The 144179-nt window shown below is 43.4% G+C and overlaps 1 protein-coding gene across 2 annotated transcripts; it reads left to right on the top strand.

Annotated features, from left to right (window-relative positions):
- Nucleotides 1-38961: 38961 nt before the first annotated feature.
- Nucleotides 38962-140962, top strand: TRPC5 (transient receptor potential cation channel subfamily C member 5). 2 transcript variants are annotated; one of them, XR_010072519.1, is made up of 12 exons: nucleotides 38962-39509; nucleotides 69456-69854; nucleotides 86302-86823; nucleotides 102562-102898; nucleotides 106080-106219; nucleotides 110245-110567; nucleotides 114938-115133; nucleotides 131022-131228; nucleotides 131406-131447; nucleotides 133145-133234; nucleotides 133969-135117; nucleotides 136520-140962. XR_010072519.1 is itself a non-coding variant. In XM_063346416.1 (11 exons), the coding sequence occupies exons 2-11, from the start codon at nucleotides 69477-69479 to the stop codon at nucleotides 134701-134703; spliced, it is 2970 nt and encodes a 989-aa protein (XP_063202486.1). In that variant the 5' UTR covers nucleotides 38962-39509; nucleotides 69456-69476; the 3' UTR covers nucleotides 134704-140962. The 2 variants fall into 2 exon arrangements, 1 of the variants encoding a protein (XP_063202486.1); XM_063346416.1 differs by having other exon boundaries at nucleotides 133969-140962.
- The last annotated feature ends 3217 nt before the right edge of the window (nucleotides 140963-144179 follow it).

The raw sequence follows: 144179 nt of genomic DNA, 5'->3' as shown, positions 1-144179 counted from the left end.
CCTTCGACTCCTATTTCTCCCTTTGATTTTCCCAGAATGAATTTTAAATGGCCTCCTCCGTGTCTTCTTGGTCTTGGTCTGGAAGGCAGTTGCCATGTGATACTTCAACTGATTACATTTCTTTTGTTCATTTCAGCTTTTTTTTTCTTACATACTGGTTTGCTTTCCCCCTGTTGGCATCTGGTTTCTGATGGCCATGATACCCATTGCGGATAACACCCTCGGGGCTGAGCCTGCCTGACTCTGTCAAGCTGGGGACACTCGGCGGGGGCACAGCCCCATCCATCGGGTCTGTTCCGCTAAAATCAGAGGCAACTCCCAATACAAAAGCACTGGCAAAGTGAGCACCCAGCCTCCCCCAGCACCATCACAGTCACAAACTGCCCTTCACATAAATACTCAACGGCTCCAGGCTATAAATCCCACCATCGCCCTCCCCTCTGCGTACAGGGCTGGAAAGTACAGGTGTTGTCCCCAGGGGCAGCTGTGCCTGTACGAGCAGAAGCTGTAAGTACCATCCCAGAGATGTGTCACAGGCTCAGGAGACCCGACTGAAAAACGGAAACAAATTAGGAAAATACTGATAACTATAAATAATGTTTTTTTCCTGAACCAAGTTGTATTGCTGTCAACGTGACTCGGAGGTTTTTCATTTATTGTCTCTGATTTTCCCGTTTCTTAAAAAGCAGAAAGGTCAGCGAAGTGATTTCTGTCACAGCAATTCAGAGGAGGAAATTTGTCAAAGGAATTTTCCAAAGAGGGAAATACAAATGGATTGCTTTTCTCAAAAAAAAAAGATACCCGGCAATAAAAAATCACCGGAAAGTAGGCAACTTTCTAAAAGGATTATTTCAACATTTGACAACAGTAATGGTGAGTTATTCTGAAAAAGCATGTCTGTGTTTTTGCGGTGGCATGAGGAGGGGAGGATGGGGCGGAGGAAGGCCTCTTGTTTGGCAGGGTATTTTGGGAAATAGGGAAAATTTGTGTAACTTGGACAGCATGGATAAAAGACAATGTATTTCTGGGTACAACTGCTAATAAGAACAAAGAGGTTTATCGACGTTATGTTCTCTGTGTCCTGAGGACCTTCCCGTATTTCAGCCAAATTTCTGACCCTATGCAAAACCCAGCTGAGGGAAGAAAAGCCCCTGTGGATTTCTGTTGTTAGTCTGGAAAGACAACGGGAATGGGCTCCGGGCAGAACAGGCTGGAGGAAGCTTTGCCGGCTTTTGTGCCAGGTAATTCCTGACCTGAGAAATGTGAGCCACGGCCATCTTAAAAGCAAATTTCCGACTTGTCTAATTGCTTAGCGATGTTAAAAGTCAGTAAAAACAGTCAATGGGGAAAGGTGAGGCTTTGCCCTGTTGCTGGGAATAAGGGAATAAGGGCTAGCCAGGGTCGTATGGGGCTCTCCTGACCAGGAGCTTCCCCATCCAGGCAAGACGCCCATGCCACGACCAAGCTGGTGGTCTCTCCCTGCAGACACCTCGTCTTTGGGAGCTGGCTGGCTTCAGGGCATTTTTAAAGTGCCATTTGTTTAAATTTTGCTCTTTAATCTAACGTCCCTGCTGCAGGGCTGACAGGACCATAGCGGTGAAAACGCAATTCTGGCTTGAAAATAACATCCCCGTGGACACCTTCATTTTAGGTCCATTTTTCACACAAACTTATGGAAGGGGTCTCGTTTAGTCCATTTCTGGATGGGGGTGGGGTTGGATCTCTGTAAACAGTGATGTGGTACAATTAATAATACCTTGTAACTTGCTGTGTCTGCATGCATAGGCTTCTCGGCAGAGTAAAGATCTGCTTGTAGATATGATGGAGAGTTTATAAAGCAGCATAATTAATAACCTGCTCCATTATTGCCTACCCATTCTTCCTGCCAACCTGCAACAGGCCCAAATAAATGACAATTACTAGAGAAAATGACACAGAAATATGGCTCCAGCGTTGCCCTAGAAAGCACTGACATCTTTTTAGAAGTTGTTTGGCCATTAGGAATTATTGGGAAGGGTACGGCTCCCGGCGGAACCGCGCCACTTGTCCTGCAAGCCTGCCTTCCTGCGAAGGGCGGCTGCCCGCTTGATCCCGATGCTAAAGCAGGACCAGGGCTGATGGATGTCTGCTGTGCTTTCCTGTGTCGGGAAGTGACAATATGGATGGATTATCCCTGATTTTGCGTCCGGTTTAGCAGATTATTTCAGTCAATTCCCCTCCAGTTTCTAGCAGGCAACGAAAATATTTTTGCCTTGGGTTTTCCTTAAGTACTGCCTTAATTTTGGGCCACTGTTAATCAATAGAAATAAGATCAGATTTTGAGGTAATTAAGCACCTGAGCACGCCTGCAGCCTGTCCCAGGATGTGCAGAGGGGCCGGTTACCAAGCCCACATGGGCAGCGGGCAGAGCTTGGGGGGACAAACCACAACACCAAACAACAGCAGTCTCCAGGGGAGGAAAGCAAGCACCTACAACTTTTATTTTCCATCAGTATTAATTACTTAAGAACCGAGAGAGAAGCTGGGAAATATTAACCTGGTTTGGTGAAAGGAAGGATTGCTGGTTTAAGAGGAAGGCGGATAAGGGGCTGCATCACACCCTGAGCTGCATCCCCCATCTCTTAGGGGAGATGAAACTGATCTTTAAAATACATGATGGGGGATGGATTTTGTTTTGCCACCTCTCCCTCTGTGGGGTCACCAGCCCCCGTAGGGTGGATTCCCCGCATCGTACTCGGTGCCTTACCTGGGCTGGATCCTTCCCAACAGCCGATGCTTGGGGCTGTCATTGGCTTTTCTTTTAGAGAGGGCTGCAAAGAGCCATTCACCTAAATCAACCCAAGTGACACGGGGCTGCTGGTGTGGCAGTGAGGTTTGCACTGGGGGGGGATTGCTTTCTCCTAAGGGATCACCGATTCCACTGCTCAATAAACAGACATGGTCGTTTCATACATCTGTTGAGAATAGTTAGGCTTTTAGACACTATAAAACTTGTTTGCAGAGAAGAGAGTCCATGAAGCCTCCAAACATGCTCCCTCCCCGAGAGCTTTCCTAATCCCCCAGATCCAACGCACACAATAACTCGCCCAACGCGAGTGTCAGGTTTAACCGCAGTGTTAGCATGTTCCCCATCGCATATTTACTGTTGCGTGGGGCTGGAACTCACAATCTCCTCCTCATTTCCCCCGCTGCTCCTGCTGGGGCTGCTGAAACCTTTTTCAGGGCTGTAATTTGGAAATAATGTTCGTCAAGAGACTAAAGAACAGCAGGATGAAATTGGTGCTGTTCTCCCGGCAGGCTGTGAGGGAGCAGAGAGCGGCGGCCGGCGGGGGCCACTTGAAAGGATGGATGAGGGGCGAGGTGTGCCAGCCGCTCCCGCGACAGCTGAAACTAAAATATTGCAAATTACAATTGGTTTTTTTATGGGGTGGTTTGTAATATCTCCATCACAGAGCACCCGGCAGCTCACCAAGCGGGAGGGAGAGGCTGGGGGCTCTGGGTGCTCCATCACACCTTTTCCTGACCCAAAATTGTGCCTGGGAGTATTTTCACAACCCGAAGGAGAGCTGAGCCTCCTCTGTCATGTTGATTTCCAGGCGGCTTAGCCCCAGCTCATCTTAAACAGCTTGATAACTCAACTAGAAAATTCCCGCAGGAATAGGTGTTTGTGCTGCATTTCTGTTACAAATGCAAGAACAACAAATCAAAGAGCTTTTCTCACCAACAGATCGAGCCCTGACACCAAGGAAGGTGTTTTCCAGCAGCGCTAGCAGAGGGCACGGTCCCCAGCCTTTTGGCCCCAGCGAGGGCCGAGAGCATCATGAGAGCTGCCGCCGCCTGTAGGTGCTATCGGGGAATATATCCCTATCGACAGTTTCTATCGTAGGTGCAACTGCCAGCTCTACACAGAGCATTTTCTTTACAAAGAAGCCTTTTATTTTAGCTGCAGGTATGAGTAAGAGCATCGATGTGATTGCCTGCAACGCAGGACATCAAACAAGGAAGAGGCAGCGAGTGTAATGAGACCTCGGGCGAGGAACAAAATTGATTTTGAAGGCTGAGGCTCCGGGGGATGCTGGGTTTTCTGATACAAAACACTTGTCTAGGCCTGGAAGTAAAGCCCGAATCTATGCAGCCCTGCCTGCTGGGGAAGAGAGGAGGAAATGAAAGTAAAAGCTTGCTCTGATTTCACTGGGGAGGAAAAAAGGAGAGGGGGCTAAGGCTCCGCACCCCGACCCAGCCGCCCTGGCGGAAATGGGCGGAGGCGCTGGGGGCTCATCGCAAGGAGCAGAAAACAAACATTTTGCTGATATCCACAGATATCAAACACACAACCAGGGTGCAGGTTAGACTGTTGGCAGGCCAAAGGTTTTTTTTCCCTCAACACCCCATTTTCATGATGCGAATTTTGGTAGAAGTGCTGAACTTGGTGCATGTCTCACCCCTGGCACTGCAAAAGCCCCGGTCCCATCGCATCGCCCCACCCCCAGCATCTCCAAGGCACCAGAGGATGCAAACTCCTCAGTCCAACACTGATTTCGGCGCGGCGTGGGAGGAGCGGAGTGCCCGGGAATGAGGGCACTGGGGATGACTGGGGACCAGCCTGCCACCGCAGGGCCAGGGCTACGGCATTTCATGGGGGATCAACTGCCTCGAGGGGAAAAAAGGCTCCTGGGTTGGCAAATCACACGAGTGTGCAAAGCAAAAGGCTATGCTGGCTGCCACAATGATAGCAGATTTGTGTTAATAAATTCTGCCTGAGCTGGGGTGATTTTCTGCCATTCTCATAAGCAGAAACAAGTTGGATCCCAGGTACTAAATGGCATTTTGGCACTTAGCAGCGAATGATGGATTTCTCTCAGCCACCTCCCCCCTCTCCTCCCTAATGAGCGCGAAGCAGTCAGTGAACAATACTGGATCTTTAATTTGATAAGAAGTGTGCAAGAAGAACAGATATTTGTTCTTGGCAGGCTGCTTCAATCAGTTCAGCATTTAAAGTGGTCAGCTTCAGCGCAGTTATCAGGTCACCAGAGCGCTCTTTGCAGCCCCTGTGATGTTGCACCAAGCCCATCCAAATCGTAGAATCATAGGATGGTTTGGGTTGGAAGGGACCTTAAAGATCACCCAGTTCCAGCCCCCCTGCCCTGGGCAGGGAAACCTCCCACTAGACCAGGTCTCTCAAAGCCCCATCCAGCCTGGCCTTGAACACCTCCAGGGATGGGGCAGCCACAGCTTCTCCGGGCAACCTGGGCCAAGGGCTCACCACCCTCACAATAAAGAATTTCTTCCTAACATCTAATCGAATTCTCCCCTCTTTCAGTTTAAATGCCTTGCTTGGGTTTCTGGAGTCTCCTCCTGGCATACCGCAGAGCAACTCTCTCCCTTTGGTCAGATTTTTGCCAGCCCTGTGTTTGCATCTCTTGGCTTCATCTGGGACCCGAGCCCATGCTCAGATCTTCTTACAGACACCATGTATCATCATGGTTTAGCCCCAGTCAGCAACTGGGACCATGCAGCCGCTCGGTCACTCCCCACCTGCCCCCCTGCAGTAGGGTAGGGAGGAGAGGGAGAAAAGAAGGGTGAAAAAACAAAACAAAACAAAACAAAAACTCATGGGTTGTGTTTAAGAACAGTAATGGAAGAGGAAATAATAATAATAATAATAATAATAATAATAATAATAATAATAATAATAATAATAATAATAATAATAATAATGGTAAAAGAATATATATATTTATATGGTCGGGTGTCCGTCCCCTCTGACAGGGCTAGATAAGAGTCACGGCTCTGCTCCTGAATGCAGAGAAACAGCAAGTGAAAAATGCTAGTCTGTACTTAAATGCAGGAGAGGGGGAGAAGGAAACATCCAGGAAGAGATGACACTTAACACACTTGTCACTCAGCAGTTATTGACTAGACTAATTTGTTCCTAAATGCTGCAATAAAATGATTCCCAGAATAGTGCAGCTGTATGATTACAGAGAAAGTAATAATTAAATCTTATTTATTGTTTTTCATATATATATGCGCATGTGGATATGTGTGTAATGTTAAATATTGTTGAATTAGGAAGGTGAAGCACCTAGAAATCTTAAAAACCATCTTCAGGCCCCAGCTTTGCTGCTGTCATCATCGGGAACAGGATCCGGCTCGAAATAATCCATCCTGCAAAGCTGCTCCTTGCCAGATCTCCAAGTGCTAACACATCTGTCCTTAGAAATTGTCTCACAAAGCAAGGTGGGTGTTTTCTATTACCATAGCATGGCATGGTTGATATTACCTGTTACAAGCCCCTGGTCTAATTGTCTACGACTTGTCAAGTAACCGTGGGATCCAAGTCTCCATAGAAACATCTGTCATTTTATAAATGTTTACCCGTAAAAAAATAAATTGGTGATAGATGCCTTGTGGACCTCATTTCTCCTGCCAAACTGATTAAAATAGTACTGGGGGGAGAAAAAAAGACAAGAAAAAGCTTTTGCTCTTCTTCTCCGAACAATTTAATCTTACAAGCTGTCATATAATGCAAACCATGCCCCAGGCTGCTTTTGGATACCTGAGCTCTTCTGCTTCCCTTCTGACCTCTCATTTTTGATAGCGTCTCCTTAGAGATCCCTCTTGTTTGTGTAGCGCTGCTTTAGAGGGAAATGATGTGCCAGGTATCAATACCAAATTGCTGTTCAGCCAAGAAAAAATACATCTCCTCCACCATGATGACAGATCCACGGGCTATTGTGGAATTGGATGGCTGGGACGCCGGGCAGGTGGGAAACCTGAATTAAGCTTGATCTGGTTTAACAATTCGACAGTTTAGCTTCAGCTTTGGCCCCTTCAAAGCAGAGGGCAGGCTGGGCTGCTGTCAGGGTTTCAGCTGGGATGGAGTTAACGTTCTTGCCAGCAGCAGGTGTGGGGCTGTGTTTTGGATTGGGGAGGAGAGCGGAGTTAATTGATAGTGCGATGATGGATTTGGTTGTTGCTGAGCAGTCAAGGCCTTTTCTTCTCCTTGCACTGCCCCACCAGCGAGTGGGCTGGGGGGGCACAAGGAGTTGGGAGGGGACACAGCCGGGACAGCCGATCCCAACTGACCAAAGGGATATTCCATCCCATCTGACATCATGCTCAGCAATAAAAATGGGGGAAGAAGAAGGAAGTGGGGAATGTTCGGAGTGATGGCATTTGTCTTCCCAAATAACCATTACACCTGACGGAGCCCTGCTTTCCTGGGGATGGCTGAACTCCTTATTTTGCTTTCTTGTGTGTGCGGCTTTTGCTTTACCTATTCAACTGTCTCTATCTCAACCCATGAGGTTTTTTTCTCACTTTTATTCTTCCTATTCTCGCCCCCATCCCAGCTGGGGGGAGTGAGCGTTGCTGGCTGCGGTTAAACCATGACAGCTGCCAAACACCAAAGCCAGACAAGCAACTTTGCAGTGCCAGGGGTCTTTACTGTGTCCCACTTGCGCACCCACATGGAGAGGAGGATCCTGAAGTTATTTGCAAGGAATGAACCTACGGAGACTCCCAGTGACTCTCCAGAGACCCCAGACCCCAATTTAGAAGTTTAAAATTAGAGAGTACAAAACCCCCAAGCCAGGTAATGCCTAAACAATATATAAGAAAACAAATATTTCACTAAAACCCTCTTAATTTCAAAAGTCTCATAGTGAAAGAATAAGATTTTCGACCAACATTTTCAGACTCACTGCAGGACTAAACTATTAAGACAAAAGAAAAAACATAAATGAACTATGAGTCTTGAGCAGGTTTTTTTCCCCTGACCCGGAATAAATGGTACCTCAAAATAAATGACATAACACTTCATGATTTACTGTTCTTTAAAAAATCATTAAGTCAACAACTGTTAGTGCTGCCTCCTGGGAGCAAACTTGGGAGTGTCATTAATATTAAAGTCCAGGACATCTGTCAGTGTAAATGCCGTCTCTTTCCAACTCTTTATTTGCGGGTTGAAAATCATTTCTGCAGTCAATACATATTTGAGTCACACTTGTAAAAGAGTGAAAAATATCTCCTGGTTTATGGGTGTCAGATTCTCCGCTGGAGATCTGTGCTGAAATAAAGAATATTTAACTTTGAAGAAAAATAATTTCTATTCACCTTGCCCCACAGGCAGTTACTTTTAAAGAAATTAGGGTACCAATAGTTGTAATTTAGAGTCTCTTACATGCATAATACAAAGCAGTGAAAAATAAGACGTGCTCAAGTCTGCTCAATGCCTTGAGAAAATGTTCTGTAAATTATTCAGAGGCAGTTTGTCTCACACCTGGTGTGCACGGAGCCCCCACGTGAGTCCCCGCTCTCAGGAGCGGTAGGCAGGGGAAGGCAGCTGTAGGAGGGGAGCTGTGAGCACCCCTTGGCCGCTGCCGCGAGAGGTTTTGCCTCTGCCCTCCGAGGATGCTGTGCTGGGATTCCCCATCTCCCACAGCCTGTTTTTGGAAGAGTGGCTCCTTCGGTAGCAGCCGGGCGTGAGTGACATAGAGCTTAGAGCATGCACAGGGGTAAAAATCCTTCTCTTTTTCCCTTTTTTCCCTGGAAAATCACAGACTGTAGTCTGGAGGGCAGTACTGCATGCCAGCCTGGGGAGCTCCGACATGAGACCATGGTCCTCCCCACCAGCACCTCCCAGCTCTCAGCTGGAGCTGTGCTTACTTTCCTCTTCCAACAGGGAAACGTTCCCCTTGCAGATACACCAGTCATGGACAAAGCTCTGGAAGTGTTGGCAAAGAGCCGTGGTGTGTGAAGCCTGGGTGTTTCAATGGAGGAGTACAAGCAAAGGAGAGAAAAAAAAACATTAAAAGAGCAACTTGTGGGCCCAGTATGGCTCAGGGCTCCACTCAGCACCTGTGAACGCCAAGAATTTTACCTTTATTTTTAATATGTACAAACCCGAGGCCATTACGACGCCTTCTCTTTGCAAGATTTGGTTCTAAATTCACCCTGGCAGACCTTTAAATGGATGCTTTCAGCACAAGAGGTCTCACAATGATTGATGAAAATATAGAAATATTTGGAAACATTAACTGCAGGGTCAGACTGGAACGGAAACTCGTTGAAGCAGAGGTCCAGCTCAGTAATTTAAGTGAAATCGGTTTATCAGGAGGTTCTAAAATAGAGCCGGGTTGCGTAACACTGCCCCAAGACTCTACTTCTTAACCTTATCGTAGGGTTTTTCACTAGGATTTCTGGCAGAGTTTCTGTTTGTGAGTCAAGCAAACCCTTATAGAAATCTCTCTGGGACTGGCAGCGCCGGGGCTCCTTCTGCAGCATGAGACCAGGAGCAGGGCTTCGCTTGGAGCCAAAGGACTCGAGTGTGGTCCTGTCCCCCTCCTCAGTGTGACCCTGGAGAGGTCCTTGAGGAATGAAAGCAATCTGGTGGCCTTTCTTCTTCTCTCCCCCTGCCACTTCAGCAAGGAAACTATTCCTTCAATTCAGCAATAGGAGTTTGTTATATGGCATAGCACGTATAGGCAGGTGATGGAGCAGAGGATAGCATCCTTCTCCATGGAGCAGAGGATAACGTTGAAGCACTGTAGTCTGTGACAGATGACAGACAGGGCAAAATCTCTCATGCGGCTGAGGAAGATAGTCCCTCACTAACTGCCTCCAGGAGCCAGTTTATCATACACCAATTGGCATGAAATAAAATCCAACCTAGAAAAATGGAGAGGTTATGAAGACTGAATGAAGGACGAGAGCTGAGCTCTGCCCTGCTGCTGCGCTCCAGCCCTGTTTGCATCTGGGAAGCAGGGAACAAGAAGTCTAAAAATTAGACCTAGTATTAATATTAGGCTTAATATTTTCAAAGGTGGAGGGAAAAAATTTTCAGCTTAAACCTGGGGCTATGGGTAGGGTCCGTTCTAGTTTAGTGTATTTTCTCCCCCAGGCAGAGCTGCCCTTCACAGAGGAGACAGATTATCCATCACCTCTCGGATCGTAGCTGGACGTGTGGAGGAAGGCGCAAGTGATGGCCGTGAGCAGCATCCCGTCACTGCTTTCCAAGGACACGGCCTCCAGCAGTCCCTGAGGCTGTCCCCGTGCAGGGACACGGTCCGCGCTGTCCTGGAAGGAGGGCACATGCCTGGCATCCCAAGCAAAGGGATTGTCTGGAGAATGCAGTACCCCAACACGGACAATTAGCAAGTGTCTTTTAGTTGCAGAAATGACCAAAACATTCAGAACAATTTATTTAAATAAAATAGAAAACTAGATGTCTGGTTTTATTTTTAAAATGCTGAGGTTCCTCCCAATATTTGCCAAGTAATTCAATAGCAGCTGGATTTGGAGCTGGTTTGGGCTGGCTTTCAACTTTTATTTTTCCCATTTCTCCTTGATAAAGATGCTTTTGAAATGAGAGCTGGGGCCATCTGGGTTACTCAGCCAGACTTTTCCAGTGAGTTTGAAAATGCAGATGGGGCAAAAGTTCATTTTATAAACAAAGTGGCCTCTAAAAGAGGCTGAATGTAAAGATGAGGCAGGGAATATTTTGAGATTTTATCCAAAATGTGCTACAACTGAAAATTTCACCCTTGCAGAGGAATGCAGAGACTCCTCGGCATCACCAAGTCTTTCCCGGGGCGGGCAGGTGCTTGTGAGGACGTGTGTCCTCTGCTGCTGCGCCCCCCTGTATCGCAGGCACGGACCCTAAATAACTCCAGTTCTAGAGAGGCTGAGAAGAGGTTAATAAATAGTCTCCTCCTGATGAAATCAATTTAATTGGCTTGACTTGAGTAGGGATAACGGTATGCTCCATCTCCTCTCCGGGCATTTTTTCAGACTATGTACAGCAGCTGTAAAACCGGGTTTTATGATCTTCCTTCGATGAAATAATGAAATGAAATCCCTGACGTCCGATGTACCAGGCACTATAATTCATGGGTGAAACAAGAACGTGTGTTTGGGGGACAGTATAGGACAGAAGGCAGATTTTATTTATTGGGTTTGGGTGTTTTTTTACTACTGCGCTTTATTTCATGATGTAACCTCTCATACTATATTCAGCATTAATTCATGGGGCATTATTTGAAGCTTATAATGTAAAACCAGTGAAGTGTTTACTGGATGAGTGTTTTATATGTGTGCACAATTACTTTGCTGAATCTGTTTTATCCGCTTTCAAGGGCCTCTTTTTCATATATCCCAGTGGTTTAAATAGCATTTTTATTAGAGTGTTTAGGATTTAAGTAGGTAAACTCTTCTGAGTGATGCTTTTTGGGGATCTCTGGCATTTAAAAAATTAAAGCGATATAGCTGAGGCTGGCTTAACTCTCTCAGCTCTTTAGCGTGTGTTACGTGACTCGGATGCAAAATTTGAGGCTCTTTATGTCCTGTTTGGTCCCACAAACAAAGTAGCTGGATGAATTTGGATGAATTGCAGGAGCAAGAGACGTTGAGATCTCTCAAACTGGCCAAGGTCAGCATCGCTCCATGTGTGGCCAGAAGGACAGCAGCACATATAGATGGCTACTTTTTCTTCCCAGGGCGCAATGGAGGTGGTACGAAAGCAATCGACACCAAGCTAACATTTCAAGCAATAAAAATGAAGTTGTTTGAGTTCTAAAGGCAGCAAATTACTGGGCTGGGTCACTGCGTGTGACAGCCAGCATCCGTAACACCATCACACAGTGGGATTTTTGGCTACTGCTTCTACTTTTCCAAACCGATTGTTATTTGTTCAATCATTTGTACATACTTCTCCTGATTAGATATCAGGAAGAAATTTTTCACTCTGAAGGTGGTGAGCCCCTGGCCCAGGCTGCCCAGAGAAGCCGTGGCTGCCCCATCCCTGGAGGTGTTCAAGGCCAGGCTGGATGGGGCTTGGAGCAGCCTGGTCTGGTGGGAGGTGTCCCTGCCCATGGCAGGGGGTTGGAACTGGATGATCTTTAAGGTCCCTTCCAACCCAAACCAGTCTATGATTCTACGGAGACCTGCAGCACACGAGCTCTGCACTTGTTAGTGTCTTCAGGGTAGCAAAGTGGGCCGAAGATGAGCGAGACAGAGCAGTGAGGGTGGAAGGCTGGTTTTGGGAGCCTGGTTTGGGCAGTGACCCGCCAGCCTCACCCTCAGCACTGTTTAGACCCCTTTCCTACCTGGCGCTGTTTCCATTGCCTCCCTGGGGAACCAGGCACATCCCCAAATCTCCGGGATGCACGGAGCACAAAGACTGACTCCAGCACACACGTGCACACACACTCGCACACACACATCGGCTTTCTCCGCTGGACCCGCCTGGCCCACGACAGCAGGCGCAGAGCCTCGCTGCACACTTACGTTCGTTTTTGCACGCCCAAAGTGAGCAGTTTCTCTGCAGAGCGCACACTGCAGCAAAGCCATCAGCAGTGCCATTCATGGCAGCGCTGTGGGAGAGAGGTTTGCTCCTGTTGGCCGTGGATGTGATTCCCTTTTTTTGACATATTTTGCCTTCTCTGTGCCACAAGGTCTGTTGTCACTCCCAGGCTCTGCACATCCCACCCGGGGGACAAACTAAAATGGCCTCATATGATGAATGAAGAGAAATGGTGCTCTCGCGCTGATGGGCTCATTAAATTAACCCTTAAAAACACTTCAACCCGTATTGATCAGCGGGGCATGGGCAGCTTCTCCCCACTCCCGCCCGGCCGGCCGCAGCCGGGGGACAAGTGCAACGGAGGAGCCCTGCTCGCTCCATTAAACACTAAACGGCTGTAATGAAGTGTGATGGCAGTGATAAATCCTGCCATCAGCTCCTGCCTCTGGGCCCTGAGCGTTGTCTGTGCCCCAGAGAAGGGCTGGGACCCCCTGGCAGCCCCGCTGCTAGAGAGGGACGGGCAGAGCAAAGCTCCCCGCCGTCCCCGTCCCTGGCAATTAATTTGCAATCAAGCTGTGCGAGGGATGCGCTCAGCATTTCTGTACGGCATTTCAACGCGCCTGCTTACTTGTGCTCCCCTCACCTCCAGATGCTTCTGCCCGTTGTGTTTTTCATCATCCTTCAGCTTTTAAAAGCTTTCCAGAATACAGTTTGCTCTCGTTTTACATGTTGTTAGGTATTTCTGTTGTTTTACAGCATCTGCCGTAATATGTGTCTGCTCTTAATGCTGTGGAAATTACTGTATATTAATAACGTGTTCTGGATTTCCTGCATCTTCATCTGTACAGATTAGAGATGCTGCAGTTTAGTGGTGATAGAGTAATTTTAAAGACAAAAAAATATATATACATGGGAAATATTATGAATGCAGGAGCTTAAAACAGAAACTATTTTTATGGTTTATATTCTTTTACCTGCATGAAATAGATAAACACGGAAAACCACAGCTTTCTAACCACAGCTTTGGGGGTAGCCAAACAAATCGTGTACTTGGACAGAGACACAACTGAATCCTGTGAAAGATGGCTGTGTTTTAGGCGTCTGCCTAATGATCACAGCGGTGGGATTCGAGTGGCCATTGTGGTACAAGGCAGGTATCGGGGAGTTCGGTCAGATGGGGACAAATGTGACTATTGGAGACAGTGAGATGAGGGTGGGGTCGGTTGTTCAGCATCCCCTTCACCTCGCAGGGCTTTGTCTGTGTTGGGGGAAAACACAAACGTCTTAAAAGCCATCAAATCTGTGTAAAGCCCCAGTTTGGCAAAGACTGTAAGCTTATGAGGTGCTTCATCCCTGTTCATTGAGTACTTAAGCCACTTTGGAGATGTATTTATCTATAAGCACAGCCGCAAATCCCACAGAGTGCAGGCAATAGGATTCATGTTCATTCAGCTAAGCATGTGCTTAAGTGCTTTGCTGAACAAGATACTCAGAGCTTGAATAGATGGTGCATCTCTGATGCTAAGAGCAGGATCAGGCTCTCTGTTTGCATTGACTAATCTGACTTGAAATTGTGGCAAAACCACCATGTGTGTTATACCTAAAAGCCCTCCTATTGCCATCAGATTTTTTCAGCTGTGACAACAAATCCAAAAGGATGCCTGGAGTTTGTAGGCTGAATGTTTGCCTATAAAAAATACATGTCTACAAGAAAAGCACATTTGTAGGTTGTGTGGCCCAGGACAGAAGGACCAAGGACACGTTCCCAGGATTTTGAGTGATGGAGCCTGGCACTGTGCCCCGGGCACAACCAGGAGCCCCTGCCTTGGGGACATGGGTTGTGGCATGACCCCACCTGCAGGGACTCAAGCTCAGACCCCACCAGAGATGTACCCCAAGGCGTGCTACACTGGGTGTGTGAAAATGCAAGGCAGAATCTGGTCTGCTATGTAAACAGGGGATTTTCTTTCTTTCCATATAAATAACCTGAATTTCCGTGCTTCCCGCCCATTCATGATACGATGCTTTGAAGACAGGAGAAGAAACAGTGATGGATGCTTGTGGTTGCAGAGGACAAATGTCAGGCTGGGAAGTTTTGATAGATACTGAAAGCACATCTAGGTTTTCAGCCAACTGAAAATTCATTTTGCAGCAGACAGATCATTAGAGGATGAAAAAGGAACAAAAAACCCCCAAACCCCTTATCTGGTGCAGATGGGTGAGTTTTTCACATCACTTGGAAAGTCATGGGTACTGTATGGGATGTGTCACATGGTCACTGAGATTTCCAATGTATGCAACGTGGGGAAAATGTGTTTCCCATAGCAAACACATACACCATGGCAGCTAAGCCCCATTAATCCTTATTTAACTTGCTAACCATATTGCCAAATCTTATTCAAATACTAATAACTGTTAATGTTTTACTTTATGTTGGGCCCTTCCTACACCTTGGGGTTGGTGGAGTCAATTTATCACTGTGCCAGCTGAGCTAAAGGGAAAGCTGTGTTCTGGCAGTGACGAGGAACCGCTGAAGGGTGCTCCTTGTTTGGGGGCTCACCACTTCGCACGCCCTGAACACCGGCAGGATCAGCTGGATGCCAGAGAATGGCAGAGGCGATAGTCAAGGCCATGAACATTGTTTCAGCTCCTTATTTTCTCACAGACTTTGTGGCCACCAACAGGTTGCAGACATCTCTGAAGCAGGAATAACCCTTCACACCTCCCACCCCTTGCCGTAGATCTAGGCAATGGGGCTGGAGTCACGTATGGCACCCCACACTGCACAGCTCTCAGCAAACCTGACGCTAAGGAGCAGAAGAAAGCAGTTAAGGAACAAAGTTTGTTAATTTTGGTAGTCCTCAGACCCTATGTTTTTATTTATGTAGTCCTATGGAGAAGGAGATTCACAGATCCCATTGCCCTCTTCCCCAGGCCGTGAGCTGCTGCTACCCCCAGTGCACTGAGCAAAGAGCTCAGCTGTGTTCTCCCAGCAGCACACCTCAGTCGGCCTGATTTGGAGACCAGCGATGCCTTTAAACAATGCACTGTCAGTTGATTAACAAATATACTACTCCAAGCCAGACATAGTGCTAAGCCTACTCCTCCGAATTCATAGCGCCTCAATCGAAACGCAATGATACAGCATTTATCCTCCCCTTGTTTATTATTTCTGAGTTGTCTTTAACCATATATCTCATTTAGGGCAAACCAAGTCACAGCTAGATTAGATTACAGCAAGGAAATAGGATTATTTTAAATAGATAATATAAAACATGTCTATGGAAACTCCATGTTAATTGCATTATCTTTGGTACATTGTGAGAGAATTATCTGTATTGTATTAGGTGGTGGAAACATGCCAAAATGCTATTTAAAATGTGAGTGGGTTATAACGCCAATTCAGCCATTGGTTGCAAATAAATTAAAAGGCAGGAGACATTTGTGTGCATAATTTCTGACTTTCATTTTGTCCCCCCCACTCCCAAGGCGGTGGCTGTGGAGAGCAACCGCACGCTGATGGCTTAGACACAGAGGTGAAGCTCTTGTGATTATCCCTGCCATCAGAACAGCCCTTTCAACTCCAAGCCTTGCTGCTCGGAAAATATCAGAGACGGTTCTAACGAGCACAGAGAGCAAGCGCCAGCAAACGCCACTTGTAGTCAATGGTTCTGCTTTCACAAAACATTAAAGTTTCCATCATAATTTGCCCAATCTGGACCAAATGACAGTGACAAAATTTGTAATGATTTTTTTTCTCCTGCTGACAACTGGCTGGGAAAAACACAGGCGGCTGTCAGCAGCGTCGTGGTGTGCTTGGAGCTGGAGCCCAACCAAGTGTCATCAGTGGCATTGGAGATAATTTATTTGACAGGCTACTAATGAACCTAAATATGACAACAAAAATGACTTTTTAGTCTACCCGAGAATTTAGAAACTGAAAAACCCAATTAAACTCTTAAGTCCAGGGGTCACAGTGCCCTTAGCCCGACAGTTCACAATCACTGAGGATTCAGGAGGAAATTGAAAAAATTACTGAATCGCCGACAATTTGGCTGAGACAGCCGGGAGTCAGGCTGCGGACCTGGCAGCCCAGGTCCCTCATCTGTTGCTGTGTCTGCCAAGTCTCACCATGCAATCCTGGACAACTGACCTCCAGTTTCTCCTGAAGGTGGATAGCAGCTATTTCCTCCTCTAAAAAACTCCATTTGAACACAAAATCATATTATCGTTACAGCAGGAGACTGTACATTGCAGTAGTGGCGGGGGAGTTAATGTCCTACCTAGGTCTTGCAGGTAACGACATCTTGCTGAAAAAGTGCATTTTTTTCTCTCCCCTGTCATTTCCTTCGCTATCATAATTCTTCAGAAAAGGATCCTCAAATAGTCAGCCTTGCTCTAAGTTTTGATGATCATCTGAAGAAGGAGATGTACAGAATGGCAAGAGGGAGTTGGGAAAAGTATCTAGGAATATTTATAACAGTCATTTATTGAGTTCAGGCACCACAGAGGCTCCCCCAGACAAACCACTTCACTGCTGAATATTATTTCCTCTCTGCAAGCATCTGCCTTCAGGTTTCGCCCACACCTGGTGCCCCCATGTCCTGATCTTTTCCACCCAAGGCTGAGTTTTTCTCCAGCCCTGCTCAGCTTCGAGCCCACAGCCAAGCATCAGAGCGATGCCAACATGGCCGATGGGAATGCCTTGCCTAGAAAGTCCACCGTGCCAATTCTTCTAACGTTTCAGAAATAGGCAGCAAACGGCGGTGGGACTCGTGCAGCTGGGAGGACCCAGCACTGGGAGACGAACGTTAACTCGTCAGATTATGTGCTACTGGAGGGTTTCCACAATGAAACTTCTCATTACCCAGGCATTAATTAAAGGCTTGGGGGGAGCTCCACGCTGATGCCAGCCCTGGCGTGATGCTATGGCATTGCACCAACCAAGGAGCCCATGGGAGCAGAGGAAAACACTACTCCCTCTGTGCCTCATGCCAGCAGCTCCCACAGCCGTGGGGTGCCCCTGCCGGACTGCTCATGCTCCACTCGCACCCAGCCCCTGCTTCAGCCCCGAGTGAAAGCTAAAACACTGCAGACATAAGAGCTATTCTGTTATTGGTAAACTCTGCTGCCTGCCAGGAATGTATCTGGGACTATTTACTCTTAAAATGTCTTTCGGGAGCTGGTTCCTGTTGCAGCGTGGCTGCAGAGAGTTTATGCGACGCAAGGACTGAAGGCTGAGCAAAGAGCCTTCCCCTGAATCCGAAAAAACACATGCGAAGAAACACAATATTCTCTGTAGAGCACAGCACACTCCCAGCCTCCTTCTTCCCTTTCATGATTTAAATGCCCCAGAGACTTCCAGCACTCACAGGGCAAACACAGCACAGACAGGGCAACTGGAGATCCCTTCCCAATAGCTCCAACAGCGTGGCCCGTCAGGTGAAGGGCAATCTTTAGTTTTCACAAGTAGCTATTTTAATATAATATCCTGTCAATGATGGTGTAACTATCAGAAGGCATTTATTTCTGCTCATTTTATTTCTTCCTGTGGTTTCACCTAGAGTAAGGAGAGTTTTGGAGGTTAATTTATTCGTCATAAAACACAGATCAGAGGGGCTGGGAATCTCATTTGTTGGTGAATCTCATTTGAGGGCATCTAACAACTTTGGCTTGGAGGAAAGGCGATGGGGAATTTTATTTTTTTAAGGAGTTCAAAACCTTCAAGATGTTCCTTAACAAAATCATATTGTTCTACAGAAAACCTACCCTGTTTAGTTTTCAAGAAGACTGAAGAAAGCAACATCAGCTGTTTTTTTAAGCCTGTGGAAATACCTTGTGTCGTTATTTCCTTCATTCTTTAAAGTTTTGTGCCGTTCTGGGTTCATGCCATGTAGATGCATCTCCCCCCAGTTTTCAGTTTAGCTGCTGGAGCCCTCTGGGGCTCCCTGGCGGGGAGGCTCACCAAAAGCTCTCCAGGGCAGCCTGAAAAAGCCCAGAACATCAAAGTGGTTCAGCAAACCATCCCCCTTTTCCTCCAAAGCACTCGGTGTGGCGGTGATTTCCTGGAAGACAGCTAGCAGGCACAATTAAACCTGGCTTTCAATGAAATTTTTGCAATTGCTACCCATGCTGCTCTCAGGCCTCATGTATTAATTATTGCTCTGTCCAGGCTCTTCAGCGGGTCTGTTACAAAAAGAAAAAAGGCAAAATTAAAAGCACATTCCCCTGATTAAATCATCGCTCCGGTCCTTCTGGCTGCAACCACTTCCCTGTGGCTGAAAACCATCATTTTACTGAATTCTGCTGCCGAGCCGCTAACGCCTGCCTCAGGCAGGGAAGGAAAAATCGGTATTTGGTACTTGGGCTCACATTGGACCCCCATCAGCCCTGCGGAGAAGCTGCTCAAGCAGCAGCACCAGCACCCAGCAAGCCAGGGTGGTCCAGCAAGAGAAAATCTGAGAGACACACTTTAGCCAACCAGTATTGCCTGGTGGGGTTTAGCCTGGGGATGTATTTTAAGCAAGGAAATAGGATTTCTTTGCAATTTTCTACTACTTTCCCGTTTCACTCACATGGCAGCTTCACCTGTCCCTGCTTAGCCAAGCCGAACACAAACTGTTGTGGCTTGATTGAGAGCTTATACAGTTTTTCTTGCCTTGGTTCCCGGGTGCGTTTCTCCGGGGCACAGAAGCCAGCGGGGACGTGCAGGAGTGGCATGCAGGTTGCTCCAGCGCGTGCCAATAAAACATTCACAGCACATGAAGCGCTTGCTGGGGGGATACGGGAGATCTGTTGCGGGAAAAGGATTTGAGAAGTGTTTGTGCGAGCTTACCAACTTTTTTGGCCAGTGAGGGTTTTGTTCTCTGCCGCCTATGAAACAGGCGTTCTGAGGAACGGTGAATTAATGTTTGTGGGTTCTGTGGGAGATATAAATCACAGCGAAGCTGCTTTTATTCTCAGATCTTATATTGTTATTTATGTAGTCAATTATAGAGCCATGTGCTGAATTCTACATCTGATGCCCCTCTGACAACCAGACCGGCACGTAGCTCACTAGCCCAGTGCTCCCAGCTCCCTCACCTCTGTTGAGTTTGAAAGACACTTTTCACAGAAATGTGCCCTTTTTCCCAACTAAAAGTAAAATTTTCTATCAAAATTGAGTGTTGTTGGAATCCAGCTAGGGCAATATTCTGCCCGTAGACATTGGCAGCTTTCTGGTCTCATTTGTAGCTCATTAGAACTGGGAGTAGGAGCCTCCACCATTTGATACAGAGCTGTTGTCATTGAAGTCCATAAAGATTTCATCCAGCTTTGGATGGCATTGAGATATGAGATTTTATAATAATGACGTTCCATGACAGCTGCTTGTAGAAGTTTTCTGGTCTTTAATGTCAATCTGCATCTCTTGGCAGTGCTTTATTCAGCAGAATCTGCTGCGATGCCCTTGCCTTCTAGGAGAAACGATGAAGGAAATAGCCCTTAACTTAGCAAAACATTTCTGAATAAGAGATTTTTGGTAAGATAACTGGCTGCAAATTAACTTTTCTTTCTTTTTGTCTGAAAAGCTTGTTGTTTTGAAGATAAGCTTTCAAAGAAAATTTTCCATTAGAAAACCTGCATGAAAGAATGTCTCCATTTTCTATGTCATTATTAATAACAGTGCTCTATGAGCAGTGGAATTAAGATATTAATCAAATACCTTAATATCTATACATCAAAGATCCATTTTTAAATCTGATGTAGAAATTACTCATTTAAAACTTTGGTTTTCAATAAGAAGATGTCATTCTTGGTAAATGAGGATAAAGTCCATTATTTTCCTTTAGCTGTACATGTGGCTTAAAACATTAAAAGCATTTTCAAAATGTTATTGATTTTCCCATAAATGTGACAATTCCAACAAATGGTACCTTCAGAATGTACGATATATCATTACGGGCGTTACGGGTAGTGACCCTATTAAAAATATCCGTTGCCAGCATGCATGGAAAGCATTACCAAGACCGTATTCCACCTCCCCCCCCCAAATATTTTATGGGCCAGAGATACACATTGGCTGAGCCAGAAAGCCTCTGGCCTCCTTCCACTGGGTTCGGTGGAGTTGGATGCTGAAGATTTTGGCTTGACAAGCTGCAGTATCAGCCACCTGGATAAATGGCATGTTTTGCAGGCGGGCAAGCAGTGGCCTGGGCTCTGCCCACAGCTCCATCCCCGCCAAGACATCCACCCCCTGACCTTGCCAGGCTTTCCCTGTCCCTCCTCCAGCTCCCAAATCATTTCCCTGTGTTTCCAGTCCCCCGTCCCTGGCTGTCGTATCATCGCAGGGGAATTGTGCCCATGCACTGGGAGCCGTCCCCATGTCCCTGGCTGCTCTACATGCAGAGCCTGTTTCTTTCCCCCTAGGCTTATCCTCAGGGCCTGCAAGGGCTCACAGGGTGTTCTGCAAATTTCCAAAAATATCAGGATTGAGGGCAAAGAGGAGGCAAGTTTGACTATAGTGTGTTAGAGAATGAAATCTCTCTATTTAGCAAGATCTCTCAGCTTTTTAGTGAGGAGGTGTGCTCCTGACCTGCAGTATCCCAGTCCCTTCTGGTGCCCATCATCTGCTCCTCCAAAAATGGGCTCTGAAATACAAAGTTGTGGATGAAGTGGCTGTACCAGATGAAAGGAGGAGGGCAGGGATGGAAGGACAGGCAGGCCTGGGGGAGATGTGTCCCGTGGGGAGGTCCCTCCCCATCACCCCTGCTTCAGCCAGACACCAGCTCATGGCACTCACCAGCACCTTGGCAGGGATGGACAAACCAACAGAGACCATTACCAGAACATCACACACTTTTGGTGCAGATGCCCTCAAAGTAAATCCTTCCCGTGATGCCAGGCATGATGTTTAGATGAGACCTTCCCTCTTTAACACATGGCCTGTGTGCAAAGTTGTAGAAATACCCAAGACGTTATCTGCTGCTTCAAATGCTGGTCTCCAGCACCCAGAAGCATTGGGCACCTACTAACTCCCTCATCCCGGGGCCACTCACTGCTCCCTGAGACAAACTGGTGCATCTTACGCTACAAGCAAATTAAAAATTGCAGCAGGACTGCAGCAAGCAGTGTTGCAGAAATCTTCCAGTTGTCCGCACCAGCTCTTTGCCTTTGCCTGCCTCAAAAGCAGACAGACAGCTTTTCCAGTCATCCTCAGGATTTCTGTTGATGATCAATGCACAGCAGGAGCATCTGGAAAGCCTCAGATGAGATGAAACAGGCTGCGATAAATGGATGGCTTTTGTAAGTGATAGTGAAAATGTCATTTTGTCCATCGCAAACATCCCAGCTGGCTCTGCACCCACCCCGGCATGGGCAAAAGTGGGGCCACTTTTATTTGAGGGTCACTTTTGCCAAAGATATTCCGGGCTTTCAGAGGACAGAGCTGCACCCAACACCCAGGGTATCCCAGGATTGACTCCTTACATTGTTCTGGGAGATCCTTGGACACAGGGCAGTGGAGTCATCCTCTTTTCCCTGCCTTATTCCACTTGCAGTGGTTTATTGCAATTCCTTCAACTGCAGCTGGACTCACCTGCAGAGAGCAGGTGGGCTGGGAGAGTAAAGATAAAGAATGTGCTTTATACTCAGCTTTTACGCAAGAGTGACAACTCTGTGCATTTCAAAGGGTGTCTACCACGAAGTTGGGCTGTTATATGTGTTTAATTAATTTGAAAAATGGGCTTTTGCTTTTCTGTGCTATTATTCTCTTAATATCATTCTGCCTTTTCCCAGTTAAATATATGTCAAGAGCTACAGCTATTTTGCTTGGAGCAAAAACCCGTTTCTTTCCCTGTTTCTGTTGTTGTTCTGTATATAATATTGAGAATATAAGACACCACAAAGATACAGTTTTGTGACAGCGTTTACTCTCTGCATGCTAACAGGCGCAACTATAGATAAATGTGCATATACACATACTAGTGTTTGTGTGTGTGTGTATATATATAGACACATACACACAGATATACTGCTGTGACATCGGAGTTGGGTGGGGTTTGCCACAAATACCCCAGAGATCCTCTGGGGTCCCAAGCTCTTTAGAGGGATGCTTCCCAATTCCTGTACATGGAAAATAGTAGTCTCCAGGCAGAGGCAAGCAATAAGTAGAAACAACTAATAATATAATTTATCTCCTCCAGAGCCTACTTTTTTATTACTTCAAACTGTGCACAGGAGATAGGATTCACACTAGGCAGAAAAGGGTACAACTACCAGTCCTGAGCCAGGCTTCTAGCCATTATAAGCCTCACCCCCCTTCTTCTGACAACCTTTTAGCTCAAGAACGCACATCCTCTCCTGATCTCTCGAAATACCCCATGCCTCAGTTACACTGACATCCCTTGCTATCATTTGCACTTTCGTGTTCTTATTTCTGGCTGCAGTCAGGGAGCTGCTCTCACCTGAAAGGGCGAGAAACCCTCATTTAGGCGAAATTTCTTGTCTTCCTGGTGCCATTTCCATTTTGCCTTCATCAACATTATCCATAATTTAATATGAATGAAATAGAAAATAAATCCTCCTTTCTTTTTACCAGTAAACCAACTTTTTCCTTCCTTCACTTTACACCTCCACAGCCTTGCTGGTTTTGAATTCAGAGAGTATTCTCAGTTGTAGCTTGCATTCCATGTGCCGTACAAAGGAGGGCCTAGCTGTAGCAGAAGATTTCTAAAGGCACAACCGCTGCTTCGGTGGATATGCCAGGGACGACAAAGACTGCCAGGCTGCAAACCTGGGTGTTTTGCTCTTTATCTGAATTTAGGCTAGAGGCACATTGTGCTCTAGTATCATAGTAGGGGTGAGCAACAATTACAGGATGAATGAATATACTTACATATACATACATATACACGTATACAGAACCAGAGAGAATTTTTTTGTCGTGCAGTATGTCTGAAACGCAACTGCAGGTAAAAGACCCTACGCTTAGGAAATGCATGTAACATCAGCACCCTCTGCTCTGCCAAGCCCAAAGCCTTGGGGATATATCAGATCCAGTGAAATTCAGAGCGCGCCTTTCAGAGATGGGATCTAAATTTGGCGTTTCTCCTGCTTCCTTCTGTTACAAGTTTACTACACTGGAAATAGTTTTCCAGATCGCAGCTAAAATCACTGGTCTGACTTTGTCAAAATGCCTATCACCATCTTACCGCTGGAGCCTAGGAACGGCACTAATATGATAATGATTCCTTTACATCCCCAGCTGATTAGGTGTGAACAATGACGGATGACTCCTGTATCATTAGGGATTTCCTATCCCTCCTCTCTCCTCTCCCCAGCTGTGAACATCAGAAGAAATATTTGCTAAACAAGAAGTACCGCCCTGCCTTTTCCTTGATAAAAAGTTGTCCATCCCCACCCCCGCCCCCAACCTCAAAGAAAAAAAGGAGGATCTAAATTTGGAATTTATATATAAAGAGCTGGTGCCACATGAGTCGTACCGTAAGTCTCCACCCCACAAGGCAAGGAGCCTGCCAGCGGGGAACGTGCCAGCGCCGAACACCCACCACTTGTCACTCTCACGCTGCGCACAAAGCTCGCAACCAAGACGTTTCTCTCCGTTACCTCCGGGGGTTACGTTGGCATATTTTATGTCCTTTAATAGCACCTGCTGTTAAATACAAAATGACAGCGATATATTGTAGAGTTTATAAAAAATCATTGAGGGCTTCCATATCAGGAGGCAGCTCTAAAGCTGGCTATGGGTTTTACACACACATGGGAAATGCATATGAAGGCAAACTTATTTTTTTTTTTAACTGAACTGTGTAATTAAGAGACACTGAAAAAAGAGAAACAGGCAATGTCTTACATTCCGACAGCTAATGAAGAATCAAAGACGTGATGAGCAATCACATCATTGTATGTCAAAAGTTAAGTCAATTTCAAAGGGGTGAAACTTCTCATTAAAAGCTAAAAAATATACAGATGGCACTCACTTAAAGCACGCTCTTAGGAAAAAAATGAACTCTTAAGTATCTGCTTGTCTTCTGACTTGATACTGCCACATCCAGAGCTGAAATGTTTCCTCAGGCTGATCTCTGAGACTTTTTTTAATAATGTATGTTCATTATGGATGATCTTCCAATGTCTTGTAAAGTCAATGGGCATAATACTCTCTTAAGGGCTCGGGGACTTTCATGTGCCACTTTGAAAGAAGAGGTGCACCTTGGAAATTCAAAGAGAACTTGATTTGTGGGTAAGAGACAACACTTGGTTGCAGGGAGCGTTCCAGTCACAGATGTCTTTTCTCCTTCTCCCCCACCGTACCACCTGAGCAGCGCAGAAACCTCCGGACTGATCCAAGATGTCCGATGCTGAAAGGAGTTGGGAAGCTGAGAGCACGCACATCAGAAATGCTTCCAAAACTAAGAGCAGACAGGTTTAGCGAGGAATAATACCAATAGACATGTTTTGGGACTATTCTTAATTTCATATTCGATTTTACAAAGTGCTGCCCAGCACGCGTGATGACAAGGGACGCTGCAGGCTCACCCTGCACCAGAGACTTTCCCTCTGGCTTCTCAGCTACAAACTAGCTCCAGAGAATAGTGCGTGTGAAGCCAAATGGTAGTCCAAGAGCAGAAGCAGGGCAAATGTCTGCCACAGCTGCCCAGTGCATCAGCTCGATACTTCAAATTGAAGTGTCTAACAAGGACTTTTGACCAGTGAGGGGCTGACAAGGCAAATAAATTAATCATTTGCATAGCTCAGAAGCAAGGAGGTGACTGAGCAGCACAGCCATTTGTTATTTGGAGTAATTTCCCCAGTCAGGTGGCAAACGACTTGCACTTGTGAAGGATGATATTTACTGGGGGAATGGAGCTGTCACAGCACTATTTGGGTCTTAAATTAAGGCCAACAACTTTTACTGTTGTGGTACACTGGGGAGGGAGGAGGGCACACCAAAGCTCCTGTGCCTCCCCAGCATTCTACAAGGGTTACCTCCAGCCTGGAAAGGGACTTGGAGAGCTGCTGGATCAGTATCACTTACACAACTGAAAGCAGACATAGAGATGTTGAAAAACTAGGTTTTATGTGGTGCTTGTTCACCAGCGTGTTCCTGGCTAAATTGGAAGTGGCTCTACAGCAGGGAGACATTGGGAGAGCAAATGCTCCTGGCAAAACTCGGTGAGACTCTACAGTTTGCCCAGGCTTATCCTAGGGCAGGGACCGCTTTGGCATCAGCAAAAGTTTCATGCGTTTACTGAGACTCCAGGGACTGAAAGAAGCATTAAAATCAAACATTCAGCTCTTCCCTGGCTGCAGGGAGCAGAACCTCACCACGGCAGAGCAGCAGCTGCTCTTCACACTGCTCCCAAGGACCAGGTAACATGAGCATTACAATTAGTGAACAGAATTAATTAATTCTTGATTCAGTCTTTAATTTCAATGTTCTCCAAGGGGAATCTTTCTGAGACTTGAAAAGCAGAGCACAATGCAAGAAAACATGAACATGTTCAATATAACTAACGATGCAGACAACTTCCTCCCACAGAAATTATATTATATATGGGAGCTTATTTCATCTTTTGCTCTGGGGGAACATATTATAAATTCTGTTTACTAGAGCAGCCTGAGACAAAGCGCTTGCATTTCCTAACATGGAGGAGCCTGGTAGATTCCCTCGCGTTGTTCACAGCTCTTGGTCATACCAGCTCGCTTTTCTGCTTTACTGTGTGTTTCTAGTAGTACCACAGTGATGGCAGAGCCTTTTAAAGAGTCAGAAGTGCTGGACTCTAAGAAGTCCCAATATAAACTTGCCTCAGTGGGAAGAAAATGGTCATCTTCCTTCATTTTGTTTCATGTACAGAACTAAATGAATCAGATAATAGAAATCACAGGCCGAAAGAAGGCAGCAATTTGCAGGAAGATTTGTTTCCACTGCTTTAGAGCAGCATAGGCATGGAAAAAACGGATCAGACCAGAGACACTAGCTCAGAAAGGATCAAGATGCGTTTGACTTCTTGGGATTAATTTTCTTTTGAGCTGCCTATTGTAAGAAATGTGGTTGTGTAAAGGATAACAGAGTTACATATGAGGAGCGATGGGCTGAAGAAAAAGCAAAGCTGATAGCTCAAATGCATCAGTTAATTATCTTTAAAAAAGAATTTTTTGGAGGAAATTATGTCTTTCCAAAATGATGCTAACCTTTGGTCACAGCTCCCTGGTTGTACTGGGAAGTATCACCTAATGCATGGTAAGGAAATTAGACTGAGCAGAAGTGGCCAAAAAAAAGGGATAGTGCAGTCCCCCTCCCCAATTTCTGCTCCCATCGGTGCACCAGCTTAGCTGCTTTTGTGTAGAGAGGACGAGTGAGAAAAATTGTCCCTGTGTGTTAACCTTGATTTGGGCTGGGGAAAATCTTGAAAAGATTGAAGGTTTTTGCTTTCACTTGCTGTTCAGGTGGATTGACAGCTCTGGAGCAATTTTTGTGTTAAAAGTCTGAACTACAAATTCAGAGGATTAAGGCGAGAGCACCTCCCTTGAAGCTCTTCCCTACAACTCTCACCGCTACTGAAAATGCTTCTCATGCAGCAGTTATGGTCCTGGTTAGCTGCGGGAGGTCTAGAGGCCATCAAGCCCTTTTGGTATTCTGGAAGAAAGGAGGTTTGATCTGCCCAAGATACAGATGGTTAAAAACTGTCTTTTCCTTCTTCACCAATAATTGGCTCCAGAAAACAACAAAACCAGCAAAAAAGTCCCAAACAGACTAATTATTTTGTTTGCTGCAGGAAAACTGGCTGAAGCTGCAGGTGTCTGGAATGTGGTGGGAACCCTGTGCAAGTTCCCCGCCTTGGGCAGGAAAAACTACCCAGAATTTGCCAAAGGGGGTCCTGTAGGGCCTATTCCCACACACCGTTTGGGGACCATTCTCTTGGATGCCACATTTGAGCATCTCCCTGAGTATGGAGGTGTCTGTCTGGAAGGTATTTAAAGTGCATTACACACTGCTTCTAATTGTATTTTCAACTTAAATTGGTTTTATACCATATGAGGTATGAGAGTCTGTGCAGGTAGCAAAAGCTCGTGCTAATCTGCAGGAAGAGTCTCATCTCTCTCTCTTCCTCATGCTCATCTTTCAGTCAAGTGACTACAGAGTAAGACCCCACAGAGAAAACATCTGCAGAAAATATGCTTACAGCAACATCTTTATGAAAGCTCTCTGCATGGATTGAGGCAAAGGGAGGGAAATAAGTCAGGAGGAGAAGGGAAATAGGGAGGTGTGCTCTTCCCAAGGCTCACGAGCAGTGGGATTTCAGCCACTCCCTGTGCAACTTGTTTTTATAGCATTATTTTCACTTGGGTTGACAGAACTGGCTGTACACATGAGATGTGTTCGCTGTGGCGAGAATCGCTGCTGGTCCTACAGCAGAGCGTGTATTGTGTTTACCAGTGGGACACTCACCGTCCTGAGCCCAGGGCCACAGCCCACCTCGGGATGCAGGAAACAGACCTTAGCTACTATGTGCATATAAACATAATGTAATTTCTAAATACACACCACTGGAGCAACACACATCTGATCCCTTAGAAAGGCTGGGACAGGCAAAACATGGTACCTTCACTCTGCAAGGTCTGGCTTGCTCAGGTCTCATCCTGTCTCTGCCTTCCCAGAGTCCTTTAGATATGGGAAGGTACTGTGAGAATAAGAAAAAGTTGATAATGTCTGTTAGCCCCAATACATATATATTTTAGAGGCTTTAAGGATTTGGGTTTCACAACACAGGTACCCAAAGCTTTTGAAAGAAGCGCTGTGGTGTTTGTTTTTGACAACTTCACCGCCACGTGGTCCGCTCAGCCGGGTTTGCTCCTTGGGGAGCTCTCCTGCAGAGACGCGGGGTCGCACCATCTCCTGGGTTATTAGAACGCCTGTGTCAATACTGGCCAAACTATACTAAACTGTCTCCTTGTTTCCATAGTGACATTTCTGCCTATATGAGTAATTTTGGGCTCTTCCTTGTCACACTTAAAAACACAAAGCAAAAAGGAGACATAACAGGCAATGTAACTACTGTGCATCAAGCGGATGGCCCAGCTGGGACCAATGGAGCTGCATCCACAGGGGACGGGATGTGCAGACATGCCTTCCCGGGGCAGTGCAACCACACAGATTTCTGTCCCCCCATTTTCTGGTGTACAAATACCCCAATGAGCAAATTGCTTTCAGCTTTGTTTCCCAGCTTGCTAACAGTACCTGCCCAAAGGACAGGCAGTGTCCTATTTTGAGAGCATCAAGTATCCAAAATAACCTCAGAGTACAGTACCCGGTAGCTTGGATGTGGACCAGCGTGAGCGCAGTGGTGGTGCTCTGGAGTCCATCCAGATGTGACTCTGAACCCTGGTGATTCCCAGTCCTTCAAATGGGAAAAATCTTCTTCTCAGAGAAAACCACTGTGACTCTTCTGACCTCTGCTCTTAGGGTTAAGTCCTTGCTACTAAGCTTAAGCTTGGTTTTATGAGTAGAGGTGGTTCAGTCTCCAGCACTGGTCTGTGTGGTGTCTTGTATCTACAGTGTGGTCAATGCTGTGCTCCTCTGCTCTTCCCAGTTCAACAAGACCTGTAGCTACATCATTGCTCTAACCTCGTGCAAGTTAGTGAAAAAACAGCAACTTGTGGTTACATGTGTTTTAGCAAATCCACATTCTCTAACTGCAAAAGACACTCCACAGTCTGAAGAACAAAAGACCAGGGTCTGGCGATCAACGTGATAAATTTGGCCGTGTGTGCTCTGTTTGTTCAGTGGAGTACAGTTGTCAAATAATATGCTTCCAGGCTCTGTGAAGCAGATTAATTTCATATCCTTTAATCAAAAAACCCTTATATTTTTCAAAACAATACCCTCTTTTCCTTCCCTGAGGGCCCTGCAGAGCATAAAGCAATGCACAGAAAGGAGAGAAATAGATGGAGAAAATAAACATAGTGACAACATGACAAATCTTTATAATCTGGTAGAAATTTCTTTCTTTTTTTATTGCTGCGTGAATCTGAGCCTGGAGTTCTGTTATCTGCTGTGGTAAATAAGGATGAATTAATGTGAAAAAAAGTGTATTTATAGCATGAATATACTGCTGAGTAATATAGTGGGTTTTGCTGCTTGGGAACGCAGAGACCAAGTCTTATCCCAATGAAACACTTTTGTAACCCTGCCAAGTGCATCCTGCTGACACATCCTAAATCCGTGAACAACCAGGGACATAGGATTGTCTATGCTGAAGTCAACCAAGAGGCCATGAATAGAAGATAGCAAGTAGCTAATCAGTTAAAAAAAAGTAATGTTTTTTTAGAGAACATGAGAATTAGCAGTGGAACTCCTTGCCACAGGATGCTGTGGCTGATAGAAGACTACCAAGTTTGAAAGAAAGCATGAAAAATTAAAGAAAGAAAACATCATCGAGGTATCTCAAATCCAAAGACAGCATCTCTGGACTAGGAAGCCCCAGGGTTGCAAGCTGTGGGAGTTTGGGAGCATTTCCTAGGAAAGTGTTGTTATCTGCATGTCCCTTTCATAATCTCTCCTGTCTGCTAGACAGATCTTCAGCGTGATCCAGCATGGTCATTGCTGTCTTCTGACTGAAGGGTTTATCAACAGGCTCTGTCACTTGTGCTGCACATAACTGATATGGACTTAAAATTGCAAGAAATCGTGGGATTTCCGGACCCTAAGTATTTAGGCCTTTTGATTCTGGGACAAAGAGAACAAGAAGGAGTTTGGGTTAAATTGATAAGGGCCCTAATGTAGATAAGGCCCTAATATTTTTGGCATCACACCGTGGACATCGGATATGGGTGGGATTAGACTACATGGTGCTTAAAGCACTGATGTCTTGGAGGTGCCCTCCCTTGAGTAGTGACTTAAGAATGATCTTAGAGAAAGCATGGACCTAGCATTTCAGTGCTTCTTAACACAGGATCAACCCAGTTTTTAACAAGCTCCTCTTCCCTCAGAGCAGTTTTTCATACAAGCTGTACGGTGTTTTTACATTTATTCTCTGTGATGAAACTTTCCTAGGGCTCAGTCAGGTACAGTTTTGTTTTTTAATAGCCTTGCTGTCGCAGCAATATCATCTGTATGAATGAGAAAACTGAACACATCACTCCTTTTCTCTTATTCTGTAATGTTAGAAGAGAATAAAAATTAGTTGATCGGCCTCCCTACCTATTCCAAACAAATTTCTGTTTTCTCATGTGAATGGTTGAAAGGAGCTCTTGTTCAGGTTAGTGTCTACCCTGAAGAACTAGCTAACAGGTAGCGCAAGAGGGGGAAAAATGGTTAGAAGCTATCATTTTCAAATCACTGGTTTTGTGTACTGCAAATTCGTAAATAAGGCTGGGAAATCTCCCTCTTACCCCAGTGGGAGCAGACTCATCACTGGGTCGCATTGCTTTCTGTGTCATCAGTCTTCCCAACCACTCTTATCTCATGGCTAAATAAATGGAGTTCACGTCTTCGAGGGGGAATCACAGCGACATTTTGACTCCCCTGTTCCCTCAGGCCTTAATTCTGATCCAGATTAGGGGATGCACTTCAGCAAATACCTGATTTTCAGCAAGTGCAATAACTACAGCAGGACTTTTCATGTACTGAGAATCAGGCACGCACCTAAGTATCTCAGTGAATCAAGATCTGCAATTTTCTCTTTCTGAAGTGAACATGTGCACAGAGATGGAACACGTGCAGTTAACAATGGTACGGCTTTTCACATATACTTGAATGGCCGATCAGCATTTTATGAGGAATGACGGCTATCTCTGTGTACTACCTGAAAGGAATATATTTAGCAGCAGAATTTGTAAGCCTAGATTTCAAGCACTGTGTGAATACTCAAGGTACTCCAAGGCTGTTGAACACCTCATCTGTTGCCACCAAGGAACATTTAATGACAAGCAGCTATAACAATCCTTGCAGAAACACCAGTGTTGATTGTGAATGTTTGAAGATGCATCTTTGGACCTTTGCCAAGAGCCTCTCAACCAACCACCTGCAAGGTCAGATGGCTGCTGGCTGAGATCCCTCTGCCCCTGTAGGCATCGGATCAGGTCTGCCATCAACAAATGGTGTGGGGAGAAGGACTGGGAGTGCCAGCTGGTGCCAGCCCCTTTCCTCCTGGCAAAATCACCATAGGGTAGAGAGAGCTGCGTTTTGAGAGCAGTGAGGAAGGCCTCGCTACTAGGGAGCAAGGAAGATGTCAGAGCACCAAGTTATTACTCGTTGCAAATACATTTATGCTTAAAATTATGGATTAAAACTTATCCACGAGGTCTACAAAGAATAACAGATAAATTCAGCTATGCTCTGCATTAATTTTTTCGGATGAATGTTTCTTTTTATACCAAGCATATGGTGCACTAGATTGCAAGTCTCATTGATAAAGACTCTAATCTCTGTCGTCTCTTTATTATATTTTTCCATTTTCTGCTGAGTTGGAAAAAGGCATTGCGTACCATCTGTCAGCATGATCATAGTGCAATTTGCAGAAGTTTCAGACCGGTACAGCGTTAGTAGCAGCTCGCTCTTCTCCTCCAGACTGGGGTTCTTATGGAAGTGATATAGCCCCATTAAACAGTTACTTCACAAACAAAAACTCATTTGTGCAGCATGCTAATGACAATAATGCAAATTAATCTGTCATGTTTGCAGCTACTATCCCTAACCACCCTATTCATGAATATATGGTAATTAAGCTATTACTGCAAATGTAACTCTGTCAGCACTACTAAATTAAGGGCTATACTGTAAATAAAAATGGGGTCATAAAAAGGAAAGAAGGCAGTAAAAGATAATGGATAGAAATACTAAGGGCAAGGTCACAGAGGCTTTGCACAAACAAAGGAATTTATTTTAAAGGCTCCTACTAAAGGATCTATTTTGATGACATGGCTTGAAAATGCAGATAGATGCTGGTACATAAAAAATAGTTCTTTTTTTCCTCAAATGCAATACTAAATCCCATGAGACTGGCATGTTTGCAATAAAACCAATAAGTGATCAACATAATGGTGGCAAGCCTCCACCATGGCTCCATCTCTGAGCTCACTAATAACTATGTAAGGTACAGAAAGATGACTTAACAGACCCCTTTTGTAAAAGTTTGCAACTGGAAAGTGAGAGGTTCCTATTCCCAAAGAGTAATTTGTAGTCTGAACTATGCAAAGTCAGGGCTTTTCTTATTTGGTAAACTCAATCCCACTGTATACTTTCTGCTCTCATGTTTTGTCCTCAGTGCAGCCAGTTTTAAAAGCCAAACGAAACTACTTGCACATGAAGAACCTTATTTCCATTCAACAGAAGAGAAATAGGTTATTTGTAGCAGGAACAGTTGTGTTACACAAATGTAAATAATGAGAAACATCAAGATTTTGCTTAGGCTCAATCTGCACATAAATGAAATCAGAGTCTGGCTGTAGGTGACCTGCTCCAGGGGTACAGCATCAGTCTTGCTGGAGGGACCTGGACAACCACTATCCTGCTTCAGTTCGAAAGACTTGAGGTTTGAAGAGATGAAAAAGTCCTGAATTTAAATACGTGTCCTTACTGAAGAGGAGAGAGAAAAGATGGGAATGATTCAGTTTGGGGAGGTGCTACACAGATGCACAGAAAGGATAGACAGTCATGAGCCATACATTGCATATTCTGCATTTGCAGATTTTCCAGAGTCCATGATTTTCACAGAATGTAAAACCAAAGAGTGCAATGACAAAAACTGCAAAACACTGCATGCAAAGAAAACCACTGTCTGTAATTAGTCTGAGAGATGCATAGCAGATAAATAGCACTGAAGATGGCACATAGTGAGATTTATCTGTAAAGTGAGTGTTTTCTCCGCCATATCAGATAGAGGAAGTTTATATTTTTGTAAGGGATATAATCCCTCCTGCTTCAGCACAGAAGCCGATTGCCGGCAGAAATCGGAGGATACCTCTTCTCCAGGCTGTTTATTCCACCTGCATCCACAATGTGGTTTCCTGCCTTTTTTCTCTAACTCAGCTAGAACGGAGCCCTGTCAAGGATAGGGCACTGGATTTGACGTCCCCAATATGCAAATCCTAATTAAACACAAACAAGGATATGCTGCATCAGTTTGCTGGTAAGCTCCCTAGAGATTGATTTATGTAGGGACAGGCACAGTATATAGTGAAGTGGTTCAACAGCATTTTGAGATGTTGTCTGGGAAGAAGAGAGCTGGCTGACCTCTCAGATCCGTATCAGCTGGCAGCCACCACCCGTAGCCGGTCCCCTTCAAAACATCTTTGCTTTGACAGTGCTGCGGCTCTGACCTGGAGCCAACTTCGGATTTTGCAAATGGCCCCTCTATTTCTGAAGCACTGGGCACAAACCATCCGGTACAGAAGCCATCACCTTCCAACTTGGCATCTCAAGCAGTTTGCACCCCAAATCCTCACTCCTTTCTCACCTCTGGGTCCCTCCTGGGGCTCACCCCAAGGCAGTGGATGGGGAATACAATGAAGGGGGAAACAGGCTACAGGTACAGCTGACAGCAAACCCTTCCCACTGCCCTCTCAAGCAAGAATTTGACAGTGCTTGTTTTTTCCCAGCTGGCAGGGGATGAAAGAAATGACTTTGCCAATGATTTTCCAGTTCTATCTAGAGATTCAGCGGTTTCCTTGAAACGCAGGGTGGCTCAGGGTCGCTGGGGAAAGGAAGCTTGTGAACCAAGGACAAAATGTAACAACAACAATGCAAGGCAGCGATGGAATGCAAAATCGTTTCAGTCACTTAATATTAAGTAAACCATGACTAGCTCAGGAGCAATTACTTATTTTTAAACTCTCTTTTTTAAAGACTTAAGAATTACATACTAAGGAAAAGACCATGTTTGAAGATAGATATCCAAACCAGAGCAAGAGAGCATAAAGCTTCAAAGTTATTCAACCTAAAGGCTAAAATTAGAGGTGATTTGTGGGAAGATGGCAATTAAACTCCTTTGGTCTCATACAAGTGCCTGCAAATCGCAGCACATGCTTGAGTGCCCCTGGCTGTCAGGCCCTCTGCAGTTCCCCAGGGCTGCGTGCGGTTACACCACACTCGTCCCGTGATGTTTATTGCCAGGTCAAGGCCTTTGCTTCCTTTCTGACAATTCAAGTCTGTGCTAAACCCCACATCTGTGTCTGAGAGGGAAAATTGCCAGGGCATTTCTGAGAGGGGACTCTCAGGTGCATGAGCAGGAGCTGTGCCAGCGGGTGCAGAGAAGCCGTGCCCTGCAGAACAGCACGCACGGGCCACACGCCTGGGGAGGGCTCAGCAAATACATCACCACCTGTGTCTGCAGGGAGCAAGAGGCACATGCACAGAAGGAGCAAATGGCATTAAGTTAATGAACAGCGATCTATTAAACAGCGGTGTGACCACTCCATGCAGCTATCTATCTCCTCCTGGCTCCTGCAGGCAGCAGCACTTGTGAAACGATGCACTCAACGTAACAGAGTCAAAGATGACTTGCCTCATGCTGAAGGACTGGAGTAAAGTTGAAGAAGGGAATAACTTGCTTTAAGGCTGTCTTTCTAAGGGATAATTTTGGTCATTTTGCCTGCCATACAGCTCAGTGTCAGCCTTGCCAGAAAATAACCGTCCTCATGTGAGCAGCCAAAGAGACCGGTGGTCTGTCTGTCTGCAAGCGGGAAACAAAAATATAAATTCTGCATTAGCAAAAGGGCAAAAAGGACCGTGAGCTTAACAAGTAAATTAAGACAAACTGCCCTTGGGCTAACACATCCATTGCAGGATGGAAGGGATATGGTGACAATAGGAGTTGAACTCGTTCTTCCGTACATTTCAGTGGGAGCAGCAGGTGTAAGTTCTGGGGCCTGATCTTCCCCTGCCGCGAATCAGTGCTCTGTCACTACCATGCACCAACCTGTCCCAACCATGCACCAGTGAAGCAGCTGGCCTGGAGTGTGTGCTCAGTATCCGTCCACTGGAGCAAAAAAGGTGGAGTACAAAATAATGATAATAAAGGTAATCCAGGGAAAAAATTGAAACTATTGAAGAGGAGACATAGAAATCTCCTGCTCATGCCTGCATCGCCAGCTGTAGCCCCGAACATCTTGTCAAGCTATATTTCATCAGGCTGCACCACTTCTTGCAAACAGAAGTAAAATGGCAGCCCCGCAGGGATTACCCGCCGCCCGGTTAGCAGCAAAAAGATTTTGAAGTGCGGGAAGTTAAAAAGAAAAAGATTTCCAGTTTCCTAGTTTAATATCCATGTTCTGATGACCTGAAGTCATCTAAGGCAGCGATAAAAAAGAAGAAAAAAAATCTATGGCATTTTCTTAAGGGAGGAATTATTTTTAGCCGTGGAGATTTAAAGCTCTCTCCAAGTTCCTGAACTTTCAGAACTTTTCTTCACTAAGGAGCTTGATAGCAAAGCAGGTTCTCTTTTTCCCAACTTTTCAACTGATCTAATTAAAATATGCAAAATCTCCCTTTTTGCATGATGTAGGAATATCCATTTTTTCCAGCAAGATAAAAGGCATTTTCCAGAGGCTTTATTTCTAAGAATAGTTGCTCCCATCTCTGTTTTTAGGGCTCAGCTACTGTCCTGCTTCACTTCATAGTAGAAAAATGGGAAATAAACAATCTTGGCCATTTTACTTGTTTTTCTTCTCAAGATTACTGGTACCAGGCAGCTTTTGTGAGACAAAATTTGTTGTCAATCCACTAGTGGGCCTGATTCTGATTGACACTGGTACCACCACACACTGCCAGAGCTTGATGTAAATGGAAATCTGGTCCTTTACGCTCTAATTTAGTTCAGGTGGCTCCAGAGGAATGACTTCCCAAATGGAATGTGCTTTTTTAATGGAGTTTGGGTTAGTATTGTTTTTCAAAAATAACACTGCTTTTTAATCACCCGCATTTATGGGATTTTGGGGGGCGTTGCTTTTTGAGTGAAGCTCCCCTCTGCCCAGCACCCCAGCTTCAACAGCTTTTCCTGTTGTCCCCTGGGGTGGCTTTGCACTCTTTTTATATGTGCAAAAAATCAACCCTTTGCTCTTCCAGACTGTGGTCACCTTGTAAGAGGCCCTGGCTGGGCAGAAACCAGGGCCAGGATTTGCAGGAGAATAAAAATCCTACAGAGAATATACCAAAGGAAAGTAATTAAACCAATCAGAAGGGGTTGCTGAAGAAGCCCTGACCTATGGTGTCACTATACAATGACTTGCTTCATGGTGTTTTTTTTTCTTTCTCGCTAAAACTATTTTCTGTCCATAATCTGAACCTAATCTTGGCTGCAAAAGGCACTGTCTCCTTGGGCTCAAGGCCATTCTCTGGCAGTAAATTCAGTTCATCCCACTGGAACGGGGACAAATGGGTGTTGTTTACAAAGCCAACTGCACCCACTCAGCACGTACACGTATATATGGTACAGCGAAACCCCTGCAGCAACGCGTCGCGTGTCCCAGTCCTTGAAAACCCAGACAAACTCATAAGCATGGGTTGACTGAATCTGAGCAGGAAGAAAATCATTTTGTGTTCTTGGACTGACACAAGATGCGGGCAGAAGTTTTGAATAAATGATTTGCTCTGAATCATTTACTCGGCACTACTCGAGTACCTTTGAGGACGAGGAGGGCTTCTAAACATTTGCAGTGATAAAATATTGAGTCGACTCAAGAACTGTTTTGCAGGGGGAGAAGCGTTCGTCCCGATGCTCTGACCGATTTAGCTTGTGCGGTCCTAGTGTAGCTGCCGGCGTGCTTTAACGTGCCCCGTTAAAGCCTCTGCTGCATTTCACCTTATAGGTGGGTGTGCCTCTGTGACAGATAAAGTGGTCCCCGTGCACAGACTGTAGCTGGCAAAGTGCTTTCTTAGAAAAAGTGCTAGCGAAGTGCAGTGAGTTCAGAGCGTTAGTATGTATTATTCATCTTTTAATAATATCGCAGCAAAATTCAGGGGAGTATGGCAACAATTTTGATCATTAAAGAGGGCAGGACATGGGTTTGACGTCTCTGTAAGGCCAATTACAAACTCCTCTTGAGCGTCAAGTCTTGGTTTCAAGCGCAAAGTGGTAAGAAAGGCTCATTGTAGCAATTATGGTGCTTACAAAGGAAAAACAATTTAATGCCAGGATTTTGTGCCCGTGGCAGAACTGCGGGGTGTGAGTGTGGGGGAGCAGAGTAAGAAACTCAAGGTGCTGCCAGGATGGTGGGATACTCCCCGTAGCCGGTCTGGCCGTGGGCAGCGTCGCAGCGTGCCGGTGAAGGCAGGATCGGTGTGAACGCCTCCACTGGAGCTCCTCTCTTCTGGTGTAAATAAAACGGAGAGGCGGGAAGTGAACCCCAGCATGGCCAGTGAAGCCTGGGGGAGTCAGTGGGAAAGGGAAGGAGGGGAAGACAGAAAAAGGCCGTCCTGATGACCAGAGGGAAGCTTTCCTGGCCAGGGGAAAGGTAAAAACTGGATTTCACTGGATTCAGTCTGTCATTTAACAAGTTATGAGTTTTTCTCAGTTATTCAATAGATTTAGACACCCACGTGTCGAAGTGTCTGGGAAACGAAGAGGAGAGATGAACTCAGAGCCCTGAGATGGACGGAAAGTTCAAACAGAGAGCTGGTCACTGAGCCGGGTGTCACTCCATGGGGTCCCGGCAGGGAATTGGGCTGGATGCGGCCCAGGCAGGTTTGTCCTGTGCCAGCAGGGCTCAGGCCGGGGCACCCGAGGCGCCAGGCCATGGTCCTTGTCCCCCCAACGCCTCTCACCACCCCAGGAGCGGCCGGGACGGAGGGAGGGAGGGACGGCCCAGGCCGGGCCTGGAGTGGTGTGAGGGAGCGGGGTGTGTGTGGGGGTGTATGGGTTTGGTTGGGGGGCAAGTGTGCATTGGGGTATGGGGGTGTATGGGGGGGTGGGTATGTGGGGGTGTGGGAGCGTGAGTACATGTGAGTAGATGTGTGTGTGTGTGGTGCTGTGGGGAGGTGGGGGTGTATGTGTGGGTGGGTGTGAGGGGGTGTGTGTGGATATGTGGGTGTGAGGGGGTGTGGGGGTGGATGCGTGTGTGTGAGGGGATGTGGGGGTGGATGTGCAGAGGTTGTGGGTCTGTGGAGGGTGTGTGTGTGTGGGTGTGGGTGTGTCGGGGGGTCATGTGTAGGTGTGTGGGGTTGTGGGTGTGTGGGAGTGTATGTGGGTGGATGGATGGGGGGGCTGTGTGTGTGTGTATGAGTGTGTGTGTGGAGTCTGTATCCATGTCTGTTTGTGAGTGTGTGGAAGGGGTTGCGTATGTGTGTGTGGTGTGAGGATGTGTGTGTGCCTCTTTGTGAGGGTGTGTGTGTTTGTGTGTGTGTGTGTGAGGGGAGTCTGTGTATTTGTGTGTGAGGGAAAGGTGGATGTGTGTGCGTGAGACACAGGAGGCAATATGTGTACGTGTGTGTGAGTGTGTGAGGGGAGGACGTGTGTGTGTGTGTGTGTGTGTGTGTGAGGAGGGCTGTATCCCCCTGAGTGTGTGAGGGGAGGATGGATGTGTGTGTGTGAGGAGGGCTGTGTCCCCATCAGCGTGTGAGGGAAGGACGGGTGGTGTGTGTGTGTGTGTGTGTGTGTGAGTGTGTGAGGGGAGGATGGGTGCGTGTGAGTGTGTGAGGGGGGCCATATCCCCGTGAGGGCGAGGGGAGGATGGATGTGCGTGCGTGAGGAGGGCTGTGTCCCTGTCAGTGTGTGCGGGGCGGGTGGATGTGTGTGTGTGTGTGTGCGGGGAGGTTGTACCCGCCCGTGCGAGGGGCGGCGTGTGCCTGTGAGGGAGTGCGAGGGGCGCTGCCTGCGCCCGCCCGCCACGCTCCGCTTCGCCTGGGGCCCGGCTGCCGCCGAGGGGCGGCGGGAGGCGGCGGGGGCGGCCAGCAGCACCGCGGCGGGGACACCCGCCTTTTTGGGACGCGGCTGGCAGCCCTGCCCGCCGCCCGCCCGCCCGCCGCCGGGGCCAGGACCGCCATGCCGCGCCCGCCGAGCCCTGCCCGCCGCCGGCCCCGCGGCTCGGCGCCGCCGGCAGCGGCGTAGCGCGCCCGCCTGGGGCGCTCGGGCCGGGCAACGCGGGCGGGGCGGCATGGGGGCTCCCCCCCCCGCGGCGCTGGGCGCGGAGGGGATTACAAATGAGCGGAGCGGCCCGGCGCCCCGGGACCGCGGGCACCCCGGCATGTAGAGCCTGACGGAGCGGCGCGGAGGTGAGCGGACCCCGGCGCGGCAGTGGGGCGGTGGGGGCGCGAACCTTGCGCGGGGAGCGGACCCTCGGCGGCGGGTGGATGCTGAGAGCCCTCTCGGTCCCCTCTTGGCGCCGGCCGAACTTGGAGCCGCGGCTGTTAAATGCTCCCCTCGCCCCGGGTCCTCGGGCGCCGCGTGTGACATCCTTCACATGGTGTGTGTCCCCGCGGCAGGCACAAGCCTCCACCTGCCCCGGCTCGGAGGGGTTTCTCCCGCTGAAGTTGACAGCGGCGGAGCAGGGCCGGGCCCCCCCATCCCCGGGGCCGCGCTCCCGCGGCACCGCCGGGACCCCCAGCCCAAGGAACGGTGCTGCATTTTAGCTGCCCTTGCGCTAAATGGCAGCGCGAACGGCGCGTAGCGGACGAGACACCTGCATCCCTCACATGTGCCGGTTAAATACGAATGTAAATTGTTATTAATTAGGGTAGCCTTTGACCCGGTTGTGAGTCGTCTCCCCGACCCGTGAGCCCTCAAAATGGGAAAGGTGACAGGGATGTCGGAGGGGGTGTTCTCTGCTGTTGATGCTCACAGAAGAACTGCCTCATTTACCGTCCCCTCGGTCCACAGACTATCGAGCATCTTGCAGTTTATAGTTTATCAAATTCCGCAGCCTAAAAAAAAAGTCAGGGCTGATTTTCAAGACTCTTCATAAGTTCATTTGTTTACTACTGAGCCGTGACTTCAGTGGTCTCTTTGGTATAAAAACATTCTGCTTGTGTGATATTTTTGGTGGCATTGACAACAGATTTGTTAGTCATGGTTATGAATATGGTAATGTGCAAATCTTCCATTAAATTCTACATGCCCTAGGTAACATGGTTGAACAGTCATGTATGAAGTCTTGCGTTCTCACTGCTGCTGCAAGGGAGTAACGTCGCTTTGAACTTCCAGTCCGTTTGATCACTTCCTCTTAACTTTTCCACTGTATTATAAAAGATATTTAATCTTCCTGCTGGTCAAATGCAAACCCTAAGTTTTGTGTCAGGTGCACCTCCTTGCAAGCAAGCTTATGTAATGCGGCGCCCTGTGCAGAATGCAAGAGGAGATGGAAGGAAAGGTTTTGGGAAAGAGGATGGACATGTCGTTACAGTGCCTCTGTGTGTGCCTGCATGTCCCCATAGGAGAAGAACTGAGGAGGGTTATTTACTTCTGTTCTGTGGACATCCTGCCTGATCCTGGGCAAGTCTCTCTGTCGTCTTCGGTGTTGCTTGCCTTCTCCGTAAAATATGGCTTATCTTGTGTTACTGCTTCTCAGGGCTGTGTGAAGCTACTCAGAAGCCCTTGAAAACACTTTTCAGCCAGGGAGGTACTGTGTAAATGCAAATTACTGTATTGCTGTTTTAAAAATGCTTTTCAGAAGTTAAAGCAGTATCTTTAGGCAGTTTATTGAAACTGTACCCAAATGTATTTTCAGACAGCTCTAAAGCAGACTAAAGGAACTATTTTCTTGAGTAATACTCCCCTATAAAGAAATCTAGTGTAATTTCTCAAGAAAAGAAAAAAATTCACATTTGGGTGTTACCAGGCATGTCAGTCTTTGTTCTGTCTGTGAATATTTACCCCCAGTTTCTCAGCATGTAACTTGCCAATAATTATCAGCTCATGAAACACTTCAGTCCTAGACCATTAAAGCTCTAGGTGGTGGATGAAGACATGAAAGAACTTATCCTGACCATGACATCAAACTGGCCCACTGCGAGCCTGCTGGTCTCTGTGGTGTGGCTTTGCTGTTCCATTTGATTGTACTTTTATTCTCAGATATAGCACTGATCAATACGCTATCAGCTAGGAGCAGGTCTTTCTAGGCAAGAACTATGTCTCAGATACTGCTACAGGGCACATTCCTAGCATTAAAAGTAAAGGAAAAGGTCCAGGTGCTGGCTTGCTTTTTTTTTTTTTTTTTTTAACAACGTGAGAAGAAACTAGGTGGACTAAGAATTGAGTTTGAGCCTAACCTCTGATCAGCTTTGATTTATCTTGCAAGTACATAGAACATTAACAGAATTCCTTATTTTTATTACTGGGATTTTGAGAGACTTCTTTATATTTTGATGTGCATTGCTTGCATTCTGTCATATTGAAAGCTCATTGGTTTTGTCATACATTTTTTAAAAGGCATTGTTATTTTTCTTAACCATCTTCTGCTTTGGTAGAATCTCTGAATAGCTTCTACTCAGAATTACATTTGAGGTAATGCTACACACAAAATTATTTGATTAGCTTGCTTTTTGAAAAGATTTATTTTCAGACAACCTTAAAAAAATTCTTAGAATGTTAATTCTGAGGTCTTTTCATGTTGTGGATTTTATAGACAAGGTACTGTCAGCTGAGTTATAAGTCTTGCTAATAATATGATTATGTTGTTTTTTGAGAGATATAGTTCTTGAAAACATACCTCAGAGGAGAAAATTCACAAAAGCTATGTGCAAATATTCTTTTTTTTCTACAACAGATGGAAGAGCTCGATAATCACCACTCAAGGGGGGCTAAAATTAGTTTGAAACAGAAAAGATTATTCCTACAAGTACAGTAGTATAATTTGTACGAAATGAGCCAAATCCTACTAATTGTTACACTGGTGTAAATATAGAGTAATTCCTTTGCCTGGAGTTTCTCCTTCTTCATGAAGTAATGTAGAACACAGGGGATTATGATGCTGTTGAATTTTGACATGTTTGTAAGACCAGAGTCAGTTCTTCTTGAAACACAGAATTTAGCCGCCTGTTCTCATGTTCACAACAGCGTAATATTCACTCACCGAGACTCCAATTCAAAATTTGCTGTAATATGATTGTGGGTAGAGGGTTGCTGAATGACTCAGATGAATGTAGCTCAGAGTAAACAAACATGTAAATCATTTCTGGCTAGAACGAAAGAAAAGAAAACATGAGAGAGCAGAGAAAAGCCAGCCTCAAGGACGAGACATTTATAATGATATGATCAGCAAGTATCACCAAGTTCAGCAGGATTCAACCATCAAAAACTCAGGAATGGATTTGCCGCAGTCTTTTACCTTTGGTAATGAGAGGAACCTGTATGGACTGCCTAAATGCAAGTATTACAAGGAAGCAGAGTTTTCCAGTTGCTTGGGCTGATGGTCTGGTACAAAGGTGAGCAGGCTCGTGTCAAAAGCTGCATTTGGGCACATTTAAATGGCCCACTATGAGATCTGGAAACCAGGCATACTGCCTGTCTCGGAGAGGCAGGATGCTGCCAGTGACTGATTGGTAGTCTCTACAATGCCCAATTCGGGAAAAATACAAGCTAGCAAGTGATTCCTGGAAGTTTGTGAACCCAAAATCCTGGATAGCAATGAGGAGTTAGTATGAGTAACTGCAGCAGGATCCAGACCCAACTCGTGGTTCAGATTAACGACGACTAGAGCAAGTCACTGGCTTTGAAACAACTGTAGGTTTCTTGTTAGCTAGGTGAGTCTCTATCACAAAATCAGAGCAAGGCAAAAGCTATTCTCATCTGTTTTTCCTGCCAAGGGAGACAACCAGTAAGCACAAAGCACTGCATCAGAGCATCTTGACAGTCCGGTCCTCTTTTGACTGCCGAGGCCCAGTGCAGTTAAAAGGCGAAGGAAGATGGAGCTGTCTTTGGGTGGGGGAGACTGCAGTCACTGGACAGCTGGGGCAGGCTTTTTATCCCTTTCAGCTGTCTGAGCTATTACGCTTCAGTGTGTTTTCAGGGTAAGTTAGGTTAAGTTCCCTCTTGGGGAAGCAAGAAATGTGCTGGCATCCAGGGTTGAAATGAGGAGAGCTGGGGCTGGTCCCCTTCTGCTGCACAAGGATCAGTTCCCCAGAGCTCTGCCTGCCTGCTGGCTAACCTGCCTCCTGTTTTGGCCACTTTTACCATCATGGTAAAGAGAGGATGCTGTGTTGTTGTGTGGCGTTGTTCAGTGTATAACCTATCCTCTTCCTGAGATTCCCTGTCTTGGAAAGGAATGAGGAGTCCTTAGAGAAGTGTGGCTGTAGGTATGGCATCCTTGCGGTGTTTTCAGTGAGATGATGGCTGTGAACTAGAGAGACAAGGTATATTTCTCTATGCGTATGAGTAGCAGGTAGACCTCAGTCCTCACTTCTCCATTTTTTATTTTCTTTAGGGTATATCAGGTTTTATATAGTGTTGGTCACTGTGGCCATGATAGGAGACTTGACTTAGGCAGCAGGATATTTTTTGCTAATAGGAATTATGGGTGTTTCTGTTAGGTCGTTAGACATGTATTATTATTTATTCTCAGCTCAATCTCTGGATTCAAGCCAGGAAGCTACTTTGTCCTTATTCCCTTTTCCCTTCTCTGTCTCTCTCCCTCTTCATGTGCAGTGGACATATTCCAGTAAGCACTGAAGCAATTTCCTAGCCCCTCTCTTGTGTCCTGCATCCCATTTGCATCCTTAGAGAGGAATCTGATTCACTATTTGGGAAAGATTGACTTAAGCACCTGAATAGAGCCAGATATGTTTCCTATCATGTCTGCTAATTAAATTGTAATCATTATTACCACAGGATGCTGTTGAGAGCAAAAGCATAAGCAGTTTGAAAAAGATGAGACGAGTTCACAATGAACAGAGCGTGGATAGGAAACACGATGGTCTGGATGTAACCTCTGGCTCTACACTATGAATTGTCAGATGCAGGGAAGGTGCAGAGGGAACAGTCACTGTAAATGCAGTGGGCACAGACTGCTGCCCATCACCAGAGATAACATCCTAGGATAGAAGGACCATGGGTCTAATCTATTCCTGTGTTCTTCCAGCACCGACACACATAGCTTGCTAAAACAGCAATTCGCTTTCTTCTCAGTAAAATAAAAAGGGAAGAAAAGAGCTTATGGAATACTGTTTATTGGGCATTTTGGTTCCAGAATGATAACCAGAGTAGAGATTTCAGCCTGCTCTCACAGGTATTAATGGATTAACATAGGAAGCTGCAAGAATTTCATTGTGTGAAGCCTTACTGGCAAAGCAGAGTGAGAGGATGAAGCCATTTGGGGCTCAGGGCTCTGGCTGGGACAAGAAGATGAAATAATTCCACTCTCTCATTCGGTCTTTGTGTCTGGTTTGTTCTTGTTTGTGCTGCATTATGAAATGGAGGTGCTGATCTCTTACTTAGCCCGGAGCTGCAGTTAATGGAAATACCTGTATTATGTGTATCGGGGTATTTGAAGATTTCCAGGTGGAAAGACCCTGAGGTTTCTAAAATTGCCCTAGTACACTAAAATTGTTCCTAATGGGGACAAGAGGAATAAAGATTCCTAAGATGTCAGTGCCTTGTCACTGACTCTTCACCCTGTTTTCTTGGGAGGTTGAGTTAGATGCAGGGACATGGTCACTGAATAAACGGACAAGGAGCTGTGAGATGGGTCCCCAAGGTACAACTAGGAAGGCTATTTCAAAGAGGAGCATCTGCTTCAAAAGAGGGGTTTTTTAACACTAGAGGAGAGGTTACATTGGCAAAGGAAGTAAAGCCTGATCTAGGGAAGGGGAAGAGGGCAGGGGATGACAGAGGATGTTCAAACATAAGATGTGAAATCTCTGCAGCATATTTAAGGCTATAGTGAAAATCCTTTACCCAGATCCTTCTTTCCTCTGTAACGCCATCAGGGGATCCTCATTTGGGAAGAGCAGACTGTGTCTCTGAAGAGTCCTAAAAGTCTTACAAAGTTTGCTTCTCCTGCAATACCCTATTTCTTCAGCAAGAACACAAGGACTAACCTCCCTCTTGGGAAAGACCATGAGGGCTATATCTGAAGGTGACTGTGCCCAGTGGCTCCATAGGGGTTGCTGGGGAGAACAGGGCTGCCCAGCCAGAAGTCCTGTTTTCCACCAGCCTGCTGGCTCCTTGGCAGGGACAGCAACTCCCATGAGGTCCTGGCTGACACCCCGTTGCCAGCTCCCACTGTCAGGGGGATGCACAACAGGAGATAGATACAACATGTCCACGTCACTGTTCCTGACAGACACTGAGTCCTCCTTCTGTGCCATAGATATAAGGGGCACAAGCTGAACCCAGATCAAGGGAGTGCTCTATAGCTGGGAAGAGGGTTTCAGGCTTCTCAGATTCAAGGTCTAAAAAAAAGTGTATGTCTTAAAATGCACATCTTTGTTTAAGCCTGGAGCTCTGTGTTTATGCAGTGTTAGGGCAAATGTTCTGACATTTGTCTGTGGGTTTCTATTGATCTTGAAATCATGCCAAGTTTGAAATGATATCTTTCCAGCTGCCCTTACTTCTTCACCATATACAGGGATTGATGCTGGTGTGCACACATGCACACTACTAAGATTACATGAAGAGTTGGTGATGGGGAGCGATATGCTGTGGTCCTGCAAGCACACGCGCCTGCGCACACACACAAAATGGCTTCACTTCCACATTATCTCCTGCAGTTTTCCCTGCACCCTGTCTGTAACCTAATCAAACAGGCTGAGCAGCTGGTGAGTGGGCGCCTTGCCTGTCAAAGACATGGGTATGAATATCAGCAGTCAACAAGCCATCACATTAGCTATTGGCACAAAATATAATCAGTGAGGGTAGACACCCCTCCCAAAAATAAACCCATTGCTGTCCACAGAAGCCACATGGACCCCTGGTTGACTGAAATAGTTTGGGAAAAGAAAGAATTTGGAGAATGGCTTTGCTGAAAGTAATACGTGCAGGATGCTGCAATGGATGAAAGGAAGAGGTATTTTAGAAGTCTTCTAGCTCTTCGTGCAAGGGTTTACATCCAATCTCCTGTCAAAAATATTCATCTGCACTGGCCATACATCTATGGAGGGTGTCAGGTACCACAAATTCTAGCAGATCTTTCTGGGTTGTCTTCTGATTTTGCCAAACATTTGAATGTACTCATGAATGGAACAAGACAGAAAATGGCGGGGGGGTGTTCTCCTACAAACATAACAGACACCAAGCCCTGACAGTTTGTGATTATTTATGCAAAATGGAGCATCTAGAGAAGTCAAGAGCCTGGTACTTAAATCACTCAGCAGAAGGATGGGGAAAGAAAAGGAAAGGCTGGGATTCAGGTGACCAACGCAAGGGTGACCCTGGCCAAAGTCTGTTTGGTCTTTCTTGTATGGAAGAAAGATCAGACTTGTCAGAGTTATTATCTTTGTTTGGTCCCTGCTCAGGGACATTTTCAGTCCAAGGCTAAGCTCAGTTCTCAGAATTCCCAATTCTTGCCTGGCTGAAGGGAAATGTGGCTCTAATTGGCCCATACTCTTTCACCAGTCCTGGGACTGGCCACGGGTTGAATTGCTGGTGAAATCTGAAGGGACCCTCTGGACCTACGAGGTGACCAGGGAAACAACAATGGGAAACGGAAAAATTCCCACTGACTTTAGTGAGCTTTGGATCTGGGCTTGAAGAGCAATGTTCTTTTTTCAGACATTCTCACTGTCCTCTGAATGGCTTAATTTCATGCTTTCTTAAAGCCCAATAGCTGATGGCACCAAAATTCAGGGTGAAGTATTTGGGGTGTAATGAAGGAGCAGGGTTGCTGCCATGATCTTGCCATGCATGTTTGGATTAATCTTTCTCGCTTATGAAAATCAACTGGAAACAAAGCTCCCTCCCCAGTGTCACTGACCTGTTCAGAGCAGGCCAGTTCAGGGCTGCTTTGTGTGTTCGCTTTTTTTGGCATCAGAGCCTTTCTTTTTTTCCTGCTTCTGCATTCAGAGCTTCCCCTCAGTGGCCAAAGGTGCAGGGACACCTGCCTTCACTGGCGTGGCAGGCGACTTGTGAAGGTGACCTCTTCAGGAGCATCTTTCTGTCCCTCCCAGAATGAGGGCTGACTCAGCCCAGGAGTTTGGGCTTGTGTTCAGACTCAGCCCTCGGTAAGCATGGAGTTACACATGGCTGGATGAAAGCCAAGTGCGTTGTGTTGCACTGTGACAGGCTGAAGGGAAGGGAACTAAGGAGTTGCTCCAGATAGTGTCACAGAGATGTGATTCCTGCAGTCCTGCTACACAGCCCCTTTCATGGCAGTGCTCGTTTAGAATCCTTTAATCTGGTTATTCTGCTTGGCTGAAGTCCTTTAGCCGCCAAACTTGCAGCGCAGAGGCTGTGGTGTCGTCAGAGGGTCCTGTGCCTGATTGTTCCTACATTTGAACCAGAATAAGACCACAAACACCTGTCAAACCTCCACTGCTGTCAGATTATGCATAGCCCCTACATTGTTAGATGGATTTTGTTGTTGTTTATGGATACTTCAGAACCTGATCTAGGTTCTACAAATGGCTCTGGTATTCCTGGACGTTTGGCCAAACATGTTTTTGCCAGTAATGGCTTGTAAACTGGTCTCTCACTTTCCGTGGTGCCTGTAGGAAAATTTGGGCAGCCACAGGATGCGGCTTGTCTTGATCCAGATACTGATGCTTGAGCCTGACAGCCTGCTCTGTTCAAATGCCCTCCAGTGGTACTGGCAAGCTGAGTGCTGTTGTACACATTGAGGCATGGGGTTTCCTCCCTTTTCAAGTGATAACCATGCATGAGTGAGTACACGCTGGGGCATACAGCAGTGTGCCGTCACAGAGCAGTGAGGCCTGGTCCGTAGCATGTTCCCATGCTTAAATGTTGAAGCGTTATGAAGAGAATGCAGAGTTCAAAGTAAATCGAATTAGGCCTTTAGTTCTTGTTCATTTCTGGAAAATCTGAAATGGTGTTAATGTTGTGTCTATATTGCAGTTGCGGTTTAAATTGTCTTTATGGATTGAGCCTCCTAACATGGAGTTAGGATAGATTAGCAGCATCGTCACCCATTTTACAGACAAGGAAAGATAAACACAGCAGCATACCCGTGATGATGCAAGATCAAGAAGTCAAAGCCAGGTCTTCTGCTTCCTTGATGCCATGCCATGCAAAGCTGTCACTGAGTTCACTTTATTAATTCAGAAGCAAAATAACAATGTGCTACTAATAATGTGGTTACACGGGGGATACTAACATGCTATGTAGATTTTGTGATGGATGGATTCTAGTTTTAATCATCTTTTATAGCCCCAACATATATAATATGCCTTTATGAATACTAATTGGGGAATGAAATCATAAAAAATGGAGACTTCAGATGAGGAGACACAAAACCCATCCCACTTCCCACAAAGAGACCATTAGCGGTGGTGCAGTTGCACATGCACACACATCGTGTTGCTATGACCAGCTTAAACTCAATATTGAACATGTCCAGTGCTAAAATGGGACTAGCAGTTGGGAAGAAAGGAACATAAAGTAGGTTATTTATGAAATAATTATGAAGCACTCTTAGATCGAGGATCCAAGCAAAAGAGTTTGTAGAAGAAACTCCTGTAGAAGTTTGTAGATTCTTTACCTCTGTCTTGCTGGATGATAGAGGATGGAGCAAGCTGGGGGGCAGTCTTTTTTCTCCATTGCATAGGTGACAATTTTATTGCTGCTAAGGTCAGCCCAAAGCAGAGGTAAATGACTGAATTAAAATCTTCAAATATGAAAAGTGAAGAATATGGGCAGGTCTTCTCTTCAGTGGAACTAAAGCCTTCTACAGAAAAGATCGTTTATAAATATAATGGATAACTGATGCTGTTCAAAAGTACTGGTTTGTTTCCAAATTAACCAGCATGTAAGTAGACTTACTCTTTACTCATTTAAATTCATTCTTTTTTAATCTTGGTTTCGATCCAGAGGCCTGATCTACTGTTTTTTATCCAACACTCCTGTTGAATCCATATGGATCAATTATCGTTATCCAGAGCATCAGGTTGGTCCTAAAGAGAGCCTCTCACATCTGAAAAATGAACCATGGAAACAGCCTCCTTGGATTGCAGAATTTTTCTAGCCTAGATGGACCACCTTTGTGCAGTGGGGATGCTGGAGACACAGAGGGGTGTTTGAGTAACGAAAGGTTTTTTAGTCTGACCATCTCCATTTTCATAGGTGTTTGGAGATTGACTGCATTTTGCACGAGTGCCCAAGTCCATGGGAACTGATGAATACTGATGGACTATTTCTGGTGGAAACCAAGTCATCTGTTCGCATTAGACCAGCCTATCGTGTGTTTGTAGTACTGCTGACAGTGCCTTTCATATCTAGGCAGCTGGGGAGACCTTGCGGGGGGAAACCATAGATTTAGCCTGTAGGACATACTAGAACCCAACTGCATGTGATCGTTTCAATAAAGGATCCTATTTGTATTTGTTACTGCCCAGGAACATACCATGACCTGAACATCTTCTTTACCCTCCTGGGTAATGTCAATACAGTCTTTGCACTCTCCAATGTTTCCTGTTACCAAGATACCTTATTTCTGCATATAGATATAGAAGGCATCACGAGATGGTCCTGTATATTCGTGCTTTGTTTGGTCCTAAAGCTCCCCAGCTGCACATATCCAAGCCCAGCAAAGCACTGGTGACATATGGCTAGAGACATACTCCTAAACTGGGACTTGTTCTCTTCTCTTGCCTCTTTTGGGGGTGCTGAGTAGGGAAGATAGAGCCCAAAAGTGAGAGTGACAATAGACTAACTCAAAACATAGCAGGCTTTGGAGCTGAGAAGTGAAGAAGTTCAATAACAGCATGTGATAGACTACATCGGTGGTACATGAAACGAGAAGCAAAGCATGGAGAGACTTTGATGTGCTACCAAAGCTTTGCAATACCTTTCCTGCTGAGTTAGAGGAGAGTTTTAATTCGGTGAGTCTAGTCAATGGCATCCGCCCAGTGTAACAAAGCAGGAAGGAGTCCAGAACAGTGGCTTCTCTTCTCAGTTTTACCCGTGCAATTAGGAATTATGTCACTGAAGTCATCAAGACAAGTGAATCTGCATAAACAGAATGAAATTCAGAGTGAGTAAGATGCATTTGAAACAATTTGGCTCTGGTTTTGGCTGAAGTGATGTGAAGGAAGAAAGTAGTAAATTAATAACTAACACCAGAGAGGAAAATAGAAAAGGAAGTTAAGAGAAGGGAGAGCTCTAAGTATTTTCTTGCACTAAGATGACATATAAATATATACAGACTTAATTAGGAGAAGGTTACTTGAAATCTCAAAGCCAGCTATCAGCTTCTCACTTTCTAACAATATTTTGTTACAGCCTACTATAAAAAAGGCATTTAATTAAAACAGATTTATTCATCCAATCATATAGGCGTTACAATGAGACACTGTTTCCAGAACTTGGGTCCTTTTATTCAATTTAATGGAAAGTAATAATATAATGGAAAAGATTTCTCCTATGTTAATAGGCAATATTCATCCCTTGTACCTGAGCATTGGTTTGTTCTGTTGTCTTTGCCCTGAGCCTAGCAGACTGCAAACACTCTGAGATTTTGTCCTGCATTTTATGTGTGTAAAGGGAGGATTTTCCCAGAAATGTTTTCAGTTGCAATGCTGTAGTTGCTTATATTGCTTACTTAGACTTCTCTGTGTGCCCTAAGGATTTGCAGTCCTATGCTAATGTAATACATAAAGTAGAGTCACCTTGACTTCACATTTATCAGCTTATGCAAGTGCTAACCTTTTACTGCACTGCAACAGAAATGTCATTCCTGTTCAGCCTCGAGATGACAAACAAACAGCTTCATTGTCAATAACAGATTTAGGAGGCTGGCTGGCTCAGTGGCTGATGCGGTGGCTTTGGGATCGTAGTTCTTGTCAAACACTACACAAACAGAGTGGGCAATCATAATTTTTTTCCCCAGGGAGGGATGGTGTTTGTGTGTTTCTTTGTTTGTTTGTTTGAGTGGTTTCACCTTTTTCAGTCTTAAGGAGGGCATACTTGAGGTATCCTGAATATTTCATGCCAGCTTTCCGCTCACTGTCTGTGGCGTTATCTGGTACAGTGTTTGCACTCATTTGGGGCAGCTCGAACTGTAGGATCCTTGGCAGGAATGCAGTATCCCTAGAGCTATCACTGCCCCTCATTTTCTTTTATGGAAGTTGAAGTCCAGAATGAAATTTGGGAAACATATGGATAGCATTTGACTTTTTCAACCGGAAATGTCAGCCAAGTAACATTTGTGGAACCAGTGTAGCCAGACGCCGGGCGATAGTCACTGTGTAACAGCCTGGACCGTCCTGCTAAGGATTTACAAAGAGACTCGGTAGCTCACCTGAAATATAGGGCAATTCTTGGAGTAGTCCAGCTTCTTTCACCCAGTCCCACTAAGCGAGTGGGACACTGTTTGTTTTACCTGACCTAGCATGTTGAGAGTGAGCTTGAGAGCTGCTGTCATTAAAAGCACCACAGAAAACTCAAAGCACAGATAAAGGGAAACTGGGCAATAATCCTCACCAAAAAAAAGCCTAAACCTATTTCAGGGCCCAGAATATACCCTTAGAAAAACACTTTGATTTTGCTAAGGAAAATAAGTCATCCATGACTAAGCGAGGGTGGACTGTTCTGTGATACCTCAGTGATGAAAGGAAATCCAGAGTACTAGGAGGAAAAATAAAGACTTGAGGTAGAAAGGCATCTTCAACTTGGGATCTCTTCAAATTGTGTACTCCTAATAAATGCCACCTGGAGCCTCGAGGTCTGGCCTTGGGGAGAGGTGCAAGGATTGTAGTGCCTTCCTTCCCATTACAAGAGTGTGTGGGCAGGAGGCAAGTGGGCTTCATGGGGGCAAAGAGAAAAACAGTGACAAGGTTATTGCAGGGACTGATGCACAACAGTGTGCCAGGGTTATCTGAGTCAGCAGCAAGAAATACCTTTAATTTTTTTAAGGTAGAGCTGGGAGCAAAAGCAGGGCAGAGGGAAGAGCTTATAGTGACCATGATAGTATGGGTAGAGCCCAGGGCTTATAGCCCTCCTGCCCGTCATCATTCATCCTCCCCATGGAAATACAGAGGCAACCAGTGGTAAGAAAAACAGTCTGGGTGTTCAGGTAACTAGTTTCTAACAAACAGAAAAGAGGTCTTCACTGACAGCAAAATCCAGCTAAAAAAGAGGATGCAAGGGCTCCTCAGAGTGCTGGAGGGCACAGGAAAGTAGGTGGTGAATCTGTCTTCACACTCGAGAGCTGTGCTGTGCAAAGGTATTTGATGGGCAGGGGATGAAAATCTCAGAGAAACAGGAACTGAAGAAGATAAGGAAAGACAGACAGGCTACAAGTACTGTAACATTAAATAAAAAGATACTTCTGGTCCATCATGGCACTTCAGAACACAGGGCCTATGAAATGTAACCACAGTATGTTGAGAAGAATTTGGCCTTAGTTCATCCGTGTAAAAAATTCATTGTTTTATTTATTTTTTCACGTGTGCTAGCTGAAACTAGCTACTAAATGCAAAACTGTTCTTTTATTATAGTTACAGAAAGGGACCTGAAAAATGAGGAGGTCTTGCAAAAATCATGGACCTGAATACTTGTTGAAATTCTGTGTGTAATTAAGCCAGTAGGGATGCAGGGTTATTCTAGAGTCAAAGAATTAATTTCAGATTTGTGACAATGTACCCCCAAGCAAAATCAGACTCAGGTTTTTAATCAATCATGCAGTCCATCTAGGAACAGCTCAGAATTTGAGGAAAGTCGCAGTTTTCCCTTGCAGTGATGCATGTAACATATTATGTCTTCCATGGATACTCTTTTTGCAGTCATTTTTGCTATTCTGTTATGAAAACTTGATTGTGGGTAATAAAATTAAATGGACAGCGTTCAAGAATGTTAACAGCTAATTAGATGAACAAAAAATTGTGTAAAATAGGATTGTTGCTAACCGTAGAGCTTGAAATTATAGAACTGTACATGGTCATTATGCCCATGCCCATTGAAAGTATAAGTAAAAAAAATCCCCAGGTCATTCATTTAATATCTTTACCAGTTGTTTGTTATACAAGCCGGGTTTAGCCTTTTGGATCCATTTTTTAATCAGACACTTTATCTGCTTTATGTGTCTGGAAAGAGCAGTGCTGACAGTATCTTGAAAATGAGAGCTGTGCAACGAGAGAAAGTTATCAAAGCTGTGAGGAAGGCAAAAAATGAATTCTAGAAACAGAATAGATTCCTATTACAGCAACTAAGACCAGGGCCTCCTGGTGTCCTTACTTGTAGCCATCAGCGATGCCATATACTCTAAAACCAAATGAGAGAAGCAAAGAGAAGTGCCGATCTGAAAAACTACTTGCCCAAAGGTGCACCAGAAAGGCAGTGGAAAAATCCCCAGTTTGCCACATTACTGGGATGTGGCTGTCAGATAGATCAAATGCTACTGCTAAAACTCCCAGCTAGAATCCTGATTTCTTTTCAACCCCAGAGAAGCTCTCAGGCACCTCAAGGATTTTACCCACACTCTAATTTTGCCACATTTCATGGAGTATACTTCATAACAGACAGACCCAATTCTGGTGGGAACCACCAGACCCTTCACATAACTGACATGAGAAGCCAAAGTCAGAGCAGAGATGGGGACTAATCTCATTTCCCACACATTAATTCTGCTTGTTTTACCGTAGACCTGATGATCTGTGAGAAACTTGGCTGACGTGGTTATGCTGTTTCTGCAGTCATCCCAGAGGTCGTCCCCAGCCCTCCTGACAGCTTTGAAGGTTTGCGGAAAGCTAAGACTCAGGTAGCTAGACAGTGGAGATCTTAGGTTGATACTCATTTCTCCAGTCAATGTCAAAAGACCTGCTCCTCTGGAAATAACTCTCAGAAGGGAGGATTACATTTTGAACACTGTGTTCACAGTAGGAGGTAGTTCAGAGTCCAGGACTGGGGTCAGACAGAGCACGCAAAAGGTGGAAGTGCCTCTCCCATCTCTACTCATTAAAGTAACATATGCCAGGTGAAACGGCGTCTGAGTGACGTCTGACATCTGCAGTGGTCCCTCCAACAGTTTGCGTGGTTATTTAAATTCTCTGTCTGTGTGTTTCCTGTGTTTCAATGAAGACCTTGAGCATAGCTCCTTTTCTGTTCACTTCTCGTACAAATTTTGTTTATGCAGCCCCTTTTAGGAGGGGTAAAATAGGTGAGGGTGTTTTCAAACATCACCCAAGCATGAAGGTAGGAAGGAGGAATAATATGAACTGGTAACTTTCCATCTCCTCTCTTCTCTAAGGACTGGAATTACAATCAGCATTGATACCTTGATGATCGTGCCCCAGAATTAGCCCCTCACTGAGATTGATGGGACTGTTCAAACCTCTCTGAGCCTTTTGTTCCTTTCCCAGGCCCTCTGCTAACTCCTGTAGCTGTCTAAGAATCAGATACCCAAATTTTCTTCACAGATGGCTGTAGTTTCTTCACAGCCATCTATGATGGAAGCTTTTGGATAAGAAATCAAGAGGAAAAAAGGCAAGAGGAAGCCAAAAGAAAATGAAAACTTGCGAGAATAGTGCCTGTCGGAAGAGACTAGCAGTGCGTCATCACTGTATATCTGCTGCTCCAGTGCCTTGTTTTCATTAAAATGTCAGTATGGAAAACAGCTGTGCTGCACTGAAGTCTTACTCTCCTCTACAGTCTTCCACAGGTAGTACAGCCATCAGTCAGTGGTTAAGGTGTGAGCCTGGAGTGGAGTGAGGTTCTTTGTCGGCCCTGGGCTTCCTGTCAAAAGTTGGTGGTGTCTCCTGCTTTTCTCTACTTAGAAAATGGGGGTGATGGTACTTTCTATTTTGCAAGGAGTCCTAACCAGACATGCTAGTAAACAAGCATTTGTGGGAGGAGGGCCCTTAGGTCCAGGGCTTTAAAGAAAAAGGAAAGAAAATTGAAAATAGTGGCTGTCTGGTAATATACATGCTGTTTGCATTTCTGTCTATAGCCACAGTTATGACTGTGCTTAAATAAAGTTGTCTAGTCTGTAACATATTTTCTCGGCTGATTTTAAGCTCTGCATGCCAGTAATAGAGGTGTCTTGCAGTAGAGAAGCTTCAGCAGGCTTTGGTTGTAAGTAGGCATGTATAGAAATGCGTTTCTCCTCTGCTTCTGTAAGTGGTGTTAAATTGGTGGCTGTTTTATCTGATTGAGTCAAAGAGATCCTCTCACGCTACATGTGAACAAGGGTGTATGATATCTAGCCGGCATGATTTAATGGACTTACAGAACTGTCTTCATGGAGAATACCCAGTGATGTTTCTGCACTGTGTTGACTGAGTGATAACACCCTTTTAGTTTTATAAATAGTGAAGCAGGCAATCCTTAAAGTGTGCGATCATGAGTCAGTGTACAAAATGCCACCGTTGCGCTGACCTGCTGGGTACCAGAGCAGAGCACAAACGTATTCCCTGCTGCACGGACCATGTTGGGTTTTTTGCAGCCAAGAAAGAGAAGGTGGTGCCATGGCCTGCAGAGAAGTTCTGGCATGCCCAAACCAAGCAGCCAAGTCCATGGGCTTCAAAGCCTTTCTCTGCCCCATATCTCAGATCTGCAAGCTTTGGCTTAAAGTTAATGAGGTTCTTAAACCAAGAGAATTTGGGACACTTTCTGTCTGGTTTCTGCATCAATGAAGTTCACTCAGTGACTCACACTCTTTACTTCACACCCGAGAGGCTAGAAACTTTTTTTTTTTTCCAGAAGAACACATTCTCGTGTAATTATTGAACTCCCAAAGCTCAGGGCTGAAAATAAACGCCAGCAAATGTGGCTAGACTCCCAAGGAAGTGACAAGCATGGTATGACTGTAATCTAGCGTAGTCTAGTCATGCAGACTGTGAACAGTTATGGGTTATGGAGAGCACACAACCCTGGGGAAGACAGCTCTCCTGGGGTGAAACAACTCCTTAATACGCTGCTAAAAGTTATACTGCTTACATGGCCTTCTTGAGGCCTGCTCAGCCTTCACTGCGTGATGTGGTTTATCCTCAATCTCAATCTTAATGCCAAAACAGTTCCTTTCAGAGTCACTTTACAGATAGTGCACTGCTGCTCCATTGGCAGAGATCAGTATCTTGTAAGCCATCTGTACTGTAAGAAACAATGCTATCTTGTCAGGGAGATGGTGAGAACGATATCCTACATGTTGTATATCTGTGATTTAGCAGCTCTGCATAGACATCCAGGAAAGACAGATGCATAAAAAGCACAGCTAAAGGTCCATCAGGAGTGCATATATAGGAAGAAACCTCAAGAATCCGAGACATTCTGCAGGTTGATGTTGTTTGGGTAAATTAAGCGATTAGTCACCTTTCTTCTTTGCAGGTTTGGTGCTCACTATTCCTTTCATGTGCAGTAAATCACAATTTTGATGTATGTCTACCATGGTCTGACCTACATTTTACATAGAAGCCAGGAAAACATAAACCAATTCTGCAAAGTGATGTTCAGGGAAAGCAGAAGAGTGGTGCATTAAAATTGTAGGTGCATGGGGAGGAGCTACTGCCTCATAGGGACCACACATTGTTTTATGCCTCATTGCTTTGCCAGAAGTGTAAGTCTCCTGCCTGGCACAGATATCTGAAAGATGTCCAAAGGACAGGAGGGGGACAGAGGTCTGTGGCACCCCAGTAATTCCCAGCAGCTTCCAGACACCAGTTACAAGGACTATATCGAAGAAAGCAGAAGCAAAGAGCCTTCACAGAGCCTTGAAGGGGAAAAGAGATGAATATCAAGAGAGGGAAAAAAACCCTCATAGAAACAGCTGTGGTAATTACCACTTCTGGGGTGATTTTCATTAACCTGCAAGTTCTTCCTTTCAGCAGAGATTAGACAGAAAAGGAGAAAGTGAAGCTGTGTCAGAAGAGACCTGAGAGAGGAGGAGGGAGAAAGGGAGGACAGGGCATGTACTCAAGACAGCCTGGGAGAGAAAAAGTAATGCCTTGGACCAGTCTGTGAATCCAACAGTGAAAACAGACCCAGGGGCAAGGTATTTGTTAACTGTTTTCTTTTTAAAGTTTGCAAAACATTAATATTTTAAATAGTTTATTCTTCATTAGCATAATTAAGACTACACAAGTCTAAACTCACTGAAAACAGAATTAACAAATTAGCAGGTGCAGGGATTTGGAAGCAAGAGGTTTGGGAAAACAGAGCTTGCAAATGTCGGCATTAAGTAGAGCAGTGAAATCGTGCCAAGCCTTATTTATGGATTTGTGCATTTCCTTTGCATAGGCCCACTCCTGCAGCCAGAGCAATGCAGCTCAATTTAAACATGAACCCCCTGCAGTTATACTGTAGCTGAGCCTAAAACCAAGAGCATACAAAATAAATCTCTTCTGAAGAAAAACTGACGAGCCTCACCTCAGATGTCTCTTCAAAGCCGAGATATCTTGAATGAACACTTAACGGAACAGGGAAGTAAACTGCAAAATTAAATCCAAAAGAAAATGGGAGAAAATTTCAGAGTAGTATCTCGAAGAAAGAAAATACAAAAAAATAAAAAGGCAGCGACATTGAGTTATACTGCAGACAAGAATTTAGGGAGAAAGAAAAAAACATCCTATGCCCATGTGAGAAGTTCCCCTTCTGAAGGCCAGGGACTGATTTCCAAGATAATGTCCTGCAGATTTTTCAGCATGTGACAGAGCAGCCCTGTGGAGTATTTAAAATAAGGTGTTTCCCTAATAAGGTAGGACATTTCCATTTTTTATCATCACTTCTTGTGCAGTCTTTCCTGGGACAGAACTACTGCCCCCATCAGGGCATGGGCCCCAGGAGAGGCGAGTCACTGCCCCAGGATTGGAAAAGGGTGCCAGAAGGCTTCCACTGCAAGACCACGGGGCAGGACTCTGCAAACCAGACTTAAGCCCAAGGAAGAGAGACTGCAGTATTCCTGTTAACCACAGTGGCTACCCTGAAGGTGAGGAGCAGATGTGGGCAGAGGCAAAGCTCCTGCTTGGTTCTCTCTATAGAGAAGGCAACAACAGGGCAGGGAAAGAGCATTTCAAGTCCCTGTGAAGGGGATCAGTGACTCATCTCCCCTGGAGGCATTCTGACTCCAGATCGCTCTGGCATTGTGCTTGTCTCACTAGACACCAAAGGATCTGTTACACATATTAAGCTATGCTTATATATGTATGTATATGTGTATTTCTGTGCAATTCTGGCCAATGATCACTTGCTGTCATGAAAGGATGAAACAAGTCACTTCACTTCTGCTTGCTGCAGATTTCCCGTCCATCCAACGACTGGATGAATGCTGTGTGTCCTTTAAAGTACTATTATTTCTATGGCTGAAAAGCCATGTAAGAGATGGGTGTTATTACTGTTGGTAGGCAAAGGGCACAATGTAAGTATGCAAAGATTAAGAAATAACATGGTTAGTCCTGCACATCTCTGACCCAAATCTCTGATTTCATAAGAATGATCTGGTAGTTGAATAGCCAAGTTTTATACTGGAAATATTATCCAGAAACCTTATTAGGGCATTAATAGAAGCAAATATCTATCTATGCATTTCTTTACTAACAAGCAGTATCATAACAGTGTTACTCCTATTCCATGCTGCTTTATGTATGTGCAGCATTTTTTTGTGTCTTTTAGATTTGCGAGCTTAATTCTCTTGAGAACAACATTTTTCCATTTTAAATGGATGTGTTTTTATCTCCTCCAGCCTTTCTGTGGGTCTTCAAAAACTGTCCAGTTTGCAGTTCTAGGCTCTTTCCTGAGCTATCTTAATGAACTAGGATTTGGCTTTGCTTCTTTATTTTATCTGCAGACTATTCTGTTTATTATCATTGTCAGGGGAAGTTCACTCCCACTTTCTTTCTATGAAGATTTCTCTTTTCTTTTTTCTGTATGGCTTTTCCACCTCCCCATAAAATACCCCACTTCACTGTACAGTCGAGGCAGTCATTTTGTCAAGAGACTGTCTCAACAGAAGTGGCAGTGAAGGATGCTAGGACCAGGCCTGCCTTGTGCAAAACTACGACTGAGATAAACTGTGGCTGCACTGCCATTGCAATCTGTAATGCTTAGTCTCCATCATTTTAAAATGGTACATTCAGCAAGACCTTTTTCTTGTAGAAATGTGTTGTCTTCTCAGCCCTACGATCATCCAGGTGGCACAGACTACAGGATTTGCTAGAGAGGTGCACCTGAACCAGCCAGGGTCAAACGTGGCAGGGAAGCTGCAGGAGAAGGGACTGTGCCCTGCAGCGGCTGGTGCTAGTGAAGGAGAGGTAATCCCCCCACGCCAAGTTGTGCTGCATTCAAATCAGTCACCTGCTCCAAGTACTTCAAATATTTGGATTTTTCATAATTTTATTCCTCTGCCTGGAAGCCCCTAAGAAACCTTTCTTTCTCCTGTGAAGGTTTTAGAAAGGAGAGATGTCTGAAAGCTTGTTCCCTTTCCACAGAGCACAGGCACACAAGCATCACTGCCAGGCACTAGCACCCTTGCGGGAGCAGGACAGACACTCCTTGCCCATCGGGAGCTCTCTTTTTGGTCCCATTTGTGCAAATGACTGCAAAATGCAAGTGGTGTGCTGGCGGCCCTTGGGACACAGATTCCTTGTGTTCCTGTCCTCGGTGTTCTGTAGCTGCAGGGAATTTGGCTTTTAATTCCTCCATAGTTACACTAGTTTGGAAATGAACTCAGGGAAGCAGTATTCATAGGTCTTGTACTTTTTCATCTCCAAAAGGTGCTGTGGGTGAACATTGTCTAAAACAGCCTTTCTGTGCAATTGGGAAACATTTCTGGGAGAACTGAACACATGATTTTCCCTCTTCCTTCCAAGAGCCTCCATTTTGGTTTGAATGACAAAATGAAGAACGAAACTAAACTGGAGCCAGAGCTAGAGTTAGTACTACACAGTAATCCCGGCGACTGTCGGTGTAGGGGGCTGCAGGTGGTGGCTGCTTCACACGCTGTGTCTTGACTGTATTTTTACACTGGTACCAATGAAAACAGTTCCAGCAGAGCTTGTTCAGAAATGGTAACTGATAACCGCTAATAAATCCACCCATTACTGAGACGAGAAACAGAGCCAAAACAGCTGTTGCTGTTAGTTGTTCATAGCTTGCTGCAAGTGCCCTTTCCTCATCCCGGCAACTGAACTGTGTGTGCCACAGTATTGCATTTTTCTTTTGTGACTGGGTGGTTTACTTGCACGGTCAGCCAGGCTGAGGCAGGTCTAACGCTCCATACTGCCACCAGCTCTCCTAGAGACGATGGTCACAGATTATCGTGTTGATTGAAGAAACGATTACAACGCTCGTGGGGCGAGAGTGGGAACAGGCAAAAAAATCTCTTCTTCAATAGCTACAGCAGCTAGAGATTACAAGCAGCAGGCGCAGAAACAGTGGACAGAGAGCACAGAGATGATAATGATGCCATACCACATTAGTGCTGCATTAGCAGATAAGACAATGGGGCAGCTTGCTTGACAGTATTTCTCAGTTCAGTTGACATCTCTTTTTTGTTATTAGATGGTGGAAAATGAGTAGATAGCCCATCTCAAAAGAGTAGGGGACAGAGCAATGATGTCAGGCGGACAAAATAAGCTTTTTATTCTGTCTGCATTTGCAAAGATACACACTGTGAATATTTTCCAGGGCATTATTTTTTTTTTAAGCTTCTCACAATGGTACATTTTTATTCACACCTGTGTGATACTGTGTGGAAAGAAGTGGGAGAATTACAAAGTGTAAATAGTTCATTGTAATAGTAGTTAACAGCATGTGCTGCAGCCATTTCATCACCAGGAAGTCATTTTAGTAGCCCAGGCTGATTTTTGTTGAGGTAATACTCAAATATTCCAGGAATGGGTCAACACTCCCCCCCTCCATCTGCCTCCCAAACAGGGGCTTTGCAATCCGTTCTACACCAAAGGTTTTTTCTGTCATCCTTTCCATTAAGGCATGCTGGAAGCTGTGTGTTGCTTTCAGGACAGATGAAACCAAATCTCAGCTATGTAGACCCTACAAAGACCACACTGACAGAGCTGGAGATAGAAAAGGATGTTGCTTGTCCTGAACCCAGGGGTGACTGTTGGCCCGTGTTCAGCTCGGCTGCTTAGACTGTGTGCAAATCACAACGGCAAGGAGTAGATGTCCTGATTATTATTGTCCAGGGACCAGAGAAAGCACTCTGAAGTCAAACATATTAGCAACTTTCCTGGAATGCAAACACTATACATGTGTGCATAGAATGAATTTACTGTTTGATAAATTCAGGCAAGGTTGGTATTAGCTTTTGCTGTCATTTCCCAAGGAAGGGTTCCGCTTGTTGTTTGAATTCACTTGCAGACTATAAAGTTGAGCTTGCTCACAAGGCTGTATGGATTCTGGTTTAAGCCCATATATCTAGGGCTTGTCCAGATTAATATGAAATGCTGCAACTTCTGTGCAACTAGACTGAAGCTAACGAAGCTGATGAAGGTTGTAACACAAACTAGGGGTTTCCTCAGGCTGTTTCCTTGGTGACTTTCACCTGTAAATGATGTCAGTGCATCCTGTTCAGGCAAAAGGCCTTAAGAGGCATGTGCGATGGAGGAGTAGGTAACAGAAATATGCTGAGCTGAGCCAGGCCGGTATAAATCTTTTTCCTCCATGGCAAAGCAGAGTCCCACAGAGAAGTGTTTTCCCATGCACTGTTAGAACTCAGGCCATTACTCATTTGGATGAATTAAGCAGCCTGCCCACAAAATGTAGTGACTGTGTATCTACTGAGACGTTGTTACACTGTGTTTTTTAAAATACAGCTAAAAAACCCTAAAATACACATTTGAGAAGTTTGCTATTAAGGAAAAACTAGCTTATTTAAGTCTCAGATGCACAAAACTAAAATGTCTGGACAACACCTTTGTGAAATACAGTTCTGCTGAAGAGAATGTCAGGCTCAGCAGGTGGAGGGCTATTGAGGGCAAAAGAGAGAAGAATATCTTTCCTGGGTTACTACAAGTTATCATTGCTAGTGACGAATCAGTGGCAGCCCACCTCTGCAGCTCCACAGAAAAAAAGCCTTTTGAAAACATCCTGGTCCGGTGAAGCAATGGTCTGCTCCTGTCCCCAGCGTTACGAAGGACTCAAGTGCTGAAGCAGTAGGTTCAACAGAGAAACCTAGCAAGAAAAGAACCAAATTGACAGTTGGCTTGAAGAAGAAAGCAAGGAGTATAAAACACCTCATCTCTTTGAATGGTTAGGCTTATGATGTGAGTTCTTCTCTATGTCAGGTCAATCCAGATGTGAGGAAGGGCTTGTGTGCAGGCAAACTTCAACTACAGCAGTTATATATAATAAAAGCAAAAGTTTTTCCTGCAAATTTTTCTTACTTACGTCTGCAGGTGAGTACAGTTATAATGGATCTTACCATCTCTCCAAAATTAAATCTTCCTTTTCCATCCTGAATACCAGCCTTGGCTACCAGCTAGCTGACTTTGATTCTGCAGAGATGTGGCAAGGAGAAGCCTTGCATCTACAAACCCCCTGCGAAACCCATGGGATGTTTCAGGCCTGTAGAGCTCAGCCTGACACCAAGGCCCAAGGCCAGTTTCATTGTGTTATTCTCTCTAGGTTCTTCTGCTCTAGTCATCACTGGAACGCGGGAGAGCCCTTCAGCTCTTCACCCAGACAACATGATTCACATCTGTTACATGCTGGCTTTTAGGCTCTCCCCATGGGTTTAAGCATATGTGGTAGAGTGTCATGATTTGTTATGTTCCTTTGAAATATGTATGTAGCTGTGCTCCTCTGCTTGAGAAGGCAAGGTCAAACCAAGTGCTTTACACATGGAGTGGAAAGTGGTAAATTTTGCAATGTTCCTTGCTTCCTGCGCAAGTTTGTGCTACAGAGTCATACTGGTTCTCAGTAAGGCTGTGTCCAGCGGAGAGAGCTTATTCATCTAGTAGAGAACTCAGCTGTGCCAAGATTTCCATCCTGCAGCATTAGGTAGCCTTGCAAATGTCTTGGGCTGACATGATTGAGCACCCTAAAGCCAAAAGGCTGAGAACTGAGTTTGATTCCTAAGTTTTAGTTAGGACCACTGATTGCTCAGAGAGGAACAGGTACTTTCTTAAGCCCAACAGTATCTCAAAACGTACTATATACGTACTATCTTTTGTAATTATATTTTTATATATACATACAAATATATATTTATATACGCATACCCATATGTGGTTGGTCATGACTCATCAATTGATTATGCAGCGGAAGAGAATTATACCAAAGAGTTGGCCTTTCCAAATCAAACATATATATCTTTGATAATTGTCACCCTCTCCAGGAACTTAAGAATTGCAGCTGGGACTTGAGTCAAATTATGACATTTGAGTTACTGGCAAAGAATTTTCTTCTGGCTTCTGTAAATTTATAATCTGAAGTTTGAGGTTGTCTTCTTTTACAAATGCTTCTTAGATTAGAAGGTTACATGCAGTACCCCAGTGACTATATGCATTCTTACCTATGCCTGAAGTGATGATGAGTGAAAAATGTTCTAAGAAGAATTTTTCTCAGTATCTTCTAAGGACATATCCTCCAATGTGAATCATGAACGACTGCAGCTTTGCATTTTTATCACATACTCTATTAGTGCTCTCCCTTTCACTCATCTTGGGCAATGAAACTAGATTACTCATCTCCAATTTTATTAGCTGTCGGTTTCTCATTTTTGTGTTGTACTGCAACCCTGCAAGTTTTGGAAAGCACTTATTCCAGGGGAATGATATATCTTGTATAACTTATGAGCTGAATATAAACTTCCTGAGATCATGGGACCTTTGCTAAAGCGAATTTACACAGCCATATACACCAGAAGGTCATTGCAATTTTATAATTTTAAAATACTTCTGAGGTTGTACATTTATCCAGTAGTGGCTCTTTTTGCATTTAAAAGGATCAGGAAAAATTTCTGCTTCTGACCAAAACAATGATGAGTGTGATGCAGAGACATCATGAGAAGCAGTGAGACTGAAGTTCGCAATCTGGTTCCCACTGAACCCCATGGAAAAAGCAATTTTCTGGGACAAGAGAGTATTGTTGCAGAAGAAAAGGAACTGCAGAATGTTACAAAGTCAGTTTTATTTCCTCAAACTGTGGGAGGTATAAGCTCAGTCAGGCATTGTTAGTAAATAAGATCTAGAGCACTTAAAAGAAGGATCCAATCACAAATTCAATTGGTCCATTAACTACATGTAATATTATTTACCTAAGTGGCCCTTCTGGACTATTTAATAACTCAGCTTTATAACCTTTTTAAAAAAGATCAATATTACTGAGCACACAGTCTCTGAGCATGCTGAAAGAGTCAGGCCATTTTAGCAGTTATGGTCCATGGTTTCCAGACCTGAAGTCCAGATTAGAAATGCAAAATGAAGAAAATACTCTGCCTGAAATACTAAAAGGAAAAAATAGCCTTGAAAAGAAGGATGGAGCGAAGCAGGGAGGTAAGATGTGTTGCAAGAGATCAGTTCTTTTATTGGGCTGATACAACTAGAAAATACAGGCAGGTTTTCCAGCACATAAACCCTTCTGCAGATACGAGAAAGAAGATGTAGTGACATTTAAAGCCACACACACAGTTTTGCCAACATGTGTCAGAGCGAATCTCCAGTAGGAGGGAACAACCAACCGCTCTATTTGCAGCTTGGCAGATGGGGTGTTTTGTTGTCTGCCCTAATGTGTGATGTGAGTTGGCTGTGTACTGAGTCCCATCGAGTGGGAAAGGAAAGGTACCTCTTGTCTATTGATCTTGTGTTCAAGACCCAGTACTTGATTTGTTCCTCAGGTAGTCAGATGCTCACATCAGCTGTGAGCGATGAGGTCCTATGTCTTAATTCAATACCCCTACAAGTCTCTGCTGCTTCCATTACACAGGGAGCTCAGCAGTCAGGAGCAAAGGTGCTTTTCTACCTCTTAATCAGCATCATGAAAAGTCAGATGATGATGAAAGCAAATAAAAGCCAGGAAGGTTCTGTTTTATAATGGGCCTAGTGACTACATGGATGTAAACTGGCATTGGCTCCTACCCTGTCACTTATCCCATTTCATACAGGTCATTCTGATTCCCGTGAGACCATGGCATGTGGGAGTGTGTACTGTGTGTAAAGTGGGAAACAAGGGGTGGTTCAACTGCCAACACATCCTAAAAAAATTTGTAGTAAAAAGTCATGGAATTTTTAGTGGCAAAAGGCAGTGCTGCTGAGTGACCTTTGACTGTCTATCTTCATTAGCCACGCCTCTAACTAATGGCTACTATTCAGTGCTGCTCACCTGCCCTTCTTTATCCTTCCTCTCTCCTCGCTGATTCTTACACATTGCTCAGGCTGCCCCCCTTGCCTTTTCCCGTGCTGCCACACATCACTCCAAACTTTGTGCAATTTTTGTGATGTTCTCTCTCTGATGAGAAACATTGGAAAGAAAAGCTAATTTGTTCTCTCTGTTGTCTCGTCACCCTCGGTGCTGAAGCAATCTCTGGTTCACCTGGGCGTGGTACATCAGTGTGATGAACGGATCGTTTGGTATCAAGTTGTGATCCAGAGTGAGAGACACGCAGGAGTGTTGAGGACAGTGCAGTGTCTGTAGAGAGTGCTGACTGCAGACTTCTTACAGACGGTGACATGTATAAAGCCACTTCTTAGTTTTCAGCAAAAGCCATTGTTTTCAGCCCTCGACTGAAGTAATACCATTCCCTTGTGTCCATCGCAGGAGTCCAGTCCAAAAGCAGGCAGCAGGAGAACCGAACAAACCCATCTGTAGCAGCTGTGGTGCCATTTCACTCTTCTGAGTGAAAAAGGTGGCCCTGTTGGTACAGGGGATAGATATGTCTGAACTGAGTGTTGGAAGATGCAGATAAACTTTTTGCAGGGATAGCAAAACCATTTTGTGTTATTAGACAAAGTAATGTGGCTGGAAACCTTCCTTCCCCAAATCAGACAAGCTGTTTCTGCCAGGTACAGCTGCTTTTTATGGGCTAAAGCTCTCATGTTTGTGCCAGGCAACATAGAAGTGGTGTCAGGCTGAAATGGCTTGAAGATTTGGACTAATAGTTCAGGGATAAGTGTGACCCAACTGGAGAGAGGTGATAGAGTCCAAATTGAGTGGTAAGTCCCTTTCCCCTTATCTTGTGTAGTTTGTTATGCGGTTCTCTTAGTTTTTCTACACCTGTCTGTGCTGCAGGTATCACCACTGCATTAGACAGTCATTGGATATTGTCTGATGCATCTGCAATCAGGCATAGACTGGAAAAAAATTTCATTGCCCCAAATATTAACTCAAGTAGCAGAAAATGCCTCTCTGTGAAGAGAATTCATATGGAAAATGTGTATTTTCAGGCCCTCTGCGCAGATTCCAAAATTTTAATGTGGCCATGTTTCTGGTTTTGACACCTTTCAAGTACTTCATTGTTTCTTCTCTAGGCACATATGAATTGCCTACCCCTTCTCTTACATTCTCTCATCAGCATTTTTGTCATTTTTTAACTGTTTAGCAGGGGACAGTACCATTCTGGGACTAACAAGTGGTCTACCAGCATTGTCTGTTTCTTTCATCAAGAGATGCTGCCTCCAGGAGATTGGTGGTATTGGGACGCCACAGCTATGGAGCAGTGATCCGTGGGCTCATTCATTCCATCCACATGTTTGACTGATGCTCTGTTAGCCAGTTTTGGAAGAGAAAGACATCACGTTTGGAAGGTCCATCTGTAATTGTGCTGGATCTAGGCTGAGGGGTGGCTCTGCAGCTAAAGGTTTTGCTGAAATCTTTCTTTCATGTAATACAGGCAGACGTATATTTGTTTTGATACTGCATGCTTTCATTTCCAAACCCAGTCAGCAGTGTGTGATTGTTGGGCTATGCTGATAATGGCATGAGAATAATTCAGGGCAAATGATTCATTTTGTGAGTCTTTCCTGTTGGGTTTTATTGCAACTTCTTATGTGCTCGAAGTATTAACAAAATGCTTTCTTGGACTGGGGTTGTACTGGGAGATGAGATCTCACCGAGAAGTTAAGATATCTGAAGCTTTCTTTTCTTTCTACAAAATTGTTGGAAAGGAAAGGGATCCAATTCTGGCATGATGTTTCATAAGGTGACATTTGTTATAACTCATTGCAAATGTTACTCACCATCTACAAAACATTCAATTAAACTGAAGAGCAATGAAAAATACCCAGTTCCACTTTAGCAGCTGCACTTGTCACCAGAATCCCTCAGGTTTTTTGGAGCCAACAGATTCCCCCCTGGAGATGTCCACACAGTGGCTACTGTCCTCTGCCACCAGTCCCACTGCTTGCTGTTCCCTGCTCCTGTGAGCTTGGTTGTCACACGAGGACAAAATTTCCCTTCCCATTTGGGCTTATCCAAAAGATCTCTTTGGTCCTTACTTGTTATCAGACCTGTTCTATTTCCTTTTGTGTCTTGTCAGTATTTCAGTGGGAATTGGCTGGATCCCACAGGGATAACATTTTCAAAAACAAAATTTGAAAAATTACCCGTGATGCTTAGTCCTTTTGAAAAATGGAGTAGTTGGTTATATATGTAGTATATTGAGACTTCAAGCTCCTAAGTCACTCAAGATTGTTCCTTAGTTCTAAATGTTTTAGTGGCACAACGTTTCCGTAGAAAATAAGCCAATATATTTATGATAGCTTCTATCCAGATCATAGGTCCTTTTGCCTCTAACGCTTTTGTGTGTGTCTTCAGGTTGAAACATATGTGCAGGGAGCTGTAACTCTGGAAATACAACAAACAAAAACTTTTCTCTTACTTGTAGGAAAACAGGGTACTAAGAGAGCACATCTTTTGAGATGCCAAAACTCGTTGTTACAGATCTCGGGCTCCCCAGGAAATTCGCAGATGTAACTTTGCTGTGTGCTACAACCACCCACTGTTTTGCAGTGTCAGCTGGGCTGGAGCTCAGATCCACCCACTCCCGCCGCGCCGGGCCCATTACACTGGAGCTGAAGGCAAAATGCAAATTGGCTCTGCTGAACGTGGTTGCCTTATGGCATGCAGTGGGACGGTAAAAAAAGAACCCATGGCGACTCACTCCCCTTTCGGCACCTGAACGACAAGATCCCCTTTCTCATTATCGCTTTATCAAAACCTCATCTTTCCCCTGCATAGGGCACTAAAATGGAAGAAAACTCTGGCTAATTTGCTGCAGGAAACCATTCAGCTTTGGGCAAGGAGATCGAATAAGTCATCCAATTAGTTATAGCTGTTGGTGTCCAGTGGTCCTGAGTTGATGTGGTTTATTGATGCCAAGCAGAGGTAAATAAGCATTTTTCCTTATGTGTGAATACCTGTCCAGCCCATGTTACCTACGACTCCAGTCACCTGCGAGGCTCTTTAAGCTGCAGGAAGGAAGAGTAATTCATTCCAGGGCAGGATTTACTTCTCATTTTCCTAGACCATAAACAACATCACTGCCTCTGGAGAGCAAGGGTGGTGGCTTTCAACATCAGCCTGTCTTCAGGTCCTATTTATAAATGAGGAGAGTGAGTAAAATATGTTTAAAAACATGCAAGCTTTAAAAATAAAACTATGACCTAGTCAAAGAATAAACATTAAGGAAAAATAAAAACCTATTTTAAGAGATGGAAGCAGAGAAGAAGCAGCAAAACCAATCAGAATATATCATATTACTGTAAATAGGAGGGTGCAAATCAGCAGCTCCCATCACTGCCCGTTCAGAGATGCTGAGGACCTGGCTTAGCAGTTAAAAAGGAGGGAATTGAAAAAAACATTGAGCGGGAAATAAAGCAAAGATGAGAAATCCACCTATTTGCACATGTGATAGATTATCCATAAACAGCAAGATCATGCTTCTGACCAGATAAAAGAAATCAATGGTATAGTCTTTAAACCAGACTTAAAAATATACTGAGTGTCTGTAATTCTGTGTACCTCTTCTGAGCAGTAGTGTAACCTTTATTTTTTCAGATAGCCTTTTACTGTGGGGTTGCTCAGGGGGTGTTACAGTCACTGCATTGAGAATAAAACAGCTTAAAAAGGGATTGGAAGTTTTTACCATGATGGACCTTTGGAAATTTGTCCCCTGTGAGGAGCAGATTGCTCATCGGTTTTATCACATATGCATCCTTCTTCTTCCCCCATAGGTTGCCCGGTCACTATGAACAATGGCCCAGCTATACTACAAAAAGGTAAACTATTCACCGTACAGAGATCGGATCCCATTACAGATCGTGCGAGCAGAGGCAGAGCTCTCAGCGGAAGAGAAGGCCTACCTCAGCGCTGTGGAGAAGGGGGACTATGCCAGTGTGAAACATGCCTTGCAAGAGGCAGAGATCTACTACAACATCAATATTAACTGTATGGATCCTCTTGGTCGCAGTGCCCTTTTAATAGCCATAGAGAATGAAAATCTGGAGATCATGGAGTTGCTTTTGAGCCACAGTGTGTATGTGGGAGATGCTCTGCTGTATGCAATACGGAAAGAGGTGGTGGGAGCTGTGGAGCTGCTGCTGAATTACAGGAAGCCGAGTGGTGAAAAACAGGTTAGTCGAGTGTTCCAGTTCAGTTTTAAACTATTATTCTGTGTTAGGAAAGTGGTACTGCACAGAGAGGTGCTGTGCAGGAGTCATGAAACAAAGTCCTTAATGTAGATCCATTGCTTTAAATGCCCAGAGTAGACGTGGGCAGTCCTATTTGGATGATAACTTTCCACTCTGAGCAAACATGTTCTGCCTGACTTAAATACTCAGCATTTTCAATTTCACTCAGTGTTCTTTTCAGTCTTACAGTGCTTGTGAACATACTGATTTATAGGTTGATTTATATACGTGTACTTTGTAAAGGAATTTGGGGCTGTCTGAAATTATATTACAATCTATAAATATGAACTATTGCCATGCTGTTGTACTGATACTAAGTGGAATTGCTTTTAATAAGTAAATCCTGAAAACACACAAGCTTATAAATAACTGTAAGCAAGCAAACAGTCTGCTAGGTTTCAGTACTTAGCCATAGTACAGACATATCATCTTGGTCTCCATCTCCAGAGAGCTCTAGTTCAGAAATGCTGAGGCAGTACGTAACGTTACAGCAGGAGCTAAGCTGCTATATATCTGAGCAATGAACAACTATGACTTGTAGGAAGGGGCCTTAGCTACAAAGCCATCAGTAAGTTACATAAGGATCTTTGTGAAAACCCAAAGTCTGAGTCCTGTCACTTCAAGTGTCACATATTACACTATCCCTAACTTTTCTTTTTTTTTCTTTTTTGCTTCTTTTCATTTGCAAGTACTACTGCCAGTAACAGTAGTTTATATACTTTACTGACCACTGACAATTTTTGCATGTTCACTGCTTAGAAAGGAACATTCAAACCTTGAGTAATCCTTATATATCAAGCCTTGTTTTTGAAGCCTATGTGAACACACCCCTCTGTGTGTGAAAGAAGAAAATGATTAATACCAGTCAATCACAGAAGAAAATGTTTTCAATGGATAGGCCCCTTAGTACATAGTTTTTCAATAGTAATTTTATGTAGCCAAAGCAAACAATAAGGATCAACTCTGACAACATTCAAGAGTGCTCAACTTAATACTTAGCAGCATTCTGCATGCTGTAGCAACGTGATTCTAAGGTGTGGTTTGAGCACTACAGAGATGAAGAATCTCTTCTATGAGACCTAAAAATTGAAATGTTAGTACTAGGTTTTAGTCTCACAAAATGTAAGTAGCAAAATACAGACCATATGTGGAGAATGAACCATTTTTATCTTGGTCTTCTAGAAATTTTGACAATCCTATAGGCCAACAGGACAGAAACTACAATAGAAGAAAGGTATTTTAAGTAGCATGAGGAACTGCCAGTAATTATTGCACAAGTTTCTCCTGAAATGTCATGGAAGGCAAGTGGTGGGATTCACATGGATTTCTATAAGATCTCTTGAGTACCAGAACTTGTGTCCACTTGAATTCACAGCCTTGCTGGCTTAACTGGACAGAGGTCCATGAAATAAGGTTGATATATTGCAGCTGAAATTCAGCTCCATCTCTAGTTCAGTGATACGTTTCATAGTAGGTCTGCTTCATTTTTCTTTATCTCTGTGCGAGTGTGCAGCTATCCTTCTGTAGCTAGGTTTGCATCTGCTGTGAAGTTTACAACTTGAAGGAGAACATGTGTGTGGGAGAAGAGATGCAGTGCCAGTTTCAGTTTTATTTACAAGGTTTGTTACAGGGCCAGATTTCATCAGTACATTTTAAACTAGTACTGGCTTGATGCAAGATCCTATGTACAAACTAGGATTAATTTCCCTGGCTGTGGTTCGGGCTCTTCTGTAGACCGCAGGAAGTGTTTGCCAGTAGAGGGCTGCAGGACTGGACTTCCAATTCAGCAGTTCACTGATTGTTCATGCAGTGATGGTAATTAACATTTATTTCATGTGTAGTGATATAACATTAAATGGAAAGAAGTGCTTAGTTAAGCAAAGTTGGGATAAAGTCGGTTAGCTTGTCAAATCACAAAGCTAATACAGGAAGGGTTCCTGATGCTTGTTCCACAGCAGTATCGATACACGTTCAGTAATTACCTTTGCTGGGCTCTGTCTCAGAATGTCCTTTGGGAATCCCATACCTAATTGCTTTCACAAAAAGCACCTGATAAATCAGATTAGCACAGCTTTGTCCTAATCAACTACTTGTATGTTCTAAAACATATAGAAAACCAGCTTCTTCTGGTTGAGTAGTAACAAAAATTCACACTTCATAGAACGGTTTCTGTCTGGCTGAGAAATTTGTAAGATAGTGTCACAGTACTTCTTTTATATAAGGTTTAGTATAATCTCGTCATTAAATGTACACAAGGTTCCATTTGCCTGAACAAACCTGTGTGAAGGCAGCTCCTTGGCTCACATGTAGCAGCCTGTTTCCAATTAGGTGCTGTCTGTCTTTGCTGCACTCCAGGCAAAGGTGCAGGAGAAGCATCTTCTGATTGCTCTCTCTTAAATGTTCTATACATCACCTTCGTTCATCTGAGTCTGGGGTCTGTGAAAACCTTCTAGTTCCTGTTTTCCTGCTGTCTGCCTCTGAGAGGTTATTATTTGACTCTATACCAAAGTCTTGTTCTCTGTCTGCCAGGCATGAAGACCTGTTCCTATTTGCGTCTGTTCACATCAGCTCAGTTAATTGTTTGCATCTCAAAAGCAGCTGAGTAGCATCGTTCAGCATAATCCATTTTATAGGCATGTATCTTTGCTCATTCCCACAACCTTATCATTGTACCACAGTCCTGACTGAAAATGTTACAGTTTGCATTATGCCACTCTTGTGGGGTTACAGTGACTGCATCTAGTTAGCAAAAGATAAACCCAAACCCAAAACAAGGCAGAAAACAGTGGCCTCTTACAGACTTGACCTGCAAAGCAGTTTCGCTCACCAGCCACCGTCTCTAAAAGGTGATGTGTCCTGGGCGCTCCATACCTCTCTCTTGAGAGCTGCCCGAGGGGAAGAGCTCTGCTTTTCCCCTGTATGATGACCTTTCCAAGGAGCAGAAGTAAGAAAACTTTCAAATATAAGAAGTGACCTTTCTTGTGTTCCTTATGTAAGAGAGTCATGGTCTCATTCACGATGTAAGGGACAGGGAGAAATGGATGAAGAGGTTGGGCAGCAGAGATGCTTGTGTCCTGTTATTAAGTGAACGCAGGCAGCCGTTATTCTGCAAACCTCTGCTAGACTGCTGTTTAAGTGCCATTTACTGAAAATACCATGACAATGGCAGGGGTAAGTCATAGCCAGTAACTATAACAACACTCTTCTCCCACACTGCAGCCGTGCGTGTAAGGGGTGTCTCGGGAGAGGAAGAAATTACTCTGTTTACATGTGGAGCGTATGAGAGCCAGGAGCATGAACCACCTCTCTCTAAAGGCTGCTACAAAGCACATGATAGATGAGTGTGCTGAACAGTGATGTGTTTAAGTAAATGTATTTCCTTTTAGGTTTACCTCCAAGCACGGACGGTTCATGGGCTATTTTAAGAACTTAACATTTCTCCCCAAATCTGTTCTGCCCGGTCCTGACAACTTAAGCCACTGTTTTGTGTACTGCTCTGTGAGTCTCTTGATAAAGCTGGGGAGAAGACTTCACCAGTTACAGCCAGAATAACTCTATTGCTAATAAAGTTACAGCTGTTTTGAAAGATACTGTCACCTATGGGAGATTTTGGGTTCAGTGAGAGAGTCGTCATAGTGCAAGCATCTTACTTTGATACCATGGGAAGACCATAGAGGTGTGCTGATGTGCTTCGCTCTCAGCAAAGAACAAAGCCCAGGCTTTAAATGACCCATTCTCTTCTTCAGATCAGAGCTAACCTTTCCTCAAATATGCCACACCATGCTCTGAGGTGCACTCTCACTTTTATTTTTACTGTCAGTGTGCAAGTGTGGTCCAGAGCGCAATGGGAGATGCCTGTGTGCAGAGCATGTGGTGCTGCAGGCTGCCCACCCTGCCCACCCACCGCAGCAGAGGTGGGAGCTTTGGTGACCTCAGTGGGACGTGGTCTGGACCCGGCACAGCCCTAAGAGCTGAATTCTCAGGGAAATAAAGGAAAATTCAATTATCTACTCAAAATAGATTAAGTAACAAAAGAGCTTTTCTAGTTCTGTGATTTTTACAAGTTCACTTGCTATTTCCAAACGTTATGTAATTTATTCCAATTAATCCTCCGAGCTTATTTTTTAAACCATAGTTCACTTTGGTCAGTCACTTTGTATTGCTGATTGGTCACTTAAATTGTAGGATACTTTGTTTTTCCCTAAATAGATGACGGACATTTGGAAAGCAAGCAGCCTATTCATGAATATTAAGAGGAGCAACAAAACAGACTAACATTCCTGGAACCTGGAGGGTATGCAAGTGTTGCTTTTCCTGCAGAGATTTGTAGTCAGTGAATATGCATTCTCCAGGAAATAAGAGTGAGCCTAATCTGGTGCTGTGATAGTTATTGTTTGGTTTTCAGGACAGTGAAGGGGCTGATATTGTACTGCATAGAGCCAAAAGAGTAGTATATGTGCTGCATAAAGCCAAAAGAGTAGTATATGTGTACTGCAGACTACTTGGCATGGCAAATCCATAGTCAGGTCTTCCACACGATGATTGTCATGTTATTTAAATAAAACAACAAACCACTGAATAATCATCAGAAAGAGTGGGGCTAGGATACAAGTAGTGAAAAACAGCACACACAGATGCAGTATTGACTTTGTCCCAGGCTTGTTGAATCAGGTGGCTCATCTCTTTTGGGGTTGGAATGCTAAACTGCACAGTTGTCTGTGCACAGGACAGGTCCAGTACCTACAATGGCAAAAGATTTTTTGTACTGTTCTATAGGTACGCATCAAAACCAGATCTGGCTGTGGTCCCATGGAGTTGGAATTAACAGGGGACTTGAAATTGCTTCTTTCATTTTTTTGATTCACTACGACTGTAGGAGCAAGGGAATGTATATATGAAGCCTGTTGAACAAATTCTCTTTTACAGTAAAGTCTTCTGTCTACCAACCTATTAGATCTTCGAGTTTTGGCGGAGTTTTTTTCCTAAAAGTCATATCAGAAATTTTTTTAACTATACAAACATAAATACAGTGGGTTATGTTTTCAGCCAGGCTGGAGTCTGCACCTAAACTACACCAGCAAAGAGCAGGAAATATATGTCTGAAAATTCACATTTTCCTATATATTTGATTCACTTTCAGTTTATCATTAGTAGTAGTTGTATTTCCAGACATTCTGAAGCCCACTGAAATCAGTACAAATTTTCCCTTTGACTCCAGATGAGGTCTTCAGGGGCATTTTCTTAATGGCCTCCTGTGTGAATCCTGTGAAGTGGTCCTGGTTCTCCACTAAACATGCATCATAGCTTGCAGGGTAGCGCTCTCAGTTTGCACAGATCTTGCACCGGTTTTTGCCTTGCCACAGTGAACGTGTGTGCACGATACCAGACACGGTCTCTGCTGACTGCTGAGCCCTCCTTCGGTTCTTTAAGAACCTATAATCAGCCATCTGAATTACTACATGTTCATAGTGTAGCCATAAGCACCTTTACGGGTAGCTGTTTTCTTCACAACAATCAGAGCTGACATCAAATGTTTGCATAAGGATGATACTAGCATCTCTCTGGTATCTGCCAAAATTAGCAATTTGCTCACGGCAGATGGCTCCAAATTAATCTGGTTCACAGATGGGAGTACAAATACAATTCCTCAATAATGAGAATAAAAAGAAAAGGGATCTCAGTATTTATGACCGTGATTCAGTTTGTTTCGATGGTCCAAAGGCTTTCTGAATCAATGAGATCTCAACAGATACCTATCCATATGCCTTCCAAAAGAAGGAGCTTTACAGAAATAAATCCTAGAAAAATATGGCTGTGAAGAGGAGAGAAAAAGGCAGGTTTTAAGTCTGAGTTGCTAACCCTCAGATACCTGCTGCTGGTAGGTTGCTACACTTGATAGTATTAGCGAACTTAAAATTTGACCTCAAAAATCCTCTTTCAGATGAGCTGATGAGTGAAAATCTGCCTTAATCTTTGTGTAAATATCATAGATCAACAGCCTAGAGACAATCTTTTGTGAACCAGAAATTATGTGTTGTGTTAAACCATTTTATTCTTGCCCAAATCCAGTAGCTTTCTTGATACAATGTGGTTTAACTTAATTTTCCTATTCACATAGGGTTCTTTGCCCTGGATGCAGAGTCCAGTGCAAAGTTTAGCTCTTACCACGCATGGCCCTTGATTTGTGCACTTACTGATACTTATTTGATGTACAAGCTCATGGCTGGCATTGTCAGCCCTGTGCTATCACTGACAGGGCTTTTTAAGTCAAAGGAAGCAGATCAGTTGTCAGATATCTCATGACATAAAAGCTAAATTCTGCAGGCAATTAGAAAGAGAAGAGTTTTAGAAGCAGCTGGTGTTCCTCATGCCCTGGCTGAAGTGGTTGCTGTGGATCTGTCTCACCTGCAGGCAACGTGCACAGAGGTACCCTGTGGCAGGACCACAGGATACGGGGTTTGTGGCTGTGAAAAATGTTATCCTGCTTCCTTCAGTAAAAGGTTTATGTTTCTTTTAGAGGTAGAGACTTGTGGACTTTCAGTTAAAATTGCTAAGACTTGCAGCACTAGCTCCTAACCTATAAGCTGAGGATGGATGTGGGGAGATCGCTCACATGCAGACTGAACAAAGAAGTCTTGCTTAGTGGTGGTAAAAGATATTCTGGGTGCATGCACTGTTTTTTTTATAGAACATCACAGACAAGGCCAGTGGCAGCAAGCATGAAGCGTTACAAAGGTGTGAAGTACAACAAAGTGATCAAAGCAAGCCCAAAGTGCAAGCAGATCTGTGTAGCTGTAGCCTTTCTGCAGCGTTAAGCATTGCATACCAGCAGTGTTTGTGTTCTTCTTTGAGTTTAAATCAGTTAGGTCAGGAAGGTGTTGCTGGGCATCTGTATCAAGGAAGTCTATAGGCATGACCTGTTCTCATTGAGTTCTTGCTATTGAGCACTGTAACAGAGAGGGTAACAGGCTGATTGGTACGACTCAGTACAGATACTGTGCCCTTCGGTGTGACTCAAACCAGCCATCTCCATTTTAATATGAGAGTCCCAAAGTGACAAGGGAAGGCTGAACCTGGTTAGATACACTCTGAGCAAGAGCAGGTTCTGAAGAACAGAAGCAGTTGAGAAGAACTCGCCACGAGTTCTTAGTATGAAAATATTTGAAAGGCACAATAAGGAAGAAAGATTGTGTCTGAAAACAGAAAACTAGCTGTTACTGCTCCAAAGCCTAATGGCTCTGCTAGCATCCAAGCTTTTCATTATTTTTATTGATGCAGTAATAATTCACAGCTATAGTTAACGTGCCTTTGACATTGGTGGCTGCCTTCGAAATTGGTGGCTGCCTTCGAAACGAATTCCATCTAATTAAACTAAACAACAGAGAAATCAAAGACTACTTCAGTTAATGATTACATTTAACTGGGAACTTCTTCCCTCCCTCCCCACTACCTTCCTCCCCACATAATCTTAAATCTATGAGAAGGAGGTGTGGAGCAAAACAAAGAACTTGGTGATATATTGCATAGACCTAATGAGTAGCATTGGGGATAGGGCTTGCAGGCTGCAGTGCCAGCTACATCTGACAGTGGCAGATAAGTCACTAGCTCCTTCTCCCGGGCCAACATAAAGTCTGTTATTAGTTCCTAGGAGAGTTGGTGGGGTCAGGCCAGGAACTGCATCACAGCACACACAAACATGTCGTGCTTGTAATTTAACATATAGACAGGTGGAGAAGTCGGGAATGCCCTGTTATACGAGATGCTTCCCAGGGAATTATCTTTATTAATTTGTGGGAGTGATCTTAGCACTTGCCTGTGTTCGGCTCACTGTACAGTGTATTTTCAGTCAGGAGCGGGGGGTGCATGGGATTCAGCTGGGTAGACTGCCTGGAACAACCTATTTGTAGGGGGAAAAAAAAATCCTGTTTGTCTTCTTACGCAAGGAAACTTTTGGTCTCTCTATAGATCTGTTGATTAAGGAGTTAAATTTCAAAAAAATACATTTCATTACCTATCCAGCCTCCATGAATGTGCCCAGTTTACTCACCACCCTTTGCTCATGAGCCCCAATTACAGCATTCGCTGCTCCTTTACCTCAGCCCCCGGACATCACATAACACATGATTTGCCTCTGGTCTGTATGACTTCTGAGGCCCAGAAGGGGCTTTTGACATGGCTGTCTAGATTCATGGATACGAATACGCAGGAGAGTCCGCCTGGTGCAATAGTTGCAACACATTTCCCAAGGGAAGCTTCTTTGTATGGGGATACTGAACGTAACAAATTACAGGCTCCTCCGCTACAAAGCTCTGGGATCTATGAAGAACTGCAGGATGGTTTAGTAGTAGTAGACTAGGAGTCCCCTAGTCCTTGTCTGGCTGTTGAACAGAAATGTGCTTGGGTTTGCAAAGTAGAATGGCACCTTTATGGCTTGTTTATCCCTGTGATGGGAAGTCTTTTGGTGGCAACAAGATGCAGAGGGGAATCAAAAAGGCATTGACTGAAAACAATATTCTCCCTGCTCGTCTCCGCATTGTTACAGCAAGGGAATGCTGTAATTCAAGGTCTGTGCTCTGTCATTGGGAGAACATGTTGGAAAACCACTCAAGCACAAGGTTCAGGGTCACGTGCACTGTTGGTACTTAATTCATGGCAGTGCGAGAGGGCTTGTGTGCTCCACTTAAATACTCTTCAGGCAGACAGATGATGAGTTAGAGGCAGTCTCTGAAGCATGAGGAGCATATCATTAGCGAGATGTTTTGAACTACCTAACATTAGAAATAATAAAGGAAGACATTGCCTAAGTGGTAAAAAAGGAAGATCACAACAACACAGATTTTATTCTCACGTGAGACCCTGCTGCCTGTCTAGATTGTCATTTCTTTGCTACTACAAACACTGGGGTCTTTTTCAGAAGCCACAGTATTTTCTTGGTTAGTACAATAACAATGCCAAAAGCACAGCTTAATAGTCAAAACGGGAAGAAACGCTGCCTCCTGCTTTGTGAGCATCAAGACGTGTTTTGTGCAACATCATACAGCGCTGGGCTGGCACCAGATGCAGTCACTCGCTCCTCGCTGTGATGTCCTCTTATGATTGAATCTGATTCTTTTCTTTTTTTTTTTTTTTTTTTAAAGGAACATGATTGACTCAGAACACAACCCCATCTCTCCCAAGCAAAAAGCCCTCCGTTTTCAAGCCCTGTTAGCAATGTATTACCTCACCTAAACTTAATGAAACATCTCTCATACGCACACAATAATAAATTACAGGAAATAGGGACATTTTATGTAGAAAGATGACACAAAAAGCTATAGATAGCATGATTATTAGCCTATATTAGCACATCTTGTCCTTGTTACCACTAAGAATAGGAAATACAGAGGCCAGATAAAATTAATTAAAAAGCTGGACAACTCTTCCCTCCCAGAATAAATCCTGGAAAATTTTAGAAAAAGAGTAGCCGTAATAAAACAAAGATTACCTTGAAGACAGAGCCTGCAGATTTCCAGATAACCGTGGACTGGTTTTATTTCAGCATGATTAGGGTCAGGGGAAAGCTCATCCGCAAAATTAAAACACATCTAAGGCGCAGCGATGTTCCAAGGCCTTTAGTGTAGTTAAGTAATTTACAGGACTGGATTAAGTAAGCTCTTTAACAAAATTAATTTCTAAACTTAAAAACAACGTTAAAAATTGTTAAGGTTTAGTCTGTATTTTTACCCAAAACAGCTGCTCCTATCACAGAGTAACTCTTAAAATGGTAATGAAGAAAGGTGAAAAAATGAACAAACAGCATTTTATGTTTCCAAATGGGGAAAATAACCAGCTTCAGGCATATATGAACTAGTCTGCCTATCCAAACGTCCAGAGGCAACTCCATTTACTGTCATGCCAGCAGTACTAGGCTGAGTTGGTATCAGAGGGTCTCGGGAAACAGATCTAGTGGGCAGCCAGGGAATGTCTACATTCTGGCAAGGCTTTGGTAGATCCATAACATGCTGGGAGCCAGGTCCTGATGTCACTTACGACACTTTTTCTCTAGCAGCTTCATTAACGTCTGGATTTGTAACAGTCCCAAACTTATGTCCCTTTTTTGTTTTAACTGGACAAGTGTCATTATTCGGTTAGCCCCAGGCTATGTAAGCTTATGATAAAACTTATGATAGCTGGTCAAATCATAGAGATAACGTGACATAACATGCCAGTTGTCATTACAATGAACTTCTCAAGCATTCTTACACAGCTGAGACGTCATAACCAGGAGAGGGTGCAATTGCTCATGGCACAACACTGGTCTTATTTCTCTAAACAACGGCAGGCACTCGCTAGCTCCTCTTGCTGCTGGATTCAGTAGTTCTTAGCTGGAGCAAGACATGGGAACTCAGGGCAAAGCAGACCTCGAGACTGCACTTCATTTAAATACAAGAGGTTTAAACGCAAGCTAACTCCCTAACAGCATCCCTCTGTGACTTGGAGAATAAACTCCACACTGACTGCACTCTTTCTTCATTTCACCATCAGCTGCCTCATCTTATTTCCTCCATCTGCATCAGAAAGGGAGAGTGGCTTAGAGGAGAGAGTGCTCTGTCTGGAATAAATTGCCATAGGCCATTTAAATGCATATTTGCAAAATCCTTTCCTTCTGAAGGCTTCTCGCTGTATTCCTCTTTTGTAATCCCCAACAAAAGAGAAGTTATGTAGTATCCGCCACAAATGATGACATCCTTTGACAATCTTTCTGGCTGTGGTGCATTTCCTAAACACATGGCTGAACACAACAAGCTCTGATGCAGTTCTGCCACTATCAAATACACTAGGTTTCCATTTAGCTCTGAAAACTAATCCCTTGGGTCTACCTCCATTTTTAAACACATGGATAAGAAGCCAAATTAAAACTTGAAGAATCTACCGCAGATATATCCGGATTAAGGTATTTTGCTTTTTGGTTGCAGAGAAAGAAGTTAGTTATGCAAAAATCATAAATGTAATTTTTCACATTATTTCAGTAGTAATTTTTTTTTTTATTGAAAGTTACATACTTCACTGTTAATATCTACCATCTAGTAACCTTTTATCAGCATTTCGCTTTCTACAAGGCACCAAAAGGTACTGATTTTCTCTGTTTTGCAGTATCAGTCTGAAGGGGAAAGACTTTATTTGGCTTTACAGGCATGTAAGTCACTGTGCAGATTTTAGACCAGAAGGAGCCTTTTCTTCAGCTGGATATTCTGGCACAGCTGTATTGAAATCACTGGAATACTTCAATAACAACAGCAGAGCTTGCCTAAAAGTACATCTACAACCATGGGTCCTTTATACCAGAGTTAAGAACTTGTTCATAACCAGTACAAAAGCCCTTGAAGTACATTACTTCTGTTATCAGTTTGCGTTGTTCATTATATTTCATTAACCAAATTACATCGTATTATTCAATGAATTGCTCTTCAGAGAAAAACTATCCTCCCTATTGATATAGATATTGTCATCACTCGGATGCAAGATGTCTCTCAAGGCATCTCTGATTAGATATTCAGTTATTGAAGGCGGCACCAGTGCATCACCCAAAGTGAATGCTTAAATTTATAGACACATGCAACATTTTTCCAGAGTCCCACATAAGGAAACAAATGCCCATGGGGTTCCATCAATGAAAGAATTTGTTTATGGATTTAGGCAAGGAGCAGGATTCAATTGGTCATGCCAGTCACAATGTGTATTTTTTTCAAGACTCTTTTGCTGGTAACATGGCTGATCTGCAGTCTAGCAACACTGACTCTGTCTCTCATTCTCTATTTATAGAGCTGCAGCTAGAATTACCACAGGACTGCGATTCTGAACAAAATCACAGTCACTGCTAAAGCTCCTTTGACCGCTGAGCCTTGCACTAAATTGATGTAGTACAAAATCTTCTTTTTAGAATGACAGAAATTGGCTGTGCCTGTTACCATGCTTGTGGATGGCATAGGCACTTCCCCCATAGGGCTGCATGCAGAAAAACAGACTAGAAATAGGAAATCCTTGCTCAATAAGTTACCCAAGCTTTCATTTTAACAAGTGTTACATTTGAAGTTTTCCAGTGAAGTTGCATGAGTTTGTTTTATTTAGCAAAACATTGTTTTTTGGCAATTGGAAAATCTTTTATAACGTGTAGTTGTATCAAAAAGTTATGCAAGCTGAAAGTAATGCAGATTAATAAATTTACAGTTTGTCATGATTATACTTACAGTTCATTACACTGGTCCAGGTGAGGTGCTATTTTATGGAATGGAGATGGCTTGAAAATGTGGCAATTTCATCTGTAAGAGGTAAAAGTATTATTAGTTATTTTGAAAGTAGCGGCATTCTCCATGCCAGACAGGATGCCTATATAGACTGTCTGTGACCTGAGAAGGTAACAATTATAGATTAACAAAACTAAGAAATTAAAGGATTTTGTGGTTAGGCTTTGCTTTACTTTCTAGATATTCTTGTTTCAGTTCAGATCTGAAGCACTGAAGGGTTATCCAGGGGGACTGCAGCTGTGAGCATCAGTGAAGGGGAATCCTGAGGCGAGACCTCAACATGGAGACTAGTGTCTGGTAGGGTTACCAGACCATAATCAGGAGGACTGCCAATAGAGAGGGGCAGAAAAGCATAAGATACAGATAGAAACAGAAAACCACCTCAAATAGGCATTAGACAGAGGCAGGCCCTTTTCTCAGAGTTCAAGATTTTGCACTTGACTGGCAAGTTCCTTTGCTGCAGAACAGCCTTTTTTTCACCTAGTTACCCTTTTTTTACATGCATAGATAGATGACAGAAGCTGTAGAAACACTGTAGCTTGCTTTGAAGTCTTCAGGTGTTTAAACCTGCATATTAGCTCCCATGGTCTTTAAAAGGCAAAAGATGCATTCATAGTAGTCTTTCAGTTTGGTTGAGGAGCATGCATTTGGGGTGCACCTCCTTAACCTCCCCATTTACTGCTCTTCGGTTCACATTACTGAGCGGACTAGATTAAGTCCAAAGTAAAAGTCCTAAGAGACTACAACAAGGCCATTGGGTCTTCAGTGCCAGGTTATTGGGTTTTTTTGCTCTGTAGTTCTCTTCTTACACTGTACTAGTTACTAACGTAAGCAGAGGTTCCTGCTCTTCCTATTCAGAGCTTCTTTCCAGCAGTGCACTATTTACTGGAAAAGTTGTTTTTCTGTTCAGAGGAGAGCTTAGCTATACTGAACAGTGCTTTTATGTGAGCTAATCCTCCATTTTCTTCTCCTCTAATGAATTAAGCTTGTTTCTCCCCCTGCCTTTTTAAATAAAGGAGATTTTTCACTCACTGTAGTATTGTTCAGACCAGCAGTGGTACAGTGGTAAGCAGCCTACCTTTATGAGGATTAAGTCTAGAAAGATGGTAACAAGATTCAATCACTTGTTGTTAATGGTAGCGTTAATTTCTTAAGTGAATGTTGCCAAGATGAAATACAGACGAGGCATATGCTCCTATGCAAGTAGTGACAATAAGGTTCTGAAGGACTCAGCTTAACAGCTTGTGTCAGGTGATGAGGTTAATGGAAAAGAATTTCTTATTCAGGTCACTTAATGAAAATAACCTTGGAAGGGCTTAGCAGAGCCCATGAGGTAGAATAATTTATTCCTCTTCTGCTTCCATCACTGTAAGTTAACCCAAAACATAGAAGAAGCTGATCTAAACATGACCTCAACCTGTCAGAGCAGTGCAGGAGGAACATCAGCAATTACAATGCATTGCTGTAATCTCTGCTGCCCACCAATGATAATACACAGAATACAGCCTTCAAAGCAGAGGCTTGATTTGCATAGCCCCATCTTTAAAACAAGACTGTTTGTTAAGATACAGGTTATTGAAACACTGTGCAAGACAACAAAAATATTCACCACAAGACACATAATTCTTAGCCAATGCATGGTCTTTGGATCAGCCAAGCATAGAAAAGAGAAAGGCCACAGCAGCCATCATTCGTGCTATTCCTGTTCTGTGTTTTGGTGGTTTGTTTTACTGCTCAGCTATAATCAGAAATGAGCTTCAGCCCTGTGATTTGAGGCCTTTCACTGATCTGCCCCCAGACCCCAGAGAGCCTGTATGTCTCTGCACCACCATTTCCCTTCATATCCCTTAATTAAAGTGCTGCACGCTGCCTGCGAAAACATGCCTTCCACACAGCACCTGCCTGAATCCTGACAAAGTAGTGCTCCACTCCTGGGGTGAGGGCTTGCAATATGAACCAGAATAACAGATGAGAGATCCTGATTTGATCCCAAACCTTGGGACAACCATTTTGAGAGCCCTAGATCCAGATTTAGAAAACCTCAGGAGTAGTCAGAAGCAGACAAGATTAGCACTGTCCCCACCTGTAACATTACTACCTCGTCGGCAAGTGTCCATTTCATATTCCGAGCAACATGAATACCTCATCTGTGTAAAACTGAAAATCCTTTTCACAGCCCTGGGTACAATAACTTCCATATAGGAAAAACAAGATCAAACTTGACAGTAATAGGAGTGATAGAGGGGGAAACCATTATTCCTTTGAGGCAGAGGCTGTGAATACAGCAGCCAGTGACTGGCTGAAAAAGGAGAAGAAAGATAAATGCAGTTATTCAAGCATCAGGGCTTAAAAAAAATGCTTCTAAGAGAGAGAAGAAAGAAAAACCCGCACCTTTCTCTTGACATTTAACAAACTACCTAAACGAGCTAAGCAAAGGAAAAGAAAGTAAGTCAAAGACCTTACAAAGAGAGCTCCTTTCAGCTGTTTGTTACTAGATATCTTAAAGGACATTTATCCAGCCTTACTAAGAGCCACCCAGCCCTCCATGACCCACAGCAAATTCTCACTGCCATTCTCTCTTCTTCCCATGAGCCATATTTACAGGCTCTCTCCTGGCTGCCTCTGTAGGGACCAGCCTTGTTAGCAAAGCCTCTTTACACCTGTGTGTCTGTAGGCTGCCAGAGATTTAACGCCTTGTGTTCTGCATCCAGGGTAGCAGACTTGTATTATTCCCAAAAATGCCTCTATCCAGCCAGTGAGCCCCGGGTCCAGTAAATGACCCAGCACCTTGGCATGGTGCCGACCTTTGGGAGAGTGTTGTGTATTGTGAACAGGCTCTTGTCCTGCTGTTGGCTGCCTTACAGAGTGGTTTATCAATCAACCACAGCTCAGGAGTCTTCGGCTCTTCAGTGCTATAGAGGCACTTAACTCCCGGGGCACTTGGATTCCAGTGGTTAGAGGTTCACTGTCTCACAACCACTCTTAGGTATATCCTACAGAAGGATTTCTAACTGGTTGCGTCATGCTACTTTATCGTGGCTTTACTTTTGGATTTTTACAGACTGAGTAATGTTTCCTGTCATTAGTACTCTTTGACAATAGTTACGCCTTTGACATTTGCAAGGGGAAGCAGGCCTACTGTTCACCAAAACCTGCAATCACCCCTCGAGCAGCAGGATGCCAACTGCCAGGGCAGGAGCGGTGGGCACACGAAGTACAGTATGCTTGAGTAATGATTAACATACAACAAAGAGAGCTGCCTGTGCTGCAAATGGAAACACACTGCGTGCTTGGGATGTAGGAGCATTTTGGTCTAATTTTGCAGTCTGCATATAGTAATAAGACACAACAGGGTGTGCATTAAGCTCATCTTTTGAGAAGTGCAACAGTAGCTGAATAATGCACACCCTGCAGTGTCTTATTTGTAGTGGACTATGGCTCATTAATTTTACATTTAAATTTTTTCAGACCCATTAAAAAAAAAACAAATCTATTCTGATGGCAGTTATGTAATGTATCCTTCCACTGAAAAGTATTTTCAAATAAAAACAGTAGGGAAAAGGTGAGGAAGAGCTTTGCAGACCAGTGTTTGCTTTGTTTGTGTAGGGCCTGCTACGAGCAGGTTCTTGGCCTGCTAATGCAGGCATATAATGCAAATAATGATAGTTACTTAAATCTATTCAGCGTTCACTCTTTTCTAGACTTTCTTTTCTTTTTTTGTGTGATTATCTGGGCCTTTTGTCTTCCTTTTTTCCTGCAAAAGTCCACCTTTTGGTATATGAACCGATACCCATTTCAGAACAGGTTCACATATAGAGCGTTCAGATGGGGATGTGACTGACTTTTACACCAGACTGGGAACTGAATGGTCACAGGTTCCTGCTTATGAGGCAGGCAAGCACAATTTGCAGGAAGATGGTTTCACCAGAATGGCAGTGTGTGTGTGTGCGCGCGCGTGTGTGTTCATGGATACAGTAGGATTTTAATAGCAGTGGGTGTTATAAAAACTCTGGTTTGTCATGACATCACTTCAAAAGTATGAAGGAGGGACATGTGATTTCTGTTGTTCCACATGAAATATGACTATCGTTTATCCCTTTATATAGGTTCCAACCTTGATGATGGACACACAGTTTTCAGAATTCACTCCAGATATCACCCCAATAATGCTGGCGGCTCACACCAACAACTATGAAATCATCAAACTGCTTGTCCAAAGACGGGTAACAATTCCACGCCCACACCAGATCAGATGCAACTGTGTGGAATGTGTCTCCAGTTCAGAGGTAGACAGCCTGAGGCATTCCAGGTCAAGGCTGAACATCTACAAAGCCTTAGCCAGCCCATCGTTGATTGCCTTATCAAGCGAGGACCCCATCTTGACGGCCTTCCGACTGGGCTGGGAGTTGAAGGAGCTCAGCAAAGTGGAAAATGAGTTCAAGGCTGAATATGAAGAGCTTTCACAGCAGTGCAAGCGTTTTGCTAAGGACCTTTTGGATCAAGCACGGAGTTCCCGAGAATTGGAGATCATTCTCAATCACAGAGATGATCAAAGCGAAGAGTTGGATCCACAAAAATGTCATGATTTGGCAAAGCTAAAGGTAGCAATAAAGTATCACCAGAAAGAGGTAAGAGTCATCTAAATGCGAAGGTGTGTGAAGGCTTCATGTATTGGGTAAAATGATTCATTTCTCTAGTCCCCATGGGTTTGTTCAGGGTTAGTAGCTGAGAGCCAGCAGGGGTGAGATTGGATTGAGTGGAGAACCGTGTGCAAATGGGTTAGTCACAAACCAGGAGGTTCAGTGTGCCTTGATGACAGCATGAATCTGATGACAGTTGAGGGCAACAGGGCTGGGACTTGCTGCAGTGGGTTATGGCTTCTATGGCACCAACACTTTCCGTTTTAAGGATACTTGAATCCCATTTCATTGTAACCCATCCCCCTGCAAAGAACAGCCTTCAGAGACTTCCAGGTTTGGTAGCTCCGAAAGCTTTTCCTGGTCGCTGCTTTTATACAGGAACCAAAAGCTAGAAGGGGTTGCTTGATTCATAAAGGTCTTGACCACAGGAAATAATGTAATATACAATTCACTTCCTCCAGGCACCAAACACTTCCTAGCACCCATTCAACACTAACTCATACGGGCCAGAGAAATGACAGCAGTAAAAGAGAGCACTCTCACTGTCACAGGTCTCCACGTTACCAGCAATTTTGTTAGGTGAAGATGCTCATGTGATGCTAGGAAGTGGATCACGTCATGCTAATACTTCTTCACACCTGAGACACCTCAGGTTGATTCTTGCTCCTTGATTCATCCATGCTTTAGGAACTGAGAAGCAATTCCCAGAAATTCAAACTCCTGCCCGTAGTACCAGAAAGGAAAGACATACTTCAGCTAAAGGGCACAGAGCCTTTCAGAAGCCCTGCAAATCCAGAGATTTATAAGCTGATTCAATAAAGGCCATGAACCCAAGGAGAATGATGGCAACAGTTTCATTAGTTGGCTCTGGGTCTTCTTTCTCTTTCCAAACCTGGACAGAATTTAGTAGATGATATATTACTGTTGGCCAGTGATGTTCCAGGTTATCTGAAGGAGGAATTTAGCTTGCTTGGTTGAGGAACTGAATTGCAATGTCTATTACATTCTTCTGCATCCAGAGGGTGACAAGAGTGGCAGAAGAGCCTGCCACATTGCTCTTTTCACCGTCTTCCCCACATTTGATGCTTTGTTTTATGCATTGACGCAGATGAGGATAGCCTGATACGATACATTGCACCTCCCTTAATGGCTGCTCGTGTCATCTGAGGTAAAATAGTCGAGAAGTGAAAGATGCAGATTTTCTTTTCTTCCCTTTGGTCTGTTGCGCCTCCTGGGTACCAGCCCCTTGATGCAACAAGCTGGAGCCAAAGCCTTGAGCTTTCTGGGATCTAACACGTGGTCACTTACTGCTCTTACTGGGCTACTGCAGGGAAGTGTACGGCTCACCGGCCTTCATGTCAGGTTGTGGTTTTTATTCTAGCTGACAGGGTTAGGTAACACCACAAGTGCTTTAGGGACACGAATAAATAGTGAAGAATTTGTCTGGAGAAGGGTAATACAGTATATCAGGTCAAATGTTCCTTGAATCTAAGAAGGGCCAGAAACTCTACTTCTGGGGTTTTTTTACTGGCCTGAGAGCCACAGACGCTGCATCCACATACACCCTTCAGCAGCCAGGACACCACTGGCACTGCTGTGTGTAGATCACTGCTGATTTTGATGTCTTGCCACAGTTCAGGCTCACTATTGACATTCAAGCATAAATCTGTGGCTATGCCTTATCTTGTGTTCACGTTAAGAAACTGCAAGCCTGAAGGAGCTCACTATATGTGAAATGTAGTGCTGAACAGTCCTGAAACTCTTTTATTTTAAAGTAACAAATTTTTAATCTTTGCTTGCTTGCTCGACAGTTTTTATCTCTTTTTTTAGGCATATTTGGCTGAATTCCAAGCATATGGACAAATTCCATGTTTTGTGACATATTCATGACAGTTCCAGCATATAAATGATAGCAAATACGCTCTGTGTTGCCAGCTAAAGGCAGTGCTATTTCCAGGTAGAATACTAGTGGGGAGGGACAGAATGAATGAGTTTGGGAAACCAGCACTACTGAACCCCCTCATCCTACCTGGTTATTCACAAATACCCAATGCATCCTGCAGGATGGTGTTTGTACGCAACAAAATATTTTCTTATCATGATAATTAGTCAAATACAAAACACCAAGCAGGATACAAAAGTCATTGCCAGCTTCTGAAAAAAATGAGTAGGAACATTTGTCAGGGAGACACTGAGAAATGCCTTTTAATCATGATTGAAGAGAATTTTTGTGGGGAACAGGAAGGAAAATAGAAACAAGTTTGGTTTTGTGAGAGACAGTTCTGCAGAGAGAAACAGCAGACACTTAAAAAGTAGATCTTCTTGTTCTGATGAAGCTTTTTATGTCTTAACGCTATATGGGATTGGATGGAGAAGCTTTTTATATCTTAACATTGACAAAGTTACAAGTCAAATCTCTAGTAGCCTAAGCTGAAAATCCAAAGTGGACCTTAGTTATTTTCTGGTGCTGTAAATCGTTACCGCAGTTGTTAGTTCTTTATATTCAACATAAAGAATGCATAATCTTACATCGATTTTAGACTAACTGCTAGACAAATTTCCTGCAGCTTTTTTTCTTTTTGATTGAAATAAACCTCAAAAATTTCCCCAAAATATGAAATTATTCCATTTCAGCTTAATTGGGCAGATACATTCAACTTCGAGATTCCTTCTAGAGAAGTTGTGTAGAGGGTATTGGCAAAGACATCATTGCCTTTGGATGGAGGAGGGGCAGCACTGTGGGTTTTGGGTTGGGAGTAGATCTTAAAGTTACTTTTTTCTTTGTAACAGCATAAGCAATCTGGGAATTCAAGAGTACTCTTCACCAGACACGTTATTCAGTATTCTTTTCTCCAAGGCATTTCAGATGAACCCACCGTGCCTTTTTTTTTCCTTCCCATTGCACTCCCGTACTGAAGAGTAGGTGCTGCTTTGTTTCAGGTACAGAAAAGTAACAGCATTCAGATTTCTAGTGCAAGTTGATGATCTCTGGCAGTGAACACACAGGACTGAAAAAAATCCAAATAGGAAAAGCTAGACATCTAGGGGCAGCGCTTGCTCCAAACTGGGCCATTGGAGGAAAGCTTTTAAAGCTAGTTAGGCTGCTAAATATGCAGGTAAGTAGACAGTAAATTTTTAAACAGAGTATAATCTGGCTAAGCTCCTAAATCCTGTTGGAGATTAGACACTTATCTTGCTGAGGCAATCTGAAATTACACTATGGAATTAGCTGCATTTTTTGGCACCTAGCTACTGGAGAAAAATCTGATCTTGTACGTCAAGTTTTAGCAAACAATCAGCAATCATCTCCACCACAGACACAAATCCCTGTTCCCCACACTGAATCCAGTAAACATCCTCATGGTATACACAGCTTCATCTTGTGATCTGGCCTGAGTGCCTCAATCTTCAGCAACCTGGACAAGGGCCAGATTAGCGACAGCGGACATTTCAGTTCAGTCCTACCTCCGGAGAAATACTGGCCTCACCACAAAGGCTCCACCTCAGTCTGCATCCCCAGGTAAATCCCACTGCAGTGCAGTTCTGCCTCATGATGCAGACACGGGTTTCGTCTTTACAAGGGTAGAAAAATCTCCCGTTCTTTCTTTTTTTTTTTTCAACAAAAAAGCCTGGGAGGTACAAGTTTTGATTTCTCCCAAACATTACATGGTTCAATATTTTATAAGCTGACAAATGTGTCACTCATGAGGAAGAAGACATTTTTCCTTTGGTAGAGGGCCAAAACAATGGAGAAGAAATTTCTTGCTTTTCATGTTTGTTTTTAATAAGCCCATATATCCTACAAGGTAAATTACTGTTTACACAGAAAGAAAAATTTCAATTACACAGGAAAGATTAAAATGTGCCCTAAGGTAGCTTTGTAGTATATTTTATGGTAGGAAATACTAAAACCATGCTGTGTGATGTTCACAAGCTCCGTCTCCATCTCATCATAAATATAGAATGGTTGTGTCCTCACTTTTGAATTACAAAAGGCCCTGATCATTTCTGTAGAAGATAGGAAGGATTTAGTAGTTGTGATCACTGTTTGCATGTCAGTCGCAAAATATTAGAAAAAAATTAGGACAGCTCTAGTACACTGCAAAACATGATGAGTTAGATCCAGCACAGACATGTCAGTTTTCTCAGATTATTTTCTAAAGGAATTGTTTTCATAGGATCACGGGAATTCATAGTCTAAGAGACAAGCAGGCTTTTCATAAGTGCTCTGTAGTATATGGCATTTGTCTTCATATTATTACTTTTCAAATTCTTTTATTCATGACTAATTTTGGAAGGAGAAAGGTGCTGAAGACTTAATAAGAAAAAGGACAGCTCAGCTGTTGGGGACCAATCTTTGCTATGCTGTTCTGGCACCAAATTAGCTCTGCATTTGTTAATATGTTTGCATTTCTAAGAAAAGATAGGGAAAAGTCATCTCTTAGGGTCTTGCCAGTCATGTAAAGCACAGTTGTATGTACAGTGTACCTTTACTGTATTGGAGAACCAGAGTATAGGCTGAATGCAAATATAATTTTTGTGTCCTTTAAGGTTTTTTTACATTGCCAAATTAATGTAAAGGAACCATAGCATAGCAGTGAATCGGGTCTAAAAGGGCAGATTTCTCCTTGTATATAACATTCTGCTAAACCACAAGAATAGTAACATGCGTTCAGCCTATTCCTGCTTTCCTGCTCTCCATCATAGGTCATTCACATCTTCAAAATGAAGTAAAACATCACAGTAGTGGGTTTATAGTGCTTTGCATTTTTCTGGTACTGGTAATTGCAAATGGCTGTGCAGGTTTAGTTTATATGTCTGTAAGAAATGCGCACAATACAAGGCACTCAGAAAAAAAAATATTTTGCTTATGATTACATTGCTTAGCACTTTCACTGAATTAGATCAAAGGAGTGCATGAAATTCCCTCTCAGAAACCTTAACCTTAGTCTCTCTTACTCCACTCTAATCAATGACAGAAAAGGAGAGAAGTAGAATTGTTTGCTTTTCTAATTTAGAAACAGTGCTCCTTTTGCTGTTTTCTCTTCAGGATGAAGCTTCAAAAGTTTTAGGTCTTTTTTTTTCAAGACATTTTACATAGACAGGTACCTCCTGAGATACGGTACTGGAGTGAATGAATAATCATTCCTGCCATGCTACATATTTTTCAGCTGTGTCTTGACTCTTGTCAACTGTGTGGCTGCAGTTAGAAGCACGGCATCATTCTCCAGGGATTATGCATAAACCTGGCAAATTTCTAATGGCACTTCAGTTAGTGTATAAAAAGAGCTTTTAAAAATATCAGAGATGCATGAAAAATGAAGTGCGAGGTCTGTGAAAATCAAAGCTCATCTACTGCACCTTGTTTACCTGTTTTGAAAGCCATTCAGGTATCTTGATGGATAGCCACAGATCTTTCTTTGCTTGCAAGCAGGGCTAAGTTATTCTCCCGTGGTTTTGTCTGTTTTCTTGCCACACTGCCTGGAGGTATAATGATACAGGGCTGAATATTTGTATTGTGCTGTTTAAAGGCACAATGAAAAGCTAGCTTTTCGGTGAGCCTGCACAGCTCAGGAGATTAATAAACAGGCTTTTACTTTCATGTTTCCAGAATGAAATACCATGTCATGAAAAGATCTTTATTAGGACTAGGTGGGGAGAGCAGAGCTGCTCCTTGTGGAAGCTTTTTTTCCTTTCTAGTGACCTGGAACATCTGTATCCCTTAGGATATTAGATGGTGGGGATGGTGTGGTTACACTAGATCTGTCCTGCACCACAAATCTGAATGTAAGTTTAGGGATTTCAAAAGCTCTGAATGTCCAAATGTCACCTTTCATTTTCCAACAGCATTCATTTATTCATTATTGTATGCAATTATGTTACTGTCTGATGTGTGAACAGTGGCCTATGCTCAACGAAACTGATTTTTCTCAAACTCAATCCCAGCAGGCAGATGACCATATTACAAAATCTTCCATGTGTGTGGTACTCACTGAGCTGTTATCAACAGCCTCAGCGGCTGGACCTTGGGGTGGCAGGGGCGGGCACTTAGCTGCATTTGCACCCTTAGAACAACCTTTCCTGCTGATCGCTGGTGGGGCAGCAGCATGAGTGGTGCATGTCTTGGAGCCCCTACTCTGTGGGTTTGTGCAGTTGCCAGATCTATTTATTCAGGTTTGGAAATTAGCATCTGACAGTTGCATTGTGTTACAAAAATTAGGACAAATGGCATTTATTTAAGTGTGACTTTTCTGCAAACTTGGAAGAAGAATAAGAAACGTTCAGAGAGCTGATGGTTCATCGGTTTGACAAAGTGGACTTGAATGTTTATTTGAGGAAACAGTATTATTTGGTATATTATTCACGTAACACCAAAATGTTCTAACTTGATGAAGGTTAGCCACATATTGCAGCTGTCACAGAACAGAACTGCAGAAGACTATCTTTTGACAGCAAAATCATCTCTGACTAATCTTGCCATGCACAAATTTGAAAAAAACAACATAAGACTGTTATGTCAGTCAAGGACAAGGACTCGGCTTGTGTTAGTGTAATGTGTAGCTGAAAGTAAATGCCTGGATCATTCTTTAAGTAATTTTTTGGTGCCTCGTGCCTCTGACTTAAATGATCTCTTGGACAAAGACAGGAAATATGTTGAAAGCTAAAGGGATTGCCACTGTTCTAAGAACATTCAGGAATGATTTAGTGAGTTCGTCAGTTCCCTTAACTTCATGTATCCCATCAGTCTTCTTGTCAGCAAGAGAAGAGGCTTGGGAAGGTAAGTTAAAGTACAGGACGTGATTGATTGGCTTTCTGTAGACAACAGAAACTAGAAAGAAGTGACGCCTTGTATGTTGTATAAGCCAAGTGTTCAGTCTTACCGCATCTGAAGCTCTAGAGTGCCTTTCAGAGTCAGCTTTACATCAGTAGTGAAGTGTATAATATGTTATTTCATACTTCACTTTGAACAATACCCTGAAATAACAAACTCTGTGGAAAAGAATATTGCTGTGGATTCTCCCTTTTGGATATAGAAGTGTTCATTGTTATTTACCTGATTTCTGTGAATTTCAGCTTTACTTGTCTCGCTTAGTGAAAAGTGTTATGAAACTCTATAAAGAAAAGAACTGAGATTCCACTCCCCTTACACCTCTTATGTAGCTGTAAGGGATCCATCATCATCCAGGCGAGCCATTTAGGTGTCTCATGATTGAGAACATAGTTACCTCATAGTTCTTCACTCCAAGAAAAATAAGATGGATAGATGGGTTAATCATAATCCCCTCAAACTACGACGTTGTGCAGAACGGCATTTGAAGGCTGTAACTGCAGTTTTTGTGTTCTTGTTCTTTCTCTACAAACCCCAGCTGGCTGATAAACGTCCTTCAATGAAGCATATGTCCTCCTCATCCTGCAACGGTGATATTGCTCAGAAGCAGAGGTAGCCTTTAGAGGTTCCCAAAAATCTGAGAAGTGTTTATAGTGTACTGTCTGTTCTTTCCTGGATTTTGGAGTAAATTTACTCATTCAAGAGAAGGTAAGGTAGAAAGAAAGAAGAAACCGAAATTAAACAGATATTTCTCAGAAAGGAAGCAAATGAAAAAGATTTTTAGAGCTTTTTATTAACACTAATAGGGTAAAGTAGATATGTATTTAAAAATACTTGTGAATGACTTTTAAAATTCTCGTGTTTGCTTTACTTATCACTTATTTAATGTAAATGTTAGAAATCCACTAGGGAGAATAAACCCAGCCTTTTACTTAAAAGTCAATACCTTCTCCACTTCAGCTAAAGCCTGTGAGAGCTCCAGGTATTCATTTGCAAGATCTGTAACTCTTGAAGTGCTGCCTGCAAGAGGACTTAGGAAACTCTGCAAGATTTGTCTTTAAACAGTTTTTAGCCTGAGTGTTTTTTCAGTGCTCCTGTAGGATGTGTCCGATATCCCCTGTTCAGCTCTTGGAAGCCAGTTAGTGTGTTGTGAATTAACTGACTCTCTCTTAGGTATATCACTCATATTTGGCACTTGCTCGTACTGCAGCACTCTGCCTTTGGAAACACAGCCTGTACCTACTTAATCTTTTTAACAGAACTGTATCCTGGAATGTTTGCTGAAATACTTCCTAAAGGAATTTATTTCTCAACTGTAGTCTGCTGTCTGCTGAAATAAATGTTGAAAAGTTTTGCTTATGTCTGGACTCTTACTCAGGGTCTGACCCAGACGAAGCGTGTTCTTGGTGGGGTGTTTGTTAGCAGGGGATGACCTCCAGAAGCACTGTTCAGCAACTTGCCTTTATTCAATGCAGAATTTATGCCTGCACTTAAATCCTAATGACACAGGCCATAAATACAAACCCATAGCTAAACACACATTTAAGCACTCTGAGTAGAGATGGATTTAATTTCAAGCTTAAATACTTTGTTAATTGCTTCTTCCATGGGTAGGTAACCGGGGATTGCAATCCTCTACTTTTGTCCTAGAACATGTGGGACGTCTTTTATTTAAATATTTAGCCAATCCAACATAAATTTGTGAAAACTATGACTCCTATGGAACTGTAGCAGGCTTTTAGAGTCTTTCATTTTGCCAGCATTCGCATCACTGGTGAATTTGCAATTATTACTGCTTAAGCTGAGTTTATGTCTGCTACCATCAAGAGATGTGTTATGGAGACCTTTAGTTAAGATTCATGTTTCATCATCACTTAAAATATTTTAAGAACAGATTAGACAAAATTCTGTATAATTTGAGGCCGTATGTTCATCTGAGGAGGATCTGGAGTTTGTTTTATTCACCAGCAGAGGGACTGAGCAATGTGGGTAGCACCTGGTTTTCTTGAAGGAGGCTTCCAGCTCAGCTAACGAGCTTCTTAATGGGAAGAATAACTGCCATTTGGATTTGCACCAGTGCTTCACTGTTAGTAGTAACAGGCATGTGAGTAGCAGCTGTGTTTTTGATTGGATATTCATCCTATATTTTCCTGAGAAGAAACTATTATTTCTTGGAAGTGCCTGATGAGGAATGTTGAGTTGTAGTCCCCTTTCCCTGAGTTATACAGCCTCCTCTCCAACTTCTTTGTCTCATTTCTTCCTTTTTTTCCTGTTACAGAAAGTACTTAATTAACAGGATGAACAACCATTAGGTGTTTACCCTCTGCAACTCACACTTCAACAACAGAATGTAAATAACCTTGCAGTCATTAACAAGGTTGAACTTTAAAAAGAAACGTGCTACAAAAGAGGATTTTCTTATTCATCTCACTGTTTGCAACACTGCAGACTTGAGGAGACTGGTATTTCTTATGTAGAATATCTGATCTCATAGGGCTTATTGGCTTACTGCAGCAGACATGAAATTAGGCCACAGATAGTTTCTCTCTTCTGTCTTGGGCTAATTTAGAAATGTAGCTCTTTGAGTATTGCCCACTGGAATTGCCTTTAAGAGCAATCAAACTGATACAACAACCGCATTTCCTTTCATGCTCAGAAGCTCCTGTCCTGGGCAGGAAGTGGAGGCAGAGTAGTTTGTCTATTGCACTGGAAGCGTGTTGTGCTACTTGGTTCTGAGCAGTAGCATCTGCAGGATTTGGGACTGCAGGAAGAGGATGGATTTTAAAAGTTCATTTCTTTACATGACATTTCATGTTCCTGAAGTCAGAGTTAAAGAGGATCCTTCATTGCACGCGGTGATCCATATGCCTGTTGACGTTGTGCCAAGTGTTATAGCTTGTGTGGGCTATTGGACAGTGTGTATTAAGCTTTGTGTGTTAAGACATTAAGATTTGGCATTGATTGATAAACGCAAGCCTGTGGTAGGACTGACAGTGTAGGAGTTTCCTATATCTTCATGGGAGGAAGGAAATTCTAGCCAATTGATTCTGAAAATTCAAGTACGAAAGGCTGTGCTCTTCCCAGTCCATCTGCAGTTGTATTGGCTGGGGTGGGGTGGGGGGGGAGTAGGTACTTCCATGCCTGGGTACGTCACCCTGTTAGTGACCTGGGATGAAGAGAGGCACAGACCTGCTGCCCCCAGCCCTGCCTGGCCACGCTCTGCTCGCCAGCACTGGGGGGAGATGTGTGTCATCAGAGACATCTCCCTTCAATCTGCCAGAGAGTGGGTGCAAGGCAGTACCTCCGCAGGATGGGACCTGGCTTTCTAGTGAGTGGAGAATGGCAATGGCATTTATCCTCTTCATGGTAGAAGTGGATTCACAGGAAATCTACATTCTTTACAGATCCAGCTAGAATATATATGTATGCTACTACATCAGACACTGCAGTTGCCTGATTGTCACGCAGACTGCAAAATCTATCTCACTTCATGTGAAAATCTGCCTTTCCCAAGCCAAAATAGCTTTTAATTGTAGACCTTGCAGGTATTCAGCTGACATGTTTTACATACTGTGGGATACAGTGCTGTTGGTGAGATCTAACCTATTGAAATGAGTGTCAGACAGAGGAACTAAAGTTAATTTCATGGCTCCCATGCCACATTTGGCTCTCAGTGGTAACCTCATTGGGAGTTGATGTAGCTGACTGATAGAAGAACTCAGTCCTGCTTATTAACACAGGGCTCAGCAGTTACAAATTAGTGCTTATTCATCTATGAAGAGCATTCACAATCACCATCCGCAACAAGAGTACAGAAAAGAACTCCAACAAACTCCAAACAGAAGAGAATGTTGGCAGCCATCATGATAATCAGAATAAACGCAGAGAGCTACTGTGCTCAGCCCCTGTGATGTCTATCAGGGAGCTATTTCGGTTGCTCCCCGAGGCATTCACATCTCAGCCCATCTGTGTCTGATCCTAAATTACTTATGACTGTGAGAGATAAGGGATTTCCCCATAGATAAGGGGAGGGGGGGTGGAACATAATTTCTGTTTGATATTTATATTAATGGCACAGCATGCAGAAAGCATTTAATTCCCCAGAAGTAGAATTTAGGTGACATAAAAATATCAGTAAAGATTAGATATTAAGAAAAAGATACTCCATCCAGCAGCTGCTTTTTTCCCTTAAAAATTTTCCCGTTGATAGAGGATCGGGTGACAATGAGTATGATGAACATTGAAAATGAAATTCTCTAATAGCATAATCCAGCTGCAAGCCAAATGTTACACAAAGACCCTGGCAAGACTGAAAGAAGAAAGAGAGAACATAAAAGACTTTGTATTGCAGTAGTCTGTACCCTTAAAGTGCTTCCCAACCATGACCGAAGTTGCTGATCTCACTTCTTGGAAGGGCAAAGATACTTATCCCGGTTCTCAGAAGCCAGGACACTGAGCATCTTGCCCACCAGTGACACAGTGATGTTGTCCTCACGAGAAAGTACTCTGAGTTGCATTTTATCTCCTAGTCATTACGTATCTTCAGCTAGGGACAGGTTCTGCTCAACAGGTAATGGAGAAGGAGCTTGATCTTTGGATTACCTCCACCAGAAATACATCTACAGGCTTTGTCTACAGGCTTTGTCTACAGGTAGGGACAATCCTGGACTATGTTATGGCAGCACTACCACAACACTAATAGCACTGAATGTTTAGTTCATACATGAGCTGAATTGAGTATAAATGCTACCTTTTGGAAGCATTTCTTTTCATTAATGCAGCTGTCAAAACATTCTCCATCTGTCTGCGGAATGATGTCTTGTGCTGCCATTTGTAATAGAGATTGGAGGCTCCCATAATGCAGCAGTCCTGGAAAAAAATGCTTGATACCATGCTTGCTATATACTGGAGAAATACACTGCTTGCAAGTCATATGCTCATCTTCTTAAACAAATAGAGAGCTTCTGGTACAGTACATCTGCCTCTGATTCTGGACCACCTACAAAACTGGGACAATATGCGTTTTTTTAAATGATCACGATCTCTGCTTTTCACTGTGCAGAAACTTTAACTGATACCAAATCCTGTCACATACAGTACGTTCATGTGAAATGATAAAAGACTGTGATATACACATGCACTATTTCTATCTATGGCAAATGAAAGGCTTTGCAAAAAGGTGAAAAAACATATTTGGGACCCTACTTAGGTGGAAATTGAACCTGTACTCAGGAAATGCCTTGGCATAAGTAGTGCTGGAGAAGTCAATTTGCTTTTCCAGATCTCAGTTGCGTCTATTCGCAAAGTAGAAATAAGATTGTTCCCTTAACTTTATGAAGAAATTTGAAATTATGGATGGTAACAAAAGTTCCACAATATTATTACAGTTTCAGGCTACTTCATACCTAAAAGGGCTAAAGCACAGCTTTTTCATGTTATTGTATTTTATGTGCATTGATTTAGCAGTATGAATCCTAGACAATCTTTATGAGTTGAGCATTCAGGGTTTAGTCTAGTCAATTAATTTGATGGTTTAACACCTAGAAGCAAAGATGAGGCTGACGTTCACAGGACTACTTCGGGAAATAGCTAGTTTCTGTGTTCTTTCATGTTAACACAAAGTTACTGAAAAGCAATTGGTTCTTTAGGCAGCACACCAAGGGCTTAGTTGACTTCTTCATTATAATTGAGAATTTCAGTGTTTCTGCACACTGGAAATTTTGGTTTTCAGCCAGCTGTAGTCTTTGCATGACTTGAGTTCTAAGCGGCAGTATTTACTAATTTGAAATCAGTGATTAATAAATTGGACTAACATGAGTTAGTAAAAGCCTACGTAGGTAAGTGCTTAGCCTTACCTTTGATAAAGACAGCATTTGGTGGTTTGTGACATTAGGGAGAGTTTCTTTCCGTGGTGTGCTTAAATTTCCCTTAGGCCATTTTCAGTGAGGTTGGGATGGGCTTGATTGGAAAATTTAATGGCTTTTTCCATTTCCATTCCCTTTTGCCAAGCTGGTCTTTAAAGCTGCTCTTTCATGATGCATGAATTTCTCTCCGTTTGAAAAACTAACATCACATCAGATACAACCCAGAAAGCAGATTTTAGAAATGAGCTATTAGGCAGAGAAGAGGCACTTTTAAGATGCTTGCAAGTTGCACAGCAACCAGAGGAACATATAGTCATTTGATTTCTCAAATGACTCTGACTTTGACTCAAGGGAAAAACAGTTTTATTCTCCCCTTAGAGCTTTCTATCATATGTGATAAAGTGAAAATGTGTTTATGCATTTTCCCCCTAAAAAAAAAAAGAAGTTGTACCTCATCTCTGAGAAACAGCAGTACCCATTACCATGTAAATTACTGCAGAACACATCCGGTCACAGCTCCTGTTTGTGATCTTAAGTGAGAAAATATAGCAGTGTAACCTTCCGTTTCTTCTAGCTTTTAGACATAACGCACTGACCCTTCTGAAATCATAGATTAAAAACCAACCAAGCAAATGACAATCGATGCTTGCCATTTTTTCAGTTTCTGTAGAATTGTTTCTTTCATCGCTGTCACCAGGCTTGGAATTTTACAATAACATTTTCTGATCCTTACAGGCAATAGGTCTTGTCTTTTTCTGGATATCATCACCGTATCAACTGTTGTCCAGTTTCTGCTGCGTGCATGTGTAGATCCATTCCAAATCAAATGCATTTCTGATTTTCTTTTCTGATGTCCTCTGGAGCACAGTGTCACTTGTACGTTACACTCAGCTGTCATGTTTATTATAGTAATAACACATAAACGTCCAGTTTCATAAATACCAGATATTCCTCTTGGAGACCTTATTTTCACTACTAATTTTGGTCAGTTCATATATTTGAAGTACCCAGGCCAAAAATGGTCTGCTTCTGATATAAACAGCCTGTTATAGCATATAAAATACATTCACAAAATCTAAAAATACCTACAGAAATTAATGACTTTATCAGACTGACCAACTAATTTTTCCTTTTGCTTGACCTTGGTTTAGTCATTTTGAACATGGCAGTGATAGTCCTCTGCTGGTATAGAGCACGCCGAGAGCAGAGCATGAATAGTCCTCCCAATATTGGACTGGTTTGGTGGTGAACGAATATTTAAAAGATATGGATGCGTGCTAAAGCTTTTATTAAGAAATTGTCTCTTTCACATTGAATCTGATCTCCTGGTGACTAAGACCTATGGGAAGTTCTAGGTACAAACGCTTTAGACATGATGAGAAGCTGTCTCATGAACGCACATACGATGGCTGATTCAGTATTAACCCAGGCCATGTCTGCACCGAGTGCAGTAGTGTCTACAGAGGAGCTTCTGCCAGGGTTGAAAAAGTCATCCCAATTTGGCATAGCAAAACAATAAGATGGGTACTCCTGTATTCATAAGCCCGTTCCTTTGCTACCATGGCACAGTCCTTCCAAGAGCTGCTTTAAATTGTAGTGGTGAAAGAGTGCTTTGCCTGATAATATCTTCCCTGAGGGGGAAGAAGATCGTGGTGGCACTACATCCCTCCCAGACATCGCTTTTAGATATAGACAAATGTAAACAGTACTGTCATCTTCAGGTTACTGACTGCTTTGAGTCTCCTTTCTAGGAGAGGTCCTTGATAAATGCTGCTAGTACTACTGTGTCCCCTGGAAGCGTGACTCTTTCTGATAAAGCTGTGACTGATCATAGATGTGGTTATATTGTTACAGGAATGTGTTTATTGATAACTGTACCCATGCTAGGACAGTTTTTCTGATTTAATCACACCAAAATAAGTATAACAGGCAACCTCAGAACGATAGTTGAGATTTTCTTTTGAACTTGCAGAGCCCAGTGAGAAATCTGAATTTAGTAGATCAGAAGTATAGCTTCAACAAGATGGATTAGAAGTCAAATACATAAGGAAACACACAGATGTCTTGGTCTTGCAGCCATCTCTAATTAGATATGGGTCTGAAAAGGTTTGAAAACCGTGGGGCTGTCCAGGTATAATCAGGAACATAAAGTCTTTTGGCATAGACCAGAAATATTTTGGCTTGACTGTGAAATTCCAAGGGCTGTTAGGTATTAAACAGTCTGAAGTAGCAACCTGAGCATGTCTGGTATGGAGTCTCTGAGATGCAATAAATCACCATCATAATGCTATTTTTTTACAGAGTGAAAGTAAACTTTCAAGTGTCACTTTTGGTACTGTGATCAAAGGTTTCTTTTTTCCTCTGCTTAATCTCTTACATTTTACAACTTCTCTCTTCCTTAATAGCGAGGCACGTTTACAAATGTGCTGTCCTGCTTCCCAACAGATGTCACCTGGCTGAACTTTACATTACTGCATGCTGTCTCATGCCCAGCCCAGCCCACACACACATATGCTGGCCTCCTTGCACAAAACCACGTGCGGCACCCCACACACTTCTGGAGACATTCTCTCTCCCTCTCTCTCACACACACACTCTCAGAGCTTTACACCTTTTCCCTCTTATCTCATCTTTTAGTCACCTCTTAAAGATGCTGACAGTGATTTGAGACAGTCAAAACCTGAAACATTCTGAAAAAAACATGTTGAAACAGAAACACATGGGAAGAGAAGAGCTCGTAGTAACTTCTGTTGTATCACTTTTGCACGAGGCTTCATGTGTGGTGAAGTGACTGATCTACATAAGGATGCTTCGAATAGAAAAGACCTCCTAGAGGAAATCTTAAATGCTGTGTAGAAAAACAAGAGTGAAATATTCCTCCTTTCTTCCCTGTGTCTCCAAAATATGCTTTCCCACCCCATAGCCAGCCCCAAACTTAATATGAGGGGCTGTGTGGGCTCTAACACATACGTGAGGGGGAGTGCACATGAAGTACCAGTCAGTAATAATCTTTTCTTATTTTTTCCTCCTCAGTTTGTTGCTCAGCCAAACTGCCAGCAGCTACTAGCAACACTTTGGTATGATGGTTTTCCAGGATGGAGGCGGAAACACTGGGCAGTAAAACTCTTGACTTGTGTCACCATTGGACTGCTATTTCCTGTGCTATCCGTGGCATATCTGATTGCACCGAAGAGCAGGCTGGGACTGTTCATTAAAAAGCCATTTATAAAGTTTATCTGCCACACCGGCTCTTACCTAACCTTCCTCTTCATGCTTCTGCTGGCATCGCAGCACATCGTCAGGACTGACCTTCACATGCAGGGACCACCTCCCACCATCGTGGAGTGGATGATCCTGCCCTGGGTTCTAGGTAAATCAGAAACACAGAAATGCCTGACTCACACCCATGGCAACTGTGTGGAGACTCATTCCTGATCTCAGTATCATCAGCATGTAAAGAGATTTGGCATCCAGCTTCAGTAACTGCATAAAACAGCTGGGCTCCTTCTGGAACAACAGATCCTGTTGGCCTAAGGCTTTTCTGCTGTTCATATTGCAGTCTGACGTGCCTTTAGACATGAACCTGAGTAAACTGCAAGAGACACAGCCCTCTCCCTGCTTCCCCCATGCTCCGTGTGAGGAACGGGTTAGGAATTAGCTTCTGGGTCATACTAATAACAAATAGTGTCACTTCTCATGCTGGTTTAGTTCTGTTGGCTGGTACATGCCAGGAGGCAGCGCCGAGAGCCTGCCTGTTCTTCCACCTTCTCACTGATCTGGTTCTGGAGCCAGTGAGCAGGTACCAGGCCTGTTTATTCCTGGGCTCCCAGACAGCCTACAGGAAGGCAGAAAAGGGAAGATAAATCTCACTCTGCCTTATGCCTCTCTGCTGATAAACACTGACCAAGTCAATATTGAGAGCTCTAATATAAGCAGGAGAAGGATGGAGTATTTATTATCAGACAGCTAAACATAAGGCTTTTATTCTGATCTGGCTTGGGCAACCACAGCTGTGAAGAGAGAGAGATGTCTATGTTCCTGAGGGCAGGATGTACGGGTGAGGTAGTGAGACGGGGTGGGAGAAAGCAGATAGAGCAACTGAGGGAGAAGAGCAGAGAAGCATAATTGGATCTATTTTTGACGAGAGAGAAGTATTTACCCTTTCAAACTGAGCTCCAACATACCTGCGAGTGAAAACCTGTGGGTTCCACTAGAAGCGTGATCTCTCCTCTAATTAAGCTCCCATCTCCCTTGCTGTGCCATTAACACGTAGCACCATTGTGAGCTGGTTTGTAACTAGGAGCCTACTCACAGACAATGACTTTCACACCTTTCTAGCTTCTGTCTATACAGCCCTGGACATTTCAGTGCAAAACCCCAAAGTCAGGTAACAGTGAATTGCCACTCTCTAGTAGGGGGTCACTGTCTGGAAAGCCACACTGATGCTTTGTGAGGACACCTCTCCCAAACCTCAATCTTTGGAGCTCACCTTCCGGCTCCTCAGTGCTTCTCACAGGTCCACCTCTGCTTTCCTGTGCCTGCTGGCTCCCCTCTCCTGGTAACACAGCTCCTCCTTTCTGTAGCGGCTCTGGATCAGGCTGGTTCTGTGCTGAACGACCCTAGCTGTTCCCTGTGCCAAACCTAAAATTGCTGGTGGAAAATAAGGAAAGCAAGTAAGAGCTGCAAACGTTCACAAATCACTTTCCATTGTGACCGATGCATATGCTCCCTGCATAGCTCTGCCACAATTTACAAATGGTAACTCAAGCCTCGTTATCTCGTTAAACTGATTTATGGCATTGAAATGCATGTGTTAGAAGAAACTTTAGAATGAGCTGAGGAGGTTAAATGTCTTTTCTGAGTTTAGGTGATCTTTCACTTCATCCTTAACTTCATGGTTAAAATTGAGGGAAATGGTAGGCATTTCAGCAAAGTTGATTTGCAGATGAAAGAAGGATAATCCATTAAAAAAACGCCTTTGTTTCAGATAAACAGGGATATTGTGGGACTGTTTATTAAATGGAGAAATTAGAACAGTTTCACCAGATTAAAGGTTATTATTTAAGAAATATCTTCCACTATAAAAGGAGAGAACAGGCATGCACAGCATTGCTGTAACTATAGTAACCAGCAATGATAACTCACTATAAATACAGTGTATGAATTCTTCAACAGGCTCCTCTCCATTGATTTGTTTTATTTTATGTTTTTGTGTGCACACAAAGATTTGGAGGCAGCTGTAATAAAATTACCTTATTAACCTTGACTTCATGCTTGCCTGACCATTGACCTGCTGGCCGGCAGCTGAAGAGCTAAGATTGGTATTTGGATACTTGCAGCAGTTAATTTCAACATTATCTGCTCTTCAGATTGAACTTTCAGGTCCTAAAACTTGAGTTGCAAGTAGCATTTCAGTGACCACTGCAGTATCCTGTGGTTAGGTATGGGCAGCAATTTGGGTAACTATAATGCTAATGCACCTGGAGGTGTATTTTGTTAGTTTTTCTTTTCACATGTTTCAGGTCTTCATTCACGTAAATTGAGTAATTCAAAATATCTGTAGACTCTAGAGACATTCTCAGAAGCATGCAGATGATGAAGGAGCCTAGCTGCCATTTGCTTCTTAATGATGCTTAGGCTCTCAAAAACACTTAAACAGTCAACAATAAACTTACTTAAAATTAGAATTGTGTGCCAGGTGAGTTTAGCAGTCTGATAATGAACTTTAGAAGCTGCCCCTCACCCCTCCGGCTGCTAGAAGGTATAGTGAAGGTTAGCAAGTGCCGAAGATTATTACCAGAAGGCATTTCAGAGTTGAGATCATGGGCTCATATCCTTGGGAACAAATATTCACCTCGCTAAACCCATACCCATATTTGACATTAGGTGAGTCATTGCTGAGAGATGCGATGCCAGGCTGCAGTGCCCTTTTTCATGCTGAGTCCTGCCTTTTTTCACAAATAGTCCCTATGGGCTTTTTGGGCAGCAAGATGCATAAATACAGTGACTGAGCATAGAGAATGAATTTACTTCTTCCTTCTTTGGTGTGATATTTCCAGGTCAGGGAGGAAATGTACTGGCACGCTGAAGCTGGTACTGGTGTTGCATGTTCTGCAGAGAAAGTCAGGAAAAATCAGTTCCGTCCAGCTGAGCAATGAATTACTTATAGTTTCTATGAGAGCAGACAATCTATTAGAAACTATACCAAATACAGTTGCTTAAATAGTTTATTCATGTACAACAAATTTCATCTGAGCCAATCCACTCATACTAGTTATAATTAACATATGTTTCAAGCAGTCTCCTTCTGTGTATATCTGGAGCCCTGGATATGAAACCTTGGACTTTTTCATATCTCTCTAGACTACATTCCCCACAGAGTTGTAAAATGTCTCATAATCAGCAGTATTATACTTTGTAGAAGACAGGAGGGATGAGACATTTTCTCCAAGCTGTTAATTTAGAATTGTCTTTCACTACATCAGATATACACAGTGCTTTAATGGCAAATAATACCTCATCATGACAATTATCTCTTTTTCTTTCTACAGGTTTTATCTGGGGAGAAATCAAGGAAATGTGGGATGGTGGATTCAATGAGTATGTTCATGACTGGTGGAATCTGATGGATTTTGCAATGAACTCACTCTATCTTGCAACTATCTCCCTTAAAATTGTTGCCTACGTAAAGGTACAGTGACTTAGGAGAGAGAATTTGTAACTTGCTTGTGAGAACTGTAGTACACAGGGTAGAAACTGCCAAAATCAAAATTGCAGATTAAAGAGAATAGCTGCTTTTCAAGCAGTCCAGTTTTGAAAACTCATATGGAAAGTTTATTAATTTGTTTAGAGAATGATAATCCTTCTCATCCTGACTCTTTGATTAAGACTGAAGTAGATTGTTTGGGCACTGGATAGAAATTTACAGACTTGCTGTCCATTTTGTAGCTACTCAGTTGCCCAAGATACGTTTTGTTTTCCATACTGATGCTGGACCTCTTTCAACAATGCTAGGCATAATGAAAACATGATTTTTGAATAGAACAGTAAATGAAAAACAAGAATAAGGTTATCTGAAAACATTGTCAGCCAAGATTTATAATCTGTAGTCCTACAGACCTGTAGATTACTATTCATAAGTTTGGGAAAAGTCTACTAAGAAAAGCAAGCCATCTAGTAAGAAGCTTCCATCCAATATAAAGGAATCAACTTATTCTCTTCAATATATAAGTTTAAACTGTAGGCAAGGGAATGACAAAGGACCACGCTGGAGCTTTAACACCATGTAGATTCTTCACTGTCATGTTCCAGTTATGGTGAGAATGCACATCAGAGCTACTCCTCAAAAGCACCTTTGACATTTATAAATTTCTGATGCTCCAAGTTAGCATATGCACGTGTTTTGAACCCAGAGGATGGCCTGAAGCACTTTCCTTCTGTCTCTCTTTTTCAAAGACGCAGACAAGACACAGATGGCCTCCTGCAAACTTCCTTATGCAGTGGCTCTCTTTGACTTCGGTCGGAGCTGCGTGCTTGGCCCAATTCTTTTCTTGGTGTACTCAGCAGTAAATTCACTATAGTTTGTGTAATTACACAGGTGTAAATCAAGTAACTGGAGACTGCTCCTTGGCCACTTACGCGCTTTCTAGTTTTGCTGTGCTGCTGTGTTGGGTTTCCCCTGGTAGAAGAGTACTACTTCTTTTAGCCCAGCTCCTAATAACCAGGACAAGCACTTCCCCAAAGCAACCTTGTTTAGTCTCACCCTAGCATGTGTGCAGGCAGAGAGTTTCCTCTGAGAAAGAAGGAGAGGAGAAAATTTCACAAAGCTCATTGACTCCAAAATGGCAAGGCTTTTATAAAAAAACCTCTTTAGCAAGCAGTTCTGCTATGGGGCCTTTTTAAAATCCAAAAGGCTGCGTAGTGGTAAGTTAGTTTTTCAAAGGGAAAAGCTTTAAGATAGTTGCTGCTCCCTGAAGAGGCAGCTCAGTAACAGCATCAAAGCAGGAACAGATTACATCTTTTTTCTCCCAACGTTCAGAACCTGTGAGGAAATTAGAGACTTGAAAGGTTGGTCTTCAAACTGTGAGCAATACAAAAAAAAAAGGCTGGAAATAGTAAGATTCACGAACAATTCTTAAAATGTTAACAATCTCATTCCTTCTCTTTCTCACACACAAATTACTAGAAGAGCTGTGCATCCACAGATTTATACAGCCACATACTGAGATTTAAACTCATAAGCAAACCACACCTACAAAGGAAGTACAGCTTTGTTTATATACTCTGTAAGAACTACAGAAACTTGCAGGCTAACTACAAAGACCTATATGGCAGCACACAAAAGAATGCTTACAGGAATATATCTGTTAGAGTATAGATTAGACCCACTTGGATTAAACCTGACTGATCTAATAAGGTCTGCTCTTGACGAGGACCAATGTCAGACAATTCTCAGAGGTGCGTAAAGTCTTACATATGAGTAGTTCTGAAACAGCATGCTCACAGAAATTTCCTTCTGACCTCTGTCACTTAGAGGTTGCAGTATGCTCTGAAACACAAGGATTTATAACATTGATAATGGCTTCAAAACCTTTTGCAACATGACTTGTAAAGGTTTTTGTTATTTATAGAACAGCCCTGAGCTGGAAAAGGCTGGTATGTATGCCAATATACCATATTCTAACACTTCTTAGAACTTCAAAGGATTACATGGACATTTAGCTTTCTGCCAAATATCAGAAAAATAAATGGCATCCTGACACTAAGGTTTTCCATCCTTGTTTTTACGTGGAGACTTTTTTTTCTTGATTTGACTGGTTCCAAGACCTGACCTTAATGTTGTCCAATACCAAGGAAATCTTCAGGTTAATTATAGGGTAAAAATACTTTGGTAATCAGTTTTCATTTGCTGCATTTAATTATCTTGTAATGAGGAGGGGTAAATGTGACTGCCTGGTGTAACTATCCTGTATACATCTCTGCTGTGTTTCATCTTTATTTTCTGATGCCTAACCCAAACAACTCCAGCCTTCCCAGATACCCAGCTTCATTAAATATCTCTAAAATTTTCTGTGATGCTAGGCTGCTCCAAAGAGGCTACTGTTTTCCAAGAAAGAATATACCATCGGTTTATAGAGGGCCAAAATATGACCCTAACAAGTTGCTTTAAAAATAGATGTGAGATGAAGGAGACCTTTTCACATACCTTTACATGCAGTCTGTGCTAAACCCTAGCGGAGAGCCCCTGGGCTGCTGTGTCCAGCCAGCATGCAGAAGAGAATCGCCAACAACTGTGCAAATCTGCTCTCTAGGCAGGAGAGGCTTTCTGATCACAACCGTCCGCCCCTGCTGCTGGATACTGGCAAAAAGTTAATGTGTCTGCCTGTTTGTAAACATTTTAAGACCCATCTCCAAATCAAGCTAACCGACTCAGGTCATGATGTTCATGGAGTAAAGAACAGTTGGGAAATGTCAGAAGCAATCAGAGGTCATGCTGAAATGCCTTTGTATCATATCTCAGCTCCATACAGAGGAATAGTTTGAAATATCAACTTGCTTTTAGCTGAGTCCTTGGAAAAATTGTAAGCTCGTGTATTGGACCTTCAGATTTAAATAGAAAGCCCCTGCAAACTCATGTGTTCAGTATGATATTGATACCATTTCCTTTTAAAAGGTACAAAAATTATTTTAGGAGTCCTAAACACACTGGCTACACTATTAGCTATGTTATTCTAAGTACATTTTTGCCTTTTTATACATGTTAAATGAGCAGAGACAAATGTTAAGAGGACAATTATTCCTTGATGTTAAAATGTCTTTGACTCCATTCTGTTGTGCCGGTGTGCCAGAGCAGTTACATTTATATAGCCAGCTCTTTTGTGTTACCTATTTGCATCTGGCTGCACTTTGCGCAGAAAGTGCTTCTGCTTTTACAGTTACATTACAAAGCAAGTTAATGTTATAATTGATGCACTCAAACGTATCCAGTGTTTCAGTTGTAATTATGACCTCTGCATTAGCAACCCTCCTAAAATTGCCATGACAAATTAACTAATAAGAAAATTAATATGAAGAAAGCATTTTGGTTCTGGGCTGTTGGCACTTTTTTGGAGATTACTAGGGAAGTAAAGCATCCACTTCTTATGCTCAATAGTTCATTGCTTTCCTTCTTCCCTCCCTTCTCCCTGCCTCGCATTCTTCCTGGAATGTGCAGTGTTTTGAATGTGCAGTCATATTTAGGAGGAAGAAGAAAAAAAGGTAACTGGAAATTTCTGGCCTGAACCTGCTAAAGGGCATTCTGAACCCCTTTAAATGTTGAAAGAGAAGATTGTGTATGTACCTGTGGACTTGAAGAACCCGCAAACAGTGAACTCAAAATTCAAAAGGCCTGTTTTCTGAATTTAGGCTAAGAACAGCCAACATAACAGAAGCCTCTAAATAAAAGCTGGTCCCATAGCTACCCATATCAGAGGGTCATAGTCTACTAGGGCGAGTTCATAAGAAGGCATCATTAAACCTAAGTCTCTGCCCTGATCAAGTCAGCTTCAATCCTGAATCCCAAATGTTAGTCTGACAGTAGCTGAGAATTAAGATTTTGAAAGTATTTCTTGTGTCACCAGTACCTGGTTAGTATATATGTGAAGCATTAGTATTAGCAGGTGTGACTCAGAGTAATTACAACATAATTCACTTTTATACCCTTGTTATTTCTTTCAGTATAACGGTTCTCGTCCAAGGGAGGAATGGGAAATGTGGCACCCGACTCTCATTGCAGAAGCCCTCTTTGCAATATCCAACATTTTAAGTTCCTTGCGTCTCATATCCCTGTTTACAGCAAATTCACACCTGGGACCCTTGCAGATTTCTCTGGGACGCATGCTGCTAGACATCCTTAAATTCCTTTTTATCTACTGTCTGGTGCTTCTGGCTTTCGCCAATGGACTGAACCAGCTTTATTTTTATTATGAGACCAGTGCCTCGGAGGAACCCAACAACTGCAAGGGGATCCGATGTGAGAAACAGAACAATGCCTTCTCCACGTAAGACGTCCTTTTCTTTCTGTTTTTAAGGTTGACTTCCAGCGTCCCCTGTCTTACCTGCCTTTCCCTGTTGTCTGTCACTACACTCAAAGTGCCTTTATTTATTCATTCGCAAATATCAGGTGAGCTGGTTGACTATGCGGGAAAGGTGTGAATTAACTGGGGCAGACATTCTGCTGAGCTTTGCTGTCATAAAGACTCTTAGATAGGTCTGGAAGTGGGAGACAGTTGCTTTAGTTCTGGACCAAAAAGTCTCCCTACATGATCCTGCAACTTAAGTTTTATTATGGCTGCATCCAATTTCAGTATATTTGAGAAAGCAAGTATTCTTTTGCCATAATAATTGTTTTGTCTGATTCCAGAGGAAAGGAGGAGAAGCTAAACAAAATGTAGAAAACAAGGGATAAACTTATGAAAAAAAGGTATTAATAAATAATGTGATACAGCAACAACAACAAACTCACCTAGGCCATTTTTATGCATATATGATGTTGCAGGCTTCTCTGATTTCTTTGCAGTTGGGTGAGACTAAAATCCCAGCAAAATCCTTTTTGCTGGAAATGCTGGTACTTCACTGAGATGTTGGCATGGAAATTGCCGTGATGACAGCTGGCAGGGCTGAAAGAGATAGCACATGCCGAAAAATAACATGAATTGTCTTTCTGATGTATTTGTTTTAATTACTAATAGTGGAAATAATTATAATAATCAGCCCCCACCCAATTGTTCTTGCTGCTTGCACAGTACTTAAAACACAATGTGAAGAGAAATAAATAAAGCACGGTCTAGAAAAAGGCCTACACCCTGCAAACAAGCAAAACAAAACTGTTGTCCACCACTTTATGCTAAATTAAATAAAACTTGTCATAATGCCCAATAATTCTCCACCCTTCCTCAGCTGAAGGCTTGAGGTTAAGAAAGGATTTGTGACATATTTGCACTGTTATCAAAAGCAGATGATGGCTGATGGAAGAGGAGACTCCAACATTGTCCTGCAGGCTCCCTCCTTAAAAGAAGTGGGGGATTTTCATGGGATAGGGTCCAGCCTTACAAGAGCATCATGACCTGGTAGACCAGACGTGCTGCCGTTTTCCACTGCAGAGCAGGAACACCATAGGCTTGATTAATTTTCTCATTAAACCCATCTATATCTGGAGGAAGTGAATGGAACTGCACTGTGCTAATGAAAAACAGAATTAAAGACTTCTGTCTTTTTTCTATTTTAATTGCTTTGCATGCCCCAGAAATGTGTTGTGCTGCCCTTGCACAGGAATTAAATAACAAATACTATTCCTTGATCTGTGTCCATATTGGTGCAGCAGCCAGAGGGAGAAATGTTTGGCAAGTACAATGTTTGTTAAGTGGCAACTTTTAGCTCATGAAGGGTCAAAACCACAAAGTTTGGGACTAGAGCCTGCCTTTCCCTGGAGCTACAGATGTATTCAGTTCTGCATTCTGGTTTGGACCTGTCTCCATTGCAAACCAGTTGTTTTCCAGATTTCACTGTCAGCAGGTTAGCGGAGAACACAACAGCAGGACTGGACGAAAGAGAAAGAGCATTGGGTCAGCAGGGGAAAAAAAAGATCCTTAAGTCTGTAAGAAGGTATAATATCTTGGGAACTAGAAATTATACAGAACCACTTAACAGAAAGTGTGCAGATCAGCTTAAATACAGACCACAATTTCTCCCACCCTAACATTCAGTTTAAACCCCCTGCCAAGGAGAATGTAGCACAGAAAGGAAATTGAGGGGGCTCAGCCTTTATGGCAATGGTTTGTTTAAAACAAAGTCACAGTGGGAGGGGATCCATTAGGACTGAGGTCTCCTGGCAGGGGACAGAATGCTCTGCAGTTACTTTTTGTTTGAGGCTTGCTTAAGAAATTTATTTAGCGTGTTCTTAAAAGTTTAAATAGTCGTTATTAACACCCCCAGTACAAGCTGACATTTGGCCCTTGAGCAGATGCACAGCATGGGTGACTGGCTAAGAACGAGCAACCTGCAAAACACAAAATTACGTTGTTGGGCTGAGGAGAGCAAGCGTGGCTGGAGTGAATTCAAGTCAGAGCTGGTGTTACCTCAAGTTTGCTCATAGTTCATCCCTAATGAAAGAACAAATGTAAAGAGCTTTCAATCAGTACCCTTTGATTCCTACCAGCATTTCTGAGCAGTCACACAATAAGATCTAATTTTGTAAGGGAAGGAAAAGCAGGACGCCGCTCATGTTTGTACAGCTTGTTTAAAATGTGACACCTATTTACTGGTGCATTATTTCCTATTACTCCCAAAGGATGGGTTTAATATTTTCTTGGTGAGGAAATTTTCTGCATCGCAAACACAGATCATGGAAAAGTAATATTCCTTTGTGACAGCAATGAGGTGAAGTCATGAATAATTTAAGGTTTTATGCTTTGGCCTCACCATCCCTTAGAAAGCAGAGTGTCTACTGCTTAGGCAAACAATTTGAAAATATGTTTATTATTGTGGTTCTGGCAACTGGAGGAGGGAGAAGAGAGATTGGAAGAGGAGAAGGGGATGGAGGAAGGCATACCTTACTGCCTGCTGTGTTGTTCTCACTGGAGGGTCACACTGGTCGCTGGGGCCATTTCTCCAGCGGCTGCAGGAGGTCTCTAAGCTGCTGTGGAGAGTGGTGGAGCTTTGAAATTTCTCTTGTTTGCTTAAGATCCAAAATACATTCGGCAGGAGGGCATAGTCTCTCAATCACAATTTCCAAAATTCTTTTTTTAGAGTTGCTTCTCTGAAGTAGCGTGAGCCCCACCTGAAACACTGTGAAAAGAGACTGTGGTTCTGGCTTGTCATTAAACACTGAGGAAAGAGTAACTAAGGCTTACTTCTATGTAAAGTTGCAGAAACCAGTTGCTTACTTTTTCAAGGGGGACTACATGTCTACATGAGAATGTATTTCCCTTAGTCTGGGCCCAAATTATCGGTACTTTTACTGCTAATAGTTAAAATAAGTTAAAAAATAGCTAGCTCTCCACCATTTTTTAGTAGAATGCTTAGCATTCTTTGGTTAATCCTTGTTTTAGCACCTCACTTATTAAGTAAATCTAACAAACAACCTGACTTTTGGGAGAAAGGATTTTTGCTTTAAAGAGTCTTCATAATTTTGGCCAGTGAAAAACATGAGATACATCCACAAAATATGAAGAAACTAAATTCCCATATAAAGCATGGGGGTACATATGGAACAGATGCCTGGAGAAGCCGGGAGAACAGATTCCTGGTATGTCAAGTGAAGTATCTGAATTATTTGTACTGATTTTTTTAGTAGAAGCATTTGAAAATACCTACTGACCTCAGACCAAAATGGAAACTCTTAAACAAGTATATAAATGTCATATTTTGATGATATGTCATTTATGCCATATTTTGGACAGCCAAAACAAAGATGCCCAAATAGAGCAATTATTTAGATTGCTGATTATGTATTTGACGTGATTGCGAAAGGTCACTTGTCTCCGGCTGAAGCAAATAGAGACCTGGGATGATCTCATCAGCTGTAAAGCACAGTGAGGTCAGGTCTAGTTCATCTATGGAAAGAAGACTTCAGAAGAAGAAAACCTCTCCAGCTGAATTAATGTGATGACTCTCTTTCATCTGAGTCATTACTGATCAATTGTTGCAGCATGCTATTGAGGGCACTGCTCTGTGGTGGGTGGGAGCTGCTGCACAAACAAGCCACAGCCACCAGCATTTCTGGCCACGTGCATTGCTAACAGACGGGGTCTCAGCACACTGTCCTCGTCCACCTGCAGCCACAGTAATTGCAAGCTCTCAGCGTTTTTTAGAGCAAAGGGGTCAAGCAGACGTGATTTCTTGCATCTCCTACCTCGTGGTGGCTCATTGTTGTGCACTATTTAATTACTACGGTCGTGCTGTACTTGCGGATGGGTTCCCTTGAACATTTAGCCTGCAAACATGTTAACGATGCAGGCGCTGATTAAACAGGAGAGTTTATAGATAACAGCAGTATCACAGCATGGCAATTTTAGTTAGAGGGAATATATTGTGGCTGTTCTTTGCATGTGTGTAGAGTGGAAAAGGGAGCCTTGGGTTCCCTGAGGGCAGTTAGGCTCGTTGCATCTCACAAGGATGTGGACAGGGTTCTCTGACAGGTAGCAAATGTTGTTGATGTGACACAATTCTCACAGGCGTTGGCCAATGGGTCACTGTGGCTGGAATGCAGACTGCTTCCCGGGGAGAATAAACGGCTGTACTGAGCAGCCGCTCTGTGGTGTTCCAGGCTCCCGATGTCTATGTGTTCCCCACCTGAACACCACCTGAACCAGGCATTGTTTTCCATTCCCCAGAGTCAGGTAGCCAAGTAAAAATCTGGTTTTATTTGCAGACTTTTCGAGACCCTCCAGTCACTCTTCTGGTCTGTGTTCGGTCTGCTGAATCTCTACGTCACCAACGTGAAAGCCAGACATGAGTTCACAGAATTTGTTGGGGCCACTATGTTTGGGACCTACAACGTCATCTCCCTTGTTGTGTTGCTGAACATGCTCATAGCCATGATGAACAACTCCTACCAGCTCATTGCCGTAAGTTATCTCATTCTCTCTTTTTTCTTTTATTTTTCTCCACGTGCCTCATCTGTTTAGCTTACAGCAAGTGTGTACCTTCTGGGATGCTGGAGACAGCTGCCTCCAGTTTTTGAAAAGCAGATAGCTGGGATTTCTACTCACTAGCCTGAATCATGCTTGCGGAGGAGGTTTTGCTCTGTTTGTAATGCTTCTTAGCTGGAAAAGGCTTATCAGCTGTCATCTGCCCTTGTCTTCTGAAGAGTAACCTCACTGATCACCTTGTCATTAGCAGCTGATTTACTTTGTAGCAGAGAGGGTATATAAAGGGAAGCCTTCCCACTGCTTCTGATGTTTGGTTTTAACCTGGGGGGTGGGTGTTGTGCTTTTTTTTTTCCTTTCTTCTGTTACTGTTTTCTCGTTGGAAACTGTGTGTGTCGAGACCCAGTCCTGTAATTTCTTATTCCACAGTCTTCCCACTGAAATTAGATCATTTCCATCTGTAACACCAGCCAGTCTCCTGGCAGCTGACTCTGTAGACCCCTCATCTCAGATTTCTGAGTAACCTGGGTGCAGGATGGATCTGAGCTGAGGCAGCCCAGGGCTGCCAGTTGGCTGTAGAGCCAGTTTCAAACTTAATCTTCATTTGAATGTTCAAAACTGGTCTCTCTACTGTAATCTCATTCTGTGTACCTAAAAACCAATCTGTACATTGATGATTAAATTTGTCAACAGATTGAAAACTAAAGCAGCATGGCTTTGTGTTTTAAGGCTCTTCAGGTAAACTACACAGAAACAGTATGGAAGGAAGCTAAATGTTGTGTGCACAGTACTTAAGGTAAACCAGTGGGCAGTTGCTTTCCAGTTCTGATGCCAAACATGATAGGTTTAGAGATAGTGAGGTGATGAAGCGTTGCATCCTCTGTGATCAGAAACAGGAGTTTGTGTCCTCAGCTGGTCATTCAGAATTACAAGGCAGAGGAGAGACTTCCTTCTCTGCTTTGGGTGACTCTTGGATTTACTTTAGAAGACGAAGGCTAAAACAGAGAAAAAAAGAACCAGCACCAGCTCTTCTGTTATTTCCATTCCCAGCGTCCTGGACAAATCTCTGGGGAAATGTATGGGTGAGCTCCCTTCCTGGCTAAAGCACACAAAGAAGAGTATTGAGTTGTCTGCATGAATAGGTTCTACAACTGCTGTTTATCATCTGTTGATTCAAGTGGCTCCTAAATTTTGTTATCCAGTCAAACTGAGCATAGACCCAGTCAAATCGGTGATACTTCCAGACATCTGATCTTTATCACGTTAAAAAGTATGAGAAAAACTGGACCATTGACCTTCCAAATGAGCAGAAAAGCAGCTTATCAGAAAGGAATCGCTGCTTTATCAGTCTGTTTCAATGCTTCAAGTGTTTTCTCTTTGTGCAGTGCTACTCCTCACATTCCAGGGAGACTGGAATGAGGGGCAGAAAACAAAGATAGTCTCCTTGGCCATTTTCTTCCGTTCCCCTTCCTTTATTGTCATCAAATAGGCTTGTCACTGACACAAAGCCCAAACTTAAGATTGGCATAAGAATAGCAGCATTTGCTATTCACTGGGATACAAACCACTCATCATTCTTTTCCCTGAATAATTTGAGTGATGCAATGACACATTACAAACAATCCCATGTGACTTAGAGAGACCCATCATAACAATTAACTGAAGTGAATGGTCCAGAGCGGACTGTTGTATTAATGTTTTTGTAGATGGAGCAGTTGGGAACAGTGAATTGCTCCATCAGAAAGTATGGTTGTGAGAGACCTGAGGGTAAAGGACTGAACTCAGCAGATAACCTAGGCATAACACGTAATTCAGCATGTGCCCCCTACTCAGAAGAATGACAGTGGAAATGGTACAGGATACTTCTGTGTCACTTACGCTGTCATATTGCAAATGCTACTGAGAGCAGTGACATTTCTTGGGAAGGCAAGAGGCAGTCACTTCCAGCCTCTTCTGCAGTGCACGCAGCTTGTTCTTTGAAGCTAATATTTCTGCATGCTCACAGCATTCTCTCAGGGACAGTTTTCTTCATGAGTCTTCTAAGGGCAAATATCAATTAATCTCTTCCCCGAAGAAAACAACTCATTAATAACTGCTGAGCTTTACGACTGTGGGTCATTTTTTAACCTCCTGTAATCGAGTCTACCCCTTTCTGAATCACAGTACACTGGTTGCTAGACTGGGCATTTCTTCCTCCTGGTATTTATATTACATTGAATGTGCGTGGAATGACAGCATTCCAGAGATGGAGGAAGAGAAAGGACGCAGAAGCCCTTGGAGTGGGGTGGAGGTCTTCTTCTCAAATACATCAGTAGGAAATCTTGTGCCATGTGCGTGACTGCAGAGAAATAAAATGAGCTAGACATCAGGGATGAGAGTGCATCTCTGCTCGTTGATTTCCCTGCAGTGGAGTGGTCAGGACATTTTAATTAATTCCACTTGTTAATGAGCCAGAGTGGCACTGCTGCAATGCAAACAGTCTTTCTCCCCTTCTTCCAGGGACAAATATGTTTATGTGTTTGTAGCAGTTATTCTTCAGGTTAGCTTTTCTCCATTGTCGCCTATATACATGAATTTCTGCTGTGAGGTCAGAGAAAGGAGAATCCAAGCTGCTCTTTCTTCACTCTTCCTTGCGTCTCCCCAGTATGGGGTTTAGGGCTTGGTCGTTAATTAAGCACCGTAGGCACACAGCATGAAACCACAGGGTATCTGCGGAAGACAAAGCAAGGCAAGCAAAGAGTAAAACCTCCACACAGCTTTGAGTGATTCCTGACTCACAGAAGGAAGAATTTTTCTGCCATAATATTGTTGGTTTTTTACTAAGCTATTTCAGACTTCAATAAATACATTTTTCTAGGGGTACCCTGAAGCAGTTTCAATCTTGATTTTTTTCATACAGTCCATTTTTCTCTTTTGCCAAACCATTGTCAAGAGCTGGTTACAGGAGACACTATGTTTCACTGACAAAGCACACAAAATCCAAATGCACACCAAAATTTCCATATGCTTTGCGCTGTTTCAATATGTGAAGATCAGAATGTTCTATACAAGCAGCACAGAATGCAACTGGATGTTATGCACTGCCAGGTCTCTCATCTCAAAACCTTCCCGGACATGACAGAAGTGCCATCACCTGATGAATAGAAGAGGAATGTCACGATGACAAGAGGAAGGACAGTGGAACTTATCTGAGAGTAGCCAGGTGGCTCCATCATTTGTAAGTGGCAGAAAGTAACAGAGTGGGTAATGAGGACACTTTATGTGATAGGCTATTTCTCATGGGATTGCCACTTGGCTGCATCTGAAGTTATACAATCCTTCTGCCAGTTTGTAATTTTTTCAAAACAATGTGATAGTGGGTGTTACTGGGGGTCCTAGGGTGCAGGTACATTTTGGCCTTTCTGGTGCCCTAGGGTGCAGGTACATTTTGCAGGGAATTAGCAATATATGCATATTTTCTGAAAGCATGTTCCTTATGGACACATCTGTGATATTCTGGGAAGTCAAGCAGGTATTAGTCACTGAAACTGTACCAACAGTTCTGACTCTGCAGCCACAGGACAATGGGAAGCAGCAACTAAGACCCATCTGCAAGAGGAAAACCACAGGGCTGCGAACTTGTAATCTGAGTTCCAGACGAGTTAGAGCGATAAATGGTGCCCAATGGCACTGCAGCACTAGGCATCCCACTGACATATTAAGGAGAGATGTAAGCACTTAGAGCTTTCTGATCTTTTAGGAAAGTACAGCAATGCTTAATACCTCAGGAATAGCATCGCACCAAACTAGGTCTGAGAAAAATTACCTCTAACTACTGTGCATGAAAGCGAAGGTGTTACAGCTTCGAGTGTGTCGTACATGGTGTACGTGTGATGTTGGACTAATGACTTCATGATAGCAGTATGTATTAAGTTATGAAATTGTTTTGTATGTTGTGTTTTGTATCCTTCTGTCAGTTTTTACGTCTATTATTTCAAGCTAGTTCATCTCAGACAGCTGTCACTGCAAAAGACAGCTGCATGTTTAATTTTTTTAAGGGCATCTCTGTGAGTAGTGTGTATGACCAAACTGAAGCAGAGTTGCCAGTGTTCAGATTGGAGAAATTAGGGCATTGGACACCAAACTAGGAGTGCAGTTTTAAATGATGGAATGAAATAGAGTGGATTAGCACATATTGTGCAGGACAAGAATGCAAATGATAAATATTTTGCATAGCAAAACAAAAGCCGTACAGTAAACAGAAGCAGTTGGTATGTGCAGCTAAAAATAAGTGATCATTAAGTGTAGGGATGTTGTACGTGGAATTTAAAAATTAAAGCACAGCAGAATATAAAGATTTTTCACCTCCCTATTACATTGTTTCCAAGATGACTTTGGATTTCCCCTAGGAAGTAGTATGAAACTTTTCTTGATCTACAATGAGCAAGAACTCCTCTAGTTTTCTGCACCAACTGAACTCCCTCAGCACCATGGCAGTAATCGCTACCCAGTTTAATTCACAACAACAGCAGAAATTCTCTTTCCCACTGAGATCTACGACCCTTAGGACTGTCAGAAAAATGTTGCACCTCCTCTGCTTGCATGGCCTGCATACGGTTATTACTTGGTGGTTTTGCTAAGAAAGAATTTTACGAATCAATAAACTTAGTTCAAAATAGACAGCTGGACAGTCCCCGCATGTGGCAGGATTTGGGGTGGTAGATTGTCCCCCTGTAGAAGTAAGGCCAGCTCCAAAGCCTGGACTCAAATCTAAGCTACTGTAAAGCATCAGGAAATATTCATCTCACAAGCCCCATTTCAGGATCATTAATTTGAACTTCTTAGGAGAAACTGAGATGTGTCTGTTTTTTAACTCTGTCATACAGCAGGAAATGAAATTATGCTTGTTATACACTTGTTGCCAATATGAGCAATGTCTCTTGAAGATTTTTATGGTGTAGCAAAGTAACTAGGGTCTAGAAAGGGGGTTAAATGGCTCTTTGGTTTGCTGGCTGAATGAAGTATCACTGTTTGTCCCCCAGTTTTCTGTCCCTCAGGGGCTCCAGCTGACCAGAACACACATCCTGCTGGTCACTGCCCCCGTGCAGACCCCGTGTTCTGGGTGCAGGTAATACGCTCAGGTCTTTTCTTCATTCTATAATGCAACTGTAATTACCCAAATCTCAATTACTGTGCTCCCAAAACTCATCTGTGTCATTAGTAATAATTAATTGAAATCGCAAATTCTCCTGAACTCGGTGCCTTTTGTGACATTTGGACAGGCAGAGTTCTGTTACATTTCCCCATGGAGTGTGATACATGTGAAGAAACGCCGGACCCCTGCTCTCTAGTTCCCTCCTGGGTAGCTGCAGCACATCTTTAGAGGAGTGGGATTGATTCCCAAGGCTGGGTGCTCTCTCTGGAGCTTGTGACTGGACGCGGGGGACTCCCAGCAGATTTTTATTTGAAAGTGAAGGGAAATATGTTGCAGCAGTGGTGTGCTGTGATGCTACCATACAGCAAATGGCCTGTGTGTGAAATTAGCCCTGCAGCCTCGCTCTAGACTGGCAGGCAGCTTAATTGCTTTTTGTTAGCAAGCTAAAGTATTCATTTGAAGGTGTAGAACTGTTTGTCTTTTTGCTGGCTTTAGTCTAATTACATATAACCCATGGACTTGAATCAAGTTGTTAATATTCATCTGGTGTTTGCAGAGCCTCTAAACGGAAGCACTCGATGTGCTCTGACTTCACATGCCGCATCTTTTTCTGTTGTTAGACTAGACAAAGCTAATTCTCCTTCCTAGGGCCCAATCCTGCAACCCCTTGCTCAGACGAGTATTGTCAGCAGAATCAGAACGTTAATCCTTTCTGTTGTTTTTAATCTTTGAAAACCCAGATATTTATCTGACCCTGAGTACCACCATGGCCAAACCACTCCAGGGATTATTCAGAGGAGCAGAAACATTACATTTAAGAAAAAACCAAGATGAGCTAGCAATCTGTATATGACACCTGGCTGGTTTAAGATATTACAGGGAATTTTCTGGCATTTATACGGGTGGGTTTGGTTTTCTTTGGTGTAGTTAACACGCCAGTGCCCCGCATGACAGGTCAATAATTCTCTGCCCATTACGTGCAAAGCAGCACAGCAAGGTTTGCTCTTGCTACATGATAGAAGTTGATGTATCCAGATGGAACCACATAGGTTGCAGCCCCCTGTGTTATCCCATCTTTTATTTAGGCCTGACAAGCTCAATTAGCATTATCTTCTACTTCTGCATCGAGGGGACTTTTGTTAAAAAGGCAGAAGAAAAGAGGAAAAGCAAAAGAGAAAGAAAAAACATTACTGAGGAAAAAGCAGTGAAAAACTAAAAGGGGTTTATCTGGGAAGAGCTTTCACCTGATATTGAGCAATGGGAACAGCTATATTAAGAATCCTCTGAAACGTGACTTTTTAGATGCCAGTGCTTCACAGATTTGCTTTTCAGCACGCTGCCATCTAGCAAATAAGCTGATGCTGATTATATAGGTGAAACAGGATACCTACAACTCCATCCAATTAAATGGGAAGATGTCTAATAACCTGGATGCTGTGCTGTGGCTCCTCATCTGCGTTTCTGTTCTCTGGTCCGGTCCCCCACAGCTCCTCAGCTGCAAATCCTGCTCTCAGAATCTGGGGAAGAAACAGGGGCTTCAACTCCTGAACCACTGCTAGCTGCACGGCTCAGGATTCACTTAGAGACTTGAGCGATCTCATACATTTATAATGGTTTCCTTTCTTTTGGCTCAAGGATGTATTTAAATGATGGGGATGTTGAGCTCAGATTTTTTCTTTTTGAACAATTTTTCAATTTTTGGCATCTAAGCTCATGCAGTGCATTTAAGTGACTATGCAAACAGGCTGACTTCCAGAGGTGTCGGGCCCCTGCTTCTCCCACTGGTGCTAAGACCTTTACAGACTCAGTGAACAACAGTTCAGCTCCGTTCCTTCGCTGAGGAAAGGCAATTTATGGCTAGTCATAAAAGAGAAAAGTATTAAAGCATTTGGTACCTGAATACATGTACACGGTTTTATTGCTTAACTATGGAAGTTTGGGAATTATAATTTTATTTTTTTGGTTACTTGAGGAAGGGATATAAGGGCTGTGTATATACGTGCATAAAAAAAATGTAAAGCCTAAGGAGATATAGTGAGGCTCAGAGCTTTAATTCAGGGAAATTGCAGCAACGCATGAAACCAGCTCCCAGGGTCAGCCCAGTAATGAATTTACTGTATTACTACCCTTCAGGTCAGCTCGATGTGACCAGATATTCTGGTAAACATTTCTGTAGCGTAGGAGTGGCAAAAACCATCAAATGTGCTTTGTGATTATTCATACTCAGAGCTCAGATCTAAAAGTTATAAATGGCCCTAAATAACACATTAAATGAACTGTTTCCCAGCTGAAATCACATCCTTTTAATGGCACAGACTGGATCCTGGGATCTGAAATTCACATGTGGATCCAAACTGGAATTTTTCTTGGGGGGAAAAAAAAAAAAAAGAAACAGGAAATAAATAAAAAGGGGTACAGAGAAGTACCTGATTCTCCTTCGTATCTGGCTCCCACCAGTCCAGCAATAAATTTTAAGACATTTCTTCTTCCTTGGAAGGGTCGAGTCTCAGGCTGACCAGCTATGCAGAAAAAATCAAAAATAATATCCTGTAAAAAGTGCAAGTAGAAATCAGTCAAAGTCCATTTTCTTTTTTTGCCATGGTACTAACAGAGTCATCAACACACTGTGTTGGACATACCTTCTCAGCCCACCATTTCTCTAGGGGTACGTGTGAATTACTTGATTTTGACCTGGCTGGAGGTAGTTAACATTATCGGCACAGATGCACCTTATCTCTCTGACTTTCAGCATGAAAAGGGGCTCTTATCAGGCAGTGATAAAAGAGAGAGAATGGATGGCAGGAAGAACAAAGCCTTAGTGATATCTTTCTCATTGTTTCTTCCTGCTGAGGCTTTTTTAGAGAACTGTTTGTCTGCATGACCTTCCTACTGCGCTGATTTATTTGATTATTAAAATAAAAACTAAACTTTGCTGGAATGTGAGTGAAGAAAAAGGTGCTAGTTCAAATAATTTAACTGCACTAAAACCAGCACAGTCCGCAGTTCTCTGTGTTTTCTCAAATATAATATTCCCCGGCCTTCTCATTAGCTATCATTGTTTCCATCCAATGTGCTGGTGGGAGATGAAAGGTAATTGATATATATAACCTAAATACATTGTGGAATGTAGTGCATTGCAAGCTATAATAAAAATTTTAATTACGAATATATTCTGCACATGGAAGATATAAATAGCAGAGATGCTAAAGCATGCATTTTCCAAGTACAAACAAACTGATTCCCCAGAGCTGGGAAAATCATCCAGCTTGCAGTAAGGAGGTCCGTTTTGGGGACACGATGGCCAGTGCAACAGCTCATCTAATAGCTCTGCTGTGGTGTCACTCGGGAGTGAATGCCCGTGCTCTTTGCTTGACCTTATGTATTCAGAAGCCATTAGTGGTTTTCTTTTCCACTGCAACCAGTGACCTGCCCCATTTCCATAATTTCCGAGCCTTTCTGGCTATGCGTCCTTTGTTTCAGTGGCCAGTCTGGCCCAAACCATGACACTATGCTCCAAAGACGGAGTCCTTTATCCACCTTATTATAAAACGCAGTCGCCATGCCATATGTCATGTTGACACTGAACTGGCCATTCCCTTCATCTGTTTGAATTCACGAACCTTGGACACTGCAAAATTAAGGAAGCTTTTCCTAATTTCCTCTATTGCAGTGTGTTCTTTTATGGGCTCTACCATGACTGGGATCTTCATCCAGCTTTCAAGTTTTTAAGGCTTGCAATCCCATTGATGGCTTATCTGAAATGTCTGCTATGTCAAAATTTAGATTCTGAGTTTTTTCTCCCTTGTTCTCTGTTTGTTTTCCTCACCTGGGGGCCTTGCTGCCTTTTACCAGATAAGGATAGCTCTTTTCTGAAATCAAGTCTTTACCTGTATCCTGGCCCAAGAATTTGGTTTTCTCGTATCCCAGAGCTAGTATTTATTTATGAGTATTTCTTCAGGACCTGCCTATGCTTGAATGTCCTTTTCCTTTCCTGTGCTGGAGCCAGAAGAGTTTCTGCACCCCCGGCTGAGCTGCTGCCCAGGGAGCAGCTCTCCCTTCCCGTGCCTGTTTGCCTGCGTTGCGTGCTCGTGCACGGGGTTTGCTTTGCGGCTCTCCGGGCATGTCTTCCCTCACATCAGGGCACTCTGTTGCTTTGTGTGTGTTGGTTTGCATCTGCCGTGGGCTTTGTTCTCCCCAGAGCACGGCCACACGCTCCTCTTCAAAGCCGTGTGTGGTTGGCGTGGGGCCACTGCAGCTTCCCTGGTGTGAACGTCTTGTTGCTGGTCAGGACTCCCTTTGCTTTACCAGTGCAGCGGGTGATTTTGTGCTAGACAGTACTTTGATCTCTTCTCTGGCTGCCTCATTCCCTAACTGTTCTAATTGCTTTTTCTAATGCTAGATTGTCCTCCTTTAGTATTTTTTCTTGTATTATTTTTGAGATTGATCCTATTAAGTTCTTATCCTTCAGTATGTCATCCCCAGCTTTGAAAGCAAAGTCATTTGTTGTCAGCTGCAGCTGAATTACCTATGCATTAATTGCCTTTGTAGGTCCCTGATTTTTCTCACAGACTTTTTTTTCCGTTCTACGACATATTTTTCTTTGAAAAATATTAAGCATCATTTACCTCAAAAAGCCTGCTTGGATTTTTGCTGCTTGCTTCTCTGAGCTCATCATTAAACCCCCAAGCTTTGCTGATGCTATTACCAGTTTGCCCAACACATATTACAAAATTAACAGCTTTGAATCTGCACAAGAGTTGTCTGTGTCGGGTTCTGTAAAGATTAACTTTCTACTGACCCTCTTTCTTCAATGCTTTCTGTTCAGGTCACATAAGGGTACATACATTTCTTGCGCTAGCCTGCTTGAAGGCCATTGCTGATGTATTTTCTGTGCTGTTTTCCCTGCTCTGGGTTTAGCAAAGAGCAATAAAGAGGCACGTGAGAGAGAAATATACCAAACAAAGTTTAACGACTTGTACACTTTGCAGCACAGCTAATTACACAGCAAAAAAGCACCTTTGAAGTTCCTGTGCCATTCAGACAAGGAGCCTGCCTTACTCAATACGCTGCAAATAAGATGTGTCAGTGAGCACCTTGTAAAGGTGAATGCTGCGTCTGCTCTTCCTTCCTAGAGCAAAGTGCTGCAGCTTGGGCACTTCCTAATCTTGCGGGGCTGCTGCTGGCACCTTCTAGGACAGCAGCAGAGAGCAGTTCTGCTACTCCTGATGCAGACATCACGCCGGCTTCTGCCAGTGTTGCCTGCACAACGGGAAAGCTTCCCGTGCCTCCTTCCGAGGCACTCAGCCACGGCCAGCCAGCCTGGTCCCGAGGGCATTGTCACAGCCATCTATATCTGCATCTGACAGGCAGCATCCTGATTGCCAGCTTAGCCCACTGACTGTTGTATAATAAAACACAAGAAAGGCATACACAGCCCTTTTTGTGACAGCTTGAAAGACACTAGCGATCTTTATATATTATTCCTACCAAATGGGCGTGGGGAGGATTTGCATCCCAGGAACACACTTCTTGGAGGAAAGAGCAGAAGCCCTTGGGCACCTCTGCGTAGCATAGAGGACCTTAAATAGATTACCTTGTGATTGTTTTACAGTGGAAAAGTTTGAAGGTCTCAGAGTTATGTTTTAGCCGAGCGTTTGTACCATGGGTCTACTCCAGCCTAACCCAGAGCTAACCACGGTGTGGAACAGCAGAGTGCAGGGAGCTGCCATAATCCATTTCAGCCTACTAGTCCCGAGCTGATGTAAATCCCAGTGCTTTCAGGGATGCTGATTCAAGTCACAAGATCGGTCTCCCATGCCCTGATTTGCCACAGGCTTCCCACGGGACAGCCCTGTGCTTCAGCTCCTATCTGCTAACTTAAATGTAACAGCATCTTCCTCCATCAGCTTTCCAGCCACAAGGGAGCCAAAATACTAACCACATGAAGAGGCTGAGGAACCTAGAGGCTGCGGCAGTGGTAGCCATCTCATACAGAGAACTGAAACAGTCTCCCATTGCTGGGGCTCTGCTGGCTGGTCAGTACCAGCTGAGAAGCTGGCTGTTATTTGGCAAAGTATGATCTAAACCATATGGCCCAGCAAGGAGATGGTGATGGAAATCTTTACAGAGAACATTTCACAAAATGTAAACAACAGATTTTCTACACAGAGGCAGAGATGGAGATTAATGCTTGAATTATCCTGGATAATTAGTGTAGCAGGTAATTATTTAAAATCTGGCACATCTGTGAATACATTACTTTGACTGAATTAGAAAAATCCTCGCAACTGCTACGGTAAGATGGCTTCAGCAATCCCACGGGGAAATCTTTATGGGAGATTGATTCTTACTTCAAATGGCAGAGATTTGCAAGAGGATTATATGGCCAGTATCACACATTCGCATTGTGATAGTAAGCGATACAGTTTCTTTTCCCACAGAGAAGCCCAGTGCTGGTTTCTTTGAGTTTATGTGTTCTTTGAGCTTGAGGGCTCGGCCCTCTTAAGAAGTAGAGTGTTTTATAGCTGAAATGATGAGCAGTGCTTGAAAGAAAATGGTGACAAGAACAAGGGCAAGAGCAACAGAAGCTCAAAAAGAGGACAGTGAAATCCAAACTTGGATTTGAATTCCTAAAGCAACAAGGTCACACTTGAAAAGCTACAAGATATGTTTCTTTAGGTTATTATAAATGTTACCAATAATTGTCACCTAAGAACATGTATAAAACAGCACAGTTGTGTGAGGATCCTGTCCTCACTCTGCAGAGGGCCCGCTCGAAGCTCCCTGCCACGGTGGAGCGCTGCAGGTGTTCATCCTCTGACAGTGCTCCCTGTGGAGGGGCAGAGCTCCTGGGCTCCCTCCTGTCCTCCCTCGTAGGAGACCCACGTCTGCTGAAGCGTCCCAGGGTTACGTCCGCGCTGGCCGTCCCTGGGAGTGGGCTCCAACGTGCCGTCTCCTGTGACCCACCTCTGTAAATCAGCAGCTAGCGCAGCACCGCTGCAGGTGGCACTGAACCTTCCAGCAGCAGGTCTGGGCTTGCCCGCGGCTGCATAGCTTTGCAGGGTGCATGGTGGCCAGGCGCAGGGAAGGGCCCTTGGGTTGGACTCTCGCTGTATTGGTACACTTTGAGTGCTCACCTACATGCAACCTTTGCAACAGCTTTGATGCAAAGCAGGCTCAGACTCAAGCAGCCCTCAAAAATGTAAATCTTGCCCAGTGGCCTGCAGTCACTGGGGAGACACACCAAAACCCTGGAACATGTCTGGTGGTCCACTGGGCCACATTCACATTCATACGACTGGCTGTAACTCACAAGTGCTTCAGGTATGAATTGGGTATCGAACGATTGCTGAAGCATGGTACTCTTGGTACTCAGCACAGGGAGGAGAGTTGGGAAAGCTGTAGTTTTGTGTGCAGATTTCACTGCTTACAGCACTAAAGAGAGCTCTAACCAAGAAAATGGTGGTTTCCTGGCACACAAAGACATTCTCAGTAAAATTGAAACGTCTCTTTCCAATATTTGCAACACAAAACTGCTGCCAGGAGCTCTCATCTGAATTGCTCAGGTTCTCAAAACATCATGGTGAATAATTGAGACAGTCTGAGTTCGTAAACCCCGCGGAATTCACAGCAATAGAAAAGAGGAAGAAAAGATACTCTAAGCTTTGTACATAGGGTCTGTCTTTTAAGGGAGGTTATATCGCACTTGTTGACTGAGACTGCACAGGAAGAAATACAGGTGGGGCTGAGGCGAGCATCCACCAGCCTCACGCACAGACACATTTACATCAACAGGGATTCGTTCAGACCAACCACAGAACTTTCCCAATGAGAAACTCCAGCTAAGTCTCACAGCAGCGCCCTGCACCTGCATTCAAGCCCATGTAGTCCCCTTAAACTGTTTTAAAATGAAAGAACAAAAAGAAAACACTTTGTGCTGAAAAACTCTTTTAGCCCTTCTCTTCCTTTCCCAGAAACTAATTTGCAATCCCCAAGCTATAGACTTGCCTTATCCTCCTCTACAAACAGCATCCAACATCCACTGCTAAATCACAGCTGCCCAGGACATGCCCTTTTTTTTAATGTGCTGAAGGAAATTGCTGCCAAGTCACCACACCTGATCCCACCCCGCCACCGACGCTGGACCTTTGTAAAGGGTCCAAACGTCTTGTTCAAACTACCTTCTCCCTTCTGAGTCCTCAATAGGACATTTACACCTACCTCTGTATTGACTAAGAACTTAAAATATACGTCTCTATCAAAAAATAACAGTCTTTGCACTCTCCTTCAGCTGCTGCCTTACCCTGAACTCCCCAGCTGCCCCCGACAGTGCAATCAGTATTGCCAGGTGTCTGTAGTTCCTGCACACCCTGAGAAAAGCTTACTCGCAGCAGGGATGAATAACTCAGTGCTGGTCTCGTGCAGCCATTCCCCTAAAAATGCTTTAGATGCTTGAACCAGCAATGCCACTCTTCTCTACAGCCTTTCAAGATGCAGTCACCACTGGGTTTTCCCCTGGTACTGAATATGTCCAGGTAGAGCATGGGGAGCTGCCAAGAGAGATCTGATCTCCTGCCTTCCCCACGGGTAGCACGCCCTCCCCAGTGGCCCCTTGCCTCACCTGGCGTGTGATGCCGATCATTTGTTGTCCTTCCGAAGACTGTTTCAACTGAAATTGCCCAGACCAGGAAACGTTCAGGTAGAAAGATGTAAGCCTTTAGGACCGAGCAGGAAGCAGCCAGCCCTGCTTCTGGAAGAGGCTGGGACAGCTTTGCCTTGAACTGTGAGCAGTTATCAGGCAGGAGTTGTCCTGTGGGCTGGTTGTGGAGCTCAGAGCACTAACCCGGAGTCTGGGAAGGAGGAACAGCAACTGCATGGCACTAGCTTCTTCTGCGCCCCTCTAGCTCTGCTGAGCTTGCTGCAGCCTGCAGGTAGAGATAAATGCAGAAAAAGTGAGCAGGACTTTTTTTTTTTTTCTGGTGGTAATTATTTCTACTGCTGCAAACTTACTTTTTAACTACCTAGAACTTAATTTCCACCAGCATCAGCTTTTAATACTTCATTGTGATGCTGCAGTTTCCCTGCTTACAGGGTCTGATAATGTGTGAGGCTAAAAGGGGCATGGCAGGCAGCTTCTCTACCTATGGCTTGAAAACAGCCCTTTCAGTAGGCAGGGGATAGTAGTGTTCTGGGCTGATTCAGACCATCTGCAGAGACTAATGTGCCACTGGGCCACCGAGGCAGTTATTTCAAATCAAGAGCTGCATGTAACTTGAATACGCTGCTAAAATGGAGTTCAGCTGTGCCTCACTGTCAAAATGTGCGCGTATTTTACCCATGTCAGAGCACTGGAGCGTAGCCATAAAGCCAGTGTAGTAATTTTTTGGGCATGATGTTCAGCCATATTTTATTAAACTCCCTGTCCTACTCTTCACAGCGTGTTGCTAAGAGGGCTGCTTGTTCCAACCTGGTTGAAATCGCCTCATAAACTTAAAATCCCATATTGTCCTTTTCTCCTACCTTGCACTGTTCCTTAGGCTAGATAATCACAGCTTTGGTTTAATCTCATGTCAGATACTGTTAACCTAAGTGGTGAACAGCTAAAATATCGTAACCATCAGCTTAGCACTATGCTTTGCAATGATAACGATACACAAATTTACCATTTAAATTCAGCACACTATGTAAGCTGTGTTCAGCACTGCTTGGCTTGAAGGCTTCAAACTATGTCCTTCCTTTTCTGTCTAATGTCAGAATTTCTGCAGAACATACAAAACAGTGACATTTTTTAACTTTAAAACTAGCACGAAACAGCGTGAAATCTGTTTTGAATAGCTGCAGTATCTATCTCTCTGAATCCAGGCTGTAGGTAGATGTCTCTGCCCTGATGTGGAAGGGAATATGCAGTTTGTTACTGGGCAGAACAGCCAGTTGACTCCATGGACTAGATTGCAAATAGCTTGATTTGGGGCTCGCTGTTTTGCAGTCTGTAAGGTCAGTGTCTTGCATAGACTCAGTATTCCTTTCCTGGTGACTGTATGGACCGTGTGCCTATTTGTGCAGCTGTAAAAGGATGCTATTAACTTTCCACCTTTACTTTGTTGGGATCAAAAACACTAGAGCACAGCAAGCTAGCATGGTGATAATATAAATGAAAAAAAAACAAACCAAAAAGCCAAACAGTAAAATGTCTCCTGTTTTGTGTAAGAATAATGCAGAGACAAGATGTAAAATACGGCGTGCATAAAATGTGTCACTTCCTTGTAGGAGCTGAATTAATGGATGCTATAAAAACCAAACAAATCAAAAAACACTATGAAAGACCTTTTTCCAGGGAAGACTGTGAGAATTCATTGGATTTGAACGTGAAAAACAATGGCTTGTGATAATAAAAGTGCTAGCAAAAAGCAGAGAGAAATGTGTTTTCTTACTTCTTGTATTGGCAAACTAATAAGCATAACCTCTGAAGGACAAAGCCAGACTTTAGCATGTGAAGTTACTTTTGCTGAATATTGCTATCATCTCATTTCTCAGCGGTTGGTATTTTACACTCCACCTATATTTCACACTGCATTTTTTTATGTGCACCCCCAGCGAGGGAGATGGAAGAAGTGATACTGCTTTGCCTGCAGCTGGAGAAATCCTTTATTGCTCACATCAACTCCTCAGCCGCTGGCATTTGCTCCAGGAAAGCCTGCCTGAAGCTGCTGATTGTCTCTTTCCTTCTCTCATAGGACCACGCAGATATCGAGTGGAAGTTTGCACGGACGAAGCTCTGGATGAGTTACTTTGATGAAGGTGCCACTCTGCCCCCTCCTTTTAACATTGTCCCAAGTCCCAAGTCAGTCTGGTACCTTTGCAAGTGGATTCACAATCAGCTGTGCCCAGGCAACGACTCTGACAATGAACAGAAGAGGCATGAAAACCTCAAAACATTCACAGTAAGGAGCTGCATAGTTTTATACTTCATTTTGTGAGGGTGCTTGTGCATGTTCAGGATCACGAGGGCCACTGCTCTGCTGGTGCAGAAGGTTGCTGGATCATCACTTGCTACGAGCCATCAGGAGCTCTAAAGACAGGACTAAATAGGTAACATATCCGTGCCTTTCTCTTTCCAGGAACGTCACGCTGACAACCTGATTCAGAATCAACATTACCAGGTAAACTCTTCAGCACACAAAGCTTTTACTTGCTGTTTCTTCTTCCTGCTCATTCTCTATTACCATGATTCTTGCTTGCTTCTAGAATGTATTTTGATAAGCGTAGATGCTCTTAAGAGAATTTTGCTTACCATGGATTAAAACATTCCCTCATAAGCAATGAGATGGTTCTGTAAATCCCTCCTAGCCTTTCACCCCCTCTGAAGTAGTGGAAAACTTGCCCGGTGTCAGTCTGACTGCTGAAGTCAAAGGTGACATCCCCACTGCCATCAGAGGTACTAGGCTGTCACACCATCCTGATTAAAACTGTTTCGGCAGCATTTTTACACACTTCTGAATCATTCCTCTTCTGCTCTTTTTTTGTAAAGCATCCCTAACTCAAACAGCGGCTGGGATTTTCTTTTCTTTTGGACAGCTCAGGAAGGAGGAATAGTTCCTTTGGTGAATTTTGCTTGTTTTGTTTATTGTCAGCCTGCCCGTCATCAAGTACTCATTATAAGTCAACCTATAAAAGGATGAAACTGCATTAAAAACACCAGCTTCAGTACCGGAATTCCGTGTGATGTATTATGCCAGCATGCTGGAAGGAAAAAAAATTCTCCAGAATGTTTGGTGGTATGTTAGGCTATACTGTCAAAAGCCATTAGTAATTTGTCTTACTTAAGAGATCTCCTGCTTTTTGAAGAATATTTTAATCTGAAGTTGATATTTAACATAAATAGTCACCTCTGACAACAGACATTTGGTACTTTCTAACCGCAGCACAGCTTACGGGTACCAACAGTCGGTTCTCTTAAAAAACCTCACAGTAAAACTTTGGTATGGAGACCATCTTCATGCTTGGTGTTGCTCAGACTTGTTATCCCTATGTATGAAATGGGGAGATGAAGGGAAGGTTTGGAGTAGCGTCTTCTGTGTGTAGAGAACAACCTCTGCTTATGTTGGCCAGCACAGATAAACATACAAGCTCGAAGTACCAGTTTGCTTATGTAAAGCCAGCAAGGAGGTAAACAAACACAGAACAAAATAGATCTCATCCTACCAAAAATCTGTACTGTAACAAACAGCCTGGGTAACACAGAGGAGCAAGAGCCCTTGGAGAAGTCACTGAGGGTGTGATTCAGTCCTTCCAGCATTGTCCACAGACACTGCAACAGCCTTGAAAGGAGTTTCTGACCTGCCATTAGGGAAGGCCCAGGCAGCTGGCAGATGTGGTTTAACGTGAACATGCGTTGCCCCGTGGAGTTCCCAGCTCTTCTTCAGATTATTTGTTGTCAACATGCCCTCCTTGGCTTTCAAATACTTGATAAACAATCTTCAAATGGCAAGCTTAGCCTATCAGGGTACACAGCATACACACACGAGATCAGTAATCTTAAAAATTTCAGCAGCTGAGATTAAATGGCTTGAGGACATGTAAGAACATCAAGAATTTTTTCTCAACAACTTTTACCTATATAAAACAAGTACAAAATACCTGTTCGTCATAGTTGACAACGGAGCATTCAAGATGGAAGGTATATAACGCTTTCCAAAGGTCTGTTCTGTTTAGAAGAAAGTGTGCTAACAGTAAGTGATTTTCTTTTTAGACAGCAGAGCCAGGATAGCCGCTGTTGGTAAGAACTCAGTGAAGTGCAGTAGGAACAGAGTTTGGTCTGAGCCAGCCACTGAATCACTTGTATTGTTTCCTGTTCCAGGAAGTGATAAGAAATCTTGTGAAAAGATATGTTGCAGCAATGATAAGAACTTCCAAAACCAACGAAGGTTTAACTGAAGAAAATTTCAAGGTAATTTATTATTCCTTAATAATAATTTATTATATTAATTCAAGTAGCCACTTGCAGAGTTCGCACTAAGTTGTCAATGTGATTTGTAACCTGCTGTGGAAATAGGACTATTACCAGAGCTGCGAATACATATGATGCGTATGGGGGGTTTTGAGCAGAGAATATTCTTATCCAGGTGTCTTCTCATATGATCACCTCCCAGATTTTAATGTACCGTATGTTATGTAGACAAAAGCTTTGGAAATAGCAGGAATGAAGTACCTGATCTGAGTCAGTATCACATTCCTAATCCTAACCCAGAGAGAACGAAAGAATGAACCTGGGTTAATGGATACGAAGAACACTTACCAACAAAGTTAAAGTTGGGCCTATCAACTAAACAGGATTCCTGCCATATTTTTAAATTTCAGCAGTGTTTCCTCTCTTCTATAACCGTCTTATTTGACTTTTCTTTTTTTGGGGAGGAGGTGGTGGTGGGGTAGGCAGAGGGAGTTGGTCAAGAGGCTGGTCCCACAGCCTTTGGAGAGAAAGATCTTAGGAGGTCTCCAATTCTCAGGATTACCAATACATTCTTTTTGTGCGTCACTGAATAATGAAGATGCATGCGGTATTCTTCTAAGTGTGATTTGGTATCAGTCATTTGCATATCTCTGAACAGTTCTCCCAAGGGAATGTGATCATTCTTTCATGTCACAGATAAAGCTGCTGTTAACTCATTTCTCCTCTTGCCCTAGGAATTAAAACAGGACATCTCAAGTTTTCGCTATGAAGTTCTTGACCTCTTGGGAAATAGGAAGCCCCAGAGGAGAAGTTACTCTACCAGCAGCACCGAGGTGTCCCAAAAGGATGAAGCAAATGAAGATGGTGCTGGAGAAAAATCCAAAGCCAAGAGTGTGTCTTTCAATGTAGCCAACAAAAAAAAGGACTTCAATGTATCTGCTCTAATTAAAACTATGTCCGGGATCAATATGGTGGAAGAGAAGCCAAAAAGCAATGGGATCAGTAAGCGCTCCTTTGTCCGAAATGGAAATAGAGTTCAGAGACTTTCCAGCTCCAAGAAGGAGTCCTTTAAGAGACTGGGCCTGCTTTTCTCCAAGATGAACGGACACGTACCTGAACCAAATTCAGAACCCATGTACACTATTTCAGATGGAATTATTCAGCCACACTACATGTGGAAAGACATTAAATATTCTCAGATTGATAAAGAGAGAGAAGAGAATTGTTCCAAAAGTGAAATTAACCTCAATGAGGTGGACTACAGTGGGAACACAAGACTTACAGGACAGAGCAAGGAGTGCCCTGTGGTTTGTACCAGCTCCCTTCACTGTGCTTCCAGTATTTGTTCCTCTAATTCCAAACTTATAGACTCGTCAGAGGATGTGTTTGATTCATGGGGAGAGGCTTGTGACTTGTTTATAAACCAGTGGAAAGATGGGCAGGAGGATCACGTTACAACTCGGCTATAAGTAAAGCTATCTTAACACTCGCTGGAAAACTTAGCCAATTATTTGTAATTGTTTGCTCTCATCTGATTCAGCGTTACTATTTCCTTTCTATCCACAGGTGAAAAAAAAAAGTGTAAAACTACTTATGTTAGCCTATTTTATAGCCATCTGCACCTTTTTTAATTTACTTTTTTCTACACTCACAAGTACTAAACTAAAGCTTTCACCATTTATAAGGTCACTATAAACCACAGGAATCCCCTTGGATGCAGTCTTAGTCTTAAAACCCCACAGACTTCAGACACACTGGTGGCCGAGTAAAGGATTTCTCCAGTGCTCTCATCGTCATCCCGCTGCCGCTGGGTTATCACTGCTGCTCTCCAACGCGATCGGCTCTGTGTCCTGCTCGATCTTCCTCATCAACCCAACCAGCTGGTGAGCAGTGGCTTAGCAGGAGGCTGAGAATCATACTTAAAATCATTTTAGAAATGGTTTCAACTTATAACTGGCTTTTTGTTTCCCTTAAGCAATATGACCTCTGATTCTTTCAGTCGTGTGTGTTTTTTCAGGTTGTTTGTTATAGTAATATTGTAAACTGGTACTGAATAAGAGATCCCTTTGATCATCCAGCTAGATCATGTTATGATTTGCTTATTTACCTAATTCCCACAAGAAATTCCCCCTGTAGGGAGCAGAATGACTTTCCAGTTAGGCTGACAGTAGAAGCCAGCCCCTGGCGCCACTACCAACTTCTACGTAGATGAACTGACCCAAACCCAGCTGCGGCTGCTTGAAACATAAACCTCAGTGTGGTTCTCGTATTTCTAATGGGCTGAACCGAAACCTAGCCCTGAGCCATGCCCTTACACCACACCCCTCGAGCTGTATCTGGCTTGTGTAATTCCTAATCTCACTTCCACGGCTGCATTTGCGTTTTGCTGCCTCTCTGATGGATGTCAGGCTTTAGGAAGAAAACCATCCTCCCGGTATACAGCAAATGCTAAGAGAGATCCTGGGCCCGTGAGCTGCATTTCTGAAAAGCAACAGCAGCTCAAACTGTATCTGGCAGCCTGCAAAGTCTCTGCAGTTCCTTTTCTAAGGTGCAACAAAAAGGAGTGTGGAAGTAGATGTTGTCTTTTATTTCCCCAGTTGTGGTAGTGTCTGGACAGGGCCTAGCAATGTCACTGCTTCTGTCCTAAGGAGCATCCGAGAGGGGAGAAGACAACCCCCATGAAGGGCAAAATGGCTGAATTTTTAACAGTGATTTTTTTTTTCTTTAAAAATGTTATACTTGAACTCTCTTCTACGGTGTTGCTAAGAAACACAGATGATTGGCATGCACTTACCACCACTTCAAAGCTGTTATTAGCTGCTTTCTTGAAGGAAGCAAGTCCTGACCAGGAGTTCAGAAATGGCCTTCCCATATGACAGAGCTTCATTACTGCACTCACACAGTCATGCTTAAGGCTCTGTTTCCAGGAGAGGTTACACAAGCTGGAGCATATCCCAAGGGTGGTTGCCAAAAATCACCCCTTCTGTAAATTGGGTTGTGAATTCCATTTGTAAAAGCATAATGCTGGCAAATCTACACCTACCTTCATCTACACACTGGTCAGATTTTACCAGCGAGGGGCAGGAGCAGCTCCCATGGCAGGACAGAGGGTGAGGAGGAGAGGGATTCCCATCCATGCAAACATTCCAAGGTCAGAGCCCCATCCAACCTGAGCAACCTGATCTAGTTGAAGATGTCCCTGCTCATTGCAAGGGGGTTGGACTAGATGGCCTTTAAAGGTCTCTTCCAACCCAGACTATTCTGTGATTCTGTATTTTCTCACAGAAGAGGTGCTGGGACACCTGCAGCTGAATACTCCGAGTTTTGAACCTGGCTCCCTCCTCTTGTTAAGGAAAACCACCTTGTTGGGGTTTCCCTTTGGGCACCTATACAGCATTACCTAAAGGTCATGATGGAGCACACCTACATCAGAGAGATGAACGGGAGCAATGCAGCCAGCTCCTGTAGCAGCATTGCAGATGCCAACGCACCAGACTCATGGGAAGTTTTCAATACAGACTTCAAGGTGGAGACCGTGGCTCTAGGCCAGTTCTGGTGTCATGAAAAATTAGCAACTAGGAGCAGTGACTCAAAAATGTATCTGTATTCCTTGCTTATAAATGACACCAGTCTTGTTACCAGCATGCGATATGAAGCCTAAGATATTTAAGCCTCTAGATGTGTTAGTTAAGACAGAGTGAAAAGCATTTTTGTATCAACAGATTTCAGGCTTTCACACTAATTGCAGGCTTAGAGTTGTCTTTGAAACTGCATCTCCTCTTCCTTTATGAAAGGCTGAGCCAACTGACATTGGCGCTACGCAAGGAGACTTGCAAAGTCTGAGGGCCAGAAGCAGCTTGCTGATCATTCGTGAAGAAATCCTGCACCCCTGTCTTTGAAGAGGCAAAGCCATCGATAGGCGAGAGCTGCAGTCAGAACCAACCGAAAATAATTCTCAAAGCAGCTGACAATAAAAGCGCCACAGTTTAATAAACCAAACCAAGCACATTTCTGGAAAGATGAACATTAGCAAGAGCTGCTACAGGGGGATGAAGGAAAGGGTTTGAATCATTTTATGCCTCACTAACCACACTGCAGTTTATGAACTCTACTTGACATGTGGCCAGCAAATCTTTGTGGTATTTCCTGTGTAACGAGTAAGAATGAAAGCAATTCAAGTACGGTTATGCAGATTACATCAACTGAGTTTGAGGCTGGGACAGAAGCAGGTTCATATCCTTGGACAATAGAAAGGCTTTTAAGTTTTCCGCGAGAGCAAGCACACTGCTGCTGGTGATGATTATATTGTGTCATTCAAATACAGCACTACGTAACAGGTACAAATAACAAAACGAAACGCAATTAACTCTGCAGTGGTGCCCCAAAAAATGTAGAAATGACACTGGGCAACGCAAATCCCTTCTCTGCAAACTGCGTGAGTCATGTTCCCCTGCTGTGTCCTGAAAGGGCGAGGGTAGGAACTGCCACATCGGAGTGGCACGATGGATAATGCAGTCTGCAAAAATCTCTCGATAATGTTATGTTATAGGCGAGAGGTACGTCACATGGCTGCCTGGCTGCGGCTCCCCTGGGATTTGCTTCATGACTCAGACACTTCCTAGCTCCCAGCTATGAGCTAGTTTGAGCTGACTTTGGAATTTAAGACAAATATTTGATTTGGCTGTGATTAATACATGTGTCCAGAGTTTGCAAAACTGTCAAACTGGTCCCCCCAAAGGCAAAATTCTGTTTGACTGCATCTATGCATCCCCTTTGGTAGCAATAGACTTTATAGGAGCTGATGAATTATTATTACTACTCTAAACCAGGAGCTTCAGGGGAGGGAAATTAAAGTATCTTGTGAAAAATACATTTGATAAGCAAAACCTGTTTTTTTTAATTCACTTGCAGTCACAGTATTTGGGATTTCACTAGCATTGCTCAAAAACAAAGTAAGTTTTTGTGAAAGCTATTCTTTCCTTCAGAGAAATCGATGAACTACCCCTGGGCTGTCTGTGCAAGCGACCAGGGGAGGGGCTGATGGGACACTTCGAGCTTCTCATGTGAGGAGTTAAACTTTTCCTTGGCTTGGGTTCAAGATGCACAGCTGTGCTCCAACTGCCTGGCCTTTATTCTGTGGGCTTCAATAATAATGCTTATATATATGCAAGGAATTTAGAATTAGGAATAATAGAAAACTTGACAGCTTGCCCTTTCTTTAGGTTTCTTGCTCTTGAAGTTGCTTTATTTCTCGCCTCCCATCCCCAGTGTCATTTTCGCCTGGCTTTTTAAAGCAGCACACCTAGAAATGATCACCAACTAAAAAGTTAACAAATAACATCCAGGGTTAAGAATATCAAATAGAGACAGGAGGTGTTCGTACTCAGGTCAGAGATTAAAGAAGTTGTTTCAGAAACATGAAATTAACTGACATATCTCTGCAGGTTATTTGGATAATTGCATTTGTATAGTATTCACTTACTGGTAAATATGTAAATACTGAAGTATTTGTATATGTGGTCCCTCCAAAGGAAGCATGCACAGCGGTTAGAGCCAGGATTAGAGAACGGGACTTCTGCGGGCTAGTCCCAGCTCTGCCACTGACTCACCCGTGACCTTGGGCAAGTCACTTAGCCTCTCTAATGCCTCAGTTTCCCCATCTGTAAAATAGGGATAATAATACTTACCTACCTCGCAGGGGGGGTTAGTTCATTATTTATAAGCACTTTCAGATCTTTAAATTAAAGGCGCTATATACAGTAAGTAATTAATATTCGTAGCAGTAGTATGTACTTTTATTTTCTTACAACTAATTCAGGTTAGGATTTAACTCTATGTCCGTTACAATAGTTTTCCACGTAGAAAACTAGCATGGTTTCCCACGAAGGGAATTTAGGGGACTTCTGTAGGCAGAGAGCAGGAGCAGCATACCCTGGAAGCCTAAACTCTAACAACCTTGCTTTTGTCATTTATGTCTCACCCTTAATGTCACCTTACTGTATTTTGTGTTTCATTCTTTTTCCAATGGTACATGTAACATGATTTTTAGCAGAAATAGCCACTGTAAATACTAAGAGTATTTAAATAAATATATTCATGTATAAATATAAAACCTTACCTTTTAAAGAGGTTAAAATTGGTTGATGCAACAGACTTTAAGCATGAGGAGGTTCCACAGGCAGCCCAGCACTGATGCACGTGCACATGGCAGGATACCGAAGTAGGGCTATAGGAAAAGTTCACCACATGTCATCACCTCCTTAGTATTCACTTGTCACCCCATCACTGTCAAGGGCAGCACGTCACACAGGTGACAAGATGTCACAGGACAGTGCACAATGCGCTGGGGCAAGGGGAAGCTGCAGCTGAAGGAAAACCATCCTGCTGCCTATTTTGCCCTGAGGAGCGGGATATGGCAGCTCCCAGACAGTCACCTTGGGCAGTGGCATGTCACCAACATGATGGCTGCTGGAGGAACCTTTCCTGGACAGTGGGAGACTGTCTCCTGCATCCCTGCGAGGGGACTCTTCACCCCAATTTCTCTGTAGGTACAATTTAGGGGTTTATTTTAGTGCTTACTCAGGATAAAAGTCTTTGGGTTGAGTGACAGGAGCTCTATGACGTGACTTGCACAATAAGGGCACTACGAGCATTCTGAGCTCCCTTCCAGGAACGCGAGCAGTTGCAGGGTATCTGCACCGGGTATTTGGACAGTTACTAACAGCGTAAGCAAGGATCTGATTTACTGCTGGGATTTCTAGCAGGTAGAAAACTACATAAGCACCTGCTCCTCTTCCCTTGGGACTGCTCCGCTTCGCTTGGCTTTGATATTTCTACTTTCCTTTTTGAAAGGCCAAAATCCCAAAGAAAAACATATTTCAATTAACCAGGAAGAGGTACCTTTTGGTTTAATTTCTGGCCAAGTTCTCCTTCAGCCAGTTAACTTGTCTGCGGAACAGTGTTGGCACACTGCGGGACATGGCCATGACGAAGCTCTGTGCAGCCTCAAAGGCTGATTTCCAAAGGAACAGGATCACCCTCCCGTCTCCGTTTTAATTCCACAGTCAAACAGAATGGCAAAAAAGAAGCAAAACCATCCAAACCACTAGGGCTGCCGAGAATTAATGAAAGTTGTTACTTAACTAGGAACTCTGTGGAGCTGTTTTTGGGGTGGATGCTCTGGAAGGACCTCTTCCTTGCACGACGGACTTCCCGGGCCATCCGGCGCCGCAGCCCCGGCCGAGGTGGGCAGCACGGCTGGTTGGAGCCTGCCCAGGTGTGCTGGAAGCACCAGTCACTCTCAGTCATGCAACGGTAAAATTAATTGGAATCGGTGAGACTACAGTGAATAATAAATCAGCTCACTGGAGAAGCATCTGAAATAAACTGTTACCCAAATAACCTGTAGTTTTCAGTGAATGTGTAACTTGAAGCCTCACAACTATAAAGTCAAGCCCTTACTAGATTTTTTTTTTTTTTGGAGGCGGCGGCAGCGGGGAGCATTCTGGGCTAGCCAGATGAGCATCTTCTCTAAAGATTTATCATTTGATTCAATTTCATGTTCACACTACTTTTCCCCGTTTCAGGCTATTACACTTTTACAAGCAAGTCATTCATGTATTATTCACAAAATTGCCTCCACCCAGAACAACTACCGCTCCAGAGTAAATTTTTTTTTTTTTTTTAAGATGTGCAAAACAAATGACAATAACAGCAATAGGACCCCCCCCAACCCCCACAATTTTAAAGCCAAATTGATTCTGCAGTTCTTTCTTTACGTACAGACCCTTTTCCATCGATGGCTCATCAACTACAGAAACAGCGCAGCCCTTTCGTCCTGCCTCGCAGGTCCTCCTTCAGCGTGGCTTATTTTGTTTATTTTGGGGATTTTTTTTCCCCCTCCCCCTCCCATTTAAAGCATTTCCATATCAGCAGTAACTCCTAAGCCAGAAGAGACGATGTGCTTAGGACACGACGTGATCAATCAAGGAGCTGGCCTTTTAGCACATTAGCTAACAGAACACTGTGATACCTTTTGCCAACAGAGTGAAATGCCTTTTGACTATAAATAGTTGTTTTTGAGCAAGGGGGCACTTTTTGGTCTAGCTATTTTTTGGGTATTGTACAGTCTTATTTAAAAACTACTGAATGTGTTTGTAAGGTGGGCGTGGGAACTAGAGGGCTGGGGATCTTTGAGAAGCAAAGGATAGCGGCAGATGCTTAAGCACTCTATTTTCTATATGGCAAGCCCTAGAGACCTGGGCTTACTCTGCAAACAGTTTTTTTAGCAATCAAGTTTTAATATCAAATTAAATCTTCATTAAAAAAAAAAACTATCACAGAAACAGCTTCACACCTGAGTGCATTTTAAAATGCCATTTAACTTCATGCCATATGAAGTTATGAACAAAATGCCATAACTTCATTAACAAAAAGGTGAGACTTTTTTCCCCTCCTTTATTTTAATTTTGGTCAAAAACTTGATGGCCTTTTCCAGGCAAAAGAGCTTTTAGATGTTGTAAAGACAGAGTGGGGAGCTGGGCATTTGCCAGTTGAGTAGTAATAGCCACCCCTAGAGAAAGGGGGGGGAGAAAAGGAGGAGAGCAAAAAGCAAAAACAAACGCTTAGTTTTATGTACTTTTCTACTTGCATATTTTCTGTCCATAGTGCAGACTCCATGTCATACCCTCGTATAACATGTAAAAATGAAATGATGTACATAATAAATAAAATTATTTATTTTATGTGTATTTTTAGCTTAACTGTAAACTGAAAAAAAAAGCATTTAATTTTTTTCCCAAAAATGTAAGCCTATTGAAATTCAAGGTGTTTCTACCTTTTCAGATGTAACATTTCCAGCTGCCTATTGATAATAAACATTTATGAACAGCAACGGATCTGAAATTTTATCGTTTTTTAAAATCATGTTCAGCACAGGTGCCTCAAGGGTTGTCAGTGGTCAGAGGAGCACTCAAGAGCTCCAATTCTAGAGAGACTTACATTAGTATTTACATAAAAAACGACACGGCACAGTCCTGCTTACCTACAATGAAGTTGGCCACCCAAATTTGAGCGAATGTTCCCAGGCGAGAGCTGAACAGCACCTGGCTGTGAAAAAAAATAAACAACCCAAAACCATTCATTATGTCCTGTCTACAACAAAAATAGCAAACCACTGCAAGTGTTGGTAAATAAAACCACCACATGAACGCAACTGCCCCTGTACAAAGATATCGAAGTAAGCGTAGTGCCATTTTAATTTGCTCCCCAAAGATATCCTTCAGCCAGCACAACTACATCAGCTACACCGGAATATAGAGCAATATAGCTAGTAGTGTGAAAGTCATTAAGCAACAAGATATAACTGTATTAACATAATTTGCTCATGTAAAGCTGTCCTCCAAGCAAATCTCATTAAAGTACTGGGGGCATGCAGATACATTTCAGGTTTCCATCAACTACCAGAGGTTCTTGGTCAAGACTCCAGTGAAACAAGAGTTCACTCAAGCTGGAGAGTGGCAATATCCCTCTCCTTGAAATGCAGAAGATTCCTGCACAGGGAGACAACATGGACACATGGAAATAACCAAACTGCACCAGACAATGGCTTAGCACCCCTGCAGAGGCAGACAGATGCGCTGCAGCAGGAGATAGGAGATTTGAGCAGGAAGGGAGGTGGGAGGCAGGGGAGACGTCTTGTGCTGTACTTTGTCTCCTCTTACTTGCACTTTCTGAAAAGTAATACAAATCACGCATTCACATAATTGCCACAAACATTAACTAAAAAGTTTTTGGCTTTCGACTATGACAAATATTAAAAAAGCACTGGTTTAGAAAGAGTCAGAAACCACAGTTTTAGATTTGATGGGAAAATGCAAATAAGCAGGGTATGAAACAGAAAAAAAAAATACATAAAAGAGAGGGTAGAGGGAGATGGATGGTCCATTTCATCATTACAAGATATTTCACTTTCTCTTGAAAGACCATTTTCTCTATCACAACAAAGTCAAGCAGTCATCACAGCTATGAGAACAGAATGACACGTATTTTGGGGTAAACCCCAGCACCCTGAAGCTAGTGGCAAAATGCTCACCTGCTCCAGGGAAGGCAAGATTTAGCATCTGGAATAAAAGTATTGCCAGAAACTGATGCCAACACATAAACACACCCTGTCAGGTCTCAGGCACATGTCCCTGTTCCTGCAGATCGCGCCACTGGCAGAGACGACTAAATGGCAGTTAAGTGCCTGCGTACGTGCTCTCAGCCTGTGGCTCACGCTGGCTGAGGTATTTCATACTTGCCGCAACTCAGCTGACTGTGAAATCTGTCAAGCAGCAGTGACTCGATCATGTGTAGGAGTTTCTAGATACAGGCCTGCCCTGCAAAATTTAAACGCTGATCTTATTTCAAAGCTATAAAGTCCTGGTGCGAGGGTTTTATCTGCCTCCTTTATGAAAAAAGCAGTTACTTGGAAGTCTGGATCTAGATTTATATGCTGAATATCTTCCGTATAAAACGCAGTCTTTGATGGTGTAATTTCATAAAAGAGGAAGGTATCCAGCAGCACTGCAGAGAGAACTGGAAGCTAAACCAAAACAACCGAGCTAGAAAAACAACTTGCTGTAGGAATCGGTTTGGTGTCTTTATGTGACCAAGGGGAAAACAGAGGACCGGAGCAATAGCCAGCGATAGCCCAGCAGGCTAACGCTGCTGGCAGGCAGAATCAGTGTGGTTTTTCTCTACAGTATTTATAATAATTACCTTCAATAACAGATGGATTTTACAATTAAAAAGACTTCAAAAAGAGACTGGTGCCTCTGGTGAACAGAGCTGATGAGCAATAAGGCCACGGATGTTAACACGCACACGGATGAACGCAGGACCAGCGATACTCTGGCTGCGAGGACAGAGGAGGGGGAGCGGGGCAGGCACCAGGAGGGCAGCA

The sequence above is a fragment of the Chroicocephalus ridibundus genome, chromosome 9 (assembly GCF_963924245.1).
Source record: "Chroicocephalus ridibundus chromosome 9, bChrRid1.1, whole genome shotgun sequence".
In the NCBI taxonomy this organism is placed as follows: domain Eukaryota; kingdom Metazoa; phylum Chordata; class Aves; order Charadriiformes; family Laridae; genus Chroicocephalus; species Chroicocephalus ridibundus.
This window is presented reverse-complemented; position numbering and strand designations above follow the sequence as displayed.

Coding starts and splice junctions, on each gene's coding strand:
- TRPC5 (XM_063346416.1), top strand. CDS start 69,477: ATGGCCCAGCTATACTACAAAAAGGTAAACTATTCACCGTACAGAGAT. Junction 110,568..114,937: donor CAGAACAATGCCTTCTCCAC/GTAAGACGTCCT, acceptor TTTTATTTGCAG/ACTTTTCGAGACCCTCCAGT. Junction 115,134..131,021: donor ACTCCTACCAGCTCATTGCC/GTAAGTTATCTC, acceptor CTTCTCTCATAG/GACCACGCAGATATCGAGTG.